Source organism: Wyeomyia smithii, chromosome 2 (assembly GCF_029784165.1).
Source record: "Wyeomyia smithii strain HCP4-BCI-WySm-NY-G18 chromosome 2, ASM2978416v1, whole genome shotgun sequence".
In the NCBI taxonomy this organism is placed as follows: domain Eukaryota; kingdom Metazoa; phylum Arthropoda; class Insecta; order Diptera; family Culicidae; genus Wyeomyia; species Wyeomyia smithii.
Genome location: NC_073695.1, coordinates 98,859,912 through 99,004,090, shown reverse-complemented (window position 1 = coordinate 99,004,090; position 144,179 = coordinate 98,859,912). Strand labels below are relative to the sequence as shown.

Sequence of the window (144,179 nt, the reverse complement as noted above, 5' to 3'; positions counted from 1 at the left end):
TGATCGAGAAAGTGCGAATGATGCTCATCGAGTCCAAAACACCCAAACGTATGTGGAATGAGGCTGCATTAACTGGTGTCTACATCATGAACCGTAGTCCGACAAATGCTATTTCGGAAAACAAAACCCCTTTTGCGATGTGGACAAAACATAAACCAGATATGATGAAGCTACGAGTATTTGGCTGCAAGGCATACGCATTGGTTCCTGCGCAGCAGCGCAAGAAACTAGATTCGAAGAGTCAGTTATCGGTAATGGTTGGTTATGCACCTAATGGAAGGTATAGACTGTGGAACATGGAGACCCAGCGCTTGTTCGTGGCACGAGACGTAAAATTCGATGAGGACAGTTGTCCGTACATGTCCAAGACTAATGTAAGCCCTGAGCCTCCGTTGATTGTTGCTGCTTACGATTTTGCAATACGATTCCAATACTGAAGTAAATCCACCAGATGCAGGAGGATTCTAGCAAGAGGGAGAAGAATCGGATGATGCTGTCGAATCAGATGGTCAAGAAGATGTACCAGGAAATACTCCCAACACACCGGCCGCGCTCTCTTCGCAACCAGATCCTGGTCATAGCCTTGACACGGCGACCACGAGGCACGGCGAACGGGAGCGCAAGCTTCCCGGTAAGTTACGAGACTCTTTGTTGGAGGATTATTTACTGTGTATACATCCCCTGTAGATCTCAAAATGACAAAAACTGGTAAAGCTTCAAGCTCTGCGCTCCCTTCGTGCTCTGAATGTAGATTGAGGATTTCATCGGAATGGAGGAGTGCAACCCTGTAAAGATACCTATTGAAAAAGGTTTCGTGTTTCCTGAGTCAAGCTGTGACACGAATCAACCCTATTGTGTACTGTTGGGTAGCATGATGTACATCATGTTGTGCGTTAGACCCGACATTTGTTATGCTGTTGGTCTAATGGGAAGGTACCAGCAACATCCTACTGATAGCAACTGGCAAGCTCTAAAGAAAATTGTAGATACATGAAAGGAAACAAATCGCTACAACTGAAGTTTTGTCGCGCACCGGGCACATCAGTGTTGACTGGATATGCAGACGCAGACTGGGCCTCCGATAGTGCAGATCGCAAATCGATAAGCGGCTTCCTTTTCAAAGTCTACGGTTGCACTGTCAGTTGGGCAAGCAGAAAACAACAAACTGTGGCTTTGTCATCAAGTGAAGCAGGGTACGTGGCTTTGAGCGCAGCGGCATCCGAAGGAATCTGGCTGAAAGGCATTTTGGAGGATCTAGGTGTACTGCAAGCTGATGAACCGTTTACCTTGTTTGAGGACAACCATGGATGCATTGCTATGTCGAATAATACAGAATGTAAACGTGCCAAACACATTGATATAAAGCACCACTTTTTACGGGACCATGTGATGGCTGGAACATTCCAAGTGAAAGCAACAGGAACTCACAGACAATTAGCAGATACATTCACTAGTCAGCCTATACACCTAGCGAACCTATACATTAGAGAAATGACAAGACACTCATCGTTAAGGCAACTGTAAACATCAAAACGGGCGATCTGTAAAATTTTGTATTGCAGTTATCCGTTTTGATGTTGACAGTTGCCTTAACAATGAGTGTTTTGTCATTTCTCTAATGTATAGGTTCGCTATATACACCAGAGAGACGCCGAGACACTCACCGTTAAGCCAACTGTCAACATCAAAACGGGCGAACTGTATAATGTTGTATTGCCGTTATCCGTTTTGATGTTGACAGTTGCCTTAACGGTGAGTGTTTTGTCATTTCTCTAATATACAGGTTCCCTAACCAGAGATGCCAGATATACAGACAAATCTGTATTATACAGACTTTCTGTGTTGCGATACAGACACGCATAAGCCTACAGATTTTATACAGACATTTGGTATAATACAGATATTACACAGATATCTGATATTCTACATAATGGTTTTACCAGTATACACAAAATCCCATCGTGTATCAGTTTAGCTACATTACGACGAACGACGATTTTTATCACGGGAAAGACTCTTACTTCTATGTGTTACTTAGATTTAAAAGATTAATTAGTTATCGATTAATCGACCAACTATGATAGACTCGAAAAAGAACAATCAAAACAAGCAATAAAACAAAACAATCTGACAGGTCGACAAATAATTAGATATCAATGTATCGGTAACTTTTTTTCGCAGCGGTATACAGACTTATACAGACATTTTTATGGATTATACAGACTCGACAAAAAAAAGTCTGGCATCTCTGTCCCTAACATTCACGAAGGCACTCGAAGTTGGACGATTCCTTGAAATGAGATCGTTGATGAGATTGGCTGATTAAGAGGGGGTGTTGAAGTTGGAAGTTGTAATCATAGTAGGTAATCCTAGTAACAAGTTTGTTAGATTCTATCAACAAGTGAAAATTTCAATCATTCGTTAATAAACTCTCGTCCTATAAAGACGCAAGTTCTTCCCAATTCAAACCACTGTTTTAATTCTACCACATACCAAGAATTTTCAACAGATAAACAAGCAGTGTAAATATAATAAGTGTACGAACAGGAATTAGATGATAAAATTCAATATCACAATGGAAACACAAACAGTACAAGTGCAAGGAGGAGAAATAGTCGTTCATAAAACCCCTGCACGGTGCTCCCACAGACCGTTATCATAAAAAAATGCACCAAAGAATCTGAGTACATCGCTAAGACGTCCAGAATCTGTGGTCAAAATTTCAAAATCATCGTACGGTACATTTTCGAGTAATGCCTTGTTAAAGGTCGTAAAGTACAAAAAAGTGATATAAAAATGACGAATTACTTAATGTAAAGCACGTTTCTCAACCACAATTTTAGGAAACAACTTCCAAAATAGTGTTTACACATTCCAAGTATATATTTCAAGACATATACCACCCCTTTGGCATTACGCCATGTTTCAAGGGCTAACATCTCAACACATGTGTAAACGAGATAGCATATCACCGCTTCTTTTCATACATCTTTATCTTTTTTTCTCTTTTTGTTTATGGCTAAGACCTATCGGTCCATAAAGCCATCTTTAACTTACTGCTGACAGTGGGCACAAATTAATTTGAGCCCAGGACATGAGTACATTGTCATTCACTGTTACTCGGTATGAGGATGCCAACGACTCGACATTTACAATTAGTGGAAAGATTTATTTGAAAATCCCCCAGTGCACAGTGGTCTAAATTCGAAAAATCGTCATCGTTCTAGATTTGACTATGAAAAATTGATTTTATGTACTCAATGTCTTCAGCAAAATTGTTTCATAGAACAAGGACTTACTTTTGGCGTTTTTTGTTTTTCGATCAATCCACCTAACAGTTAGATAACCGGATTGCTTGCTTCAGCAAAGTTGTGGAAAATTTTAAAATAAAAACAATTGCTGAATATTGCGATGTCCTACCTGCACGGTAAACACGGCAAAATTAAGTTTTTGTGGAACAACCCTCCTTAAAATCAGTTTTTGTCTACGGGTGTACGAGTACGGGTGAACTCACTCGTTGTTCCCGGGTCAGAACTGCCACTAAAAAGTTTTTTCGTTGCCCTTTTATGCAGATCCTTCTGTCCCAATTCCTTTAAATCATCAAAATGTGTTGTGCATGTGTTGTTAAGTTAAACGACCAGACGTCCCGCATTTTGCGAGACAGTCCCGCTGCTCAACAAAATGTCCTACTTAGAAAATCGTCCCGCGAAATGTCTCACATTTATCAAAAGTATCTCGCATGCCTTTGAAATGTTCCACGGTTTACAAATATGCATCAACGAATGTAAAATTTTTTCACTGGGACATTGTGCCTTTTCGTTAAGTAACATTTTACTCACTAATGTACCTCTTTACGTCTATAATAGCCAAATTGAACAAACGTAAGGGCAGTATAAAACCATTCAGTGAAAAAACGAACTTCTAGAATTATGTTCACCGTTAAATGCTTCTGCCTCAGCTTCAGTGGTGGGCACCGCTAACCGAAAATTTAGCGACGCTAATCGCTAAGTCGCTAATCGGAAAATTTAGCTCGATAATCGCTAAACGCTAAACGCTAAACCCACATTAGCGAAACTTTCGCTAATCGCTTACTTTTTAATATGTAAATAGTCATATCGCTATATTTATTGCTCGTGTTTTGTAAGATTTGGACCACTTTGATCTGTTTTGGTTAAACAAACGAAAACATCTACTTTTTAAAGCTATTTACAGTAAGAGGTTCACGAAACGGTATCCATATTTGATTTTCTAAAAACAAGAATGACAAAAGTTATTTAGCTTGCATTGAAAATAGATACTCTTAGGAATGTTTTCATAAAAATTCAATTATTATTTGAATCGAAAAAGTGGAACCAAAGTTGTCATAGTTTCAAGCGCATTACAATTTACCAAAATTCTTGGTGTGCCGAAAATTCAATCTATATCTATAGACCTTGTGCTTGTTCTTCAAAATGCTCCTGTGGCTTGTACGATAACTGGAACTTCATTCTAGGGTAAAAAACTGACAAAAGTAACTTTCGCAGTAAAGTATGTTCATCTTTCGAAGCAATTTACGTACGCCATCAGCAATTCACAGTTTTTCTAAATAATTCTACTGTCGCGCAATTAGCGATTAGGGTTTCGAAGGCCAAAATTTAAGCGACGCTAACAGTTTCGCTACCCAGCTCAAAAATTAGCGAAATCGCTGAATCGCTAACTGAATTTTAGCGTCGCTAATTAGCGAATTACCGAATTAGCGGAATGGTGCCCACCACTGCTCAGCTTTCTCCGGTTGCATAAGCATTCACAGTTCTTGCTTTGAACGTCTGGAACGAGCCTGATCCTGAAATTCAAGCTTTTTTAGCCACTATCGAGTGATTATGGATGACCGATACAATATCTAATTAGAGTACATGCAGAGGAAGTATATCGGTACTGGACACGAAAAAGTATGAAAGCTCAAAATCATCACTAACATTCGTTTGCCAGTTATCTTGGCCGCTACGATATGCTAAAGCCTGTATTACACTCTTTGACCAAGCGTCAAATATTTGGCACTTTTTGACAGATAAAAATTTGGTCAAATATAATTGTTTGCCACTCTCCAATTTTAACATGGGGCAAACACGGGCAAACAAAAACCATGCTGTCAAATAAATTTGACCATTATGTCAGAAGGTCAAATATTTGCCCATTAGACAAAGAGTGTACTACAGGCTTAAGCTATTTTGCCGTAGCCGAGAATGGATCGAAAGTTTGATATTATAGAGAAAAACTACACACTTAAAATTTTTTGCCGGGTCTCGGTAATTTATTGCCGAGAACGGCACCACTGAGTACTTGGTTAAAAAAATAATGACAGCTGTTACATTTTTTCGTGAATCTCGGTCACCTAACTGATATTTCGGCTCGTTAATATTTTGTGCCGAAACTTCAGTTAGGTTGAACCGAGATTTTCGAAAAAATGTGACAGCTGTCATTTTTTTTTCTACCCGAGCACTCAGTGGTGCCGTTCTCGGCAAAAATTACCGAGAGCCGGCAAAAAAATTTAAGTGTGTATGTGAACCATTACTCGAAAAGCCAGAGGAAAAAACTTAATGAAATAAACTATTCGTTTAATGAAATAAACTATTCGTTAATACATTTATTTAAGTCTTCGTAATCACCGAAGCTGGCTGATTTATTGCAGCAGAACACTATAACTATTTCCACTATTTCCGAAAGTGCCAATGAGCGATGATTCCGCCACCGTTGTTTCGGTTGGAATCGCTTACAAAAGCGACCAGTGGAAATATTTCCATTGCGAAAACACTGATTGCCTCTTATGTTTCAATTCAGTTTCAGTAGTTAAATTGTTAGGTACTGCTGCTGCTGTTGAAGGTTGCCGTTGCAGCGGTTCCGACAGTGGAAATTGCACTCGCCAGAGCTTAATTCAGCTGCTCCCTTTTTTAAGAGATGAAGGAAAAGTGCAGTTTTGGTATAGCACCACCGCAAAAATGAAATCGATAAAAGAACATGATAAAATAACTGTGTGAGTGAAAAGTGCACGATAACGTTGAAAAAAAGGACATGTGGGAAGCGACCATTACGCCAGCCGTTCCGAGTAGAATTAGCACAATCTTTGGCACAGAAATCGGCAGAGTGTTACCGGACAGAAGAAGCGACAAAATTGATGACTTATGGAGATCCCAAACCACCCACCCTTCTAAAAATGTCTGTAATTAATGTGGCCAAACATTCCTTGCAATTAGATCCCGATCCAATTGTAGCCATTGCTGAATTGAAACGAACAGGCAATACGGATGAAAAATTAGCAATCCGGAATATTGGATACGATCCTTTCTTCGTACTCTACTGGACGAATCACCAAACATTAAATTATAAAACCTATGCCAAGAGGGAAGTACCGAGCATATATATTGACACCTCAGGGCAATTCGTTAAAAAGGTGGCAAAATCTGACCGGCTCTTTGGTTCCCACATCATGCTCTATTTAATTGTTATTAACTACGATGCCGGCCAGTTCCCTGTCGCCCAAATGCTATCAGAAGCACAAGACACGGGGACGATACGACACTGGTTAACGCAATGGATACGATGTGGTGTGCCGCTGCCAAAGAAACAGTGTGCGATTCGTCCAGAGCACTTTTAACTGCAGTAGTAAGAGCGTTTTGCGGTTTTTCTACGATTGAGAAATACTGCGACGCTTTTTCTACCGCCATGTTATGTGAGAATTGACGTTGCTCATTTTCAAAAAACCTACGTAAAGGTTCCAAAAGATACAATCCGATTGGTAAAAAAAAATTACATGGGAGTCATCAGTAAAATTGTTCTAGCACCGGATTTAAACAGAGCAGAAACATTAATAGAAAAAGTTCTTATAGTGTCACAGAGTGAAACCGAGGGTCAGTACGGAAATGCAATGCAGCCAAATGCGAACTGATTACATTAATCACCGGACAATCGGAAATAACTGAAATCCTTACCCAGCTCGACGTGCAAGAACTCAGTAATGAAGAGCTGGAGGGAGTTGATGACTATACGACCAAAACAGGATATTGGAGTAACTGGATCAATCGGATTCAGAGTACGGTGATCGAGAAAATCAAAGAGGGTGAGCTTCCAAACGCCTTCTTTTGTCCGGTTTTCGCTAAACACTTGTTGAAGGATCTCATGCATCTTCCAATGTGGTCGTGCATATATCGCGATTAGCGAACCTATACATTAGAGAAATGACAAGACACTCACCGTTAAGGCAACTGTCAACATCAAAACGGATAACGGCAATGCAAATTTATACAGCTCGCCTGTTTTGATGTTGACAGTTGCCTTAACGGTGAGTGTCTTGTCATTTCTCTAATGTATAGGTTCGCTAATCGCGATGCAGTCGGACATGGACGCGTTCCTGCTTCAAGCGCACCTGTTGAAAGTGAGCTCGGACGAATGCCAGCCGACGAATTCATTCAAAAACATATAGGGGCTTATTACGGATGTCACCTCACGGTGAGAACGAAGTGAAAAAATCTCATGGAGAAAAAAGACGCGTGAAAATCAAATGGGAATCACTTTCACCATGCCTATTACGGTTGTCATCTCACCGTGAAGTGACTCCCGTAATAAGCCCCATAAGCATTTTAGACGGAAAAATGTCGTTGATTAATGCAAGAGAAAATGACCGTGTAGAAGATATCACAGATTTTGAGCATTTCGAGAACCTCAATGAAAAAAGTTTACTATGTAGAAACGAAGAAAATACAGATTTGGAGCCTTCAAAAAAGGGTACAGTTAACAAATACGGTAGGTTTAAGTCTAAATTTCGGAATAAATTAATGCAAAAGTTTTTTTTTTTGTTTTCAGCTGACAAAACGTGTGTCGCATGTGCCGATGGTAACGAACCAACCGGGGCAGGTGTGTAGGGTCTAAAAGAGCTGTAGGGGTGTAGGTGTAGAAGAGTTGTACAAAACGCACCAGTTAAACATTTGCGCGATTTACAGCGCTTCAAATCATTTCAAAGCGACATTGAACATGTAGGATGATTGTAAGATCTATTTATTGTATGTTTATGACGAAGTTTATTATAAAATACTCGATTTCAATGTCTTTTTTGGTAAAAATTACCATTGCCGCCAAACAAGCCCGTGACCAAAACGCACCACAACAAAGGTTAGTATGCTCCAAAGCAGTAGGCTAATATGCCACTAGCAGAAATCAACACGCGAAGTGAGAAGCGCTTGAAGTCTCGAAAGTAAAATCAAAAATAATGGAACATGCTCTAAGTTGTCAAGCAATCTCCTGCAAGCTCTTTATAGTGCATTCTGCCCCAATTTTAATCTTGATTGTTTTTAGGTAAAAGTTGACGAAAGTTAGTGAAATAATTTGAAATACTCATAGTATTATAAACTCTAAAAGTGTAAAGGTTAGGAGAACCATAGTTTTTTGTATTATTTACAAGTCAGTTAATCATGAAAGCTTATATGAAATTCATGGGTAATTACATGTTGGATAGAGCCACAGCCAATTGCACAGTTTTTTGAGTATTTTAGTCATTATGGCACACTTTTTTATATGAGAACTGTAGGGAAGCTGGGTTTTTATGAGAAAAGCGAAGAATTTCGTCATAAAAAGCCACATGTGTAAGTATTTTGGGGAATTAATAGCATGGGCCATCTTACCCAACTGGTGCGTCTTGTACGGTTCTCCCCTACATACATTCAACTATTTCCTGTGACAGATAACGAAGGATACGGGGTAGAAAGAATGTGTATTGAATGCCATGAGATGGAAGGAACACCCGAAGTCGTGGCTTCAAGATACGTAGAAAACTGGAGGGGGCTAGGATTAGGTTCCAAAAAGGCGAAAAGATCCAGTAAATATCTACACGCTGCTTTATTTTAACTCTATTCTGATTAGGATCTACTCAGTTTGGTATTCTTATGCAAAATGTCAAAAAGTGAGTAATCGAGTACTGAACAATTGAGTAACATTAACCCAAATTTTCATAATTACCATGTTTACTCAGTTCTGAGTTATTATCCATGATGTTTACTCACCCTGAGTATATGTATATGTCAAAAGTTTTCAACAGCAATGTTATCGGTTTCCGAAGAACAATTGGTGTCGCTTTTTTATCGTTGGCTAGCAGTAAGTATCTGATCTTTCATCAAATCAATAATTTCTTAATCAATTACATTACAAACAACGTATAATATTCCATAATAATTTCAGCCCAACATCAGTATTGCAGAGGATTTGAAAACACCTAAAAGATCTCTTCAAAATGAACAACCGCATGTTGTGTGTTCTACGATGCCGTTTAAAGCCGGACTTTCATTCGTGATAACAAACGGAAACATTTGTATTGATGTACAGTGCTCAACAATCGATGCAATTTAAATCCTTCGCAGTATTAGTTGACGAATGATGACGGATTATCTGGCACAAAAATGTAAGTCACAGTTCACGGGCAGCTGTCAACCGGTTTTTTTTTTTTTTAAGGGGGGATTTGTTAGTAGCTTAAGTATTTATGATAAATATTAGTAAATAATGAGTATGTGTGTCCAATCACAAATGGTGACTTCTCAACACTGTTAGAAATTTGTAATTTTAATTGTTAGGATTTGTTTGCTTTCGCAATTAGGACTTATCATTCGTAGGGATTTAAACCTACTTGTCAGAAAAGGGGAAGTAAACTTACAACTAACTTAATTGCTAACTTATTGGCTATAAAGAGAGCTTATCGTAGCAATTGAGGATTGCAACGATTTTTGTCGAAAATTGTTAATAATTTTATTTGACATAGCTTCTAATGGTTCAACACCAGTAAGTCTATGTAATTCGAGTGTACCAAACCAAGGAGGACGCTTCAAAATCATTTTCAGAATTTTATTCTGAATCCTTTGGAGCGTTTTCTTCCTTGTTGAACAGCAACTTGACCAGATCGGTACAGCATAAAGCATTGCTGGTCTAAAAATTTGTTTGTAAATCAAAAGTTTGTTCTTTAAACAAAGTTTAGAATTCCTGTTAATGAGAGGATATAAACATCTCGTATATTTGATGCACTTGGCTTGTATACTCTCAATGTGCTCTTTGAAAATAAGTTTTTTATCATAAATTAGTCCCAAGTACTTAACCTTGTCGGACCAACTTAAAATAACCCCATTCATCTTGACAACGTGATTATTGTTTGGCTTGAGGAAAGAAGCCCTAGGCTCATGCGGAAAAATTATCATTTGAGTTTTAGAAGCATTGGGAGAGATTTTCCACTTTTGCAAGTAGGAAGAAAAAATATCTAAACTTTTCTGCAATCGACTGCATATGACACGAAGACTTTTTCCTTTTACGGAAATGCTTGTGTCATCGCAGAACAATGACTTTGTGCATCCTGGAGGCAAATCAGGAAGATCTGAAGTGAATATGTTGTACAGGACTGGACCCAAGACTGAACCTTGAGGCACACCTGCTCTGACAGGAAATCTATCAGATTTTGAATTCTGATAGACAACCTGCAGAGTTCGATCAGTAAGATAATTTTTTAAAATTTTGATTAGGAAAATTGGAAAATAAAAGTTTGCAATTTCGCAATCAAACCTTTATGCCAAACACTGTCGAATGCTTTTTCTATGTCTAAAAGAGCAGCTCCAGTGGAATAACCTTCAGATTTGTTAGCTCGTATCATATTAGTAACTCTGAGCAATTGATGAGTTGTGGAATGCCCATGGCGAAATCCAACCTGTTCATTTGCAAAAATTGAATTTTCGTTGATGTGTGACATCATTCTGTTAAGAATAACTCTCTCAAACAGTTTACTTATTGAAAAAAGCAAACTGATTGGTCGATAACTTGAAACTTCAGCTGGGTTCTTATCCGGTTTTAAAATGGGAGTAATTTTTGCATTTTTCCATAATTTGGGAAAATATGCAATTTTGAAGCAGCAATTGAAAATTTTCACTAAAAAATCCATTGTGCTCTCAGGGAGATGTTTGATTAGTATATTAAAGATTCCATCGTCACCAGGTGCTTTCATATTTTTGAAATTTTTAATAATTGATTTAATCTCATTCAAGTTAGTTTCAATTATTTCTGCAGGTAAAAAATTCTGGGAAGAAATTAAATCAAATTGACGTGTGACTTCATTTTCAATTGGACTCACAAAATTCAAATTTGAGTTATGAACACTCTCAAACTGCTGAGCAAGTCTTTGAGCCTTTTGTTCATTGGATACAAGAAAATGTTCACCATCTTTTAAAACTGGAATAGGCTTTGAAGGTTTCTTAAGAATCTTCGACAGCTTCCAAAATGGTTTTGAATATGGTTTCAATTTTTCAACTTTAGTCTCAAAATTTTGATTTCTCAGAAGAGTAAATCTATGTTTAATCTCTTTCTGTAAATCTTTATAAATAGTTTTAAAAACAGGGTCACGAGAACGTTGATATTGACGTCTGCGGACATTTTTCAAACGAATTAGAAGTTGAAGATTTTCGTCAATTATTGGTGAATCAAATTTCACTTGAGCCTTTGGAACAGAATAATTCCTGGCATCAACAATTGCACATTTTAATGCTTCCAAAGCGGAATCAATATTCACTTCGTTTTGCAAATCAAGCTCATTATTGAAATTTCTCTCAATATAATTTTTGTATCTTTCCCAATTAGCTTTGTTATAATTAAAAACAGAGCTCATAGGGTTTAAAACTGATTCATGTGATAAAGAAAAGTTATTGGAAGATGGTCAGAATCAAAGTCAGCATGTGTGATCAAATCACTACATACATGACTTTGATCTGTCAGCACCAAATCAATTGTTGAAGGGTTTCTTACAGAAGAAAAGCATGTAGGACTATTCGGAGACAAAATAGAATAGTATCCTGAAGAACAATCATTGAATAAAATTTTGCCATTGGAATTACTTTGAGAATTATTCCATGAACGATGTTTAGCGTTAAAATCGCCGATTATGAAAAATTTCGAACGATTTCTGGTGAGTTTCTGTAAATCACCTTTAAAATAATTTTTGAGCTCGCGTGTGCATTGAAATGGTAAATATGCTGCGGCAATAAATAAAATCCCAAGTTCAGTTTGAACTTCAATTCCCAAAGTTTCAATAACTTTCGTCTCAAGATGGGGAAGAGCACGATGTTTGATTCGGCGATGAATAACAATTGCAACTCCACCGCCGGAACCCTGAATCCTATCATATCTATGAACCACGTAATTGGGATCATATTTTAATTTAATGTTAGGTTTCAAAAATGTTTCAGTAATAATTGCAATATGCACATTATTTACTGTTAAAAAATTAAAAAGCTCATTCTCATTGGCCTTCAATGAGCGAGCATTCCAATTTAATATTTTAATTGTTTTATTTAAAATCATTGCTAAATTTTAAATTAGAAACAATTTTAATAGTAAAATTTGTGCCTATTTGAATGGCTTCAAACATTGATTTTGCCTGAAACATGGCGTTCATAAGATCGAACATTGCCTGTTGCAAAAAAAAAGTTTACCTGCCGTAATAGGCCCCAGGCAGTTGACATTAGAAAAAATATTTTCGGCAGCAATATTAGCTGGAGTAATAGGTGTACAATTATTTTCTAGCGTGTTTTGCTTACCCATATTAACGGTCATTTCCGAACTACCAACACTAGGCGGTATAATGTTCGAACTACCTGTAACCTGTGCATAAGTTAAACGGGTATGCAAAGGAGTAGGTAAACTATGCGTCACTGGTACGCTTGGAGAATTTTGTTTTGAAGTTGGTTTTAATTGAGAAATTGAATTTTGTTTACCTTGCCTTGCCTTAACAATTGCTAAACGGACTGGGCATTGATAAAAATTTGACATATGGTTGCCGTTACAATTCGCACAGCGAAAATTTTTACTCTCTTTCACAGGACATGTGTCCTTTTTGTGAGAAGAGTCTCCACAATTAAGACATTTTTGGTCCATGTTACAGAATTTGGAACCATGGCCATAACGTTGGCAAGTACGGCATTGGGTGATATGCTTTTCACCTCCGCCATACTTCCTATAAATTTCCCACTTTACACGCACATTATACAAAGCATGTGCTTTTTCAAAAAATTTTAAGTTGTTAACCTCATTGCGGTTAAAATGAATTAAATAATTAACAAGGGAAATTCCAGTTCTCTGACTGTTTTCGCCTCGTGATTTTTGTTTCATTAGAATTACTTGGGTAGGGGCTATGCCAAGTAATTCTGTTAAAGTAAGTTTGATCTCATCAACGGTTTGATCGTTGGTGAGACCTTTCAAGACAACCTTGAACGGCTTGGCGTTCTTGGTGTCATATGTAAAAAATTTGTACATCTTGTCAGTTAAATACTGAACAAGACGATCACGACCCTTTACTGAGTCGGCTAATAAGCGGCATTCACCTCTACGGCCAATTTGATAGGTAACTTTAACGTCAGAAACAAACGTTGAAAGTTCCTTTTTGAATATATTAAATTCAGAAGAAATAGTTACCACAATAGGTGGAACTTTCTCCTTTTTTAAAGATTTTATATTTTGTATAGTTTCATTATTGGTAACTTCCATTTCACCAGCTTCTTGCTCAGGCAAAATATCAAAAGGATTGTCACTACAGACACTCGATGTGTCAGAAAGAGATGCCTCTCTTTTCCTCCCCGCAGCGATGCGAGGTTTCTTTTTCCGTCCAGCCATTTCAGGTGATACGAAAAAAGTTAAAACAAATGTTAAATTCAAAAGTAGGTAGTCTTGAGAAAGACTGATGGGAAATAACTTTCAGGTAGTCTTTAAAAGACACACTGACAAAACACAAACTTTGAAGCTATAGGCAGTCAAGGACCAGTCCACAAGCAACCGAAAAAACGTCTGATCTGTAGGACAGTTCAAGACGCACTGAGCTGTCAACCGGTTGGAGGCCGCATTCAATGAAGACACGGGAATGATTTAGTAAATTTTCTAATGTTTCGATTAAAAATAAATCTGTGTTTTTTATTGTTCTGAATTTATTTTATTTATTGAGTCAGATTTACAAATACCAGAAATCATTAAATTTCCGTATTTAGGCAAACTGGGTAACTTGTACTCATTTTCGTTAATTTCTGGTTTGCATGAACAGAGTAGATTCTACTCAGTTTTTGACATATGATGCCCTTACTCAGAAGTGAGTAACCGTAAAAGTACCCTAATTAGGGTACCTCCACTTTTTTCAAAAGTGGGTGATATCTAACTCACTTTAGAGTAAAAAAAAAATCACTTTCACCATGCCTATTACGGTTGTCATCTCACCGTGAAGTGACTCCCGTAATAAGCCCCATAAGCATTTTAGACGGAAAAATGTCGTTGATTAATGCAAGAGAAAATGACCGTGTAGAAGATATCACAGATTTTGAGCATTTCGAGAACCTCAATGAAAAAAGTTTACTATGTAGAAACGAAGAAAATACAGATTTGGAGCCTTCAAAAAAGGGTACAGTTAACAAATACGGTAGGTTTAAGTCTAAATTTCGGAATAAATTAATGCAAAAGTTTTTTTTTTGTTTTCAGCTGACAAAACGTGTGTCGCATGTGCCGATGGTAACGAACCAACCGGGGCAGGTGTGTAGGGTCTAAAAGAGCTGTAGGGGTGTAGGTGTAGAAGAGTTGTACAAAACGCACCAGTTAAACATTTGCGCGATTTACAGCGCTTCAAATCATTTCAAAGCGACATTGAACATGTAGGATGATTGTAAGATCTATTTATTGTATGTTTATGACGAAGTTTATTATAAAATACTCGATTTCAATGTCTTTTTTGGTAAAAATTACCATTGCCGCCAAACAAGCCCGTGACCAAAACGCACCACAACAAAGGTTAGTATGCTCCAAAGCAGTAGGCTAATATGCCACTAGCAGAAATCAACACGCGAAGTGAGAAGCGCTTGAAGTCTCGAAAGTAAAATCAAAAATAATGGAACATGCTCTAAGTTGTCAAGCAATCTCCTGCAAGCTCTTTATAGTGCATTCTGCCCCAATTTTAATCTTGATTGTTTTTAGGTAAAAGTTGACGAAAGTTAGTGAAATAATTTGAAATACTCATAGTATTATAAACTCTAAAAGTGTAAAGGTTAGGAGAACCATAGTTTTTTGTATTATTTACAAGTCAGTTAATCATGAAAGCTTATATGAAATTCATGGGTAATTACATGTTGGATAGAGCCACAGCCAATTGCACAGTTTTTTGAGTATTTTAGTCATTATGGCACACTTTTTTATATGAGAACTGTAGGGAAGCTGGGTTTTTATGAGAAAAGCGAAGAATTTCGTCATAAAAAGCCACATGTGTAAGTATTTTGGGGAATTAATAGCATGGGCCATCTTACCCAACTGGTGCGTCTTGTACGGTTCTCCCCTACATACATTCAACTATTTCCTGTGACAGATAACGAAGGATACGGGGTAGAAAGAATGTGTATTGAATGCCATGAGATGGAAGGAACACCCGAAGTCGTGGCTTCAAGATACGTAGAAAACTGGAGGGGGCTAGGATTAGGTTCCAAAAAGGCGAAAAGATCCAGTAAATATCTACACGCTGCTTTATTTTAACTCTATTCTGATTAGGATCTACTCAGTTTGGTATTCTTATGCAAAATGTCAAAAAGTGAGTAATCGAGTACTGGACAATTGAGTAACATTTACTCAAATTTTCATAATTACCATGTTTACTCAGTTCTGAGTTATTATCCATGATGTTTACTCACCCTGAGTATATGTATATGTCAAAAGTTTTCAACAGCAATGTTATCGGTTTCCGAAGAACAATTGGTGTCGCTTTTTTATCGTTGGCTAGCAGTAAGTATCTGATCTTTCATCAAATCAATAATTTCTTAATCAATTACATTACAAACAACGTATAATATTCCATAATAATTTCAGCCCAACATCAGTATTGCAGAGGATTTGAAAACACCTAAAAGATCTCTTCAAAATGAACAACCGCATGTTGTGTGTTCTACGATGCCGTTTAAAGCCGGACTTTCATTCGTGATAACAAACGGAAACATTTGTATTGATGTACAGTGCTCAACAATCGATGCAATTTAAATCCTTCGCAGTATTAGTTGACGAATGATGACGGATTATCTGGCACAAAAATGTAAGTCACAGTTCACGGGCAGCTGTCAACCGGTTTTTTTTTTTTTTTTTTAAGGGGGGATTTGTTAGTAGCTTAAGTATTTATGATAAATATTAGTAAATAATGAGTATGTGTGTCCAATCACAAATGGTGACTTCTCAACACTGTTAGAAATTTGTAATTTTAATTGTTAGGATTTGTTTGCTTTCGCAATTAGGACTTATCATTCGTAGGGATTTAAACCTACTTGTCAGAAAAGGGGAAGTAAACTTACAACTAACTTAATTGCTAACTTATTGGCTATAAAGAGAACTTATCGTAGCAATTGAGGATTGCAACGATTTTTGTCGAAAATTGTTAATAATTTTATTTGACATAGCTTCTAATGGTTCAACACCAGTAAGTCTATGTAATTCGAGTGTACCAAACCAAGGAGGACGCTTCAAAATCATTTTCAGAATTTTATTCTGAATCCTTTGGAGCGTTTTCTTCCTTGTTGAACAGCAACTTGACCAGATCGGTACAGCATAAAGCATTGCTGGTCTAAAAATTTGTTTGTAAATCAAAAGTTTGTTCTTTAAACAAAGTTTAGAATTCCTGTTAATGAGAGGATATAAACATCTCGTATATTTGATGCACTTGGCTTGTATACTCTCAATGTGCTCTTTGAAAATAAGTTTTTTATCATAAATTAGTCCCAAGTACTTAACCTTGTCGGACCAACTTAAAATAACCCCATTCATCTTGACAACGTGATTATTGTTTGGCTTGAGGAAAGAAGCCCTAGGCTCATGCGGAAAAATTATCATTTGAGTTTTAGAAGCATTGGGAGAGATTTTCCACTTTTGCAAGTAGGAAGAAAAAATATCTAAACTTTTCTGCAATCGACTGCATATGACACGAAGACTTTTTCCTTTTACGGAAATGCTTGTGTCATCGCAGAACAATGACTTTGTGCATCCTGGAGGCAAATCAGGAAGATCTGAAGTGAATATGTTGTACAGGACTAGACCCAAGACTGAACCTTGAGGCACACCTGCTCTGACAGGAAATCTATCAGATTTTGAATTCTGATAGACAACCTGCAGAGTTCGATCAGTAAGATAATTTTTTAAAATTTTGATTAGGAAAATTGGAAAATAAAAGTTTGCAATTTCGCAATCAAACCTTTATGCCAAACACTGTCGAATGCTTTTTCTATGTCTAAAAGAGCAGCTCCAGTGGAATAACCTTCAGATTTGTTAGCTCGTATCATATTAGTAACTCTGAGCAATTGATGAGTTGTGGAATGCCCATGGCGAAATCCAACCTGTTCATTTGCAAAAATTGAATTTTCGTTGATGTGTGACATCATTCTGTTAAGAATAACTCTCTCAAACAGTTTACTTATTGAAAAAAGCAAACTGATTGGTCGATAACTTGAAACTTCAGCTGGGTTCTTATCCGGTTTTAAAATGGGAGTAATTTTTGCATTTTTCCATAATTTGGGAAAATATGCAATTTTGAAGCAGCAATTGAAAATTTTCACTAAAAAATCCATTGTGCTCTCAGGGAGATGTTTGATTAGTATATTAAAGATTCCATCGTCACCAGGTGCTTTCATATTTTTGAAATTTTTAATAATTGATTTAATCTCATTCAAGTTAGTTTCAATTATTTCTGCAGGTAAAAAATTCTGGGAAGAAATTAAATCAAATTGACGTGTGACTTCATTTTCAATTGGACTCACAAAATTCAAATTTGAGTTATGAACACTCTCAAACTGCTGAGCAAGTCTTTGAGCCTTTTGTTCATTGGATACAAGAAAATGTTCACCATCTTTTAAAACTGGAATAGGCTTTGAAGGTTTCTTAAGAATCTTCGACAGCTTCCAAAATGGTTTTGAATATGGTTTCAATTTTTCAACTTTAGTCTCAAAATTTTGATTTCTCAGAAGAGTAAATCTATGTTTAATCTCTTTCTGTAAATCTTTATAAATAGTTTTAAAAACAGGGTCACGAGAACGTTGATATTGACGTCTGCGGACATTTTTCAAACGAATTAGAAGTTGAAGATTTTCGTCAATTATTGGTGAATCAAATTTCACTTGACCCTTTGGAACAGAATAATTCCTGGCATCAACAATTGCACATTTTAATGCTTCCAAAGCGGAATCAATATTCACTTCGTTTTGCAAATCAAGCTCATTATTGAAATTTCTCTCAATATAATTTTTGTATCTTTCCCAATTAGCTTTGTTATAATTAAAAACAGAGCTCATAGGGTTTAAAACTGATTCATGTGATAAAGAAAAGTTATTGGAAGATGGTCAGAATCAAAGTCAGCATGTGTGATCAAATCACTACATACATGACTTTGATCTGTCAGCACCAAATCAATTGTTGAAGGGTTTCTTACAGAAGAAAAGCATGTAGGACTATTCGGAGACAAAATAGAATAGTATCCTGAAGAACAATCATTGAATAAAATTTTGCCATTGGAATTACTTTGAGAATTATTCCATGAACGATGTTTAGCGTTAAAATCGCCGATTATGAAAAATTTCGAACGATTTCTGGTGAGTTTCTGTAAATCACCTTTAAAATAATTTTTGAGCTCGCGTGTGCATTGAAATGGTAAATATGCTGCGGCAATAAATAAAATCCCAAGTTCAGTTTGAACTTCAATTCCCAAAGTTTCAATAACTTTCGTCTCAAGATGGGGAAGAGCACGATGTTTGATTCGGCGATGAATAACAATTGCAACTCCACCGCCGGAACCCTGAATCCTATCATATCTATGAACCACGTAATTGGGATCATATTTTAATTTTATGTTAGGTTTCAAAAATGTTTCAGTAATAATTGCAATATGCACATTATTTACTGTTAAAAAATTAAAAAGCTCATTCTCATTGGCCTTCAATGAGCGAGCATTCCAATTTAATATTTTAATTGTTTTATTTAAAATCATTGCTAAATTTTAAATTAGAAACAATTTTAATAGTAAAATTTGTGCCTATTTGAATGGCTTCAAACATTGATTTTGCCTGAAACATGGCGTTCATAAGATCGAACATTGCCTGTTGCAAAAAAAAAGTTTACCTGCCGTAATAGGCCCCAGGCAGTTGACATTAGAAAAAATATTTTCGGCAGCAATATTAGCTGGAGTAATAGGTGTACAATTATTTTCTAGCGTGTTTTGCTTACCCATATTAACGGTCATTTCCGAACTACCAACACTAGGCGGTATAATGTTCGAACTACCTGTAACCTGTGCATAAGTTAAACGGGTATGCAAAGGAGTAGGTAAACTATGCGTCACTGGTACGCTTGGAGAATTTTGTTTTGAAGTTGGTTTTAATTGAGAAATTGAATTTTGTTTACCTTGCCTTGCCTTAACAATTGCTAAACGGACTGGGCATTGATAAAAATTTGACATATGGTTGCCGTTACAATTCGCACAGCGAAAATTTTTACTCTCTTTCACAGGACATGTGTCCTTTTTGTGAGAAGAGTCTCCACAATTAAGACATTTTTGGTCCATGTTACAGAATTTGGAACCATGGCCATAACGTTGGCAAGTACGGCATTGGGTGATATGCTTTTCACCTCCGCCATACTTCCTATAAATTTCCCACTTTACACGCACATTATACAAAGCATGTGCTTTTTCAAAAAATTTTAAGTTGTTAACCTCATTGCGGTTAAAATGAATTAAATAATTAACAAGGGAAATTCCAGTTCTCTGACTGTTTTCGCCTCGTGATTTTTGTTTCATTAGAATTACTTGGGTAGGGGCTATGCCAAGTAATTCTGTTAAAGTAAGTTTGATCTCATCAACGGTTTGATCGTTGGTGAGACCTTTCAAGACAACCTTGAACGGCTTGGCGTTCTTGGTGTCATATGTAAAAAATTTGTACATCTTGTCAGTTAAATACTGAACAAGACGATCACGACCCTTTACTGAGTCGGCTAATAAGCGGCATTCACCTCTACGGCCAATTTGATAGGTAACTTTAACGTCAGAAACAAACGTTGAAAGTTCCTTTTTGAATATATTAAATTCAGAAGAAATAGTTACCACAATAGGTGGAACTTTCTCCTTTTTTAAAGATTTTATATTTTGTATAGTTTCATTATTGGTAACTTCCATTTCACCAGCTTCTTGCTCAGGCAAAATATCAAAAGGATTGTCACTACAGACACTCGATGTGTCAGAAAGAGATGCCTCTCTTTTCCTCCCCGCAGCGATGCGAGGTTTCTTTTTCCGTCCAGCCATTTCAGGTGATACGAAAAAAGTTAAAACAAATGTTAAATTCAAAAGTAGGTAGTCTTGAGAAAGACTGATGGGAAATAACTTTCAGGTAGTCTTTAAAAGACACACTGACAAAACACAAACTTTGAAGCTATAGGCAGTCAAGGACCAGTCCACAAGCAACCGAAAAAACGTCTGATCTGTAGGACAGTTCAAGACGCACTGAGCTGTCAACCGGTTGGAGGCCGCATTCAATGAAGACACGGGAATGATTTAGTAAATTTTCTAATGTTTCGATTAAAAATAAATCTGTGTTTTTATTGTTCTGAATTTATTTTATTTATTGAGTCAGATTTACAAATACCAGAAATCATTAAATTTCCGTATTTAGGCAAACTGGGTAACTTGTACTCATTTTCGTTAATTTCTGGTTTGCATGAACAGAGTAGATTCTACTCAGTTTTTGACATATGATGCCCTTACTCAGAAGTGAGTAACCGTAAAAGTACCCTAATTAGGGTACCTCCACTTTTTTCAAAAGTGGGTGATATCTAACTCACTTTAGAGTAAAAAAAATGTGCGTGTAAATAATGACACACACCTTTTCAACGCTTCAAATTTTCCAGCAAATGGCGAATTTCCTATTCTTAAGAATGGCTCACTGGGATGCGGTGTTTTGACCAAGGATAAAGACAATTTTTCACTCAAAAACACATGCGCATTCGATTCGATACTGCAGGTTCTAATTTTGACATTTACAGAGAATGTTAATTTCAAAAATGAAGTCATCAAAAGCTACAATAACTTTTTTATCGATTTAGCATTATATATCGTAGATCATGGAATAAAAGGGCCACATGTGTATACCAAACGTACCACAATATTATATGAATATTTTAAAAATGACAAACAATGTATAACGAAACAAAATGCATGCACAATAATTGATTGTGCAATTGGAGTTTCGGTAGCCATATCCGTGTTTCGTGCAGAACCGAGCTGCACGGAAGAGTCACGTTGCACCGGAGAATGCAGCGCAATATTGAAAAATAGAATAGTAATCAACTTTGATGAATCCATCAAGGAATGCCTGGCTTTACCAGACCGGCAATGCAGTACATGTATGACGACAACAACTACAAATCTAAAATCTATAGGTAGGAAATATCTCTTATTATATTATAAATCTCTGTATACTTCAAATTTAGGAAAATCTGTTGAAGATCATTTTCATACAGTACTTGAACATTTCTATTATAGTGTTTGCTAATAGTAGAATTATATAGAGCACCTGTTGTTGTCAAAAATCATCCTTGCGATCAAATCTTTCTCATGTTTCGTTTTTGTCAGTTTTCTTGTTTCTTTTGCTAGTATTCATATTTTATAGCTTTCGTTTAATCTTATGTTTAAAAATTTTACAGGAACATTCATGTTTGTTGAAATCGCTGATGCTGACCTTTGCGAAAAGATAAAATTAAAGGATATTCCAGCATCATTTTCCGTTGAGTTTGTTGAAAAAATTGACTACGAGCTTGCACGAATAATTATTTTTATGCTCCCCATATTCAAACAAAACGGGGATTAAAAAATGTATCACCTTAAACAAGCACGGTTTCAACATTGGACACAATACTGCATTATGTCCGCGTAAGGCGGGTAATTGGACTGAATTTGACGACCTAAGAACCAAGGAAAGAAAAGTTGGTGAAGGACTAAGATGCTGTTCATGTGCGATGATCCTTAGGAGAGTATGCGAGAAACATTATAATCGATCGACCATACGTGTTATATTATAAAACCTGTTTTGTATTTTCTTTTTTTAGCTATGTAGCTCATTCGCATTTTCAATTGGTTTGAAAAGTAAAAATTAATCAAAACTGTTTACAAAAAACGTAATAAAAATAGGCTTATTTGTTTGAGCACATTTCTGATCATTTTCGGTAAACCCAAAAGGTTCGATTACTAAATGAGATTTGAAGGCAGATTATACAAGAGCATTAAATTGTTATGACCATTCTACAGTAGTTTATTGCTTGCAAATACTGTTTTGAACATTTTTTTAATTTTCGCTTATTTTCCGATGGTCTAGTTCTGCCTCTGTTGGCCCAATCACTGCCCTTTTCTAACGACCTGTTGATTAACAGACCGGCGTCAACGGCTTTACTTTGTCATACAATGGAAGACGTGATTCTAGAGATTTTTCGGGTCTGACCATTGTTCTGTCAATTTTTTCCTAAGCTAGCAGAACAATATATTTGAAAAAAAAATATATTTATTTCAAAACGCACCTAAGTTATTTAAACTGCTCGCATATGGAAGCATTTAATTGGTATCTAATCGTATCAAAAGGCTTCTGATTGTTTTCAGAGGAAAATGTTTGAAGAAATTGAAGCTATTCATGTATGATCATATTTTTGAAAAATTTATACAAAATCAATAAAATTATCATGAAAATCAGGTTTTTTCAAGAGCATTTAGTGAGCATTAAATAATTATGACCATTCTACAACAGTTTATTGCTTGAAAATGCTGTTTTTGGCCATTGTTCTGCTAACTTTTTTCTTAAGCTAGCAGAACAATATATTTGAAAGAAATATAGGGTAGCGAACGTCTTAGTCAGTGGTTTCCTTCGGCCCCCTTTTGCATATGATCGCTGCAGGAAAACTGCCGAAGAAAACCACTGACGAAGACGTTCGATACCCTATTTAATTCAAAATGCACCTAAGTTATTTAAACTGCTCGCATATGGGAGCATTTAATTGGTATCTAATCGTATCAAAAGGATTCTGATTGTTTTCAGAGAAAAATGTTTGAAAAAATTGAAGCTATTCATGTATTATCATATTTTTGAAAAATTTATTCAAAATCAATAAAATTATCATGGAAATCTGGTTTTTTCAAGAGCATTTAATGAGCATTAAATTATTATGGCCATTCTACAACAGTTTATTGCTTAAAAATGCTGTTTTTGGCCATTGTTCTGCCAACTTTTTTCTTAAGCTAGCAGAACAATATTTTTGAAAAAAATATATTTAATGAAAAATGCACCTAAGTTATTGAAACTGCTCGCATATGGAAGCATTTAATTGGTATCTTATCGTAATTAAAGGATTCTGATTGTTTTCATTATCATTATCATGAAAATCAGGTTTTTTCAAGAGCATTGAATGTTTTTGCCCGTTATAGAACTGTTTCGTGGTTAAAAATGTTATTTTCGTATATTGTCTGCTAGCTATTTTTATAAGCCAGCAAACAAGAGCATTTTTTAAAGAAATGATGGAGCATAATATTCGGCGATATGGCATTAAATGAGCATCGAATGAGCACTAAATTTTTCATGCTATTAATTTTTGTTCTGCTGACTTTGTACTCCCAGCTTAAAAGACATCTAATTAAGTTTAGTTTATTATTGTCTTCATGAACACTATAATGGTATACTTGTAGCATCATCATCGCATGCTTATGGTAACCGTACGGTAAAAAAACGCTTCAGCCGGGGAGGAGTGCCCTTTTTCGGTCAGGATGTTTGCAATGAATCTGCAACAGGCGCTCCAGGTTGTTGCGGGTTCTGCTTGAAATGGGTACTCCCAATGACTGAGGTATCTCTTATTCTACATCACAGCCACAAGACCGTTTCTGGCACGAAACATACCCAAAACAAAACCAGAACACAATTTTGTGCGAACGTCAAGGGGACCGGAAACCCTAGCTATCAAGTTTCGCTACTTACGACTGATCCAGAAGCAAGAGAGCGCTACCACAACGCTCTAAACAGCAAACCGCTACAGCCGGAGGAGAACACCTCAACGCATATAAACCAGCGCACCGATTTAACTGTAAACGATATACTGGACGCAGCGGCAACAACACTGAACATAACCAAATCCCCACAAACGCCCAGAAGACTAAGAGCAGGACGTGAGACGTAAAAAATTCAGAAAGAGCTACTGGCAAACCGCCAGAACACTGAGCTTAAAAAGAAGCACAGAGAAGCTAAGAAAAGGAAGCGCCAGGCATACGAAGAACACGAGGAGGAAAAAGTGCAACAGTTTTTCAACAACATCGAAAGTTTCCCAGCTCTTGATCGAATCAGGCTCACACCCCGGCTACTTGAAACGGTTCAAGTACCCATCCCCAAAATCCCACGGCTCAGAAACACAGACGACTATAGGCGCATCACCCTTTGCCCAGCAATGTTCAAGATATACGCGAGATTCTTGCTAGAGCAGCTCGAATTTCACCTCGGAGACGTCGAGAACTATCAGTTCGCATACCACCACAACAGAAGTGCCAAGGACCAAGTAAATATAGTCAGGCAACTGCTGGACGATAGATGGCGGAAGGGAAAAACCACCTATATAGTGTCCCTAACCTTAAGACAGGCAGTTGATACCGTAAACTAACGGATGGTACCGGAAACACTGGCCAAATTGGGAGTACCAGCGTACCTAACGAACCGATTAGTGGCAGCATGTCTAACAGAGAGAACATCCCTCCAATGGTACGGACAAAAGACGGAAAACCATAACAAAATTAAAGGGATCGAACAAGGATGCCCATTATCACCCAAGCTATTTGTCTATTTACTTGACCAAGCGCTAAGGAAGCTGAAACAACAATTGCCAGAACAGTTTCTTGGCCAATCGCGAAGACTAAAGCTGCCGTGCCTACGAGTGTATGCGGACTACATACTACTGCTAGCCACAGATCTGACACAAATCCCAAGGCTGATAAATCTCATCGGACTTTGCCTAAGTGAGTTTGGTCTGGAGCTCAACGTGAGCAAACAGAGGTGCTAATTCGGAACCCAACTGAACAAAACAGCGAAACACCAGAAACGGAAAGATTCGGGAATGTCGAGCTGAAAATTGTAACGAAACTAAGGTCCTAAATCATTTCTAACAAGCACGCTAAACAGAAGAGAAACAGTGTCAGACAGAGTCCAAAAAGCACTACGTGCGTATCACTCGATAGTCACTCTTGTGAGAGACCTCAACTTGAAGTGGGAAATCTCCCTGAAAATATACCACGCGGTGACTTGCCCCATAGCTCTCTACACCCTCAAAGTGTCCACCCTAAGGGCATCCTTAACAGTGCGCTTCTATACCCCGTTTGGTAGCGTTCTATCATCACTTCATACCGTATCGGTCGCTGCTAAACGCGCTAGAGAAATAGTAGCCGGGCCTCCGGGAAGCATCGCGCTCTCAAATTTGGCAGCCCGGTAACAGCGCTGCTAAAGGTTTATGCTGAATGAAACGTCAAACAGAGACGATAGCAACGACAGGCAACGACCGGTGTGAAAACGGGTGAGTGCGTAAAATAGCCGCGCTGTACACAGTCGCCATAACAACTTAAATAGTAGCGCACTGTTAAGGATGCCCTAACAAAGCACAACAGAAACCGACTGAGAGACATGGAAGAAGTTATAGTCACAGGACTACACTCAGTCTCCAGACATGCACAACCGATGGAACCGTTCCCGAAGATGAAGGAATAGATATAGAGACAGTACTACAAGGACATACGATTACAAGTAAAACGCGAATCGCGAGGCTGCTATACTGGGCTCACATAATGCGAACAGAAGAAGGAAAAATTCTGAAACTAGCAGCAGAATACAGCATACCCGGCCCACTAAAAAAAGACGCCCATGCCACAACTGGCAGATGTGCAAGGAACAGGACGTGGAATGCACCAAATTACCTGAAACGTATCCCCGAGAACTGGCGGAAGATAGGGAACGCTTTAAAGCGTTTGCGGGCAGAATGAAGTTTGTGATAGAAAAAGGACCAATAGAAGGAGACTATGAGCAAGAGTTCATCGGGTTCTCGGATGAAGGAAATTTTCAAGGATACAACGAGACGAGTGACTCGGACAATGATTAGAGCCCAACAATCAAAACCACCGAATCATAATCACACCCGAACAATGCAAAAACGAGTGCACTACCAAATCCAAGCCATCATTAATAAAACATTTTAAATTAACCAAGCCTTTTTTTACCCGTTAGTAACACTTTAATTCCTTTTCTTCCTTTCGTTTTCGCACCTATCATAATTCGAAACACACCCGAGCATATGCACATGACAACAAATAATAGGGAACACCACGGAGACGACACCAATGGAAAGCACAACCAACGCGCACCAAAGGAGAAACAGATAAGCAAACTATTCATTATCATTTTTATTACTATTGTTATTATTACTGTTATTAATATTATTGTTAATCATTCGCTTCTCTGCTACCGTTGCGAAAGGAAGCCTTTGAACAGAGCTCCGTTATTCTTTGCTCGCTCGAACAAACAATACCGCTTGGTGTGCGCGTGGCTTGTTTATTTCGGTATAGTGAAGTATGCAATAGACGTCCAGCAGTCGAAGCAAATTCTCGCGCCGCCGGGCGCTGGTCACCCCTTGCGGCACAGAAGACTGTGCATTGTCTCCAGAGGATGCACGTGCTACTTGTGTTTTCGGTACCGATACTGGAGTCAAATCAAAAGCCGTTCAGTAGTTGGAGCAAATATATATTTTTTCTCAATACAATAGTCTTTTTTCTATTCAACACATCTTATTTTGGAAAATTGTTTTCACATTCTACAAAAATTATTTATTTTCCTTTCCTTCGGAGTCCTTTCGAGTGACATTTGCCGGATCCGCACTGCCGAACTACATCCGTTTGGACAGGGTTCGTCTACCTGTACGCCTGTTTGTGCCGCGGGTCATGCACTGCGAAAACTGCAAGCAGTTGGGTCATACAGCCACCTACTGCTGCAACAAGGCACGCTGCCGCAAATGCGGAGGGAATTACGTTGAGACCGCTTGCAGTGAAGACACTGAAAAGTGCCTTTATTGCGGTGGTCCCCGACATGACCTTTCGGCGTGTCCCGCGTACAAACAGCGCGAGAAGAAAATTGAGCGTTCCCTCAAGGAACGATCAAAGCGCTCTTTTGCAGAAATGCTTAAGAGGGCTGAGCTACCCTCGACAGGAAACATCTTTTCTTTTTTGCCAACCGATGAGGGTACATCTGACGATCCCGTCGAAGGGTGTTCTTATGCCATGCCAGAAGGATCTAGGAAGAGGAGAATTATTAACTCTTCTAATCTTTCTCGCAAAGGTCGCAAGATAATCCCTAGCGGAATGACCAATAAGCCAACACAAAAAGGAAGCGGTGAAGAAAAGCCGAAGCAAGTACCTCCCGGTTTTAACTTCAAATCAAACCAGGAGTATCAACCGCTTCCCGGGGCACCAAAAACCCCTCGTGCACCCATTTCTCGATCAGAGGATAAAAAAGAAACAGGGTTTATAAAATTTCTCTGATATTGTGGACTGGATATTCAAAACATTCAAGCTATATATTCAGCTATCATATCTTTCGATGACTAATACGGCGAAAGAGGTTAGGGATTTCATCACTGTATTACAGTGGAGAAGTATCATCCGCAAATTCGATCTATTTTCTCACTTGATAAACACATGAAATTGTGATGCGTTTGCGCTCTGTGAGACTTTTCTTAATTCAAATGACCAACCCAATTTCCATGATTTTAACATATTTCGTCGAGACCAAAACTCACACGGTGGAGGGGTACTTTTAGGAATCAAAAAGTGCTATTCCTTTTTCAGAATCGACCTCCCCTCGCTCTCGAATATTGAAGTCGTTGCCATTTAAACGAATATGAATGGAAAAGACCTTTGCCTTGCTTCGATATGTATTCCTTCATCCGTGCGGATTGAACAGAGGCAACTTTCTGATATAGCAGAATTGCTTCCCGCACCTTTTTTGATTTTGGGAGATTTTAACTCCCACTGTTTGCAATGTGGGTCGCATTACGACGACGTCCGATCTTCTTTAATCTGTAACTTGATCGACGACTTCAATGTGACACTTTTGAATACTGGGGAAGCGACACGTGTACCTAATCCTCCAGCTCGTGAAAGCGTGCTTGACCTATCCCTTTCCTCGACATCACTAGCGTTAGATTGCCAGTGGAAAGTAATCAATGATCCCCACGGTAGTGATCATCTTCCAATCGTTATCTCAATTGCTAATGGTTCAACTCCCCCGGACCCAATCAATATTTCATACGACCTTACTCGTAATATTGATTGGAAGTCATATGAGACGATCATAGCGGAATCCATTGAGTCTCACGAGGAACTTCCTCCGGAAGAAGAATACGCGTTCCTTTCTGGCTTGATCAGCGATGCCGCGACTCAAGCTCAGACGAAACCGATACCCGGGGTGTTGATTAGACAGCGTCCTCCCAACAAGTGGTGTGACAAAGAGTGCTCTGAACTGTACGCGCAAAGGTCCTCGGTGTATTTGGCCTTCCGAAAACACGGTACTCTTGATCTGCTCCGAAAGAACGATGTACTGGATAGGCAGATAACGAGTTAAATTAAAGCGAAAAAACGCGAATATTGGCGGCGGTTTGTAATCGTGTTGTCGAGGGAAACAGCGATGAGCACTCTTTGGGACACGGCCAGACGCTTGCGGAATCGTTACGTTTCGAACGAGAGCGAGGAATATTCAGACCGCTGGAGACTCGATTTTGCAAAAAAAGGTCTGCCCAAACTCTGTACCGGAACAGAAAACCTTTCGCGACGCGTTTTTAGTTGCTACGGAAGAGCCTCCTTTTCCAATGTTGGAATTTTCGATGGCTCTCCTCTCGTGCAACAATAAAGCTCCAGGGATGGGTAGAATTATATTCAACTTGTTGAAGGATCTACCCGATTCTGCAAAAAGACGCTTGTTGGACTTGTTCAACAAGTTTCTTGAGTTAAGCATTGTTCCGCACGAGTGGAGGTCAAAGTCATTGCTATTCGAAAACCCGGAAAACCTGCCTCTGATCACAATTTTTATAGGCCGATTGCTATGCTCTCTTGCCTTTGGAAATTAATGGAGAAAATGATCCTCTTACGGTTAGACAAAGAAACGGGTTACTTTCAGATACTCAATTTGGCTTTCGACGGGGCAAAGGGACGAACGATTGCCTAGCGTTGCTTTCTACTGAAATTCAACTCGCCTTTGCTCGAAACGAGCAAATGGCTTCTGTATTCCTGGACATTAAGGGGGCTTTCGACTCTGTCTCTGTAGAAGTTTTAACCGAGAAACCTCATTCGCAGGGACTTTCACCAAATTTGAATAACTTTTTGCTCAATTTGTTGTCAGAAAAGCATATGTATTTCTCACATGGTGATTCGACAACTTCCCGAATTAGTTACATGGGTCTTCCCCAGGGCTCATGTTTAAGCCCTCTCTTATATAATTTTAACGTCAAGGACATCGATGAATGTCTTCCGAATTCATGCACGTTAAGGCAACTTGCAGACGATAGCGTTGTTTCCATTACTGGAAGCGAGGCTAACGACCTGCAAGGACCATTGCAAGATACCTTAGACAATTTGTCTGAATGGGCTCTTAAGCTGGGTATCGGGGTCTGGTTCGACTCTAAATGCACCTGGGCTTGTCATATTAGGTAAAAACCAAAGCCTTGGTGCTACATTCCGTATCGAAATTTGACCTTCTGTTTTACTATACACAGACTTCGCAGCCGACTGTTAAGTGTACAGGACAATTGCGGGGCTAGCGCTATGATCCTACTAACACTAACAGTCTCTCCCGAGCCGGGACTCAAACATACGACGACTGGCTTGTTAGGCCAGCATCGTACCTCGAGACCAGCTGGGAGATATTAGGTATCTGACACAAAAATGCCAACAGAGAATTAATTTTCTTCGTACAATAACCGGAACCTGGTGGGATGCCCACCCAGGAGACCTTCTAAGGTTATACCAAACAACGATATTGTCAGTTCTTGAATACGGCTGTTTCTGCTTTCGCTCCGCCGTGAAAACGCACATTATAAAATTAGAAAGAAAACAATATCGTTGCGTATTGCCTTGGGCTGCATGCAGTCGACCCATACGATGAGTCTTGAAGTGCTAGCGGGTATTCTTCCGTTGGAACATCGTTTTTGGAATCTCTCTTACGGGTTGCTAATTCGATGCACAGTTATGAACCCATTAGTAATTGTAAATTTCGAGAGGTTGGTCGAGCTTCAATCTCAATCCAGATTTATGACTTTATATTTTGACTATATGGCTCAAGATATTAACCCTTCTTCATACGTTTCTTTTATGTCGCACTTTTAGATACTTCTGATAATGCTATATTCTTCGACACCACCATGAAAGAAGACATTACTGGTATCCCGGATCAATTGCGTCCCCAAGAGATCCCTAAGATTTTTTCCAATAAGTTTAAACATGTTAGTTATGATAAAAGGTTTTACGCTGACGGATCTAATCTAGATGAGTCCACTGGCTTCGGTGTTTTTCACGAAAACTTTACCGCCACCTACAAACTCGATGCTCCTGCTTCCGTGTACGTCGCAGAACTAGCTGCTATTCAGTACTCCCTTGGGATCATCGAAACCCTACCCATAGACCACTACTTCATCTTCACAAACAATCTCAGAGGCATTGAGGCTCTGCGATCGATGAAGACTGTGAAGCACATCCCGTATTTCCTGGGGAAAATACGGCGGTTTTTAAGTGCTTCAACAGATTAAAATTACAGGGTTACCTTAGCGTGGGTCCCTTCTCATTGTTCCATTCCGGGCAATGAAAAGGCTGACGCTTTAGCTAAGGTGGGTGCTATTGATGGCGATATTTACGTAAGACCAATTGCTTATGATGAGTTTCATAGCATTTTGCGTCAGAGAACACTCAACAGTTGGCAATCATCATGGAATTCAGATGAACTGGGACGGTGGCTACATTCCATTTTTCCTAAGGTATCGAAGAAAGCATGGTTCAAGGGGTTGAATTGTAGGTCGGGACTTCATTCGCGTGATGTCCAGACTTATGTCCAATCACTACACGTTTAACACGCATCTATTTCGTATAGGGCTGGTAGACAGTAATCACTGCGTTTGTGGCGATGGCTACCATGATATCGAGCATGTTGTTTGGTCGTGTGCCGAATTCTGTGGTGTTAGGTCCGAGCTTATAGAATCCCTTCTTCTGGGAAGCGGTGACCTCCAGTACATGACACTGCTATACGGGTTTATGAAAAACGCTGGCATTAAAACTCTTCTATCTATTTGTTAGATCAGCGGTTCTCAAGCTCTTTTTCATGTTGTTTGGTCGTGTGCCGAATTCTGTGGTGTTAGGTCCGAGCTTATAGAATCCCTTCTTCTGGGAAGCGGTGACCTCCAGTACATGACACTGCTATACGGGTTTATGAAAAACGCTGGCATAAAAACTCTTCTATCTATTTGTTAGATCAGCGGTTCTCAAGCTCTTTTTGTCCGCGTACCCCCTTGCGATATTTTCCAAATCTATTGTACCCCCTGGGTTTGGAATGTTCTCGCAGGGTGGGAGAGAGTAGTGGTAAATCATGTTGTGGTAGACTAGTTCAAGTTTCAAATTGAATATGGCTTGTTTGATTGCTGCAGTCGTGTTCTAAGAGCAAGTTTGAATAAAAAATAATGCATTATAATGAAAAATTGCTTTGTCGGCCATTACTGATGTTTCTTTCGCGTACCCCCTGAAGGCATTCGCATACCCCTAGTGGTACGTATACCCCAGGTTGAGAACCGCTGTGTTAGATTATCATTCCCGTTACACGCTGAAAGAAGATGATACACTATGCTGGAGACACAAAAACAAAGATCCTGCATCTTTATGTTTACGTAGACACCTCAGACCAGACTTGCTCAATAAGATGTCACTGCTAAGCCATGCAAAAGTGAATAAATCTTATAACTTCATATAGTTAAAATCAAAATTGTAACTCCTCTCCTCTCACCTCAAATCCCTACTAGCTCGTAGTCGGCCGCGAGATATAAAAAATGTGCCTCCCTTTTTTCCGTGCTAATCTAGAATTAACAAATATTGTACTTGGCTCAGTTAAGCATAAATTGTATCGTGCCGTGTCAAATAAACGATTTTAAAATTACAGAATGATCAGTAAAATTTCAAGTTTACTGAACGCGACCGTCATAAAAATTACCGAACAATCAAGGCGGAAATCAGCGGTTCTCAACCGAACAATCAAGGCGGAAATAAGTGTGTACTTTTTCCCAGGGGACTATAAACGTCAACATTTTGCCTACCAATCATCAATTCATTACGGTGTCAGTATTTCATTTCAAATGCTTACAAAAACTATCTGTAGAGCAACATGTCAAAAGGATCTATCTGCTTTGATCGATTTTTTGATCGATCGGTTTCTTTCAACCGCCACGGCTTATTAAACACGTTTCATGATATGTCCTTCACACCATTTGATAGCGGAGAATCTAATCTACCTTATTAAATAAAAACCACGTTGGGAATAGTTACTTTAGCTGAACTATTAAACAAATGAAAAGTCAATCAAGAAAATCGATGATTGTAGATAGACCCTTTTGACATGTTGCTCTACATCTCATTCATTGAAAGTGCACATTGTACTGAAAACAAATGTTGAGTTCATTCCGCGTCGAACACTCGACAGAAACGGACGTGCAAAGTGGTCGTTCTATTACAATCCGGTCCGTGTGTACGAATAGCCAAACAAAAGAGTGTATTATTCTTTCGAGTTCAAGGCCTTCAGTTGACAGTCGAGTCCGTGTCGCTGTGCTGAGTGATCTCACACCTGGCTCACTGCTGGTGGCTGTATTGGTGCTGCTATACTGGTGCTGCTGGCTGCTTTGGGTGCAGCTTCGAACGATCGGACAACCACTGCTGGAAGGAAGAAGTAAAGAGGTACGTGTTCTTGTCGGCGCTAGTGCGCTAGTGCGCTACATTTAGCGCGATGGATATAGATCCCTCGCCTCCCGTGCCACCATCCCCGAACCCCCCTGACCCTGACCCTTCTGTTACCCCCTCCCCTGTTCATTCTCCAGTCTCCCCTCGCCCCAGGCTTTACCCGGACGGATCTCAACAGGGCAGCTATACTGTTTATTTTCGTCCAAAGGCAGGAGTGAATTCGAAGCGATTAAACATACTGCAAATTTCTAAAGACCTGACGAAGGGGTACAAGGCCGTGACCGAAATTTCCAAGGTCCGACCTAACAAGCTCCGTGTCGTGGTCAGTGATCTGGCACAGGCCAATGCTATCGCTTGCTCTGAGCTCTTCACACGCGAGTATCGCGTTTTCATACCCGCACGAGACGTGGAGATCGACGGTGTCATAACCGATTCGAGTCTGTCTGTCGAGTGTATCCTAAAAAGCGCAACCGGTTGCTTCAAAAATACCGAAACACAGGCGAAGATTTTGGATTGTAAGCAATTGCGGTCCATGTCTCTCGTCGGCGGTAAAAAAGTTTACACTCCGTCAGACTCGTTTCGCGTTACGTTTGCCGGATCTGCACTCCCTAGCCACGTCTCGATCGACCGGGTTCGTCTGCCTGTGCGATTGTATGTACCCCGTGTTATGAATTGCACCAATTGCAAGCAGTTAGGCCACACAGCCGCCTACTGCTGCAATAAGGCACGATGTAGCAAGTGTGGGGAGACTCATGCGGAAGATTCTTGCAGTGTTAATGCTGAAAAATGTATTTACTGTGGGGAAAACCAGCATGAGCTCTCCACATGCCCGGTGTACATGCAGCGCAGAGATAAAATCAAGCGGTCACTTAAGGAGCGTTCAAAGCGTTCTTACGCTGAGATGCTGAAGAAGACCGTGACCACTTCTACCATAACATCGAACCCCTTTGATCTGTTGCCCTCTGATGAAACCGATTCTGACGATTCATCAGCGGGAACATCTTATGCCAATCCTGGGGAGTCTAGGAAGAGGAAAAATGTTTCTTCTCCTAAACTTCCCCGTAAAGGTCCTAAGATTTCCCAAAGTGTAATGAAAAGTACGAACAAACCAAACAGTGCTGCGGAAAAACCGAAGCAAACTCCTCCTGGGCTTGCAAATTTAAAGTCCCAGAAGGAGTTCCCAGCACTGCCAGGAACATCTAAAACCCCAGTTGTTCCTTTTGCACATCCAGTTGATGAATCAAACTCTGGATTAGTGAAATTTTCTGACATTGTGGACTGGATTTTTGAAAATATCAATGTACCCGATCCAATTAAAATTTTTCTTACAGCATTCCTCCCAACAGTTAGATAATTTTTGAAGCAGTTGACTGCCCAATGGCCCCTCCTTGCAGCGATTGTATCCTTCGATGCCTAATTCAACTGCGTATATGAAGGATTCTATCTCTGTCTTACAGTGGAATTGTAGAAGTATTTTACCAAAAATTGATTCGTTTAAAGTTTTGATAAATAAAAACAAATGCGATGCATTTTCCCTTTGTGAAACTTGGCTCACTTCAAATATTGATCTCAACTTCCATGATTTTAATATTATTCGCCTTGATCGAGACACCCCATATGGAAGAGTACTTTTAGGGATTAAAAAGTGCTACTCTTTCTATCGTATTAACCTCCCCTCGATTCCAGGCATCGAAGTTGTCGCATGTCAAATGACAATACAAGGTAAAGAGCTTTGTATTGCCTCAATATATATTCCTCCCAGAGCACAGGTTGGGCAACGGCTGCTCTTTGATTTAATAGAACTTCTTCCCTCGCCACGTTTGATTTTGGGAGACTTCAACTCTCATGGTGTGGCTTGGGGCTCCCCTTACAATGATAACCGCTCCTCTTTAATCTATAACCTTTGCGATGACTTCGACATGACTATTTTAAACAACGGTGAAATGACACGTATCCCGAAACCTCCAGCGCGCCCAAGCGCTTTGGATCTATCCTTATGTTCGACGTCGCTACGGTTGGATTGCACATGGAAGGTAATCCTCGATCCTCACGGTAGCGACCATTTGCCTATTCTTATTTCAATTACAAACGGTTCAACTCGCATGCGACCAATTGACATTCCGTATGAACTCACACGGAATGTCGATTGAAAGTTATACGAGGAAATGATTTCAAAAGCGGTCGAGTCGATTCAACATCATCCACCACTTGAAGAATACAATCTCCTCGCGGGCTTGATTCTCGACGCCGCGTTGCAAGCCCAAACGAAGAAATATCCCGGCGTAACGATCAAAGAACGGCCTCCCACTCCGTGGTGGGACCAAGAGTGCTCCGATGTCTACACGCAAAGATCCGACGCGTTTTTGGCCTTCCAGAAGGGAGGTATACCCGACGACTATATACGGTATTCGGAGCTTAATACCAAGCTTAAAAGCCTGGCTAAAGCAAAGAAACGCGGATATTGGCGTCGGTTCGTGAACGAGACGTCGAGGGAGACATCGATGAGCAATCTTTGGAACACAGCCCGAAGAATGCGGAATCGCGTAACGGTCAACGAAAGCGAGGAGTCTTCAAGTCGGTGGATATTTGATTTTGCCAGGAAAGTATGTCCGGACTCTGTTCCTGAGCAAAACATTGTTCGCGATGCGTCTCCGGGCCACGACGCGATAGAATCACCTTTTACGATGGCAGTATTTTCAGTTGCCCTTCTGTCCTGTAACAATAACGCGCCTGGGTTAGATAGAATCAAATTCAACTTGTTGAAGAATCTACCCGGCAATGCCAAGAGGCGCTTGTTGAACTTGTTCAATAAGTTCCTGGAGCAAAACATTGTACCGCAGGATTGGAGGCAAGTGAAGGTGATCGCCATCCAAAAACCAGGGAAACCAGCTTCTGATCACAACTCTTATAGGCCGATTGCAATGCTATCCTGTATCCGAAAATTGATGGAAAAAATGATACTCCGTCGTTTAGACCATTGGGTCGTATCAAATGGTCTACTATCAGATACTCAATTTGGCTTCCGCCACGGACCATTATTTCATCTTTACGGACAGTCTCAGTTCCATTGAGGCTCTCCGATCGATAAAAGATGTTAAGCACTCTCCGTATTTCCTGGGGAAAATACGGGAACATCTGAGTGCTTTATCCGAAAAATCTACTCAGATTACCTTAGCGTGGGTCCCTTCTCACTGCTCGATACCGGGTAATGAGAAAGCGGACTCTTTGGCTAAGGTGGGCGCAACAAACGGTGATATTTATGAAAGACCAATTGCCTTTAATGAATTTTTCGCATTTGTACGTCAGAATACGATCATCAGTTGGCAAAATTCTTGGACCAAGGGGGAACTGGGAAGGTGGTTACATTCCATAATCCCCAAGGTATCGACGAACCCGTGGTTCAAGGGGTTGGATGTAGGTCGGGATTTCATTTGCGTGATGTCCCAGCTTATGTCCAATCACTACAGATTTGACGCGCATCTCCGTCGTGTTGGGCTCGGGGAGAGTGGTATATGTGCCTGTGGTGAAGGTTATCACGACATAGAGCACGTTGTTTGGTCATGCCCTGTACACCGTGACGCCAGGTCTAGATTAATAGCTTCCCTGCAGGCCGAAGGTAGGCAGCCGGCTGTTCCTGTTCGTGATGTCTTGGCGAGCCGTGACCTATCCTACATGTCCCTTATATACGTTTTCCTGAAATCCATCCACGCCCCAGTTTAGTCCTATATCCTTCCGCCTACATCCAACCAAACGACAAGAACACGTTAAGACCCGGATCCGGAAACAGCAATCAGACCCGCACGATACTCTCAAGGCCCGATGGAAACAACCCAATATGCCAGTCCGTAATATCTTGGCCCAGCAGCGGAACAAATTTAATATGCTGCTTACCTATGGCAATGAAAACCATCAAACAGCAAACCTGTGCTTTTAATGCAAAATATTCTAGCTTTAAGTTAGATTTAGTTTCAGCTCGTAGTCGGCAGCGAGGATAAAAAATTTGCTTTTAGTTATTAAGATACTTTAGAAAGTAAGCTACCAGATATAATTGGCGCCGTTAAACATTGGATTGTATTTGTGCCGTGTCAAATAAACTATTGATGAAGAAAAAAAAAGTTGAGTTCTTGTTTTTTCCATTTAAAACGATATTTATTCGAGAATAAGTTTGCCGAAAATTTGAGACGTTTACTCTATTGCACTAGTTTTAGGGCAAACCAACCAAAAAGTGGGTACCAGAAACGCTGCAGCAGTTTATAAATGTCAGTGAGTACTTTGATACACACTTCTTTGTTGTTGCGTGTTTTGCGATTTTTCAGATAAATCCAGAAAATGATCAAAACAATTGATGACCCTAATTACAGCATTGGTAGAAACGGGCGAGTTATGTTGCTTCCTGGAAATAAAACAACATCCATCACTCTGCAACTTACATCCTGGGAAGCGTGTCGTTAACCTACAAAATTTAGTATAGAAAGAAATAATCGTTTTCTTTTAGTATTACTTGCAATAAACACAAACAAGATCTGAGAAAAAAACAGTGTACATATACTCACTCAATATTTTAGGTTAATCTGAATATTACAAATTTCTCCATAATGATAATTAACTGCAACACCTGCTCCTTTCACATCTGAACCAAAACACGAGCAAAACTGATAGTGAGGCTTTCGTTATTTTGACAGTTCGACGAGATCTCGGTTAAATGATTTTTTTTTTCACATATTAGGCCGTATGAAAAAAGGCGTTTGCTTTACTCATCCCGTGCAAATCTTACGGGAGAAGCAGAGTAAAGGGCTATTCCCACTGCTTCCGTTCCGGGACCGGGCCGTGGCTGTTCCGCGTGTCGTCCGGGCTCGTTTGAGATTGATTGCATGCGTTCTTATGAACGCATTCACACCGACGTGCCGTGCCCAGACCGGGGCAGCGTTGAGTTGCCGTCGTGCTGCCGCAGTGCGAGAGGAAAACTATCGTTGCCGACGATACTTTGTGTTGGCCGGAGAGTGCACGGAAGGCACTCGGGTGGATGCGTGTATGTGTAGTGACATATTTCGCGCGGAGTGAGCTGCGGTATGAAAAAAAGAGAAAGACGTTCTTTCACATACACACATCAACATTTCTCAGCCAGAGCGCAGCGCGGGCACGGTTCAAGCACGGCGCAGTGTGAATGCATGAAAAGTCCCGGACGAGCCCGGTCCCGGCCCGGTCCCTGAACGGAAGCAGTGGGAATAGCCCTTAACTCCTTTTATTCATACGGCCTATTGTTGAAATGATGTCAGGGTTCCGAAATTTGATATTTTAGTTCACTGAACTCGGAAATTGGCTGTTTTAAGATTTTTTTCGGCAAACAAATTTTCGGTGCCATGGTACACATTCGGTTTCCGATTTCTCAGTAAATTTTTCCAATAAACGAAAATGTTTCTAAGTAGTTCGGTATTTATCTTTACCGAGTAAACATTATGCAGTCAAGTATGTAGATTGGTAGTCAACAAAAACGCCGAATTTCTGAAAAATCTAATACTAAAAAAATCAACCGATTTATCGTTCCAATTTCGAGGCATTTGGTAATATTTTTTATAAGTAACAATCTAATAAGATGAAGATGCAATTATGTCTCATGTAGCAGGATTAACGCAGGATTAAAAAAAAAAAATTCAAACATGTTACGTCTTTTTTCTATATTTTCTCGACTATTTGCACTCCACTAATTACGTAACAAAGTTGTTTTAACCTCACTTTTTCACAAACAGCTATCTCTGAAAAGTGGCAGTACACTTGCCGTAATCTTTAGATCTCTGTAAGTTTTTAGTGGATATCATAGACACTTTTCAAAGCAAGTTCTGGCTGATCATAACCAAGTTCTTCTGGCGTATCTATACCAAGCTCGGTCAACGTTGGACGAATCTCCTGTAGTAAGTAGGGATATATTTCATTTACTTTATTCCCACATTTATCCTTGCAGCCTTCCAAAAATCGAATAGCTAGTGCATAATCGTTAAGACGACGACAAGCTTTCAAACCAGCAACAATAATTTTCGGTTCCGGAATCAAATCCATCCCAAGTAAGTCATTCATTGCTTTCCGTGCCTCCCAATGATCAATATCTGTTCGATTAAAATATGCTTCATAGCGAGAATCAAAATCTTCAGCAGTTTCACTACTGTGAGAATATCTGATTATTCCAACGGCTGCTGCAGATGTATTTTTCATGCCAGTAACACTACGAAGTGAACTGAACAGTCTATTCACTGACCGAAGCATTATTTCCGCTATATATAAGAACGAAAGTGTGAGCTGATTATAAATTATGTAATACAGAATGTTGGAATCAAAATTTAACTATAAATTCATACCTATGAACTTTCCTTATATTGCAAATTTCCGCTGAAACGCGAATTACAGACAACTTGCAAGCAAAATGCAGAAAAATTGTACGTCAGATTTATCGTATACCAGCATACGAGAGTGAACACGATAGACTGTGTAGATACGATTTACAAAGGCATTCTGTCGCGTTCGCTCTGGTTGACTGGTATTCGCGTTGACGGTGTTGCTGATATTTGTTTGGTTTTTGCATGCGAAAAAGAAGGAAGGAAATATTTTTGCTTTTGTCATCACGCACATTTTGACAATTGCATATGAGAGTTCACGTAGGTGCGAACAGCCTTCAAAATCTCTTTCAACGCGAATAACCCGAATATGATCAATCTGACGTGCACGTTGTCTGTATACACGCTCACTCTGAATAACCCAAAACTGAGTCAAAACCTAATCAGTTTCTCCAAAACCGTATGTACTCAAAATTGAGTAGAAGTTGTTTTTCTCATTTTTGAGTACCACCAGGCTTGTTTGATTGCTGCAGTACCACAAAATTCAACTCAGCCGCTGAGTAGCCCAGAGTGAGAGTGTCACGCTCACTCTGGGCTACTCTGCGGCTGAGTTGAATTTTAATCATTTTTTTCAGTTATTCGAAGACGTCAAAAAATGAGTAGAATTAAATTGATCAAGGCGGCAAATTTACTCAAAATTGGGTAACTGGTGCTTGTGTGTTGTTAATCATTTTTTTGCAATTAAAAGCAAACAGCAAACCAAGCAAACCGTCTGAAAAACGGAGGAAATAGAAATGTTTGAAATTAGTTGTTATCGGTAGATAATTCATAATTTGAAATAATTGACTGCAACTAATGCCAATTTTCCTTTTTCACCAGGACTCGTTGGTTGGATATACGGCGAATAAATTCAAAAATCTCCCATGTCACGGCGAACAAAGGTAAATTTCTTGAAATAAGCCTTTTTTAAAATAAAATTCATTCAAAATGCAAAGTATAATAATATCGAGTCAATAATGATAATTTTTCCGAAATTCCCTCATTGAAGTCGAAAATGAGTAACTTTTACGCATCGCGCATCAGGTATAATATGGGTAATATTTACTCTATTTTTATAACATTCGGTGGTACTCAAAAATGAGTAAACAACTTCTACTCAATTTTGAGTACATACGGTTTTAGCGAAACTGATTAGGTTTTGACTCCATTTTGGGTTATCCAGAATGAGCGTGTATGGAGTTTGAAAGCCACAAGAGGCCCTTGCTTCTTTCGTCCCGACAACAGGTTGTAGTTTGAAAACACTAACAACAAAAACAAATCTCGCGTAGTGTTTCAAAGCGACCAATCTAACATTTGCATCGAACTGAGAAAATCAACTTCGAAAGTTTTCACTCAACATTTTGAATCCTATTTTAAAACAAAACAATATTTATTTTAATGGATACTTCTAAACAATACTTCTAACTAATGTTTTACATTACTGCGTTGAAGATTCTAATTATGTTTGAGAATAAATGAGTTCTCAGCAAAAGTAAACTATACAACGCTTTGCTTCAGTCAAACGTTAATACGCCCTTTTCATTAGTCATAATGTCAACTAGCGTTTGACAAACGTCTGAGCGTAACGGTATATATGCTGTGAGCTGGTGCGTTATATAAGTCAAAATGTTGTGTGACATTCGCCAGATTGAAAAACGTTTGTTATATACGTCATTTTGTTTGCGTCGTTCGGTATCTTTAAAATCCACTTGTGTCGAGTAAAATATAAACATGGTCAAAATGGTGTAAGTACATAATGGTCGAGCAATGTTTTTTTTCGCGTCGGTTTCATCGATTTTATGAGAGCGTATCTGAGATGGAAATTCGTTTCGCAAATTCGTCGGTTTGTTAGCAAAAGGGTGTAAGTAAAAAAGTGTAAGTAGGATAGTTCGGTCGTTTTGTCAAAATTGTTTAAAAGTGTCGAAGAGCTAGTTTCCGCAAATTTTATCAAGTAAGCTCCTTCATTATATGTTGCATGATAACATAACATTAAAAGCTCGTTTGTTCACATTTTGCGACTTACACTGGTTTGAAAAATTCGAGAGATTACGCGAGAAATGCTGTCAAATGCCGTTTGAAAAATATGACAACTGAGTGTAGTTTCGTTCGACTGTTCGCTTTTGAGCTGCAAAATGTCGCTAAAACGAGTTCGACATAAGTCATATTAGAAACTAAAGGATGTCTTCTTCATATATATATATATATATATATATATATATATATATATATATATATATATATATATATATATATATATATATATATATATATATATATATATATATATATATATATATATATATATATATATATATATATATATATATAAACATATATATATATATATATATATATATATATATATATATATATATATATATATATATATATATATATATATATATATATATATATATATATATATATATATATATATATATATATATATATATATATATAATATAGTTTAAATTATGGTGCGTAAAAAGCTGTATATAATCGAGTCCAACCTGTATAGTTAAATCATATGGTTCATCATCCGTTTATGGGTTTTATCCATTAAAGTATGGTAACAAAAAAACATTTGTGAACTTACGTAAGAATATTATGTTTCTATGGTTACAATGAGAAACATTGTCTACTCACTGTTCTCTCCGCTATTTTTTTTTAATGTGGTAGTTTTTTTCCAATCAATGTTCTTGATCCTTACATTGAACATCGAATCCATTTTAAATACTTTTGACTAGAAATTGGTATAGGTTCCAATGAGATGTTGCTCTTGGTTTCGCTTCTCAGGTTTTGCTGCATGAAACACATTCAGCATATACTGTCAAATTAAAAAACAAAGAAGCAACAAACTGATAAACAAAGGAAGAAAAAATATTTTGTACATTTTATTTGAATTTATACAAAAATCTAGATCAGTGATGAATAGAAAAAGACTTTCGGAGAACTTAAGAGTCACTATAAACGGTGAATACCGTCACACACAATAAGTTGTAGAAGTTGCTTTGAAATTTACGATAGTTATCCGTCAGAGATTAGACGATTGCACTTCGTCGGAACGAATATTGATTTTTCCTTGTGCTGGTCAGGTTTTCGACAAACAATTTAAGAAACAGCTGGTTAGTCTTGCAACGAGTGTCAAGGCCCAGTGCGTAAATCAAAATCGGTAATACTCCGATGGATGTCTGGACCTCTGCTGTAAGGTCGACCGCATATCCGAAGACGCAAGTGTAAACAGATCAACTCGACAGCAGATCCGGAACAAAACATAAAAGTAGTAAACAGCGTGTTCGATCATTGATTTTTTAGCGAAAATATGTTTTGAAAAAAGGTAACACCTTTTGGTATTTTACATGATTAGACACTAACCGGATAACTAAATAAGAAATACAACAGAGTCGTGTGCTTTAGAAGTTAATTATTGCATAACATTGGAAGCGTTTCATGTAGCATATTCTATAAATAAGTGCAATAACGTAATATATATACACATCAAAGATTGGTAAAGGTTACGACAAAAATATTATATATTTTACAATTTGCAAAACTATTTCACTCAAAGAATAGTCTACGATGGATGATTATGTCTAGGTGCTGCTATCGTATGAATCTATAATTTCTCATAAGCTTGAAAAAGCAATATCGCCTATAGCAAGAGCTAAGTGAAAGAGTTACGGCACAATTGATAAAATTGAACTACGTGCTGCATTACCGCGGTGCTTCGTATTCCAGACAACGTATTAGCGAGCGGCGTATTTAATCGCATTACTCAGTGACGCAAACAACGGTTTGACGTATTAGTTGCGCGTTCCACTGTATTACCATGAATTTGTTTTCCGTACCTGCTTCCTTCGTTGCATATTTTGGAATTTGCATATCGGCTGAGAAGTTGTGTAGAACTTTGGCATGTCAGTACGTAAATTTTTAATCCGAAATAAATTAAAATCCTGTGAGAACAATTTCTCAAAAGCAACTCAATATAGGTAGTTGCAAATTAGTTATCTTTCTGTATGATTATGAAATCTAAGTCTTGTCATTTTCTTTTTCAAATTGGAGAAACAAAAAAAAAATTCTCCATTTATTCATCTGTTCTGAGTTTCTAATCGCGTGTTTGATACACGTCATAGATGCAGTGGATTTTTAGGAACACGACAGGCCATATGCTTTACGCTAATCACAAATATAATGAAAGAACTTGACATATAAGCCGTTTACTAATTATGTATCACATTTTCCTATTTCCAGATCGTCAACAGCACTGAGCATTTGACCCCTGCGGGACGAATTGGCTGTAGTGACGACGTTTTATATATGTGAAAAACAACGACAACAACAGTTGAAAAAAGTAATTCGTTGTTTTGTTGCATTCGTATTCTACGCGCGATACTGGAAGCAGTTGCTTTTATTCTCTCGTCCGACTAACAACGCGGTCAAAACCTAATGGAAGCTAGTAAGATGAAGCGGTTGATGAATTATGTTCTGTTTCATCATTACACACCAGAACAAGTGAATTAGTAGAAAAAAGTGTTGTTGAAGAAAGTTATTTTACTCCGATAAAACGTGAAGTTGCTAAGCTATAATCACCGTTTGGAGTTGTTCGGTGGCATGGGTGGATCAGTAAGTCAGGTGTTCCGATCGGGGAGTGCCCTGCTGTCCAATCGGGATGGACACAAAGTTTCGGAGACAACGGTCGATAAAGTGAATACAATTTTCGATGCACTCAGGGCAAATCCAAAGATTTCGATTCAGCGGTTGGAACCACTTTTACTGCAGATTCCGAAGGTAAATTGAATTTATGTTTTCTTGTGATGCTGTGTTTTGAGTTTCTCATATTAAAATGTTAAAAGCAAATGGTAGAATCAAATGCCTATCGCTTAAAAGTTGATTAGTTACGTTGTATCTGAATTTTATTTTCATATGCAGTAGAAATATTATTGAAGTTCGACATATTAGCTGGTGTAAAAATAAAAATACTATAACTTGTCTCATGGTGACCAGGCGCTATGAGCTAATGTTAGCATAATTTCCATATCTTCTTACGCTAACAACCCAGAGAATGGCTCTCACTCGATTTGGTTACTTATACAACCCGTATAATAATAGTTGACAATAGAAATCTATAATTGAAAAGTGTATTTTTTTACCGGAAACGGAAAAATCTCTATATGATTTGAAATGGCCCTTTCAGCTGGTCTTGAGTTAAGATACTGATCTAACTACCCAGTCGTCGTATGTTCTAATTTAGTTCGAGAGAGATGGTTAATACACTATACACTTGAAAACGGGGATAGTTTCCTTAACACTGGGCAGTGTTGGACCATGTTTCTGAACCATCTGTTCAGAAGCAGATGATGCCTAATGGAAGTGCAGGACCACCCCTGCTCCACATATGGTGATTGGTTTCAAATACCTTATATGAAACGTCGAGGTTGTTCGAAACAACCATGTACTCTGATACTGTGGTAATCACGGTAACCGTTCTCCGTTTAGTGAAGAGTACAATAACTGTTTTAGCGGGATTTATGATCAGCCCCTCTAGAGTGGATCAATTCAGGGTAATATCTAGTGCCGTTGCGTCACATTTTCTGCGAATTATGAAGGCTAAAGCTGGGTTAGTTTGTTTAATAATGCAGAGGCTATCTGCAATTATCTTGATTAATTTTAGGAGTGAAGCTGTGAGGCTTATGGGCCTGAAGGTCATAGGTAGTGGTTTTTTTCTTCCTACCTTCGGGATGACTTTTATCTTGATTTTGTATCAGTTCGGGTATTACGATCTTGACTAAGTTTTGTAAAAAATGGATAGAATGGCATCTGGTCCTAGAACTGAATCGAGTCGTTGGGTGCTGTTCGCCTTGTCCTCGGACTCTGCTGCTCCGACGTCAGTTGTTCGTTTATATATGTCTTTATAAGAGTCTGCAGTGATTCTCTAGGTGTGACTGTTAGACTGCCGTCCTCTTTTTTCAACTGCTGTAGGCCGTTGTCCTCGCAGAAATTGATCCTACAAATTCGTTCCACCAGAGCCCATTGTGACACACACCTCTTCGTTAAAAGACAGCTGACCATGTAGACGACAGTGATCCTACATTCAAGATCACGTGCAACGATGCCCAGTTCGACGGGAGTGCGTATGTCGATGGTGGCAGGATGACTAAGTGTTCCTTAAACGAGGGCCAGTTAGTCTTTTTCGAACTCTCCTGATTTTTTCGCTTTCCAAAGGATTAGCTTCGATGTCAAAAATAATGTGTCGGTGATCTGACTAGCTTGGTTTGCAGAGACATAAGGTTTGCAGAGAGTAAGGTCGAAGACATTGTTCCTTACTGCGCTTGTAGAAGTGGGGCTAATCCTTATATATATATATATATATATATATATATATATATATATATATATATATATATATATATATATATATATATATATATATATATATATATATATATATATATATATATATATATATATATATATATATATATATATATATATATCAAATCGTGTGGTGAGCATTCGTATCGCATCCGATGATGAACGGCTTGTTGACTGCTTTGCAGTACAGCACGAGTGCGCAGACCTCGGAAGGTGAATTATCATCTAGGTCACCGAGAAAGTGAGTGGATGCAATGAACATTTCTTGTTTGGACGTCGGGACCTCCGCTAATATGACAACGGCGAACGTTGAATAAATTCTTTAATTAGAGTGTATTTGATTTCTGTGCTTCAAATGGTGAGTCGACAACTTGGAAGGAGCGTCAAATTTAGCTCCGGTCCTCACAAGTTCCTATCTCACGCCTCCACGAGTCATATGATACAATAGATTAAGAGTTAAAACATGGACACAACTGGTTGGCGTTGCATGGGCAATGTTATCATCCGACAATAGCTAAGTGAGAAGGTGCGACGCGATCGTTGGCGCGGTAACCATATCTCGGCGGTAGAGGAAATGCTTCGCCAACCCGAGCATCTGTTCACCCAGATGGTGCGGCTCAAAACAGTGTCTGATCTCCATGTTAGGAGCGGCTGATCAACGTCCTGGTGTCAGCGTGGGACTCTAATCAGAGCTGACACGATGGCCCTCCGGCGAGACAGGGGGTTGGGGAAAGCCCTACAAGCCGCCCCGAAAAACACCAAACGTTGCAAATATCGAAGAAGTTAATACGGATCGGAACAATCGGCACAGACCTAGGCGACGAAATAAGGACTACGATTCTTTCCGTGTTGGGTATTTTATCACTGCGACCAATTTTTTGATCTTTTGTGACAAGGACTACGATTGGAAACTCGGTACATGGAACTGCAGATCGTTAGGCTTTCACGGCTGCGACAGGATCATATATGATGAACTAAATCCGCGCAACTTCGAAATCGTAGCACTGCAGGAACTTCGCTGGTCAGGACAGAAGGTATGGAAAAGCGGACATCGAGAGGCTACCTTTTATCAGAGCTGTACACCAACATACACCAAAGAGCTTGGGACGCACCAACGAGCACAGTACACCAGCTTGGGACGGGCTTTATAGTGCTGGGTAGGATGCGCCAACGCGTGATCGGGTGGCAGCCGATCAGTGCGAGGATGTGTAAGTTGAGAATTAAGGGCCGGTTCTTCAACTACAGCATCATCAACGTGCACTGCCCACACGAAGGAAGAGCCGACGATGAGAAAGAAGCGTTCTATGCGCAGCTGGAGCAGGTGTATGATAGCTGTCCGCAACGGGACGTTAAGATCGTCATCGATGATATGAACGCTCAGATAGGACGGGAGGCAATGTACTGACCGGTGATAGGGCCGAATAGCCTGCACGCCGCATCAAATGATAACGGCCAACGACGTGTGAACTTTGCAGCCTCCCGCGGTATGGTAGTCTGAACTACCTTTTCCCCCGCAAAGACATCAACAAAGCCACCTGAAGATCACCTGACTTACAAGTGGAGAACCAAATCGACCACATTCTAATCGATGGTAAATTCTTCTCTGACGTCATCAACGTTCGCACCTACCGCAGTGCGAATATTGATTCGGACCATCACCTTGTTGCAGTATGCATGCGCTCAAAACTTTCTACGGTGCGAAACACGCGTCAAAGTCGCCCACCGCGACCAAACATCGGGCAACTACGGGACGCCGAGGTTGCACGGGAGAACGCGCAGCAGCTGGAAGCAGCATTACCAACGGAAGAGCAGCTTGGCGCAGCTACTCTTGAAGATAGCTGGAGGGACATTCGATCAGCCATAGATAGTACTGCTGTAGCGGCGCTACAGGTACTATGGCTCCGAACAGGAGAAACGACTGGTTTGACGACGAGTGCAAACAGTTAGTTGAAGAGAAGAATGCGGCACGAGCGAGAATGCTGCAACACCAAACGAGGGCGAACGTGGAGCGCTACCGACGCGCACGGATCAGGCAAAACTCGGTCTTACGGAAGAAGAAGCGCCAGGAGGAAGATCGAGATCGCGAGGCGATGGAGGAACTGTACCGTGCGAATGACACACGAAAGTTCTACGAGAAGCTGAACTGTTCCCGCAAAGGCTATGTGCCACAAGCCGACATGTGCAGGGACCAGGGCGGCAACCTTCTCACGAACAAGTGTGAGGTGATTGACAGGTGGAAGCAGTACTACGATGAGCACCTTAATGGCGATGTAGCAGAGGACGACGACGGAGTGGTAGTAGATATCGGTGTACGCGCAGATGACGACAGAATCCCAGCTCCTGACCTCCAGGTGGTTAGAGAGGAGATCGGCCGACTAAAAAACAATAAAGCCGCTGGAGCTGACCCACTCCCCAGCGAGCTGTTAAAACACGGTGGTGAATCACTGGCTAAGGCGCTACACTGGGTTATTGCCAAGATTTGGGAGGAGGAAGTAGTACCGGAGGAGTGGATGGAGGGTAGAGTGTGCCCCATCTACAAAAAAGGCGACAAGTTGGATTGCTGCAACTACCGTGTAATCACGTTGCTGAACGCCGCCTACAAGGTACTCTCTCAAATTATGTGCCGTCGACTATCACCGTTTGCAAGGGAATTCGTGGAGCAATACCAAGCGGGATTTATGTGTGCCCGCGCCACGGACCAAATAGTGTCGTGAGTATAACGTGCCCACACATCACTTGTTCATCGATTTTAAATCGGCATACGACACAATCGTTTGAGACCAGCTATGGCAGATAATGCACGATTACGGCTTTCCGGATAAACTGACACGGTTGGTCAAGTCGACGATGGATCGGGTGATGTGCGTAGTTCGAGTTTCGAGGACACTCTCGAGTCCCTTCGAATCTCGGAGAGGGTTACGGCAAGGTGATGGATTATCGTGCTCGCTATTCAACATCGCTTTGGAAGGTGTGATACGTAGGGCTGTTATCGACACGAGTGGCACGAATTTCAGAAGGTCTGTTCAGCTCTTTGGCTTCGCCGATGACATTGATATTGAAGCACGAACCCTTGAAAAGATGACGGAGACGTACATCAGACTGAAGGCTGAAGTCGGACGAATTGGACTGGCCATAAACGCTTCGAAGACCAAGTACATGAAAGGAAGAGGTTCCAGAGAAGACAGTGTTAACCTCCCGCCACGAATTCATATTAGCGGTGATGAAGGAGGTGGTAGACGAGTTTGTGTACCTGGGCTCAGTGGTGACTGCTGACAACGAAACCAGCAGAGAAATTCGTCGACGCCTCATGGCAGGAAATCGTGCCTACTTTGGACTCCGGAGGACGCTCCGCTCAAATAAAATCCGCCGCCGCACGAAGTTAGTCAACAAATGGTGAGTTGACAACCTGGAAGGAGCGTCAAACATAGCTTCGGCCCGCACAAGTTCCTATCTCACACCTCCGCGAGTCATATGATTACACTAGACTGCCGGTTGGAACATGGATACAACTGGTTGGTGTTGCCTGGGCAATGTTGTCTTCCGACACTAGCTAAGTGAAAAGGTGCGACGCGATCGTTGGCGCGTAAACCATATTCCGGCGGTAGAGGAAATGCTTCGCCAACCTGAGCGTCTGTTCACCAAGATGGTGTGGCTCAAAACAGCGTCTGATCTCCATGTTAGGAGTGGCTGATCAACGTCCTGGTGGCAGCGTGGGACTCTAAACAGAGCTGACACGATGGTCCCCCGGCGAGACAGGGGGTTGGGGAAGGCCCAACAAGCCGCTCCGGAAAACAACATGTTACAAACAACGTAAGAGATAATACGGATCGGAACAATCGGCATAGACCTAGGCGACGAAATAAGGACTACGATTGGAAACTTGGGACATGGAACTGCAAATCGCTCTGCTTTCCAGGATGCGACAGGATAATCTATGACGAGCTACATCCACGCAACTTCGAAGTCGTAGCGCTGCAGGAACTTTGTTGGACAGGACAGAAGGTATGGAGAAGCGGGCACCGGGCGGCTACTTTCTACCAGAGCTGTGGCACAACCAGCGAGCTGGGAACCGGCTTCATAGTACTGGGTAAGATGCGCCAACGCGTGATGGGGTGGCAGCCGATCAACGCAAGGATGTGCAAGTTGAGGATAAAGGGCCGGTTCTTCAATTACAGCATCATCAACGTGCACTGCCCACATGAAGGAAGACCCGACGACGAGAAGGAAGCGTTCTACGCGCAGCTGGAGCAGGTCTACGATAGCTGCCCGCGACGGGACGTGAAAATCGTTATTGGGGACATGAATGCTAAGCTAAGACGGGAGGCAATGTACAGACCGGTAATCGGACCAGATAGCCTGCATGCCGTGTCTAATGATAACGGCCATCGGTTCGTAAACTTTGCGGCCTCCCGTGGTATGGTAGTCCGAAGTACCTTCTTCCCCCTCAAAGATATCCACAAATCTACCTGGAGATCACCCGACCAACAGACAGAGAACCAAATCGACCACGTTCTAATCGACGGCAGGTTCTTCTCCGACATCATCAACGTTCGCACCTACCGCAGTGCGAATATAGATTCGGACCACTACCTAGTAGCTGTGTGCATGCGCTCAAAACTATCGACGGTGTATAACATCCGCCGAAGTCGAACGCCGCGACCAAATATTGAGCAACTGCGGGACGCCGAGGCTGCACAGGAATACGCGCAGCAGCTGGAGGCAGTGCTACCCACGGAAGAGCAGCTTGGCGCAGCTACCCTTGAAGATGGCTGGAGGAGCATCCGATCCGCCATAGGTAGCGCTGCTGTAGCGCTACTAGGTACAAGGGCCCCGAATCATAGAAATGACTGGTTTGACGGCGAATGCAAACGGTTAGTCGAGGAGAAGAATGCAGCACGGGCGAGAATGCTGCAACACCGCACGAGAGCGAACGTGGAACGATACCAACAGGCACGGAACAGCCAAAACTCAGTCCTCCGAAGGAAGAAGCGCCAGCAAGAGGACCGAGATCGCGTAGCGATGGAAGAGCTGTACCAAGCTAACGACACTCGGAAGTTCTACGAGAAGCTGAACAGCTCCCGTAAAGGCTTCGTGCCGCAAGCCGATATGTGCAGGAGCTTGGACGGCAACCTCCTTACTGACGAGTGTGAGGTGATCGAAAGGTGGAGGCAGCACTTCGACGAGCATCTAAACGGCGATGCAGTAGAGCGCGAGGACGGTATGGCAACTGATCTTGGTGCACGAGCAGAAGACATCAGAATTCCAGCCCCCGATCTTCTGGAGGTGAAGGAGGAGATTGGTCGGCTGAAAAACAACAAAGCTGCTGGAGTGGACCAACTTCCCAGCGAGCTCTTGAAATACGGTGGAGAAACACTGGCTAGAGCCGTGCACTGGGTCATTGTCAAGGTTTGGGAGGAAGAACGAGTACCGGAGGAGTGGATGGAGGGTATTGTGTGTCCCATCTACGAAAAGGGCGACAAACTGGAGTGCTGCAATTACAGGGCAATCACTCTGTTGAACGCCGCCTACAAGGTACTCTCCCAAATACTTTGCCATCGACTATCGCCATTTGCGAAGCAGTTCGTGGGGCATTACCAGGTGGGATTTATGGGTGCCCGCGCCACCACGGATCAGATATTCGCGGTTCGGCAGGTTATGCAGAAATGCCGCGAATATAACGTGCCCACACATCATTTGTTCATCAATTTCAAATCGGCGTACGACACAATCTATCGGGACAAGCTATGGCAAATTATGCACGACTACGGTTTTCCGGACAAACTGACGCGGTTGGTCAAAACGACGATGGATCAAGTGATGTGTGTAGTTCGTGTTTCAGGGGCACTCTCGAGCCCCTTCGAAACCCGAAGAGGGCTGAGGCAAGGTGATGGTCTCTCGTGCCTACTGTTCAACATTGCCCTGGAAGGTGTCATTAGAAGAGCGGGGATTAACACGAGTGGCACGATTTTCCAAAAGTCGGTTCAACTGTTTGGTTTCGCCGACGATATTGACATTGTGGCTCGGGCCTTTGTGAAGATGGCGGTTACGTACATCGGACTAAAGGCTGAAGCCAAACGGATTGGACTGATTATCAATGCATCGAAGACGAAGTACATGAAAGGAAGGGGTTCACGTGAAGACAGTAACAGTATCAATAACCTCCCACCTCGAGTTCAAATTGGTGGTGATGAAATCGAGGTGGTCGATGAGTTCGTGTACCTGGGCTCACTGGTAACTGCCGACAACGATACCAGCAGAGAAATTCAACGGCGCATTATGGCAGGAAATCTTGCATACTTTGGTCTCCGGAGGACGCTTCGATCGAGTAGAATTCGCCGCCGCACCAAGTTAACCATCTACAAGACGAATGGTGATCAGACCGGTAGTCCTCTACGGGCATGAGACATGGACTATGCTTGTGGAGGACCAACACGCCCTTGCGGTGTTCGAGCGGAAGGTACTGCGTACCATTTTCGGTGGACTGCAGATGGAAAACGGAGTGTGGAGAAGGCGAATGAACCACGAACTTCAGGAGCTGCTTGGGGAGCCATCTATCGTCCACACCGCTAAGATAGGCAGGCTGCGGTGGGCTGGGCATGTTGTAAGGATGTCAGACGACAGCCCGGTAAAGATGGTTCTTGAAACCAATCCGTCAGGGACGAGACGGAGAGGTGCACAGCGGGCAAGGTGGATCGATCAGGTGGAAGACGACCTGCGGACCCTACGCAGACTGCAGAGCTGGCGAACTGCAGCCATGAACCGAGTGGAATGGAGACGACTCTTACGTACAGCAAAGGCCACACCATGGCTTGGGACTGTTTGGTAAGGTAAGGTAAGGTAAGCCGCACGAAGTTAACCATCTACAAAAAACTGATCAGACCAGTAGTCCTCTACGGCCACGAAACCTGGACTATGCTCGTGGAGGACCAACGCGCTCTTGGGGTTTTCGAACGAAAGGTGTTGCGTACCATCTGTGGTGGAGCGCAGATGGAAGATTGATCATGGCGGAGGCGGATGAACCACGAGTTGCATCAGCTGCTGGGAGAACCACTCGTCGTTCAAACGGCAAAAATCGGGAGACTACGGTGGACTGGGCATGTCGTTAGGATGTCGGACGACAACCCGGTGAAAATGGTTCTTGATAACAACCCGACTGGAACAAGGCGACGGGGCGCGCAGCGAGCAAGGTGGCTCAAGTGGGAGACGACCTGCGGGGCCTTCGCAGACGACATGGCTGGCGAGCTTCGGCCTGGAGCTGACTGGTAAGCTAAGTTGATTACTGTGCTCAACAAAATGTCAGTCCTAGATTCAGGCTGGGTGTTAGAGTAGATTTACCCATCTTTTGAGTTCGTGAGGCCAAGAACCTCCGTGTTGTTGACCCGCGGTTTCTGGACCAGTGCAACGGTTAATTGCTCTTTAGTAAATCTTCTGCTAAGGACGCTGGAGACCTAGATGAAGCGGATACTGCTCATTGCATGTTGGATCCGCCTGTGGTTGCGGTTACCACCAGCAGAACTGCTGGTTTGGTTAGCCTTTGCTCCGACAACGGCTTGCCTCGCCTGCCGTAAGCGGGGAGCGAAAGACGCATGACCAGTACCGGAAAGTAGTTTTTGAGACCTAGCTTTGCGAGCTAAGGTTGGCTAAAGCCTGTATCAGACTAACCTTGTGCGGTTGACCGCTACCGTTCCGTTCCTTTTCGACCAATCAGAGCACAGCGGTCGACCGTCGCTTGTTGTTGTTGTAAAAATAGAATTATTTCTATTTTTGCCGCCAACTGTTCCCAACGGTTGGCGACTGCTGTCATTGACATGGCAAAGGCAAACGTGCCTCTTCACACCTACACAAAGTCACATATAGAGACTTATCGAATAAAAATGTGTGCTTTTTTTTGGCACACACGACAGCCAGTCAAAACATTAATAGCACCGGCAACGCTGCTTGGCGATGTCAAATTTCGACCAACGGGAAGGAAAAACATGAAGTTTTATTTTGATTGTGCGCCACTTGTTTTTATTAAATCTGTGTATTTCATTTGCTAAAGTTAAAACTCAACAGTGTAAGTGAAAAAAACTTGACCGTTCGTGTTCCTCTGAAAAAACATAGTCAAACGGTCGGAATCAGCTTTTTTTTCCTGCTGCGATTGCGGGTTTATGTCGTGTTTGTGTAGTGCCGTAGTGTTTGGTGATGCTAACTCACGCAAGGAATTCATCTTCAGCTTCCAGTACGGTTTTGTAACATTACCGTTGCAGGAAATCCAGCGAATAAATTGGACACCAAATGCAGTCGTCCTGTGGAAGTTACCGTTCATATGAAGATGAATTGCGAATTACCCGTTACTCTGATAATCATGGATTTCTGACGGTGTTCGCGTATGTATCCGGGTTCGGAGCACGGCATCGGCGCTGGTATCGACTGCATTGTCATGTCCTTCGCTATTGGACCAATCCTGATGATGAAAAACGATTTGCAGAAGTGCGCTGCACTCAGAGTTAATGTTAATGTCTTCTAAAGTTAATGTTTCATCAAGATCGGGAATCGGCAAAGAGCTCATTGAGAAGTGGCAATAAAAATATGTCGAATAAGTTCCGAAAAAATCGTTGCAATTCTCAAATATAGTCAGTAAAAGATAAATGTAAGATTAGGTTTGAGTTTTATTTCAATTCAATTTTTGTTTAAAATTTTCACTTCATTTTCATTTTCATAATATTAATAAATAACTAACTGATACTACCACTACCAACTAACTCACTAATAATCATACTACTAACAATGGCAACTGTACAGAAAACATATGAATATGAAGCAGATTCAACGTATTTAGCAACTAGTACTGCTATCGGTCTGTCCCCAGGCTTCAAGCAGAGCAAGTGTTTTATTAAGATGAGCACACCACTCGTCGCAACAATCAGCTGGGAGCAAATACCTGTAAAAATATAGAACGACGTATTAGTATCCGGTGAAAGCCATATATTCACGCAAACCTACCACTGTATAGCAGTATTGCCTTGCTTTGCTAGTACCAGCGATTCAACATCATCCGGCGATGCTGGACGCCGAAATTGTAATAATTTGTTCAATCGAGAGCATACCAGTCTCGGCGTAATAGTTACTTTCTGAGTGCAGCGCACTTCTGCAAATCGTTTTTCATCATCAGGATTGGTCCAATAGCGAAGGACATGACAATGCAGTCGATACCAGCGCCGATGCCGTGCTCCGAACCCGGATACATACGCGAACACCGTCAGAAATCCATGATTATCAGAGTAACGGGTAATTCGCAATTCATCTTCATATGAACGGTAACTTCCAGAGGACGACCGCATTTGGTGTCCAATTTATTCGCTGGATTTCCTTCAACGGTCATGTTACAAAACCGTACTGGAAGCTGAAGATGAATTCCTTGCGTGAGTTAGCATCACCAAACACTACGGCACTACACAAACACGACATAAACCCGCAATCGCAGCAGGAAAAAAACAGCTGAGTCCGACCGTTTGACTATGTTTCTTCAGAGGAACACGAACGGTCAAGTTTTTTTCACTTACACTGTTGAGTTTTAACTTTAGCAAATGAAATACACAGATTTGATAAAAACAAGTGGCGCAAAATCAAAATAAAACTTCTTGTTTTTCTTTCCCGTTGGTCGAAATTTGACATCGCCAAGCAGCGTTGCCGGTGCTATTAATGTTTTGACTGGCTGTCGTGTGTGCCAAAAAGAGAAGCACACATTTTTATTCGATGAGTCTCTCTATGTGACTTTGTGTAGGTGTGAAGAGGCACGTTTGCCTTTGCCATGTCAATGACAGCAGTCGCTAACCGTTGGGAACGGTTGGCGGAAAAAATAGAAATAATTCTATTTTTTACAACAACAACAAGCGACGGTCGACCCCTGTGCTCTGATTGGTCGAAAAGGAACGGAACGGTAGCGGTCAACCGCTACAACGGTTAGTCTGATACAGATTCAAGGTAGGTCCTTGGAGTTTTCTGCGGAACCACCTTCCTTTCACTCACGGGATTGTGAATCGGGAGTGGTTGAAGCATCAAGCTATTTCTAGCCGTCTGAGGTACTTTATCTTCCATTGCAGGGTTGCATTGAGCAAGTGGTGTAACTAAGTTGATCGTTCTGTATGTATCTTAATTCTCGTTGCAGTATCTTCTCGTTTGAAGTATCCACGCTGTTCGAAAAATAACCTGCGAACAGGATCGCTTTCGGCAGGTTATCCGTGTTGCAAATACGCAGTTGTGCTCCTTCCCTGGGTGTTAGTCTGGGGTGGTCTTCTCCAGCCACACAACCGTTTCGCTGTTGTTTGTTGGCGCGGGCCAAGTAAAGGTAGCCGCGTTTGAAATAGCAACTCCTGAGCTTAGGCCTCAATAGTGTAGAGTCTAGTACCGCAATTCGATCCAGGATCGAATACATTTTCCTGCAGGCAACTCCTACCGAGTGTCTCGAGACCGAGGGACCATCTCCATTACGAGATTTTTTGTTCGCCGGACGATCGGCACTGGTGTTTTGAGACGGGACATCGTTACCGCTTAACAGCAGCGTGACCTTGTAGGTCTGGCCGGTCGGATGGCGAGCATCCCTTGAGTGGCCTTCTTTCAGATATGCCGCGTACCTGCGCTTTTGTGCGTTGAAAAGACGCTTCACTTCCTCCTTACGAGGATCAGGTAGCCTAGAAGGTGCGTCTTCGTCTGTCTCCTTTGGGGAATCGAGAATTATGGAGAGGGCGGATGAGCAGCCTTGTAGCGAATAGCTATGAAGGTTAAACCCTGCTTCCATCAAGGAGTGTTCATTCGACCACTTCTTTCGTTTCCTGTTCAATAATTTTGTTGAAGTTATTTGTGTTTGTATTGCCCATGTAAACCCCACGAAAAGCTAGGGAAATATGGGTTCGTTGCGTCATAGCTCCGCTTAACGCAGTGGAAGATGCCCTGGTGTTCCACTGCTTCCGTTCGCGGTAGGCCATTTGTTAACCCATCCTGCCATTCATTTCTCGGGTCGCGTGATACTTCAGATTAGAGGTTTATCTATTCTTTTTACGGGATAGTCATGGATAGTAGCTATTACAACCAACCATTCTATTGTGAATCATACGTATGGCTTTTCGAGTCCTTCCTTGGTGACAACTTCTGATATCGTACTGCCCTACCCAGAACGCTATCGTTTGCTTAATCCAGATACACTGAAAGCGCTTTTTACGCGGATATTTTTGGACAGATTTCAGAATTTAGACGGGTTTTTGCGAAATTCGGAGTTTACGCGAATTAAAAAAAAAAAACGGTTTTTATGCGATATGTTATTTATGGTTTTTCATTTTTTTATCGTTCATTCAGAGTTTCGGTTGCCTTTCCAGGATACAATTGCCGAATATTCCCCAATTTTATCTAACCGTTAAATTTTCATCTTGATTCGCAGGTGAAAATAACAATGTCTTTTTCAAAAAGTGAGGTCTCATTTTACGCGGATTTCAAAATTTACGCACCCTTCGGAATTTACACGGTATTTTTAAATATAAGCTGAAGCAAACAAAAATTAATATATAATAAATCAAAACATGAAAAATTGAAGTTTTAGTCAGCATTGGTTTCGTTGCGGTCTCGCGGTTTGTGTCATAAACAAATGATAACTTCTTCAACTTCTGGAACGGGTCAAGCCGAAAAGAATTTCAAATTTTTATTTTCATGATATCGTGCAGCATTGATGTATCGAGCCCATTTAAGAGGTTATATACCTTTTTGCTCGAGAAAAAAGAGCAAAGTTTGGAAATTTTTAGGGTGTGTAGCACCTTTTTTATTGCATAAACGTAGTAACTTTCTGAAAGTTCTATATTCATAAGAAATACCAATTGTTTGTGGAGTACTGATTGTTTCCCCGATACGCTGTTTTTTTTTTTTTTGCAAAGGTTTGCGGTGTTTACGATAGTGACCCAGCAGATTAACTGAAATCAAAAAACTTATTTCATTAGTTTACAAGTGTGCCGGGTATCTGAACGATCATTTTCATAAGTATTTTGTTTTTAGTGCATATGGGAACGCTTTGCTTCGGCAAAGTCAACCTTCGTGTATCAAAAAACGATCATTCAACCGGGGGATTTAATAACGAACATTAAAAAAAAATAATTAAGAAAATCGGTTCAGTAGTTTGACCGCAATCGCAGACACGGCAAAGTCATTTTTTGAGAAAAACCATTCCGAGATAAACGCGCATATAGTTTCAAGTTTAGCTTATGTCGCCGTGACGAGGCGCGTTTCAAATCGCTCTAACTTTCTTCCTATTGCTCAGATCTTTATGTAAATTTGTAAAAATGTTCTTAAAGATAATGCAATAATTTTTTTTTCGATTTTGTGAATACTAAAAAGGTACATAACCCCTTAAAGTTTATTAGAGGCGATAAAATTTCTGATGGATTGGATAACTACTAGCTCATTGACCGGTTGCATTTCACGTTATTTTAAGAATGTTTGGGTAAAATACTTAAACATTGTGAATGACATGATACACAGCCCATATTTATCTTCACTGATTGTAAGCGTTAAAAATTAACCTTCAAAAATCAATTCATGGTTGGGGGCCATTCCATTGTGTACAGTCGTTATATGATGATCAAGCCTCACGGTCGCTTTCGTTTGCTGGCTGGAGAGAAAACTGTCTGCCACCAATCACAATCACGGTACATTTCTGCTTGCACGTGCGTCATATTAAATGGTCATCTCGCATTCCCGACATAGTGATGTCCGATTTTTTCAACCAATCGATTAATTTTTAATCGATTATTTTGTTTGTGCCCACTAATCGGACTCGATTAGCTGAGACGAGATATTCGATTAATCGAGATAATCGATTATTTGATTGCGTGAGCCCTACGTTCAAAAATAAAATGTTAGTGCTGACCAACAATCAGTTACCAATAAACTTGATTTCTTGGTTTACTGACAAATCTGGCAGAAAGCTCTAGAAATATTCCGTGGCCTACCTCTTGATTTCGATGTACGAAGTTGGTTCATCGAACATGCCTATGATCGAATCTCTACTGCAAATTCTGTGTTAAATAGTGTATCACCTAAATTTTGCTTTTTTGCAGCAAAAAATATTGTACAATTTTACAACATATTAAAACTTTCTTCAAAACACTTTTTGGCTATTCGGTTTGAAATCACATTATTTAATATATTTATTAATTCAATTAACCTAATCATTTATGAATCTTCGAGAAAGTATTATTCCGATTCATTTAATTCTTCAGTTTTGCAATTGTGCACTCGTTTGCAAGTGATTTTGCTGTACGAAAAACTTTACACTAGATTTAAGTGATCGAATCCTATATCCTAAACATGGGGCAAACGAATCAATAAATAGGAACCACCATATAAATTCACTTGTTAACGTTTGAAAAGCCAGAAAAGAAACGTTTATTTCCAAAATGCTAAACATTTGAATGACAATGAATGTCCCTAGACACCCTGTGACGTGAGTAGGTGCCGTTAGTAGAACCATGCATGCTTTCCTATCGACTGTTAGATTAGGAACATTTCTAGTTGGGGTCTTGGGAGCCGATTTAGCAGCTTTGTAATCGTTTGACCGGCTTTGCTGAATAGACTTCTGAAGGAACGGATGTTCCTAGAACTGGCATGTATTTCAACGGTATTTTATAAAGCGTTTGAATCTGTGTTTTCTTCACCGCTGGCATCACCAATTTTCCCATTTTTGGACAAAGTTGAACTATAATCGAACAATAATCGGGGTCAACTATTCGATTATTCAATAATCGAAAAGTCGGTTAATCGATTAAAAATTAATCGAATATTTTCGCAATTAATCGATTAACTCGATTAATCGAGAAGTAATCGGACATCACTATTCCCGACATAAGCAAAACGACAGTACATACGCACATACAGTAAACTTTCGAATAGGCACTGCGAACTGCGAATTGAGCCCTAGTGGGTCTATCGCAACGACGGTGATGACGATTACTGTAATGCTGTCCTTTGTGTCAGTCAGAGCTGCGATTAATCCAAGCAACATGCTGACTATGACGAGAGAGAAAATATCATCGCACTCGTTTCTTTCTCTCATGAATAGTCGGCAACCATCACAGTACGCGTGGAGATCCGACAAGTGATTCAATATCTTGTCTCTTTTGTTGCCATTTTCGGGTTCTAATTGTCAATCGTCGTGAATATACAGAGTTCACTCGGAAATATCACTGCAATGCAAATGCAAAGGTGATTTTTGGAATATCAAAAATCGATTCAGTAGCGTGATTATGTCAGTGCCAGCTTGAAGTTTGTTGCTATCAAAATTTTTTAAATTTGATCTGCTTTGCGGTCCGTGACGATCCCAACTCAAGATATGTCCACCAATGAACTAGGTTTATAATTTCGAACCAGTGGTTATAGGTGTCGCTTGATGGGCTGGCACAACAACCGAGTATTCGGAACACAACCGGAACAGGTCCGCATTTTTACATTTTTCAATGAGAGGCATGGTAGGATTTTGACACGGGGATGGCATTACTGTCAGCTACCATACATTTGACGCGTTACCAACATCACTGGCACTGGCACCCGAAAAATGGTCAGTTTACCCTTCTCTTATGTTGATTCGGGCAAACCGGCTAAATGTTGACTGCAATTATTGATAGCATATCAGACAGTTTTGAACAATTTCTTAAGGTTTTTACATGGTATGTGATATTCTGAGTGATATTTAGTACGTTAATTGTTTCCCAAAACAAAGTGAAGCAAACTGTGACAGCAGAGAAAGTAGTTTTGGGATAAACGGTACAGAAATAGATGTTCGTAACGCTTGAAGGCTACCATAACATTCCCTTGGATTTTGAGCACTTCTAAGCACTGCTTTGATCATCGTTACCATGTTACTGAAACATATTCCGGCCATATATTCGAAACTAGTCGATTAACTCCGGCCATCCTCTTCGTTAAAATAAAATATAAATGAATACTAGGAGAAAAGCAAAACCGTTCCGGACTGAAATTGAACAGTTTCAAAGTTGAACCGTGCCAAAATTTAACAGGATCTGTATATAAATATACATACCCATACATATTTAAAAGTTTTCTGATTTGCTACCCGCGATTCATTTTTTGCCGCGAACTAACACTGTCTTTAGTTCAACCTACAACAAGCACAATATTCAAGAATCAAATTAATAAACTCATGCTGTCAAAAAACAAATAAAAATGCAAAAAAAAAATTTTTCAGATATTAGATCATTTGAAAAATATTAATAGAATTCTTATTATTACAATTGGTGTTATGAAGAAGCATATTCTCTACTGAGCAGACTTCCTGAAATCTCGCTCGCACAAAGAAGAGACAGTGTGCTTTGCGCTACAAGTCTCGTTTCTCATTCAGTCGCTTCGTGCTGTGTGCAGCGTGCGAGCGAGAAAACTTACCATTCGTACGAGCCATGTCTCGTCGCATGGGAATTTTTATTGCGACGTACACGAAGATATCTCGTCTCTCAACTTAACGAGTGCGGTGCATGGGCGTCGCGTACTTGAGACAGCTTGCGTGCAAATTCTCGTGAGCTCGTCTCGCGAGCTTGCCTCGCATGTTGCTTTGTGCTAATGGTGCGAGAAGGAAATTGATTTTGCGCAGAAGGAAACAGGCAGGGCATTTTATGTTTTTTTCATTTACGGTGTTGTAGCAGCATGCATCAAAACACCGTTAGAATTATCAATGATATAACCTAGTTCATTCATTTATCAATTCAAAATTCTATGATTAATTCATCCGACTTTTGTTAACATGAAATAAGAACGTTTTGTTACTATACTTATTATGCTAACGGTACGAAAATGCACCGGATGCAGAGTGTTGGTTAACAGAAGTGTTCCTTTCGTCGGTTTAGATGTCATTGACTATATTATGATAGAACTCTGTTTTGTAGTTCTATGGATAAATATGTGGTTTGAAATTACAGCATAAGTTTTTCGGGAGTTAAAAATAGTAAAACCATTGAAATTGTTCATATTTTCTAGTACATGTTGATGTTGGATAGAATTTTCGAATTGAGTACACTAAAGTCGCTTTTTATGCGGGGGATACATGCCGCGTAAAAAACCGCGTAAAATCCGGAATCCGCGTAAAAAAAACCCGCGTAAATTCTGCAATCCGAGTGAAGAGGAACCGAAATCCGCAAGAAAAAAAAAATACCGCGTAAATTCCGGAATCCACGTAAAAAAACCGCGTAAAAGCGACCTTAGTGTATAGCTATTGCAAATCAGGTTCTGAAGGTTCGTGATAATCTGATCGTAGTAATATAGTTTTATGAATTCTTCCGATTAATACACCTTCAGAAGGGTCTGACGGCATATATCGTATGTAGGTACGGTAGGCAGCCTATACACCAGAGAGACGCAGAGACACTCACCGTTAAGGCAACTGTCAACATCAAAACGGATAACGGCAATGCAAAATTATACAGCTCGCCCGTTTTGATGTTGACAGTTTCCTCAACGGTGAGTGCTTTGTCATTTCTCTAATATACAGTTTCACTAAGGTACAGTACGGGCGTCTCGCTCAGTTCGTAAAGCGATAAGACAACGTGTGGTGCGCCGCAGTCTCTTACCGAAGAAAAAAAAAGAAAAGAAACCTCTCGTCGTTTCAGCGCGTGTACAGGAAGTCTGTGTACACGAGAAAGTCTCACGAGCTGTAGCGCACGAGCTGTATCAAGTATGTACAGTACGGGCGTCTCGCTCAGTTCGTAGTGCGATGAAACATCGCCTTGCGCATCGCAATCCGAACCGAAAGAGAAGCGAAAGAGCAACCTGCAAATTGCATGTGACGTGTCTCGTCTCGTCGCACATGCATGGAAATTCTACGAGCGAGAGAAAGATTTCTCTCGTCGCCTGAAAAAAAAGCGCGTGCACGGGAAGTCTGCTACTGAGAATAAAAATGAATGATCATACAGATTCAAAATGTACCAAGCTAAAACACGCTCAGTTACAAAACGAAGTAATAGTTGTTTATTGACAATGCTTTTAGTCGGCGTGCAGCCAAACCGAACCAAGCGTCGAAAAACATTTACCGCCGCAATTGCTGTGTACAAGCTGTTACAGAGAATTTTTGTTATAATATCGTTATCAAATGCTCAAACGATTTCGTTACTTCATAATAGATAGATTATTACTTCTCATATCCGCTGGGTGTCAATAACTCAATCTGAGAAAACGGCGCTTAGTTCGGTTTGATCGCACGCCGACCATATACCAATATCATACATATCAATTGAAGAAAAATCATTGATTTTATGTTTGCTATCCTCATAACATCATGCTGTCAAAATGAACTTGATATTTCTGCTGGTTCAATCTCAGTACAGCCATACCCGAATGATCGAGAAAGATAGAAAGAAAAAAATGAGAGTGAGAGTTGACGCTAAGAGAATCATTATAACATCGTAAACTCTTTTGTAATGAACCATGCATCGTTGTTGGCTGATTCTTGTGTTGCATCATTTTGGCGTAATGTCAGTAGTATGATATTGACTTTCCGCAGCTCTGGTGTCAGTGTATTACTTGAAAACTAAACAGTGAGAAATATTCTAATCAGCTGCGGGCTTTGACGCAATAACCGAGAGTCGAGAACATTTTGTTGCCGCCCGTTATCACACTACGTGACCTGATCTCATTCATTGGGCGCCGCGCTATTATGCACCATCATCCAGAGAAGGGCGGCTCTGAATGGACATCGTCGATTGTAGATGCCACTTACAATTAGAAGTGTTCAATTCTATCACCCCGTTCCGCTTTCAACACCTTTTAACGTTCATGACTAAGTGACTGATCTCTTTGCTGCCTCTCTGGTGACTAGTTCTAGTTGACGGCATTGATGTTTTCATTGCTATGGATCTCGTGTTGAACTCTGCAGATGAGACTAAATTTGTAGGGGGGACGCTGCTCTGTGCTGTAAACACGATCGGGAAGCACGGTTTTCAGCTGGGATCTAAGCATTTGACGTGATCAACATCGTTCAAAGTTGTAGATTGACGATTTTCAGTTTGCTTTTTGGGGGTCTTTCGGATTATTTGATTGAATGAAATTTTAGCGAAACATTGAAATTCATTTCTGATCATGAAACAAGTCGTTTATGCTAATATTTTTTCAAGAGAGCCTTCAATACTTTTCACGGGATGGTATGTGGTTATGTTTGATGAAGTATAATTTTCCCCATAGTACATCTGTCCACGCTTTTACATTATCTTTTTTATCTTAGTTGATGACTTACCGTAAGACACGATTTCATTTTTTTGGCTCACTTGTCTATCCAATAAATTTAACAACGTTCGCTATCATAAACAAATGAAAAAAAAATCAATCAAATTTTTCACATTTTGATCAAAAATATCAATTTTAGTGCGTGCTGAAATATGAAAAATATTATTCTACCAAAAAAACATTAGGAACGAATAAATCTGATTAAAAAATATAAAAAATGATGAAGCGTTGAGATTTGAAACCAAATTGAAACAGTAAAATCACTCAATTGGAATCAAATAAAACTCTGTGCATAAATAATCTACTCTCTTTATTGGGCGTTGTTGACAACTGGAAGTTGCTGACAACTGTTATCAAAACGTTCCAGTCAAGCGGGAAATGAAAAAAAAAAAAAATAAAATCTCGTCATGTTGCATGGAAGTACTCCCTTGCATTAGGTAAAGTAGTGCTCCGATTGTAGGTACAAATTTCAATATGCGCATTTTTCAAATCGTTCAGCCTAACAACAAGCGTCGTCGTCGGTTTAATTGCGTCTAATTGCTCTGACTATATCGATTGAAAAAGCCAGTTGATTTATAATACCTGTTTTTCTCTTCTTCTTTCCAGTATGAAAACATATTAGCAATACACGATGAAACCGGCTACAATCTGCTACAGAAAAGTGTAGGACTTAATCACATAGAATTAGCCAGATGGCTGCTACAGCGGCACCGTCCAGATGTAAATAGGAGTTCTTGTTCGTTGCCACTGCACATCGCCTGTCTGAAGGGGTTAGTATGCTAAAGTACAAGTTGACACTCCCCAGCCATGTCCAAACCACGCTAGTGTTGAATCGACAACACGCAGAGCGATAGCCGAACCACCGGTGGCAGTGGCTGTTTTTCATTTTCGCCACGGGTGTTTCAAACTTCGGCGAACACCGGAATCGAGGGATTTGGCTTCGTAAAAACACCGGCCGCAGCCGAGAGTTTCAACTCCGAGAAAGCATCTCGACAACACGCTCGCCTGCTTGTCCTAGCGCGAGTTTTGATGTTTTCAATCAAACCTATCTCGCTTTGGCAAGGGGTGGGAGGTCGCAAAAGCACTTGTTTACTTGTTAATTTAATGGTCATTTAGGATGAATCCTATATGGTATTTTGCAAGTGCAAGAAATAATTCGTATGCTTTGTGCCGTCAGCAATAAATCAACAACTATTGTTAGCGCTGAAATTAAACGATCATTCAAATTAACGATAAATATTGATTACTTTTCCATCTGTAGATTTGGCCGTGGAATTTTAACAAGTTAGACGGTGACTGGACTATTTGGCATTAATCCTAGAACAGAATACTTTTTGTTTTGTATGGCGTCTGATTATAGAGAAATGCGGTTGAATTAGTTTACTATAGCGTTTGTCGGCATTTGCGGTAAGCCCCAAAGAGAGTAATGTTTGATATTGATAATTTGTGGAACATAAAAATATGCAAGAGTAGAAATTTTCCTGAATATATTTTTTAAATTTTTTTTTCACTTGGTTAATTTTTCGAATGGATAAAATTATTGTTCAAAATATTGTCGAAGAAACCATACCGATCGAATAAACCGTTCAACAGTGTTTTATTTTGCCGTTTTCGTGTGATTGGATAAATAGAGAATCAAATGTTGATTATAACCATAATGTATGTTCGGAGATGTTTCAAGATATTGTGGCGCCAGCACTAAATTAAAGTTCGGAAGTCGGACTTCCGACTTCCGAACTTTCTTCCGACTTTTCAAACACATAGAGCAACTGCGTGTTCACACAACATGAACTGCGGGAATGAATTCAATGTATTTGTTTTTGTAAGTCGGACTGACAGCGCAGTGGCGGCTGAGATGGTTGCAGTGTTGCGAGAACAACAAAAATAAGCATCTGATTGTGCCTGACTGTCAGTTTATCAGCGACGTTTTGATAAGTTTTATTTAAATGCACAATATTCAAAAATACATCTTTCGATGTAGGAAGATGAGTGATCAATCCACCTAAAAGTGAGATAGAAAATTTACTTTTTCATCAGATTGATATAGATGCTTGATGTCTCCGGCAAAATTTTATGTGATCTAAAAACAAGAAACTTGGCCGAAGACATCATGTTTCTATCGCTTACATATTATGAGCAACATAAAGTTTTCTAATAAGAGGTACTGAAAATCACAATTTTCATTATAACTTTTTTCTCAGATATTTCCGAGTTTTCAAACCTTCTACAAAGTTATCAGTCATCCAAAAATGCATGTTTATGCAGAACATTGTTATTTTATATCTCCCAAAATAAAAAAGTTTTTTGACATATTTCGATATTTTTGGAGAGATTTTCACCTCAATCATCTCCAAATAACGCAATTTTACGCAAGTGGCAAATCCGTACGATAAAATAACTATCTTAAGACTTTCAATAAAAGGCACAAACTTTTGTATGTAACAGTATGTAAGCAGCCTCTCCGCCTGTTTTACAAAGCTATTTGATGTCGCTTTTTATATACAAAAATTTTAAAATGGAGAGTTTTGAGTTTCGAAGGTGGCACTAAATGATCTTTGGTTAAACTTGCATGCATGCTTTGGTAAGGGTAAAAAAAATTGATGAATATGTTAGAAATAAATTTAAATTTTTAAATTTAAATTATTTTTTTTAGTAATGTAGGCGTGGATGAAAATACTAGCTTTTTTTCAAATTCCATTTATTCTTCTTACCCGATCTCAAAAGGGACGAGCAGAGAAAAAGTTCCTGTTTTGGGAGATAAAAAACAATGTTCTGCATAAACATGCATTTTTGGATGACTGATATCTTTGTAGAAGGTTTGAAAACTCGGAAAAATCTGAGAAAAAGTTATAATGAAAATTGTGATTTTTAGTACCTCTTAATAGAAAACTTTATGTTGCTCATAATATGTAAGCAATAGAAACATGATGTCTTCGGCCATGTTTCTTGTTTTTAGATCACCTAAAATTTTGCCGGAGACATCAAGTATCTATCTCAATCTGATGAAAAAGTAAATTTTCTATCTCACTTTTAGGTGGATTGATCACTCATCTTCCTACATCGAAAGATGCATTTTTGAATATCTTGAAACATCTCCGAACATACATTATAGTTATAATCAACATTTGATTCTCTATTTATCCAATCACACGAAAACGGCAAAATAAAACACTGTGGAACGGTTTATTCGATCGGTATGGTTTCTTCGACAATATTTTGAACAATAATTTTATCCATTCGAAAAATTAACCAAGTGAAAAAAAAATTTAGAAAATATATTCGGAAAAATTTCTACTCTTGCATATTTTTATGTTCCACAAATTATCAATATCAAACATTACTCTCTTTGGGGCTTCCCGCAAATGCCGTCAAACGCTATAGTAAACTAATTCAACCACATTTCTCTATAATCAGACGCCATACAAAACAAAAAGTATTCTGTTCTAGGATTAATGCCAAATAGTCCAGTCACCGTCTAATTTGTTAAAATTCCACGGCCAAATCTACAGATGGAAAAGTTATCAATATTTATCGTTAATTTGAATGATCGTTTAATTTCAGCGCTAACAATAGTTGTTGATTTATTGCTGACGGCGCTGACGGCACAAAGCATACGAATTATTTCTTGCACTTGCAAAATACCATATAGGATTCATCCTAAATGACCATTAAATCAACAAGTAAACAAGTGCTTTTGCGACCTCGCACTCCTTTGTCAAAGCGAGATAGGTTTGATTGAAAACATCAAAACTCGCGCTAGGACAAGCAGGCGAGCGTGTTGTCGAGATGCTTTCTCGAAGTTGAAACTCTCGGCTAGGGATGGGAAACCTATCGATAATTATCGATAGTATCGATAGCTGCCGGCTATCGATAGAGCGCTTAAGCTTTCCGCGTTATCGATAGTTATTGATATTTTCCTCGCATTGGCATTTATACTCCACAATGATGCCAGAACTGAAAAAAAATATCGGCCTTGCCTTTGTTTAAAGAGAATTCGATGATTGTTCGCTCTCACATGAAATCCTCTTTAAAATTGTTAGAAAATTAAAGGATACTCATTTTCGCTCACTCTACCTTACACGGACACCGACGAGATGTTGCTTAAGTGCGAATTATGTGTGCGAATAAACTTTTAAATATTGTTCCCAAGCATGGAAAAGTTCACTCACCAGCAATATTTCATGCAAATGTGTTCTTTGATTTATCAGTTATCGTTCAACTATTTCCACTCGCGTACAAGTTTTCCATAGAAACGCTGCTGATTGTTTTTCGCTTCTAAGAGTGTCGAATACCATAGAAGGAGACTGAATGATTCAAACACGATAGTATATATTGTATCCAAGTTCACTCGCATTCAACATTTTCGCGAGAAGCTTTGAGATATTATCGCCAGTGATACAAAATTATGAATCCAAATGAACGTTAGATTGCGTTCAATTGTTTGCTTGTCGGAGCAAATAGGTATCATCAATGCTTACGGAAATTGTAGCATGGTGCATTAGCATCTGATACTTGAAATCACTAAGAATCATCATGGTATATCACGGTGAAAGCACGACGTGGAGTAGCCGAATTACGCCTACAAGCAACCAACATTTGAAAGAATCATTGCGATCGATTGAGTGCAATCGTTTACGATTCTTTCGTGAAACACTCGCTATATGTTGCTCGCTCCGCCTAAAGCAGGCAATACTGAAACAAAATCATCGAAGAAAGCTACCATATATTTCTTTGCTCTAAGTTGTCTCTTGCAAGCTTGAGAATGTATAACTTTTAATAGCGATGGTTTGCTAGGATTGAAAGCTTTCAAATAGCACGTTCAGAAATGATACCCAAATGATTGTTATGCGATACGAGTTTTTCCATCCTTGATTGTTCCTGTCCACAACTGGAGTAACACTTTGTTGTTTTTCTTCATCTGGTCTTAGCTGTCAAACTATCGATAACTATCGATAGTTATCGATGGTATTAGGGAATTTATCGATAATTATCGATAGCCATTTTAGTCGATATTTCCCATCCCTACTCTCGGCTGCGGCCGGTGTTTTTATAAAGCCAAATCCGCTCATTTCAAGATGGCTTGACAAAGTATTTTTTTAAAATTCTTTTAGCACCAATATTTAGTGGTTAATTTGTGGTTTCGAAATCCAATTTGTGGTAATTTGTGGTTGAGTAATTTCTGAGAAATTTTCAGAAAACTGAGTCAAGCCATCTCTGAAAATGATTTTGCTTCAAATGAATCGGACAACGATGATATATACATCAATCGAAAGCTCTTAATTTGTGGTTCACGAAAATGTAGTTTTTGTAGGCATAGCTCATATTAAAATAATTAAAGAACTATTATTTAAATTTTTGAACATTGTTTACCTCTTATTGTCAACACCGACCGTACGCGGCGTTGGATGAACATAGTACTGGCACCTGCCGATGTTAGTGCTAGTGGGTTATCTAGAACATATCGACAGTCGTTCATACACACTAAGGTCGTTTTTTACGCGGGGGATGTGTTCCAAATTTGTATGGGTCCGCGTAAAAAACGACTTTTTTGAGTTGCAAATATAACAAAGAAAACCGTCCTAAAACGTTAAAACCTCGTTTGAATATGATAGTGGCCAATCTAGAGAACAAAATTCAATATTTCAAATTTTGAGTATTTACACCAAAAATTGATTTATTTTTAAAACTGATATATGATCACTCGTGGCCTAAAACGGAAAACGTGATTGAAATGAGGTCGATATCTTGTACCGTTTTTGAGTAATGGAGGAAAGCAACCCGTGTAAAAAAAAAACCGCGTAAAAAGCGACCTTACTGTATACGACATACAGTTGTCGCTGCCGTTGAAAGCTTTTTTGTTTTATTATTCAGGGGGTAGTTGTAGTAGCATATTCCTGAGACGAGAAAATATCGAATTTTAATTCTAGTCAGGACTCACACCTTTGGGCATTTACCATGCGTTTCAACCGTTCCCTACAGTTCTAAGGCCCATTCCCGATCTTCAGGCATCATTCCGGTTTCTAAAATACCCAACAGTCGAATACAGTTGCGTAGTTGGTTACCAAAATATTATTATATCTATCGAAACAAAAAATTGTTCTTTATTATTATCAGGCTGTAATTTATTCCAAGAGTTAAAACGTATGTGCTAATAGATTTTAACATATAATAGATTTTATATGAGAAAGACCAGATCACACCCCTAGGTGTATTAATTTAGGTTTTTTTTCAACGGCAAAACTACATTTCCGGAAATGATTCGACCGAAGATCGAGAAAATTACGCTCGCATGTCTACGTAAAACTTCACTTATTTTAAGGAAATTTACGTAAAACACACGGAGGCTTGTCAACTACAAATATCTGCTAATTGATCAACATTTGCACTTCGCAGCAAATCTGCACATATAGTATCCCTGCAGTTTACATACTGTTTCACCTAGAAATACTCAGAGGAAGAGATTCGCGGTGAAAAAAATCGCCAATTCGGCAACTGGGTTTCATATGTCAGAGGTGCCAGATCTCTTCTCAAAGCGCAATGTTGACTAACATTCGACTTGTATAATCGGTGGTGACGGTGAAAGTCCTTAAGAATAGTGAAGTGCTTCGCGAAAAATGTTAAGGTGATATATTTTATGCTTATGTTTAATTTTATACACCTTCACTTATTTTGTTACCTATACACAAGGTTTGTAGAACTCCGGGTGAAAATCACTCATTCATTGGCAATAGAACAAAAAATCGTATAGAAATGAACACGTTCTTTTTTGTACCCGATTGCAATACCTCTCAATGTGGTGTTACCTTTCTTGTTCGTTTGGCTCCAATTTTGCAGGTTCGTTTGGCTAACCGCATATCTCTCCCTCTGAGTATCTCTAGTTTCACCATACTCATCGCTACACGAAAGCTTTCTGAGAAAAAATCATCTTGATGGTCTACCAGCGCCGCGTACGGTCGGTGTTGACAACAAGAGGTAAACAATGTTCAAAATTTTTAATAATAGTTTTTTAATTATTTTATTATGGAGTATGCCTACAACAACTACATTTTCGTGAACCACAAATTAAGAGCTTTCGATTGATGTATATATCATCGTTGTCCGATTCATTTGAAGTAAAATCATTTTCAAAGATGGCTTGACTCAGTTTTCTGAAAATTTCTCAGAAATTACTCAACCACAAATTACCACAAATTGGATTTCGAAACCACAAATTAACCACTAAATATTGGTGCTGAAAGAATTAAAAAAAAATACTTTGTCAAGCCATCTTGAAATGAGCGCCAAATCCCTCGATTCCGGTGTTTGCCGAAGTTTGAAACACCCGTGGCGAAAATGAAAAACAGCCACTGCCACCGGTGGTTCGGCTATCGCTCTGCGTGTTGTCGATTCAACACTAACACTCAGTTGCAGTTGCAATACACGTCGTGCCGTGTTTCGATGCAAAAGTGGCAACCGGGCAGCACAGTTCGGTGTTTCGACCATGGCTGCTCCCAAGTAGTACCGGCCCCTTTTTCTTCCTTCTTTTTCAGCTACGAGGAATGTGTAGAATTACTGTTGAAGCATGGTGCCAGAATTGATACTGAAGCGAGAATGTGCTTTCCTGGTGTTCACTCTCACAACTGCGAAGAGAGTGGAAAGTACAAGAGTAAGGCCTGTTTTCTGTTTTTTTTCTCCTTCAAATGTACTAATAAGTTTTCCTTTACTACTGAAGATCAAGGAGACGATGTCGGGGTATGTGAAAGACCGAACACGAAACTGCAAAATGCAGTATGCTACGCGATCGATGGCGATCAAATCAACGTACTTAACATTCTCGCCCAGAAAATGGAAGAACCGTGGATACCGTTCCGGGTGCGAAAACCGTTGCTGCATATTGCATGCGAACGAGGCGCTTGGAAGTGTGTTCAACATCTCGTCCAAACCCGGTCGGACGAAATCAATCTCATCAAGGATGAGTACTACCCGATACATCAGGCAGTGTTGCACGACGGACGCTTCCTGGAGCTGTTGATTCAGCATGGTGCCATCACGACAGTACGCACGTGCACTCAGCAAATGACACTGCTGCATGTCGGTAATTATCGCATCGCAGTGGACTTCTAGGCTCAGTGTTGAGATTCATAATTTTTAACTATTTCAGTTATCCTAGCGGCTAGGAAATCAGCCGAAGATACTCTCAACACAATTCGAATACTGCTAGAACGTGGCTGTAAGGAACTTATCAATAGTCCCGATTCGCTTGGCAATACTCCTTTACATGCAATTATTGTGCGCTACGCACTAGAGGAAGCAAGGTGAGATTTGTCCTTCCGATGAAGTTGATCAAACTCTTGAATACTGTACTATTTTGTATAGGTATGGTTATGACAAGTGGAACAAGTGGGATGTGTTGCATTTGGTGCGTTTTCTGCTACAGAACGGTGCTAAAAGCTCAATCAATCAAACCGGCAACAGCGCGCTAGCTTGCGTTTTTCGTCACATTCGGGATTGGGAAGTGTGTTACGAACTGTTAAATATGCTGATAAAGGAAGGAGGTATGTAATACTTAGGGACGTTGCGATATCATTAGGCATCGATACTTAGAATCGATACTGGTATCGAAAGCAAGCGCTGATACTCCGATATAATCATGAGAAAAGTATCAATACTGCGAGGTATCGCTGTTCGATATCAGCTCATTTAAAGTAAAACTCATACGGCTGTTTTTGCAAATTTTTTGCCCGCGATAAAAACAAACAGCTTCTGTAGATGCTTCGCCGATTATGCTCGTCAAAAACATCCAAACTTTTCTGATGCGTATAGGTATTGCAACATTTATCAGACAATCAGTCGCGTTTTGCCTTAGTGCCTAAACCGGAATAATTTGATAGATTATAGCTTTTCAACCGATCCTGTGAATTTTGGTGCTCCTTACCACCAAATGCATTAAAAGATCACAGAGTAAATGTTTGTCGAGTTTGTCGCTTGTTTCAATACTAGGGTAGTGTATCGATGTTGGCGGAGGATCGCCTGTCAAGTATCGATGCTAAATATTGGTTATCGGAAGTAAAAGAATCGATTCTAAGTAAGTATCAGAGGTATTGCAACGTCCGTAGTAATACTCGAACGCTGGGGGCAGTTTGAAAAATTGATGACTTTTTTTAATAGGTGATCCCAATATTGTGGGAAGAGATGGATCAGTACCAATTATGGTGTGTTTAGTACCTCTCATAAACAAAGATCCATTACACCATTTTACCCATTCAATGAAGGTAAGTTAAACGCATATCGTACTGCAGCTATTGGATTCCGACAAATGTTATTACAATGTGTGTTTATATACCCAACTGTATTTTGTATCTTCTGTTATCCAATATTATCATTTTCAGAGTAGTACCATTCCGACTTACTTACATACTATCTTTGCAGGTTTGCTATCTGAACTGCATTCGGATATTGCTGCAGAATGGCGCCAACCCGAACTGTTCATACCGGTCGAATTTGACGCCGCTGCACGTGCTGATATTTACCGTATCGGAAAACTTTACCCTCAACTGTGATACGCAGAAGCGCGCCAACTTCGACTTTATCAAAAATATTCTAATCTTGTTGCTGCAATACGGATTGGATTGTAACATAACTTCGCAGCACATTCTGCAGTCGGTGATTGACATGATCGTCAACGTTCGTACCTGCCCGGATATTCTCTGTGTTTATGAACTGTTGCTGGTGCTGATTCAGTACGGTACTGATCCGAACATTACGCTGAGTAATAAACTAATGATGAGTGGTAGCAGTAGCTCATCCATAAATTACGTAAACGATTTCATTAACTTTGGTGGTATGCGAGCTGTAGGAGCTGGTGAAGTTGCTGGGCCTAGTGGAACTGCACCCACAGGCACATCTTCAAGTACTAACGGAGCTGGAGCAGCTGTTAATGGCAATGGAAGCGACAATCTGCGAAGCTCATTCCGCAACAACGCACGTAATTATCTGTTATTCTATTACATTATGTTAATCACAAGAAAAGAGTTCATCCTACTCGATCGTGAACAGACCTACCAACGTATTATATATCTGTTCTACTACTCTATGAGGCACGAAACGCTATTCAACTGCCTAAAATCGCTGCACAATCTGTTCATAGCGCAGGTTCCGAACAAATCTATCGATAATCTAAGGCATTTGATCATCACCCTCTACAAGAAGCCTCGCAGTTTAAAACAACTTTGCCGGGTGTGTATATACAATAGTCTAAACAAAAAACTTGCCCCGAGCATAAATCGGCTTAACTTGCCGCTTCCTCTGAAAGAGTACGTACTGAACTTTGAAGGGTAGGCAGTATACGCGCCGACAACTATTCACTACCCAATCAATCTCTCTCTATGAATATAAATGTCCACGTTTTCAGTGTTAGATATCGTGTAAATAGGCTTATAATAAAATAAACCCGGTCGATAGAATACAGAGAAATCTAATAAAACAATCACTACCGATGCTAAAGCAGGACACAAATTGCATTATATTGATGACGACAGTATGTTAACTGATTACAGGTGAACTAGGAAAACAAAAAGCCACAGATATTGCAAATATTTTGTCCCTTCAACTTTTTTCCTGGCAGATTTCCCTCACACATCTTTTTTCCACGAAAAATAAAAAAATCGCTTTACCAACAACAATCGACTTCACATATATATATTTACAAGATAACATAGTGTTTAAAAAATGTTTCAATGAAATACAAGTTGGAAATATTGAATAATGGTTACGTTGTTTGCGATGACAGTTTCTTTAATTTATAATGCTGCAACTTTTTTACAGATAGAGCTTATCAACCTTAGAACGAGAATATAGGGTAGGGAACATATTCTAAGCAGCTTTAGAAACCGCCTGTGTATTCAGACAAAATACTCGAAATGTGTTGGGTGAAACTCAAACAGTAGTATATCAATCTGTTCTCTATCGTTTTCTCTGTCAGAATTTGTTTTCAGATTGTAAAACTAAGTTAGCAAACTTTAACAATCATCAATCAAAGTTACCAATCGAGGGACACTATTCCAATCACCCCGAACCTATTTTTTCCATCTGTTTTGCAGGCGTTTTTTTTCAGTACCCGAAGTGGCTCCTGAATGGCTGCAATATCGGTCGATTTGTTTAATTGCAATTGTTCACAGATTTCTTTGTGATTAACGGTATTTATATTCGTAAGACAGCTAGACAATCAAAGTTTTCGTTTCCATCATTGAAATTGTCGATATTGATCAAAATGCAGGAGTTTGAGGCCTGTTTTCTTCGACTGATTAAAATAGGCGCTACTACTTGAGCAGTTCCTTACCCTAATTGTAAAAAATCAGAGTCACTAATTTTCTCGGAAAACCCAAGTGAACTTTCCATTTTTATTCAAAATTCATAACTCATAGACCATAAATCGTAGAACTAATGTTATTAATTGAATTAACTGTGGAATATGTTCCTCCTAAGTGATCTCGAGATACGTTGCTGGCCTAGCAAGCCAACAATCGTATGTTCGAATCCCGGTTCGGGAGAGACTGTTTAGTGTCAGTAGGATCAAAGCCTAGCACCGCCGAAATTGTCCTGCCACTCCTGCACCAATTGGATGCGAAGCCTGTGTATAATAAACAAAACGACGAGTTGCAATACGGAATATATACAAAGTGTGTTAAGAAAAAACTTTTGACATATTCAGCTCCGTTTTTTTAAAACAACTTCCATATGAAACGCCAACAAAAATCTTAGAAAAAGAAAAAGCCACAATGGTTTTCTAAAATTTTAAATTAATTTTGCAGCATTATAATCAAATATGAACATTTGAATGAATTTATAACATTCAATAAAATACATATTCTCATCTAGCTCAACCAGAAATTAACAAACAATTCTTATTTGACCGGTTTCCTACAGCTGACAACCTTTCCAAATATGAGATGAAATGTGTTATATGTCCTCGATAATAGCTCAAAGTTGACAGTAACGTTCCCAAAAATATCGCAAATCATTAATGGCTAGCACTTTTTTACGCTTTTTTGCTGGTATATACGGAACATACCAAAAAGCAATAAATTTTGAACCAGGGTAACCTCGGAAATGATGAAATTTTTTTTTGCTTACCCGAAGAACATGTAATTCTGCCTCATGATGGTGACTCTACCATATTTTTACTAGATTCGTCGATTTGAACTACTGCAGCGTGTATGTATTTAATTGTAGGTTAGATGCGGCTAAACAAAGGGGTATAGAAAAATGCAGATGCAACGCGAAATGAATTTAAATTTAAGTTATGCTATTTGTCAAGCGAAGCGGCTGCTTCACACTTGGATATTATCACTTGAAATAAAAAAGTTTTTCAAGTCTCAGTACCAAGTTTTTGTAAAATTTGAAAATTTGTCAAATTTCACTAGTGTCCCGATTGACCGAGATACTAATTCCGGTATGATTCGCTGAAACCCGTTTTTCCTTTTTAAAAATATTTATATATTCAAAATTATCCTACTCAATCAGTGAACGCCAAAAATTAGTGACCTAGTTAATAGAAAAAAGCTTATGATTATTCAAGGAATTGATGAGACCTATCGAAGTGTTTGTTTAAACGTAAAACTGTCTCTTGATTATATCCAGTGGGAAAGTTGTGTTACTTCCAGGAGATAAAGCAACACCCCTCACTCACCAGCACCTCACTCTGAGAACTAAAGAATAAGGAGATTAATTTTTTAATTTCATTCACAAGAAAAAAATAAGCGAAAGTGTAAACTTACTTAATATTTTAGTCAATATAAATACTACAGATTCACGATAATCAACCACGAAACCTTATTTTCCAAAATTTTAACCTAAGCTGATTTTGCCACTTTGTTTATTGTGGGTCGATTAACTAAAATACCGAAATTCGGACACAACTATTGTTTGTAAAGTTACTAACAATATTTATCGGTATCATAGAACAACTTCTCCTGAATGTTTAGAAAGTTTCGTTGAGATTAAATAAAATATATTTGCTTCGAAGTTGGAATCATTGATGGAATGCAAAGGCCTGTTTTGTATCATGTTCGGAACAGCTTACTTCTGAGACTTCACCGCTTCACTTTGTTTGTGCTTGACATGAGGGATGTTACGGATATCCGCATCCGCATCCGCAAATGCGGAACATCTGCATGAAAATTGACATCCGCATCCGCATCATACCATGCGGATATTAAAAAAATACCGCTTCATAAAATATTGCAGAAAAATTTTCCTTGGTGTATTTACTGCTCGCCCAAATAACTTTTGCACTGGGGAGGGGCATGGTTATGTGAAATAAGCAAAATAAAACACAAGGGATGCTACGGATATCCGCATCCGCATCCGCCTCTGCAGATGTCTGAAAAATCACATCCGTAACATCCCTGCTTGACATACAGTATGGCATATTTCACGCAGGTTGATTTCCTCCATTACTTTCTTAAAAACGGTACAGGATATCGACTTCATTTCAATTATGTTTTCCGGTTTAGGCCAAAAGTAATCATATACCTATCCGTTTTTAAAAAAAATCACAATTTTTGGTGTAAATACTGAAAATTCAAAATGTTGTATTTTGGTATCTAGACTGACCTCTATCATATTCAAACGAGGTTCAGACATTTTGGGACGGGTTTCTTTGTTATATTTTCAATTCAGAAAAGTCGTTTTTTTACACGGGCCCTTACAAATTTGGAATGCATCCCCCGCGTAAAAAAACCTTAATGTAATGATGGATTTCAGAAGATTTTGCTAGAATTTTTTTTCATTGGGAGCGCCCAATAAGAAATGTTAAGAATAGTTTAGGCAATTAAATTGTCTACCTAAAAGATACTTAAAATTAATCTTAAATAAAATAGCTAGTCCAATTGAGATACATTTGTTGTTCCGATTATGATTCACCCTGTTCCGATTATAATACAAATTCTATGATAAAATAAAACGATATATTCTAATAAACTAACGTCGTACTTGCTATAAATATTGTTCTTGTAAACTAGACAGATACATTGTTTCGATAAACGTAATTTGTTCATGATTTCTAGGGACAGTGGTAAATCGCGATTTCGCGGAAGCCGCGAATACCGCGAAATTCAGCATGGGCCGCGAAATTTACAGAAACACGCGAAATACCGCGAAAGTAATGAAAAATAGCAACGTTCTTTGCCAATCATCCAAAATTTCGATTTGAAACCTGCAAAATTCATGAAAACCAGCAACACGGACAAAGCTGAAGATTAATGGGCATCTCTATAGCAACGGCAGGCCTTTCCCTATGTATCCAATAAACTGAATTTTGGCGATTGATAACCTGCATGATAGAATTTCAGAGTGTGTAGCCATAAAATCGAAGTTGCAAGCTGAACTAAGTACAAGCAAGTATTATTTTTTGAAATACCCGACAGTGAGATTGGTATTATAACTTTAACAGGTATTCGGATCGCAGACATTTTCTTGGACTATTACGGTTGGAAAATAAATATTTAGCGTTCCCGGAAAGTCGGTAGATCGCGGATATAAAAGGAGCCTGCCGACACCAAAATGAAGACAATTTAACATATACCTAAAAACTTTTAGTCAGTAATGCAAAGAAATTATGAATTGTACGGTTAAATGATAGTATATTAATTTAAACCAGCGAACTGTTTCTTGTTTTCGCCAAAAAAAATCACTTTATTTAGTATTTTTTGGAGAAGACGGTTGCCGCGAAATTACCGCGAATTTTGAGTGTTTTTCATTTTGCCACCCCCGAATTTTCAATTATTTTGCCGCGAATTACCACTGTCTCTAATGATTTCATACGATATTAATGATGGAAGTGTGACATGGAAATCTATGTATGAAAACAGTCTAAACAACCGGAACAACCGGAACCAGTCGGAACAACCGATCATGATGCATTATTTTTCCAGTAAAAGTAATAGTCATTTTTACCTGAATAGTGGAAATATTCTAGTTATTTATAAGTTTTTAAGATAATAATTCAAGCGATCATTTTTATTCTCTAAGACTCTTCGGTTTCAAAAAGAAACTTGTTTAGTGTTGTATGACTTCGCTTCCAGAATTTCAGAATTTTTATTTGCAATGAATTTAATTTATTTATTTTCAGAATTTTTTATTTGCAATTAATTTCATAGTAAAATTAAAATATTTTCAAAGTTTTCGTGATGCATTACCTTAATAGTGAAGAATGCTAAGATAGACTAATATAATTGTCCTACCAACAAGGGTTTGCAATATTCCCGGAAACAAATTTCCCGGGAAATGAGAATGAAAAAATCTCACTTCCCGGGATTTCCCTGAAAGTTTTGCATTCGAGTATGAAATTTGAAATTAAGTTTATTAATCAAAAACAACAAAAAATCGTACCTACACTGGAAAGACGAAAAATAATGAATTTTCGTTTTTTTTTTCAAGTAAAGTGAGAAGTGTTCGGGTATTTTAGCTATTGATTGGGGTATATTTAAAGATGTATTTTGCATGCCGTGAATGCAAATATAGTGAGTATTACGCTGTTGACAGCTAGGAACGTGGATGCTCTCTCTAAATCAGTACCTAACTGATGGTAAGTTTTTCTCAGCATCAACTGAATCAATTTGGCTGACATTTTTGTCAAGCATGTAAAAATGGATTACTATATTTGAAACTACGACATGCAAAATACATCTTCCAATATACCTTATTCAGTAGTCAAAATACCCGAACACCTTACCCTAAACATCCGAAAAACAAATCACAAAAAAATAATATTTTTCAACATTCGAGAGTATGGTCCCCCTGAATTTCCAAACATTTGATTTGAAGTGAAATAATAAAATCCATTTGCGACACTACGACATTAAACGAAGCACATATTTGTCAAATTGTTTGTTGAATAAATAAGAAAGCAAATATTACACTGATCGACAAAAGCGAAAAGAAGTGTTGTCTGGAAGCTCGAAATACCTTCCCTAGAAAGATTTTAGCTTTTTAACCATGCCTGTGAGTTTTGATGAACCAGGCAATCACCAAAACGCGTCAACTTACGTGAGAGTTCTCATAGTTCGTCGCTTCACCGTTATGTTTAGGAGAAAACTCATTTAAGTCTCTGAAAAAAATGTTAGTGGCCGTGGTTCCCGTGGCTCTGTGGTTAGCGATGTCGATCGGCTAGCACTCCCACACGGTTGTGATACCGGGTTCAATTCCCGATCAGGTCGAGGATCTTTTTGTGCTGAAAATTTCCTCGACTCAGCACTGGGGCACGGATTATCGTTGTACTTATCCTACAACATGCAAAATGTGCCAAAACCAACATCGATAACGAATTATTTCTTTAATCTAGTTGATTGAGACCGCTATTAGCCCCTCAGGCTAGCGTGCGTTATTGTTGTTGTTAGCTGGGGGCATCAAAATTCACAAGAATGGCTAAAAACCTATAACCTTTCATTTTGTCTTAGTTTGAGCTTTAGGAACACACCTTTCTTGACCAGTGTTATTATCGAATAATTGAAGCAAATAGTTTTATACTACACGAGCAAACAAATATTGACCGTAATTTCAAGGAAATATTTGCTTCATAAAATGCCCGCTTCAGTGTTGCTATACAGTTCGATGATGTCAGCTTTCCGTTTTGATCGGATATTTAGAACTTTTGATTGTACTACCGTACAGGAAACACTAGTGAATCATAAAAAAATATTTTGAGGAATTCGGGAATCCCGGGAACCAATATTTTTAATCCCGGGATCCGGGAATCCCGGGAGATCGTTTGCGGAATTGCAAACCCTACTACCAATTACTGCTGGGTTTTTGCTAGAACGTCAATTTTCCGGCGGTTTCAGATTTCCGGGGCTCGGTGAATACAAAATTTAACTTCTCAGGAAATTCCGGTGTCCTGGTGAGAAAACAGAAAACATGATTCAATGATTTAACGGTAACACAATAAAAAACGTTGTCCAGTCTACGAATACAAACAGGTAACTATTTTGAATGGCAAACAGAGGAAACGATGACGGATAGTCATTCACGAACGGTATTAGGGTACCAAAAATCGATTTTTCTGGTTATTGTAGTGAATAAAATCGGTGAAACAAAGCTCGATAGAAGATATTCAGGTAACCACGGGATGATTCGATTGATTCGCCCATCTCCAGAAATTATTATTGAAGCTGGCTAATTTTGGGAAAATTTTCCGCCCATAGGACTTTTTCTATATTCGAGTATAAATTCGCGATTGGTGTTCGCGACAGCACTTTGCACTTTGCACTTTGCTTCGGCCTAGGCAGCTATGAGTTATTTACGTCTAACCGTTTAAAACCAGTGATTTGTCCTCTAGTCGCAGAGACCATGAACGCCAAGGAGGACAGCTTTTGGGCAACGGCCCTAATCGCAAAGGGAAACCCTCCCTGGAACGCCTTTCCAGATCGCCTACAAGCCTACCCATTAGCCACGAAGCCCCGCGGAAAACGACGCCGTTTGGACGCAGTACGCCGCTCATCGATCCTGCCCGGCTAGTCGCTAGAGAGCGAATAGTGGTACGTGCCCGTCGAGAATCCCATCGCATCACATTACAACACAGACAATCATTGCTTATTCGGCAGCCGAAGAGGAAAGTTCATTTTCTTGTGCGCTCCGCAGTTCGCTTAAATTAATTTACCGTTTTTTCTAGCGCTTGCTGGTGAAGAACAGTGTGTGGTAGTGGTGAAGTGCTTGCTTTTGGCGCGTGTGCTGGAAGGTGCGGCGCTTGTTTTTTGGTTTGCTTCTTCTCCCAGAAGAACGGGGCGATTCGATCGAAGCTCCGGCGAGGTAAAGGATAGTAATGGGAAACTTATCGATAATATCGATAAATGCTGGTCATCGATATTATCGCTAATTTTTTGACGTTAACGATAATTACCGATATTTAAGGGTGAGCACAAGTCAGTGCGGTAGGCTACTGGAGGAGACCCAAAAGAAGGAGACCTCACCTACCCTACCCCAGGAGTTGCTTTTGCCGCTAGGTCAGGGGCGACTCGTCCATAGGTGCAACCTGTGCAATGCACATGTGGACTTCAGGCAAAAAATGAATCTAAAATCCAAATTCATGCTCTTATTTTCTTATTTTTTAGTTTTATGTTTGAATAATAACAAAGGGAATTACTTGCTTTTATTCGCGGATAAAATTGTAATTACTTCCCCAAACTCTGATTTTCAGAATTTATAGTTGAACAGGTAGGTTCAGCAGCCACGAGTCGCCCCTGCGCTAGGTATTTGTTGAGTGCTGCTATTCGACAAGATTTAGCATTGTTGGGGGTGGTGTAAAGGTTCGCCCCGGGTGTCACTGAGTTTCTGAGAAATAATGGTAACTAAAAAAGTATTTATAGTTTTTAGTTTCCTAAGAACAGATGAGTTCGACAACTTAAAACTGGAGTACTTCGAAAAAATATCCAAACTTTTTGCAACATCTCATAAAAAGCAATGATACGAAATTGTAATAAAATGCATTTTCTTTGGCTTGCCAATTCTTATAATGTGATGGACATGCATGTGTTTGTGTGTTTTCGCTTCCAAGTTTTGGCCATTTAAAAATTGACAGAATTTTGCCTGCATCAATTATTTCCCTTATTATACAACCTTCAAAATGAACTTCGGCTTGAAACTACTTGTAGAAAGCACTCCTGGCGTAAAACCCGAAGACTTTCCAAAACAAACTGTTTAACTCGTACGGTTGTTTGAATTTTCATTTGCAGTATCGTAAGATTTGTCATTCAAGGCCTTAACACAATGGATACGTTGCGGCTGCATTTGCGGCAATTTGACAGTTAGCCCATACATTTACTGTCACATTGACGTCAACGCAACGCAAACGTATCCATTCTGTTTGGGCCATCACTGTCTCTGTTTTTAACAAATTTATATAGAAAATTGCATTTGTCGAATAACGTTTGCGGTAAAAAAATTGACAAAAATTGCCGATTTTTCATGGGTTTTCCTTTAATCGCATTGACGAAACTAGCAGTTAGCAAAAAAAAATTGTCAAACTCTAACTGGGATGGCGAAAAATGTGAAGTGTGCGCGTTCGAAGAATGGTACCCCGCCGCGTCAAAAACGGACATCGTGCGGCACTTTGTGGACGCCGGGTATGCCGGTTCTGGCATCTAAAACATCTTGACACTATTGGACAACGATCCCGGTTCCGGGCGGCCAACGACCCTGAGCGACAAGAAGCTTCAAAGGATGCTGAAGAGGAAGACCGAGGGAAAGGTGGCTAAATTGCTGCGTGCACTTGGCCGAGAGGTTGGTGCTTGCTCTAAAACAGTGAAAAAGCATTTGGAGAACATGGATATACATGCAGGAAGCGGCAGTCCCGTTCACTGGTCTCGGAGCGGCAGGCAATGATGCAGCGACAGCGGTTGAATAAGATGGTCAAGTCGATTTTCCCGGCAAATCGCGACGTGGCAGTGGTATTGGACGACTAGACCTATCTCACGCTGGATGGCAACGACTAGCAAGGTTCTTCGTATTTTACCTCCCCCACGAAGGAAGTGAGCACCGAGGTAAAGTTGATTTCACAGACCAAGTTCCCCAAGAAGGTGCGGCTGTGGCTAACAATCAGCGAAAAAGGGATGTCAAAGTTGCTCTTTTTTCGCTACGAGCTGACCGTGAACGGAAAAATTTATAGTACGAAGTGCCTGACAGAAGTTGCGTCGTTCATCAAGAAATACCATAAGCGCGAAGACACAGTGTTCTGGCCAGATTTTACGTCGGCCAACTACTCGAAGCGATCGGTGGAGGAGATGGAGCGGCTGAATATCGATGTGGTACCGAAATCGGTGAATCCGCCCAATGTCCCCACCTGCTCCTATCGAGAATTTCTGGGCAAACTTGAAGCGCAAGATCTATTCCAACAATTTTGTCACGAAAACGGAGGAGTAATTAATAAAAAAACGAAGAAAGAGCTTAACAACATGGCTGCACGCATGGTTTCGTCCGCCATGGCGAATGTTCCGGTTAACTGCCGGAAGGCTGCACGCAAGGGCGTAATATTTTTTTGTGAGGAAGCTAACATGATAACCTTCCATGGGAAATTTATCCAACTCAATTATCCGTCCTAAATAGTTTTTTTTTCATCACCATCTGAAAAAAAAATTTTAACGCAAACTTTAGCTGTCAAATTATCGATACTTATCGATAATATCGATAAAAGCCCCGGAATTATCGATTGTTATCGATGTCCGTTTTAGGCGATATTTTCCATCACTAGTAAAGGAGGCGGTGACGCCGTTTCTCAGACGGTGCAACATCGCAACTGTGCTGGAAGGTGTCGTGCTAGTTTTTGGCGCGTACGCTGACAGAGGAAAAAATCAGCGGCGCCGTTTTGCAGTCGATGCAACTCGAAACCGCTAGTGCTGATTACAACTACATACAAAGATAAGTGACAATTTTTATTTATTCTCTCTCCCACTTGTGTATATACATAACTGATCCATCTTTCATTCTTTTTATACATACATATATTCACTTTTTTTTACCTTGTTAGCATTAGTATATTACATATTCTTATATTTGATACATTGCGCAGCCGTTGAATGGCGGTTGGGGGTCTGGCTACCCCACCGGACCTTTCATCCTCCTCAGAGGCTGAAGAGTCAGGCATGGACTTTGCCGAGCTTCCCATAAATGACAACAACGCTTTCTTTGACGTAGTAAAGAAGCGTAAAAGGCCCCGTAAAACTGCCTCGATTGTCCCATCCACTGATGATGTGCCAATACGGGCCAAAAAGTACCAGGTGAACCAACCCGGTCTTCGTTGGGTCGTGTTTTTACGACCCAAAAATAAACCTCTCAGAGTTATGCAGATATGCAAAACTCTGAAGAAAGATTACACCAGCTTGACTGAGATTTTTAAAGTCAAAACACAAGCTGAAGGCAACTTTTTCCGATCCTCGACAAGCAAATGCTGTCGTCCAGGATCCAAATTTCAACATCGAGTACCGCGTTTATATACCGGCACGCGTTGTTGAAATAGAAGGGGTTATTACCGAGGCTGACCTCACTGAAGAAGATGTCATGAAAGGTGTTGGATGTTTTAAAAATCCATCCCTTCCTGAAATAAAGATCCTTGAATGCAGGAGAATGTATTCCAAGGATAATACGGGCAAATATTCCCCAAATGACTCGTTTAGAGTCACTTTTGAGGGAAAAGTACTCCCGGATTTTGTCGAGCTCCACAAGCTTCGACTACCCGTAAGTCTTTTTTCCGAAAGTCATGACGTGTACGAACTGTTTGCAGTTAGGGCACACGAAAACCCACTGCAATAAGAAATCTCCGAGATTAACCACACTTGTAGCGAACGGGACGTGTGGAGGTGAACCACATAAAACAGAAGCGTGCCCAACATATAAATCACGCTCAGAAGCGTTGAAAAAAGCGACCAAGCAACGCTGTAAGCAGTCATTTGCACAGATGCTATAGACTGCCTTACAGCAACAGGAAAATCCATACTCCAGCTTGGAAAATGACGAATCCAATGATGATGAAGAGACATATCAACCGCTTCCGTCAAGCGGAGCAGTGCGAAAACGGCCTAACGCGTCCTCTCCTAAACTTCCTAGAAAGGAGCAGAAAAAGACGCTTACAGACACTCCAAGAGGAACCCCTCCTAGCAAAACAACGCAAAATCGTCACCTCCAGAATTCAAACTTAATGCCGAGGCTAACAATTTCGATAAAGATTTTCCCAAATTACCAGGAAAACAATCTGCTTCCGCCAAAACACAGTCAATACCGACCACTGATGGACGTATCTCATTCAAAATGATCGTTGAATGGATATTTACCACTTTTGGTCTATCTGATTCCCTCAAGAGTATGATTTCGGCTTCGCTTCCAACAATTTGCATGTTGGGTAAGCAACTAAGCACCAAATGGCCCCTCCTCGCGTTCGTATCCTTCGATGTCTAATTCAGACAGCCGAAGTGACGAATCGACAACAAGGATCATACAATGGAACTGTAGAAGCTTGATCCCCAAATTAGATAAATTTAAACTCCTGCTTCACGATAGCAAATGCGATATTTTCGCGCTATCTGAAACATGGTTGTCAACTGATACGACACTAGCCGTTCAAGACTTCAATATAATCCGTTTAGACCGAGGAAACTCTTATGGCGGAGTGCTCCTTGGTATCAAAAAATGCTACCCATTCTTCCGTATTCCTCTCCCAGCAATTGATGCAATAGAAATTGTTGCTTGCCATATAACAATTGCTGGGGAGGGCCTCACTGTCGCATCAGTCTACATTCCGCCTAGAGCGGTTATTAACCGGTTGCAGCTGTCGCAAATAACGCAAAATTCTTCCGACTCCACGCCTCATCCTGGGAGATTTCAATTAGACGCTACGAGAACACAATATCCCAGGGTCTCGAAACAACGGATGAGCTTTCTCCATCCGACGAATACAACTTCCTTGCAACATTAGTGCTAGATAGCGCGTTGCAATCTCAGAAGAGACCTGCCCCTGAGAACAAGTTGAAAATTCGTCCTAACAAGCAATAGTGGGACAAAGAATGCACCGAGATGAAAAAAGCTCTAAAAGCATCATACATAGTATTCAGGGATGGTGGTTCAATTGAGCTTTATGATCAGTTTAGGGAGCTGGAAATAAAACAGTCTAAGCTGCACAAACTGAAAAAAAAGATCATACAGGCAAAGTTTCATAAGCACGTTACCCAGAGATGCTTCTATGAGGTATCTCTGGAATACGGCTCGAAAAATGTGCAATAGGTCCGACAGTAATGAGGCAAATGAATACTCTGAACGTTGGATCTATGATTTCGCAAAAAAGGTATGCCCAGACGCTGTCCCATCACAGCAAAAATTCAGCGATACAACAGCTTTTGAAGAACCAGAATTTACCATGTTGGAGTTTTCAATTGCCCTCGCGTCTTGCAAGAACAAGGCTCCAGGACCGGACAGGATCAAATTTAATTTGATGAAAAACCTGCCGGACTCGGCCAAGATACGATTTCTTAAACTGTTTAATAAGCTTATCAGGAACAATATGATCCCGAAAGCTTGGAGACAGGTTGAGATTATCGCAATCAAAAAGCCAGATAAACCTGCCGCAGATCACCGCTCGTATAGGCCGATTGCGATGCTTTCATGCATACGCAAATTGCTTGAAAAAATGATCCTTCGTAGACTTGACAACTGGGCAGAGTCAACTAACCAACTATCAGAGACCCAGTTCGGCTTTCGTAGGGGCAAGGGCCCTAACGATTGCCTGGCATTGCTAGCCACAGAAGCGGAAATGGCTCTTGGTAGCAAACAACAAATGACCTCGGTTTTCATGGATATCACAGGCGCATTTGATTCAGTTTCAATCGAAATTCTCTCCGAGAAACTGCATCAAAGAGGATTCTCCCCTATATTGACAAATTTTTTGATCAACCTGCTGTCTGAAAAGCATTTACTTTTCAACCACGGTTCTTCAACAATAACACGAACAAGCTACATGGGTCTCCCCCAAGGCTCTTGTCTGAGTCCGCTGTTGTACAACTTCTACATCAGTGACATCGACACATGCTTGACGGACGGCTGCACGATGCGCCAGTTAGCTGACGACTGTGTAGTTTCAGTCACGGCGTCTCTAGCCGCAGACATGAAGAACAGCCTGCAAAACACGCTCGACAATCTGACCGTTTGGGCCAGTTGCCTTGGAATCGAGTTCTCGCTTGAAAAAACGGAGATGGTAGTCTTTTCAAAAAAGCGACCACCACCTCGTTTTGAGCTAGTTCTGTCCGGAAGACCCATCACTCTGTCACCTTGCTTCAAATATCTCGGAGTATGGTATGACTCTAAGTGCACATGGGAAAAACATGTCAATTACCTGAAGCAAAGATGCCAACCAAGGATCAATTTCCTTCGAATGGTAACAGGAACATCATGGGGAGCCCATCCAGAGGATTTGATACGACTCTATCAAACCACGATTCTGCCCGTAATACACATGCTGAAACTCGAGAGGATACAATACCGTTGTTTGCGTATCGCTCTAGGCTGCATGCAGTCGACACATACCATGTCCCTAGAGGTCATAGCTGGAATACTACCACTCAAAGAGAGGCTGTTTAAGTTGGCTGTCGTTTCCTCATTAGATCGGAAATAGCAAATCCAATGCTTATTGCGAACTATGAGAAATGTTCGAAAGTTGTTCAGAAACCCTGTATGTCAGTATACCAGCGGTTCATGTCCATGGAGATAAACCCTTCGGTTGTTGCTCCATCCCATGAGATTTCAACATCGCTCAACAATTCTTCTGTTGTATTTGATTTGACGATGAAACACAGTTGTGCCATCAATATTTTCGGCAAAATTTGGCCACCTCCCAAAACAGAATTCCTTTTTAACGGACGGATCTGTGATGGATGGACAATCCGGATATAGCGTTTTCAACACAGATCATCGCATATCTCGCAAACTGGCACAGCCCTGCTCCATATACGTAGCTGAATAAGCTGCCATACACAATTCGCTGCGAATTATCGAGCTCAAGGCACCAGACAATTACTTCATCTTCTCGGCCAGCCTCAGTTCTATCGAAGCTCTCCGATCGATTAAACCGGTCAAGCACCCGTCCTATTTCCTTCCGGAAATTAGACGGATATTAGAAGTGCTGGTTGATCGGCCTTTCATTATCTGCTTTGTGTGGGTCCCCTCTCATTGCTCAATCCCAGGCAATGCAGAAGCTGATTTATTAGCAAAAAGGGGTGCCATAGAAGGAGTTATATTTGATAGACCGATCACCTATACCGAGTATTTTCATCTGCCCCGACAACTGGCTCTGGAAAACTGGCAGGAAAAGTGGGATAAAGACGACCTTGGGCGATGGATGCACTCGATCTCGCCCAAAGTGTCTACAAAAGCTTGGTTCAAAGGGTTAGATTTAACTCGTGATTTCATTCGAGTTATTTCGCGCCTAATGTCCAATCACTATGTTGCAAACGCACACCTCTATCGAATAAACTTAGTCGATAGTAATCTGTGCGAATGTGGAGGGTACGAAGATATTGACCACATAGTCTTCGTCTGCCCTAAGTACCACAGAGCAAGGGCCAAGCTTATAGATTCTCTCCGGAAACAGAAAGTGACGTTTACAATGCAAGTACGGGATGTGCTTGCTAGCCGCAACCCCGCGCTTGTAATACCCATTTACGACTTTTTAAGAGATATCAAGTATCGAATTTGATTATCTCTCTCCTAATTTCTCCCAACACAACAATCTTAAAAAGTTTCACACTAATTCTGTTTCTTTTCTTTTTTCTTTCGTTCATCTTTTTTATAGAAACATGAATCATCGCTTCTATTTGAGAGACATGATCCACCGAACTTAGATATAAGTTTCGATTTCAAAGAGATAAGGAACCATCACCCTCAACGAATAGTAGTAAGGATTAGTATTTAGTTATAAAGAGAAAAACTTTGATGTTAATGTTAGTCGTAGGCTTAAATGACATGTATTTTTAAATTGTATTTTTGAAAGAAAAAAGATGCGAGGGTTTTTATGCCTGTTTGAGGAGGAGCAGTCGGGATATAGGCTCTACTCAAGCTGGCTTTTCCCTACTCCAAAAGATATTCGGCCCCGTTATGCTTCGCGGTTGGGCCTAAATAAATATTAGAGTTTAAAAAAAAACACAGACAATAAAAACAGTAAAAAAGAAGTTGTGGATTTTGTTTGTATTTTTGTATTCCTCCAGTTTACCAAGAGGTGTAACGCAGTCCAGGTCTTGTTCCGATGAAGTTGTAGGAAAGCTACCCGACAAGCATATATATTCCCATACATCCCATTAGCCCCCCAAGAAGCATATTAATAGACAAAGGATGAATGAGATAATTCCATACTGTTCAATTCGATTTCCCAATAATTTTCATTGTAGAAAATGTTTTCGAGATTCCAAGATTCGGGAATCCCAGGACATCCTGGGAAGGACGCTCTAGTTTTTGAACCATTTGTCAATCGACGTTGGTAGAATGTTTACTGTTTACCTACACTAATTTTGCAACAGAAAAATGGACAGGCAAAGGAAGCATATTTCACAACATTTGTACTTGTTGTTGATGTTTTCAAACTACACTTTGTTCCACTCGCGTGCTGCACAAAGCAGAGAAGAGGTTGTTCCGGCTCGATCCGGCAAGACCAGAAACAAAACGGCTAGAGGGCGAAAGTACTACCTGTGGTGTAGCTACACGCATTTGACATAAAGCAGGAGGGTTTTCCGTTTTGCGTTTATTGTGGGTTTTCTACTCTCTATTCTATTCTATTTCAAGTTGTAGTTTGTCATTCAAAATATGTATTTTAAATTGGTTCACAGGTAAAGGTTCGATGATTATATTCATTTTGTTTCATGTTTTATTTATGTGACCAGTACGGACGTTATAAATTCAATTGGCTTGAAAGCCAACTTGAGGGACCCTGGAAAATCCTTATATTATTTGAATGGACTGGCTGTCATTTATTTTACTGTTCAATGCATTTTACAAGTCTCGCTAAACATGTGAAAAGGGCCCATGTGCCATATGTAAACAAGCCACAATTTCACGTTTTTCAATGAATACAAACTTAATATTCCCGTAGAAATGAGATTGTTTGATTAAGCGTAAATTCTTTTATTAAAAATCTTGTTGGTTAGGGCAGATTTCGCTTGTATTATTCAAAAAACGAGGAAACCGAGAAAACATGGGTTCTTTTTACATGTTTGGCGAGAAGTTTGTTTGATTCACTCTGATTTATTATATACCGGCATGGCCATATACTTTATGTCACTCTTACGAAGCAAGAAAAAAGGATTGACCCTCATAATTGTCTCAGAAAGCGATATTTAAACAGCACCTATATGTTAAGTTTATCATTCTATATTATCGGCCTTGTCGTTGAAGGGCAGGATATATCGTCAGTTGAATTCAAAACTGGCACAACTCAAAATTTTGCAGTTTTGAGTTATTGATGGCAAACGATGCCAAATACTATGAACTTTCATCTCACAAAGACCCGTTTTAGAATTCACAATATTTCCAGAAATATAAGAAGATGTGCCTTTATTGTACAAATCTAAAATATCCCTAAAAAGATAGACAAATGAGGTTACAATCCTTATAACTTGCTTATTACATGCACATGATAGAGCCAAACAAGTTCAATAAATATGGGAAATCTTTAAATTGGATTTTTTCACGAAAATGAAAAAAGAAATTTTTGACGCAAATTTTCAAACGCGTTTTTCTCGAAACTATGAATTTTGAGTTGTGCCAGTATTGAATTCAACTGACGATATGTTAGCGACTGTTATCCAGCAAATTAATAAATTGATGTTTAATGTAGGTTCACAATTATGCTCAAACTCTCTTTGCTTGTCAAAAATAAAACACAGTTCAAAGTAAATCTTGTCGACAAAAGCGAAATAATGTTTACCGTGAAACGCAAACTTGAAAAATATAAGGATTATATTAGCTTTTTAATAATTCCTGTGAACTTTGAAGCGCTTGAAGTCTCGAAAGTAAAATCACAAATAATGGAACATGCTCTAAGTTGTCAAGCAATCTCCTGCAAGCTCTCCATAGTGCATTCTGACCCAATTTTGAATTTTGATTGTTTTTAGGTAAAAGTTGACGAAAGTTAGTGAAATAATTTGAAATACTCATAGTATTATAAACTCCAAAAGTGTAAAGGTTAGGGGAACCATAGTTTTTCGTATTATAAACAAGCCAGTTAATCATAAAACCTTAAATAAAATATATGAATAATTACATGTTGGACAGAGCCACAGCCAATCGCACAGTTTTTTGAGTATTTTAGTCATTATGGCACACTTTTTTATATGAGAACTGTAGAGAAGCTGGGTTTTTATGAGAAAAGCGAAGAATTTCGTCACAAAAAGCCACATGTGTAAGTATTTTGGGGAATTAATAGCATGGGCCATCTTACCCAACTGGTGAGTCTTGTACGGTTCTCCCCTAATTGCTCGCCGTGTTCGTCGCTCGTACGTTTGCTCACGGGAAAAACTCCTCTGAAGACTTTTAATACTTCCGATTCGGCTAGGGGCACCAAAATTCACATTAATGGTTAACAAGCTATAATCTTTATTTTTCCAGTTGCAACTCAAGAGCATGTTTTTTTGTTTCTGTCAACTAAGTTTCGCTTAGTACTCGAAGTGGGAAAAATGAAAGATTTTTATTTTCGTTCTTATGTGTTTTTTTTCCTCCTAGCCAAGTAAGTCTTCAGAGACTTAAATGAAGTTTTCCCGTAAGCAAACGTACAAGTGACGAACCCGGTGAGCAATTACTATGTGGCCTTTTGACGCACTTTCAACTAAACTAGGAGTACCAAAGATCACAGCAACGGTTAAGGGGCTATAATCTTTCATATTTTCCCATTTTGAGCAAAACCTGTGTTGACTAGTGTTATTCTTAAAGTTCCATATGATTGTCTACAACATTATAAGTAATGATTAAAACCGAATGAGAAATAATTAAATTTACAAAACAAAAAATCTCGCTAAGTCGAATGAAATCACCTGATTCAGTTATTGTTCAGTTATCAGTTGCCTCAAAGATAAGAAAACTTTTTCTGATAACTATTAACTTTTTCCCACGTAAAAGTTTTGAATTCTGCGTGAAAAAATGCTCGAAAGATAACTAGCTAATCTGAAAAATGATTGAAAGTTTTGAGCAAATCAGTTTCGATGTTGGTAGGTACTATTTGGAAGCTACTGAAAACTGTCTTTCCAGCCAGCTTAGGTATTAAATAAGCTTAGATACTAGATCCACAACTGGCGAACATGTTAGGTAAGCACTTCCAACTCAAAACGCCGGTCTCTGTTGTTTTTTACTGCATTCAAGGTTTCATTTTCCATCGAAAATATCGTTTTTCTCGACGAAAACTTTTCAAAAATTAAGTCAAAAGTGAAGCCAACATTAGATAGTAAAGTTGTCAAGCCTACTGCATATTATGACTAAGTGACTATGTATGCTGGAAAACCTGGTATGTATTCTTAAGTCCTCAGATCTTGACAAACGCTTGACGTTGAAACTAGTCATGAAAAAATTGGGACATTGGGAAACTTTCCAACAAGCACTTTTTCAAGCCTAAAATCGGACTCATCGGGAACTTGGTAATTGTATCATTTAGAGTGGGTTATTAACTGTCGAAACTAATGATCATTCCAGGACAATCGAATGAAGCTCCCTACACAAAAAAAATCAAAACCACCACTCATTTTCGTGCGAAGGTCAACCCTCTACGCGACAACCGGCCAGGTGTAACCGGTAAGGCACTTCATTGCCTTTCAAAATCAGCGTGAAACAGTTTAATTCAACTCTAGTGCACATGAATTGCAGATTCAATAGATAAATAATCTTGGCTATTTTTCTTCGGTTGAACGCTACCTACTTGTAAAAGGCTACTTTACCGAAATCACCTCCACACTGTCCACATTGGACCGGTTGAATCGTGTTTCTCTTGGTTTTAGTGTGCTGAATTTACCGGTACGATGCACCTACTGTCGGAATAAACTTGCCAGTCCTAGTAAGTCATAGGCTATTGACATACTGAGGCGTCAAATGAAGCGAAGCAAGAAGCGTCGCAAAAGCGTCCGAGCTACTTCTTCGAACGTCTATATGAAACGCTCAAACCGGTCATACTCAAGCGGCAACGACGCGTCGGTAGAGGCGGCGAAACAGAACGAGTAGTGTTTTGACGCGCGTATAGGGTCACGGGGGTATTCTGGCCAGCTTTGGGAAGTGTTCGCACAGTTCATTAAAAACAAACACAATTTTTCAACATATATATCGACTCTATTATACCATTGTTAAAAGCTAAGTGTCTATTTTAATATACACCGTTCAAAAATGCAATATATTGAAAAATATCCTAGGAATATCAAAATTTCTACAAAGTACTAAAAACATATTTTGGTCCACCAAATTTTCACTTTGGCCCACCTTTATATCTAGAGACGTGTATGGAAAAAGTTCGGCCTAATTATATTTAAGATCATCATCGGTATTTTCAGAGCAAAAATAGTGGGTTTGAGGAGAACATCCTTCTGCTGTGATTTTTTGTAAATTTAAGGCATTTAAAAATGAAATGATTTGGCTCATAGCGGTTTAACAGGCATTCTCATCCAGTTTCATATAGTTAAATGTGATAAATTAAGAAGTAATTACCTGTAAATTGTCACAAGCTGCTTCTTTGTTCACGTGCGACGGCCGAACGGTAATCGAGGGAGATGTCCAAACTTGGCATGGCCAAAATATGTTTGCTTCAGAAGGAGGCAAACATATTTAGGCCATGCGTTTAATCATTTTTTCAACTTTTTCCAGCATGTTAGAGTATACAAACTGTTTCTATGACATTTTATTGATGTTACTTCAACAACGAATTGTTTCAAAAGCATACATATTTGTTACAATAGCTTCCGGACGTTGACTTGTATATTACCACTTCCTCTTGACTTTGGGTTGACTCAGCCATGACTTTGAATATGTATGAACTAATTCCAAAATAACACTACCAAGAGTCAGTTTTTTGCCGAAAATTATAGTGTTATATGATTCTTAGGTGTGTTATTCAATGTTGCATGCATAGTTTTCTAATATTCATTGAAATTATCAGATAAAATGCGTAAAATGTTACCGGGTGGGCCAAAATATTCATGTGGGCCAAAATACCCCCGTTACCCTACTTACGCGGTAATACCTTGTTCAGACAAAATCTTCATCGCGAGGTGCTTTACATTTGCTTTGTTTTGGTTTGGTAATTGAAAAAAAAGCAAATAGAATACATGTTCGGTTGACAAAATGTTAAAATGTATAAAAAATGATAGTGCAGTAATACCATGTTCAGACTAAACCTGATATCGCCAGGTGCTTTTTATTCGTTTTATTTTGGTCTTAAATATAGAAAATATCGGGAAAAATTTTCAGGTCGTCAGGAAAATAACACTGGTATTTTCGATTCATATTGCATGCCTAACATACTGAACAGATATCATAAACTAGTTGAACGTTACTTGGGGTCAGCGGGTTTAAAATTTAGAATAATTTCTTATATTTTTTACTACGTCTGTAGCGCAACTGACTTCAGAAATATTATTTTACTTCATAAAAAAATCTCTATGTTTACTAAAAACGTGATTTACTGTGCTTGAAGCAGCAAACAAATCTTCAATGGAAGAATTCATATTTCCTTTAAACGAAACCGCTGCTGGAATCTAGGAATATGACAACACAACGTATTTGCATCGCTCGCTCCAGTCGCTCCAGTATGTCATAGGAAGCTACACTCAACGCTTCTGTTTATTCCGCTTCTCAAACGCTCAACGCTTCGCTTAATTTGACGCCTCAGTATGTCAGTAGCCATAGTGTGCTGCACTGAAGCAACTGACTTGAAAAATCAAAGTTAACCTAGCTTACAAGAACTAGAACTTAAAAGCACTAATACTAAATAACACCGTAGAATGTAGATTCGACACGGGCTAACTGTGTTGAGAGAGAAAAGAAACGATCGCGAGAGAAGTCTTGCTGTTACCAACGAAACGAATGGTCGCTTCGGGTGGTGGTGGGTAGTAAAAAAGTTGAATTTTCCAGCAGAACTGGAAAAAACGTTTTGCAGGAGCAACCAGTGCGGATCGACACAGGGACGAGTGAAGTAGTTTGCGCGGCTGGTGAACGCCGTGGTGCAGAGTGAAGTGTTGAGCAAATTTCGAAGCTTTTTTGACGAGTGAGAGAGCGAATCAAACAACCGGGAAAGAAGTGTCCTTTTTGTTCTAAAAATAATCGTGGGAATTTACTTAGTTCCCTCTCTTATGCTTCATAACGACAGCCTGGAGTAATCATGAACTCGCGAGAGCTTTTTGCGGTGCAATGTTTCTGTGGGATGTATCAAGTTGTTATTCTCGCGCACTGATCGGATGCTGTGACGGGAGTAAATCTCTGCTATCCGTTTGGCTCTCCTGCTGTTGATCAGGCGCGCGAACTTCTACACGCCGACTGCTAGAATTTATATATTGATGTGATCAACGGTGGAGGACCTCAATCTAGTGTGATCAGCAGATTAGGACCGTTGGGTTCTTTTTTGAAAAGAGCAGGACTTTGGCGCTGGCGTCCTCCTGCGGTAGAACGTAAAGTAGCCACCTGAAATAGTTGCAAAAAAGTTTCATACGGTGCAAGAAAAAAATGTGCTGAAAATCAATTCTATCTTTGTGTTTGCCAGAACATTGCTAAAAGTGTTGTGGTAGAAAAAATCATAAATTTGTGAAACAGTGATTGTTCTATAGTATCAAGTTTTCGTCGTTTAACTCTTGAAGCATTTTGAAAAAAGATTTATCGAAATGGCCCCTAAGCCACAGGAAAACATCTCGGCAGTGCACGCTACAGAGGATAGCGACCTGACAGGATCACTAAACAACACCAGCAATCTGGGAAACCTCAGTAATAACCTGAAACTTAACGGGTTCATTAACAATGGCTTTGTGTCTGAATGCCCCGTCATTGCGGATAAGCAGGCTCAAACAAAGGAACTCGGATCAAAGTCCAAGAACAAAAATGGCAAGAATACTGGAACCAACGCCACCGGTTTGGATATTGTGCAGGAAAAAGCGATCGTCGATTTCGACGACTTACTGCCGCACATAGGCGAGTTTGGACGCTATCAAAAGATCCTGTTTCTACTCATGATTCCGTTTGCGTTTTTCGTCGCGTTTGTATATTTCTCGCAAATTTTCATCACACTGGTGCCGGAGGAACACTGGTGCTACGTGCCGGAGTTGGAACACTTGTCTGTGGAAGAAAGGTAATGTACTTGAATTTAATCACTACATTGTCACAAACCGTAGGATAATCTGGTTCATTAGACCCTGGTTTTGATTATAAGCAAACAAATCCGCATCAGTTGATTGCGCACAATGTATAAAAAACTCAGCAAAAAAAACTTATAGCAATGGGTTTTATATAAAACAAAGCCCACATCCGTAAACTAAAATTTTCACGCTAGCTCAGTATGTGTGCTTTATAGGATTTAAGTCGCTGGCTGACTCTAGCTATAGCACTGTGATCGCATCGGCTCTTGTCTTGTGCATTAAAGTATCGATGGTTGGCAAAAACAATGGAAACCTAGTGTCGGATCGGAAGGCTTAGATAGAGTCATCTAGGAAAAAATTAAGAATCAAGGTTTGTTATTTCGTCTACGTCGTATTGTATAAAGCGCTTGCAGTCGGTGTTAATCCGACATGGCTGGTAACGCTGTACAACGGCGAGGCTTGATATGGCGGCAAAGTGTCGTCTACACATGTGGGGGGTGATTGCGACTGATTGCAATCATTTCGCCTGCGTTTTTCGTTTAAGTCGGGAAAGTGAAGTTAGTTGTGTTAATGTTTTCTAGTACGTGCAACTTTTTTGAAATCGAAATTAAATTGAATTTGCTACAAATTGGCGAATCTTTTATGGTCTTATTTCAAGCCTCCATCTTTTTGATCTATTGTGTTATAAATTTGTCGTTCTATCGCACTGTTTGTTTTGTCGACCTTTTGTATTTTTGTTCTTTTGTGCTTCTGAAGCTTTGTTTCATTGGCCTTTCGCCGCACAGCAATCATTTCGCAACTTATCTTTTAAAAAGAACTCTTTTGTAGTGAGATTTTTTTTTTATTGGAGAATCAAGATTTATTGTTTGAGCAATATAACTGCATATATATTTGTTGGCATCATGAACGTGTTTTTATATCCTCAACCATTGATTTAAGGTGAGCTAATTTTTTATAATGCTCGTGATCTGTTTTTCAAGAACATGAATTATTCCGACTTGTAGATATTGATCTGACCGGTTTTCTGCAACTATTTAATAAATAGTCACCTCAAAAGTTATGCCTAAAAATGTGTTTAGGACAATTTAACCTCCTTAATCTTATAGCCAACGATTTAACCTATTTGAAGCGTTGCATTTGAAAGATTACAGTTAAAACAATACCTTTCAATCGAATGCTTAATTTAATAGCTATCAGTAGAAATGTGAAGAAATCTAGAACTCATTTATACCTCAGAGTTTAAAAGTATTTTTATCGGCCTATCGTAAAACGGTTCCGTACAACATAGTGAATAGTATTGTATCTTCTTGTTAACGCAGCATACAGCAAAATAGAACTAACCGATCGTACAGCTTCCATGCATTCTTTGCATTTTGTGGCGCAGCCAATGTACAAGCACGAATCAACATCCGGGCAAGTGGCGGGATTGCCTAACCGCCGAGGTTTCCCATAGAAGAGCCCACTCCTGAGTAAATTGCAATCCATTTTATGCGTTTTACTTCGAATTCTCTACGCGCTGTTCGCGCAATGAACAAGTGTAGATAGCCTTGAAAATGGCTGATTTCGGGCTCCGGATAGCTACTGTGTGTGTTTTTTTTTGATTCCTAAAAGGTAGTCAAACCCCTTGGTCATTCTAAAGAATAGGAGAATTTGGGCCCCCAAGAAATGCCCTATGACGTCAATAACGATCAAACATGCTAGCGGTGCCAAGTTCCATTGACCTACCCAGTAGACAGCACTTCGTGACCAGACAAATTGATTCACGAAATTAAGGACACGACTTAGAGACTGAAGCTAAATTTGACGTCACAAAACGTTTGCCAACGCCTAAGGTGGACCGATTAGGAAATAGCGCGTAGACTTTTTTCCCGGCAGACCCACGCCTGTTCGATATTGATAGCGCCAAGGTTCATACGGGCACTTGCGCGACCAGTAGCGAATGCGGGAAATGTAATTGTATCAAAGGTACAGCTTATTACACACATGTTGCTACTTAATGAAGCATAACCCGCGCCGTCATCGTGTTAATGACAACAGAATGCTGTTCTGCTTTGCATGGTGCATTCGTGAACGTATAAATGCTGCTTGGGGGTTTTGGCATTCAATGTAAGCCACTTACAATAGTCAAGAAAATTTTCAAGTTCAACTCGAGCGTGCAAATGGTTTGAATCGTCCGACGATGTCTGGTTTTACGATGCAGCAATCCGTGGTATGAGTGATGTGCAAAGCCGCACATGTGGGAATTTAGATAAAAAATAATTCATGACTTAGCTGTAAAATACATTAAGTAATAATTCACTTAATTGGCTGGATGATCAGCGATCGGTGTTGCAGAGATATTAGATAGGTTGATGGTCTTTTGAGCGATGGGTAACTGATCCTGGCTGTTTTACATATTACTATTGAATTAGTTGACCTTGTAACTCTTAATGCTAGTCGATGGCGTTGCTTCCTTCCCTGAGTGATTCGCTTTGCAATTAGAATCATTCTTAGTTTTGGCGTGAAAATTGAGTTTTGAAATAAAATGGGTCTACTGAAAACTATGACCTTAAAATAAATTATTCTTTTTGAAGTTTACCGTTACCGATGATCCGACTTTTTTCGAGACAAATGACAGATGAATTCAAGATATTAGTTCTAAATTTCGATTGTACCTACTCGTATTTATACTAGTAGTCGGATTTTCATGCTGCCTAGCCAAACAAACACATGTAACCATCCATTTCAATGTTCCACCACTTGTGTCATAAGCACCTTCGCCATGTGGTGTTGACAAAAATGGCATTTTGTGTTAGTATCATATTGGATTTAAACTGACATAACTCCGCAGAGTTATTTTTTATAGCAGAGGCAGTCCTCGCAAATCGATGCTGATCGATCATTTCCGATTTTACTGAAACTTTGCACAGTTGTTGCTTTTTGATAAGAAAGGCATTTTATGATATCGGTTGTTCATGTTGATTCACGACTGCTGTTTCAAAGGACCTTTCAAAACATGTGACTGATGAATAAAATATTCTTTGCATGGTAAAACGGTTTGTTTGATTGAAAAAATGCTTGGAAAATTTTGATTCTAACCAAAATGATTTGATTAATTTATGTTATGTTTTCAGCAGAATTGTAGATTTGTCAGAAGAAAGAATTATAAGTTTCCGTTAGACTCTACTAGAAATTTGAGGAGTAAATGTTGAATTTAGTCCGTACAAATACGTACCTATTTCGACTATTATGTGGATGGATGATGACTGTATGTCACAGTCGAAATACGTATTTGTACGGACTGAATTCAACATTTGTTCCTCAATTTTCTAGTATAGTCTAACGGAAACTTATAATTATTTCTTCTGATTTCTTAAATCACTCTGCCAAGACGCTCAGTATAGATTTTTTCAAATTCGTAGATTTGTCGCTCCAGGAAACAATACACACCGCAAAAAAAATGTAAAAAGTTAAAAGAATATTTATAAATTCGATATGTCCAAAAGTTCACTGTCTAAAGATATGTTTTTTTTTCTACGAAAACTACACATTGTTAGTTAAATATTGATGTTTGTTCGAACCTGAGAGAATAAAAGCTTTTTGAAAAAAACACAAGTTTTTTTCAGATGTTTATAAGGTGTATATATTTTTTGGAAGGACAAAATTACTTTTCCGAAGAAACTATACCGATCAAATAAACCGCTTAGAAGCTAAAAATATTTTTTTATTATCAATAGACACTCTCGTAAACGGTTACGCTTAAGGGTGTGTTCACAAAGTGTACTTCTAGTTTATATTGAAATGAATGTTAAAAATTATTTTTTCACCGTCATGTGATTAGTTTTGAAAGTTTCTCAATTAAATTAAAATCTAAATCTAAAAAATAAATTTTTACTACTTGTCCATAGCCAACATTCAAGGTCAAAATTTTTGACATACAATTCGTCAAAGATTTCAACTTCTAAAATGTATATGCCCTTTTGATAAATTACGCATTTGTTAGTGGTGTAGCCAGAATGGTGGAGAGTTTTCTTTTTATTTTTTAACTTATATTTTTCAATATTTTGATTCGGTAATACTGTTTAGTAGGGAAAGTAAAAATTCGACCATCGAATTTCGTTTAGGGCTCAAAAGCATCATCTTCTCGAAAAAAGTCCCCATGCAACATTTCAGCTCAATCGAACTTCGGGATGTGAAACCTTAAAGCGGTCAAAGTTTCACTCTTTTGTTTAATAATATTATAGAAACTTGCCACCAAAAACTTAATCATCAGCACTTTATTTCGAAAAAAAAAAAAAATTTGGTGTAAATACTCAAAATTTAAAATCATTTCGGTCTCTAGATTGACCACTATCATATTCAAACGAGATTTAAATATTTTAGGACGATTTCCTTCGTCATATTTGCAACTTATAAAAGTCTGTTTTTACGCGGGTCCAAATTTGGAACACATCCCCCGCGTAAAAAAGACCTTAGTGTACACCAGTTGGTTTGCTACATACCGGTCATGGATTTAGGTTACTCTCTTTCAACCTGCCTCCCTCCACAATATTACATACAATTTCCGATTCCTCCATGAGGAAATAACGTACAAAATTGGTAAAAATATGTTTTTGCAGCGTTTTTATCAAACTTCAAGAAAAAGTTACAAGAAAAATTATTTGTCTGCTGTTCTGATGAACTCTCGAACTTTTCATCGCATACCTCCCATCAATTTCTGCAACATCAACCGTATTGGCCATTTTTTTCCACCGCTTCGCCATATCAGATGATGTTTGGATTGATTTGACTCACTTCTTCAATTTACGCCTGACCAGGCCCGGATTTAAGGGGGGGGCAAAGGGGGCAAATGCCCCGGGCCCCCCTAGCCCTGGGCCGACCTTTTTTTTTTTTTTTGCTCGTCACCTCCCAGAACGTTACCTCTAAATGTTTTAAGAAAAGAGGACCTCACAGACAAATTTGCCCCGGGGCCCCCATCGGCTAAATCCGGCCCTGCGCCTGACTATTGCCCAATATCTTCCGATGGGACGAAACTGTGGGCAGTTTGGTGGATTGATCCTTTTTTCGACAACATCAATATTATTCTGCTTGTACCATTCCAATACATCCGGGGTCTTCGTGTGACTGGATGAACGGCAAAACTATCTCTTGAAGACACTTCTCCTTGTTAACTTGTCCATTCATGGTTACTCCTGTGATGGAAACTTTTGTCTGTTTTCCACTGCTAAAGATGGCTTGCCAAATCATCAACTTGTGGGTCAATTTATCCGCCTAAACAAATTTGAACCTACTTGGAGCATTCCCCTTACGGTTAGCATGGTATAATTTGCGGCCCGGGATTCGTCCTAAGTCCATATTGACGTATGTTTCATCGTGAATTAAAATACAGCCGTTGTACTCTGTCAGGACTTGCTCGTATACCTTTCTTACTCGGGTTTTGGCAGCCAGGTTCTGTTTCAGCGTCCTGTTGGGTTGTTTGCTGGCTTGATACGACCATAATACATCACGCATACAGATTCGACGAACTGTTTTATGCGCTGCATTGAACCTTTTCGCCAACTCACGGGGGGAGACCCCAAGATTATTCCGGACTGCTCTGATCACCTTCACTCGTATTTTCCGATCCAATGTTCCACATCACGTTTGGTTTGTTTAGAGCGATCTACCGTCCAAGTGTCCCGGTAACGTTTAAGCACGGTATTCACAGTCGATTTCGGTAGTTTGGGAGCCTTGGCGATCATTCCTCCTGATCATGTTGGGTTTTCAACACACGTGTGCACATTTTTTTCTAATCTCGCGTTTCATTTTGGATAACTTTTAAACGCGTGTACCATTCACCACTAAATAAACACGACAACTAGAGGCGCTGTAGTAAAGAAAAGGAAACGGCCAAGTACAAAGTGGAACAAACCTTAATTTATATTTTTTTATCGAAATATCCTCAAAGGAAAATTCTGGCTACGCAACTGGTCAGAATAATCAAAATACTTGTGGAAAAGTTGTGTGTCCTGTAGTAGAAAACAAATACAAAGTTTCATCACTAAAAATAACGTTCGTTTGAGATTTTAGTGTTTTAAGGATGATTTCGCGTGGAATTGCGTTATAAACTCTCATTATCTGGTTCATCGATCCATAGGAAGCTTGGAAAAAAACAGAGTGCCTAGTTTCAAACTTTTTTTAAAATGTTCGAATCAACATTCAGAAATATTTTGCTCCTACGAAAGAAGAAAAAACAATAAGCATCCTAAACTACGCCGAATTCTTTTCTACACAGTAAGAAAACTTTATGTTGAATCGCATATAAAGAATTGCCTCCATCGCTTATGATAGATAATTCCATAATATTCCACGAAATTTTTAATGATATTGCAAGTAATTTTCAAACAAAATTGTGGTTTACATCAGACGCAACTGAAATTTAAATGATATTGCACATAATTTTCTAACAAAATCGTGGTTTACGTCAGAGCAAACTGAAATTTAAATGAGAAAACATTCCACGTGACGTGTAATATTCAGAATTTTTATTGTGTAGGATTTACTCAGTTCGGTTTTCTTGTTTTGTATAATGTGTTGAAAATACTCCAATGTTGTAATTTTGATTTCACTGTGAAGGGATTTTTGGTTATAAGAGCTTGAGTTTTAGACCACAGATTTCGTAGTGGCTGCTACATGATGAATCTGAGCTAGTGAAGTTGCACAAAGAACCACCATAAGATGGCTAGTTTGGGATTAATTCACCATCTTCAATGTACAACAATCAAGTAGGTGCCGACCCAAGTATAGATGACAGTTCTAAAAGGTATGCTATTCACGTCGATGCATTAGTATTAGTGAGCGTTATGAACTTTTTCCAATTTTGTATGAAATTTTAAATGATTATGCATTTCAAACTAAACTTATAAAACATACTTTCCTGAAAAGTTATAGAAATGGTGTTGAAACATGTTTTATTTGTAAGAAATACATAAACATGCTGGGTTTAGGTAAAATATGCTGTTTTTCATCATTTTGCCGGTAACCATTTTGCACTTTTCGTTTTTTTCTTGTACTCTAATAGCGCTTCTAAATAGAGTCGCTTATGTTTCATACAGTAACAAAACTCATGAGCTATGACAATGACTAAGATTATGCTCCTACTATTAGAAACATAGCATTTTTATATATTTTATTTCGACATATTGTCGCATTTTTTCACACTAAATCTAAATCTAAATTAATATCAATTTCTAGTGTGTTTCAACTGGGGATTCACTCTCCAACCAAAAAAATCAAATATAAAACAACATAAAACGAGAAATTTCCAAAAATGTTCCGAATTCCATACAAAACGCGAAAATTTTTTTTTTGGTCAGTGATGGATTTTTATACTTTGACTCTTTCCTCTACACCAGCGGTTCTCAACCTTTTCTAGTCCGCGTACCCCTTGGCAATATTTTTTATATCGATTGTACCCCCTGGTTTGGAATGTTCTCGCCGAGTGGGAAAGAGTAGAGGTAGATTTATTAGGACGGCAGCGAAGGTCATGTCGTGTTCATTGGCCCATTATAGAACCTGTGCAAAATTGCAGCTCAATAGGACATAATTCAGGAGTGTTTTAAAGCACTCAGGGTAATATTTTTTTCAAACTAGGATCATAACCAGAGGTCAGAATCCAAACTCAGACGCAAAATGAATGGTCAAAGTCCGGAGTAACTTCAGACGCCAGTTTCAAAACAAAGATGCTCAGAGGCTGGAAATTAACTCCAGACACAATTTCTAGTCCAAGACAGTGACTTCCAGTTTCTAAACAATCCCGGACGAACACATACGATTCGTAAAGATTCTCTAGGATTCTTCACATTGGATTCGTGAGCGTCCTTGAAAAGGATTCCTGAAAAAAGAATCCTTAGGAATGCCCTGTATATGGCCCTAGGATTCTTGAATAAGATTCGTGATTGGGAATCCTCCGGATCGTGTTTGCGATTCCTTTCATGATTCCGTCACCGAGTTAAAGGTATCCTGGGAATTCTTACTCGGGATTCTCTGCGTGCTAGTAAGAGAATAGCTTAAACTGGTAGGGCGAAACCAGACGTCATTTTGAAATCAAAGATGGCGACCTCCGATTTTTGATAAACAGCCTAACATGATCGAATAGAATGCAATATACGACATCGAGATGATGCGCAGGAGCCATAAATCGGCCAAGGATACCGTTTTAAAATCTAAGATGGCGAGTTCAAGTTCCTTGAATGCAACCTAAAATGACCAAATACCACCCAATATTGATACGCCAGAAATCTAGAAAATACTCATAGGCCGGAAATCAATTCCAAACTTCATTTTGAAAGCCAAAATTGCGACTTGTGGTTTCTCGAAAACATCCTAAAATTGCTATTTCCAATCAAATAATGCTTTTTTCACTCTGTGCGTGATAAAAATATTGATTTTGTATTTGAAATTATAATTGAAATATACTGTATGTGGAATTTGAGGTAATATTTGTGAAGTTTTATCTCAGAATTTGGTATCTAAATTCTTATGGCTTTTCAAATGTCCCTTTTGTTATCATTCACTTTTTCGTCCAAAGTTATTTTCAAATCGATTTCAGTTTTGTCATCATTTACTATCGCTATCATACTTCTTATTACCACCTTTTTTAAATTACTCTGAATTTAGGGTTTCATAAAATGCCAGCGAAACTTTCTCCTAAAGTTTTTTAAAGATATCCACAGAACTTTCAATGTATAATGTATAAATACCTAACAAAATCTTAAACGAAATTTCAACTACGTTTTGGCTTGAGGAGTCTTATATACTCCTAGACCTCCAGGGTTAGGTCAGATTTAAGATCTTATCTTCTGGACGGTTTTGAAGGGCAAAGATTTATTTCGTTAAATATCCCAATGCAACTTTCGAAGTTCATAATGAGTCAAATATTAATTGTACAATAATTATCACCTGTTGAAAACCAATCTGATTGATTACTTAGTACACCGAGAAAGAGTACCTAAACTAATAAACCTTTATTAAACCTTGCTCTTTTTTACTCGGTGAATCAATTTACTCAACCTACAAACCAAACTAGCCTAGCCGTTTAGCGTTTTCTGCCAATAAAATTGTCGTTGCGGGTGTTCGTCACCAACCAGCCTTTGCGGCTCGAGTAAACAACCTCCGGTGGACTCGGTGAGCCATAATTTTGACTGGTTTACAGGCCAGAACGGGCGCGGTGGATTTTATGCGAGACAACATATTATTTTGCAAACCGCTTGACCATTTCAGCTGCAGAGGTATTTCCCCGACGATACAATTACACTCGTTTCAAGCTCCGTGGATCGTTGGCCAGCCCAGCCGGTCTTTCCACAGGTGATGGTATCTTCTATGTATACCTACAGCCGAGTGGTTAGAGTGTTACTTCTCGTCTTGTTGAAAATTCATTACCGGCTCGGTTTGCCGCACCGCGCTGCTGCAGTACACCGGCTCCGGCAGCACTGTCTGACCGCTCTGTGTCTTCATCTACGGATGGGTAGATCGGGCCCGATCGGACATGGCCTAGGGCTGTCGAAGTGTGCTTGAGTGTGGTTTTCGTGTTTGGTTTAGCGTTGGTAAGGAGAAGCACGTGCCGAAGTTGCAATTATCATTTATAGGGTAAACTATTCAGTTGTGGTAGGTTTTTCAGATACTGGTACGATTGGAGCGGTGTCGTGCCGTAATTGTTCATATTACCTGCTCTTGTGGGTGCTATATAGGCGTGTGCGTTATTTATTTTTTCTGCTCGACAGAGTGGTAGCTGTTGATTGGATCGAGGCAATCAATTTGAAATGAGGTGAAATAGGTGTTTTTGCCACAAGAAATCGAGAACGGATTAACAAATTCAAGGTCGAGCTGCCACGATAGGAGCTACGCAAAAAACTCAACGATTTAGTGAGTAGCAGTAAGAAGATTTCATTCTGTTTTGTCACCAGCACTTCTATCTGTGCAGTTTTGAACAGTTTGTCAAATTGCCTTCTGGCTTATTTAACTGAAACCATCGATTGATTTCTACTTCCTGCTTAACGAAAGAAAATGTTACTAATTCTAGCTATATTGGAACGAAGTCTAGCTCTAAAATTTTATATATTGCAGTTTCCAAAGCAGAATAGTTAGTATCCAAATTAATATTTTCTACTATTTTCGTATTATATCACCTTGTTCTTTAAATTATCAGCTGATATTTACATTTTCTAGCGTCAGGAGGTCTGTGTATATGTATAATAAACAGTAGGTCGAGTTTCGAATCGGAATGTAGCACCAAGGATTTGCTTTTTTACTTAGGATTTATATCAACGCTGTAACTAAAATTTATTTAGAAGAAAAGATTGCTGATAGAAAAAAGTCGAACTCAGTTTTTCCTTGTTGTCAAAAAATTTATGGTGGTCACAGGTAAACAAGTTGGTTTGAATTCAACTGACCCGAATACTTTTTTGCTTCAATACCTTTATGGTTGCTTGGAAAAGTGCATAAAACTAGTTTCGAATAGTTTTTTATGATGGCCTAGAACTAACCCGTGTTCATTGCAAGAAACCTAATTAGCCATGTGGTAGATTTCGTTTATGATCAAATCTTTAAAGGTAATCTCTAAGGTTGAATTGCATAACCTGAGCTATTTAGTTATTCGTAAACGGTAATTTTGTGACCAAATAAGCTTGAAATGAAAAATAGTTGTTTGGTAAAATAAAATTTTAATATGCAAAATGCCTTATTAGTAAGCAACAGTAATGAGATTTTATTCTGTATTGCCACCAACTATCCGTGCGATTGTGAACAGAATGCAAAATTACCTTCTTGCTCATTCAACTGAACTATCGATTAAGTTCTATTCAGAGTTTTTGACAAGCGAGTGGTGATAGGTTCGAATCTAAGTAGAACCAAGCCATTCGTTGGTAAAAAGGACGCATGGGTTTATTCTCAGGCTCTTCCACACAAAAATCTTCTCTCCAGACTTAATAACCACTGCACAATGGTCCAGAAACCAAAATTAGGGGGAAATTTGGGTCTAGAGCTCTATAGCAACATTTTAGAAAAAACTTTTTTCTTCAAATTTGTTACATATAAAAATGCGCTTATTGAAAAATTATCAAAAATTAGGGTGACCAACATTTTCGATGCAATCAAGTATCTAACTTTTTTATCTTTGTAGATAGAAGAAAAACTTGTTCTACAATGTTATAGCTCCATTAATTTTAAGTAACTTTGTAAAAAAAAGTTTTTCTCTATCTTTGAAAACAACCGATCTATATTGAAAAAACACATTTTGCGCTCTAACTTTTTTATTTCAAGTTTCATGTCAAAAATGTCTTTGAACGACTTTTAGAGCTTTTTAAGAGAAACTGAGATTTGCAATGCTGACATAGTAAATATCTCAATTTTACTCTAAGTTATTAATATTTTATATAATAATAATAATTTTTATTTAATATGGAATATTAAGTGAATATTAAGTATGGAAGGAAGTTTTCTGTGGAGGAGCTTGAAAATAACCCCATACTCAAAAGTCCTTTTACCTACGAACGGCTTGGTACTACTAAGATTTGAACTTATCACCACCAGGGATCGAGTGCTACTGTCATCGTCGATGAGCAGGCATCATTGGCATTTCGTCGAAACCTGCTGGTACAATTTCCGAGCTCGAGTTTTGGTGCCGAGACTTTGCTTCAACGTTCTGTTTGGTTGCTTGCTAGCTCAATAACAACGATATCCTGCTTGCAAACGAGTTCTTCGAACGGTACTGCGAGCAGCAGCGTATTTTTGTGCGATTTCATTATTTGATAGTCCAGGGTTTGCTCTGACGGTTCTCAAAACCCTCTGATTCGGCTTGCGGTCATATTTTCCACTACGACGCTTACCTTGAGGCCCTCGATCCACGCTCTTTTGCTTCTTGAAACGTTTGAGTACATCATACACGGTTGATTTGACGATTTTCAACGTTTTAACGATTTTTATTGTGGACCACTTTGGATTATCAACGTGGATGTGCAGAATTTTTCCTCTTCTCACGGTTTACATCTGGAATAACTTTTGAGTCACTGAACGAAACACCGTGACATTTCTATCACGAAAAATGTGCGTCTAGGTAAACAAACAACTGTACAAGAATTCTTGCAACAGTCACTTTCCGTGCCGCTGCAACACAATAAGTGATTCCGAATTCTAACTGAATGGAATTGTATTGTATGAATTAATCAGTAGATTATATTATTCACGAAGAAGTAACCAACTATCCAACGGGCCATGCTTCGAAACCTAAGCCGACCAAGAATACGAAATGAGACATGATTTGACGTAAAGCATCTAAAAACCACTGTATTGCAAGCAACGATAGTTTAAAGCAAATTATAGCGCCAGGATGTTCTTGTTCCGACAAAACCTTAAACCTTAAACCTATTTTCTTAAGTTTGAACGTATTTTCTTGAGTTTGAACGTATCCAATATCCGGTTCGTCATGCATTTGCAGACTATTAACCAACCACAAGGTCAATCTTTGGAAGTATATGGAATCAATTCAGAATGTTCAAAATTAATTGAATAAAGGAAAAAATGGGCGGGGCGAAGTTTGCCGGTTGAGCTAGTAGAATATAAAAGTTAACAGTATAATTGATTGTGATTTATATATTTCTGAAACTCATGTTCATATAGAAAAAAAGATATTGGTAATTGCAGGTGAAACAGCATACAGCAGCATATTAATTATTCACCTTCGTAACATCTATTTTCTCCTCCTTGAAAAAAAAAAAACGTGCCATTAACGTATATGTCCAATCTCCGTGATTCGATTACTTATTACGTATATTTGTACCGGCAAACCCTCGCATCGTCTCACTAATTGATACTCTTGCTAACAAAGAAATTAGCTGTTGAACCGCTAGTACACATGCTAATCTGGTATGTAAGCATTTACCGTTTAAGTCAACTCACGGTTTAACTATTTGTGTCTTGTTCGAAGTGTCACCCTTTTAAATACCGGGTACCTGCATCGGCCCGTGTCAAACCGTTGTTGAGAAATGTTTTACCGTTCTAAGCTAAGAACAGAGTCGTGTCCGAATAGTTGGTTCAAGTAAAGCTTGTCAAGTCGAGAAATCCAAAGAGCACACAGCGGCTCCATCGAACAGCGGCCGCTGCTGGGCTGCGTTACTCAATGCGTACTAGTAGGTCTGATTTAGGTCAAGTTAAAGTTTGATCGCATCGTAATAGTCACCGATCACTGCAGTACTGCGGTTCATCCAGCACTTTAATTCCATTCATGTGGTACATAACGAATGAACCGACCGACAGTTTTATGTGACTGTGTACTAAATCGCAATAATTATACCGACCACCAGAAATGAAACCTCTGGATGATGACATTAAAAACAACATAATAAGTTAACCTTATTATAGCTATTAAATCTTGTGAATGATACGGCACCTGTCGTGTTAATGAGGTAGTAATCGATGAAATATACAAAATTATTTTCAGCACAAAACTCTAGATCTCAATTCGAACAGCATTCAAACAGGTTTTGTTGGAAGAAGACAGACAATTCATTTAACACTAGTAGCTCCGCTGTAAATGATCGCAACGACAATGTTTCACTTGCCTCTCATAAGTCATCACATACATTGCAAACGCCATTATTCATCGAAAAACACAATTGATGTAATGTGTGGATACTGCCACAATTTCGTCGTAACGGGTTTATGAGATAAATTGTTTTTGCTCACGTAAAATTCTAAATTTTAAATTAACTTTTCGATACCAATGGTTGCAACACAGGCCGATACCAATGGTTGTACACAACCGTACGGGTCAGCAGGAGGCGCCGCCACAGTACATTCAGCATTCGCACAGTACGAATGTGGAAATATCGTTTGTACTGTTTCGTTGTTCCAACTGAATCCTAAACTAAAAATCGATGCACGATTTCTATGAATAATTTTATTCATTCTAACTGCAGAAGTGAATACAAACATTAATGCGTTTAAATGAAGTCATCCAAAGACTTATTTCTGTCACAACATAAAACACATTGAAAGGTAATCTGCGTGACGATCGCATATGACATACTGCTGCTTCAGGGCAGACTTCATCTGCAGCTCGGGAGGTTTTCCCCCGTTCCTACAAGCAGCCACATAACAGTCTACGTCAACGTTTAAACACGCAACCTTTCAACGCGAACAGACAACGTCATACCAGGCGAGAGGAATTCCTACCGGCTGCTGCTTTACGAGATCAACAGGGTTAAAGTTCACCTAAGCGGACTCAATTAGTCAGAGCTATGCGGGAAATGAGTCATCCTGCCGGTAAGCGCTTATGGCTTTACGTAAAAACCGGATATTATTACGATCATTGACTGAGAGATTGTCCTAAAGTTTGGAAAATTTGATTTTTGAAAATATAAAGTTTACTATTCGGAAGCTTACGATGAACTAGAAGGCTAACGTTGCACGCATACAGAATTCGTGTGAATCGATCAATCAGGAAGCTCCGTTCAGTCGTTCTTATGACGCCTTAGCCCGTGGGTTACGGTGGCATGCGTTTGTGAACTCTCTCAAGGGTAAGCAAACGTTTCGGGTCACCAGACAGGCCGGTTGTTGGTTTTTATTCTAGCGCTAGTTACAGCGTTCGCCACTAACTGTAAGTGATTATTTAATTTTATTGTGCTTTTGATATTGGAGCAGTAGTGTCAAATTGGACTCGACGCTATACGTTGAAAATGTATGTATAATTTGACTTGAAGTGAATGTGTTATGCGATCCGATTTTTGATATGGTAAGCCATTGCCTGATTCTTAGTCTGCACCAGTAATATTGTTCTACAACCGTGCTCGACCCGCATCCAAATTGAAAACGCATAGCGTGAAGGTGTTTTTTGCCACACAAACTGTTTCTGTTTTATTTTGACTTCCGTATTAAGTTTTTTTTTACGGGCGGTAAACACTGACAGCTGTGATAAGTAAGTATTATCGGCCGTTTAGTTTAACATGTAATGCAATTCAGTACCAGTTCTTAAGCTGTACTCATAATTTTATTTAATATATTCACAGTATGAGATTCCGAGGTCATTCGGATTGAGAAGCTAATCGGATCAGAGAGAACGTTTCTGTAGCTATCCTTAAACATCGAACCACTTCAAGCATGTAGAGTTTATAGCGACCGTAGACGCCACCGTAAATCTCCGATAACGCCATCAAGAAATTTCAATGCTTTTCCGGTTGATTTTTCACACAGTTTCTCCCTGTTTCTGAAATGCAATTGGATGCGAATAGACATCACTATTAACACGTGGATAATCAATTTCCTCACGATCACAGGCGCTGTAGCTGAAAGATCGCTGCCATGGTTGTTGCTAAATTGACAGCTCATGTAGTAATAATTCTTGACTAGCCACCATAATTACCATCCTCATTAAATATCTACCTCTATGTTGTGTTAAAGTTCTATGAAATAATAAACGGTAAAGCCACACGAGCATCGAAAAACGCAGAAGGCAGACGGACAAGCAAAGAATAACCGCTGTCTGACAGCTAATCGTGACGCCATTTGCCGGGCTTCTGATTTGTTCTAAGCTCTTAATCGGCTAATTTGAGACGCTATGTGCGTTAATAACAACCAGCAACCAGCGGACCAACTTTACTCGTTAAATGAAAGGCGGAAATCGGTCTGTACACAAAGTAGGCGATCAAGTTCATCATTCACCGTTGTGACTTCTAGATGGGGTGCGAAATGCTGTCCACAACTGGTCTGCTTGAAGGTTACTTTAAAGTTGATGTGACAAATTTGCAGGTCTGAGGCCACGATTTACGCGATCTTACTAGATGCTACTGAAAAACTGAAACAATTAGGAACGTAGTTTGAATCAAGGAGTTTACTTGGTGGAATGGGTCGTATTATATTTTTATTTCTGTTTTTGTGCTCTCGGTTAGAATCTGGTTGTTCTATTGGTTCAACGTACGAACGTTATGGCGTTGAAGTTAATTGATTTTTTTGCTTTTTACGAAAATACAAAAAAAATATTGCGTTTCAATTTCATCATAGATTGGATACACTATTGGTCAACCTGAGCGGTAATTTTATTCAACGATCTCTTGATCTCTCGTAGATCTCAGGCCAGGAAGCTGCTCAAAATTAATTTTCACGCATGTTTCGTCATCCATCAGTAAACATTCTTTTTACTTCGTCAGCATTTTGTGCAAAATCCGAATTGGGTTTTGTTTAAGCTTCCGGTTAAGTTGCTTAACTTTTAACACAACCAATACGATAAGTTAATCACATGATTTAGTGTCTTTGTGTGCTTTCACAGATAATAGTAAAAAAGTGCAGAATATCTTTTTTATAACCCTTGTCTCATCAATTTACTGCTGTGAATCGTTCAAGTCAACGTTTAAGAAGATTCAATCTCAATCCAGTCAACTGATTTGATATGTTTTTTCCGATCTTCTACATTTCAGACGTGCCTTAGCGATTCCGCTTCACTATGAACACGGAACTGAGTTTGACGATGGTGCTGCTTCCTACAGCAAGTGTTCGATGTATGCGGTAAACTTCACAGAGGTGCTGGCCAACAACATTCTAAAGGCCGATCCAACCTGGCCGACGCAGCCCTGCCAACATGGCTGGGAGTACAATTTTACCGATGTGCCATACAAAACCGCTGCCACCGACGTAAGTATTTTTATATTTGCCCTAGCATTTTTCACTATTTCTATTCACGGAAAAGCTTAATGAGTATTTTAAATAGTTTGATCATTTCGCTTGAGAGCTTGCAAATGACATGCGCGTATAATGACTCAAATGATTTTCTATACCAGCCATTATAAAAATTACCCCAAGAATTATCCTACGCGGTTTACGATCGCAATTAACGATTTCATTCCATGTCCGTTACAGTTTGAATGGGTGTGCGAGCACTCGTACCTGTCCACGCTGTCTCAGTCGATCTTCTTCGTAGGTGCCATCGTGGGTGGGCTACTGTTCGGGTGGATCGCCGACCGATACGGTCGGATCCCGGCGCTGGCCGGTTGCAATGTGATCGGATTCGTAGCCGGCGTGGCGACGGCTTTCGTCGCCAACTTTTGGCAGTTTGCCTTCTGCCGGTTTCTGGTCGGATTTGCCTTCGACAATTGCTTTACCATGATGTACATTTTGGGTGAGTAGACATTAGCTGTTGTTAATTTAACATCGTTTGTTCAATGGTTTTATTTGTTCAATGGCCTGGTTATATGGCGGGGTTATTTATCACTAATTGCAAACGCAGGGCTTCGCCACGGTTCAGTTATAAAGACATCGAGTTAAGGGAAACATGTTTTTTTTTGAAAGCGTTAGGAAGTGAACTTTAAACGGCAATCTATCTAGTAGCGTCACATAATATTAGTGTTACCCGAATCACTGTCTATGTCTACAAGCAAGAATTACGAGCCGAGTCAATTAAATGACAGCGTTGCTTGTGTTCATTAGCATAGAATGACGTCTTATAGGTTAAAAGCCTCGTTACTTACGTCCTTTTATTCACTATTATAAATACATCAACTGACAACCATATAACAAACAAGATACACAACTAATTTGAATAGCAAGCGCATGCATAGAAGGAGTAGGAACATAAATGTTACGCTACAACATTGGCACAACTGGAGCAAACAAGTATTTTTACCTCTTTGTTATTTCATAGGTTAATGATTGGATGTATAATGATTCATAATATATTGACTTCTAAGTCAAGTTGAAGTGTCTACGGCCGAAATAGCTACCCTAGAAAAATTATAGCTTTTCAATCATTCCTGTGAAATTTGGTGCCTTTAGCCAGCATAGAAATTTGTCAACTTACGACAGAGTGTCGCATAGTAATTGCTCGCCGGGTTCGTCGCTTCAACGTTATGTTTATGAGAAAACTCATTCAAGGCTTTAAAAAAATGTTGGTGGCCTGGGGCACCAAAATTCACAGGAATGATTAAAAAGCTATAATATTTCATTTTTATTGTCATTTCAAAATGCTCAGATATCTAGGTATTCAATTTTTTAAATTTTTTTTGACTCTAACTGCCTCGGAAGTGTGCTAAAAGACCGCGGAGTGATTACTCGCCGGGTTCGTCATTTCTTCGTTCACGAGAAAGCTTCATTGAAATCTCTTAAGACTCGACACACTTCCCAGGCGGCTGGGGGCACCGAAATTCATATGAACGGTTAATAAGCTTACTTACTTACCAGTCAGCTCCAGGCCGAAGTGTCCCTTACTGTTCGAAGAAGTCGTCTCCATTCAACTCGGTCCATGGCTGCAGCTCGCCAGCCATGTCGTCTGCGGAGGCCCCGCAGGTCGTCTTCCACTTGATCGAGCCACCTTGCTCGCTGCGCGCCCCGTCGCCTTGTTCCAGTCGGGTTGTTATCAAGAACCATTTTCACCGGGTTGTCGTCCGACATCCTAACGACATGCCCAGCCCACCGTAGTCTCCCGATTTTCGCCGTTTGAACGATGAGTGGTTCTCCCAGCAGCTGATGCAACTCGTGGTTCATCCGCCTCCGCCATGATCCATCTTCCATCTGTACTCCACCACAGATGGTACGCAACACCTTTCGTTCGAAAACCCCAAGGGCGCGTTGGTCCTCCACGAGCATAGTTCAGGTTTCGTGGCCGTAGAGGACTACCGGTCTGATCAGTGTTTTGTAGATGGTTAACTTCGTGCGGCGGCGGTTTTTATTCGAGCGGAGTGTTCTCCGGAGTCCAAAGTAGGCACGATTTCCTGCCATAAGGCGTCGACGAATTTCTCTGCTGGTGTCGTTGTCAGCAGTCACCAGTGAGCCCAGGTACACGAACTAGTCTACCACCTCGATTTCATCACCGCTAATATGAATTCGTGGCGGAAGGTTGTCATTCAGACACTGTCTTCTCTGGAACCTCTTCCTCTCATGTACTTGGTCTTCGATGCGTTTATGGCCAGTCCAATTCGTCCGGCTTCAGCCTTTAGTCTGATGTACGTCTCCGTCATCATTTCAAGGGCTCGTGCTACAATATCAATGTCATCGGCGAAGCCAAAGAGCTGAACAGACCTTCTAAAAATCGTGCCACTCGTGTCGATACCAGCCCTACGTATCACACCTTGAAAAGCGATGTTGAATAGCAAGCACGATAATCCATCACCTTGCCGTAACCCTCTTCGAGATTCGAAGGGACTCGATAGTGTGCCCGAAACTCGAAATTCACCACCCGATCCATCGTCGACTTGACCAACCGTGTCAGTTTATCCGGAAAGCCGTAATCGTGCATAATCTGCCATAGCTGGTCTCGAACGATTGTGTCGTATGCCGATTTAAAATCGATGAACAAGTGATGTGTGGGCACGTTATACTCACGGCACTTCTGTAAGACCTGCCGTACCGCGAATTTTTGGTCCGTGGTGGCGCGGGCACCCATAAATCCCGCTTGGTATTGCCCCACGAATTCCCTTGCAAACGGTGATAGTCGACGGCACAGAATTTGAGAGAGTACCTTGTAGGCGGCGTTCAGCAACGTGATTGCGCGGTAGTTGCAGCAATCTAACTCGTCGCCTTTTTTGTAGATGGGGCACACTCTACCCTCCATCCACTCCTCCGGTACTACCTCCTCCTCCCAAATCTTGGCAATAACCCAGTGTAGCGCCTTAGCCAGTGATTCACCACCGTGTTTTAACAGCTCGCTGGGGAGTTGGTCAGCTCCAGCGGCTTTATTGTTTTTCAGCCGGCCGATCTCCTCTCTAACCTCCTGAGGTCAGGGGCTGGGATTCTGTTGTCATCTGCGCGTACACCGAGATCTACTACCACTCCGTCGTCGTCCTCTGCTACATCGCCATTAAGGTGCTCATCGTAGTACTGCTTCCACCTGTCAATCACCTCACACTTGTTCGTTAGAAGGTTGCCGCCCAGGTCCCTGCACATGTCGGCTTGTGGCACAAAGCCTTTGCGGGAACAGTTCAGCTTCTCGTAGAACTTTCGTGTGTCATTCGCACGGTACAGTGCCTCCATCATAATAAGCTATAAACATTTATTTTTTTAGTTTGAGGTCTGGGTAATTTTTTTTCATTTTTGACGACCAGTCAATGGTCAACCCAAATTTCACGAATAAATTTTATACCTACATAGATAGCGTTTTTTCTAACGTATTTGGAGCGAAAATCAATTTCGAACCTTAATTTTTTGTAGTGGTTTTACCCTGAACATTTTGTAATGACGAGCCATTTCCATTTAGTTGAATTATTAATATTCACGAACGCACTGATAAATCTCTGATCTTGTTTCTTTCTATTGGACCTTTTCATGTTTGGCATTCGGGTCTCTCCTGACAAATCAAAAATTTTCCTTTTTAATTTTATTGGTTGTTATCGGTGAAAGTTATCTGAAATTCTGGCGAAATAAGTAAAATCATTCTTAAAAAAAAAACACTAAGATACTTATGATTCTGGGTGAGAAAATTATGTACTGGAGAAAGCTTCAACCTTCTGAGAACACCTACAAAAATCAGGGAATTTCATTTTTGAAGTTGATTAGATACTCGTAGTGATTTTACTTTTTTAAAGTTGTTTTAGTATATTAAATGAAAACAAGCAACAAAAGTGAATTTAGAAAAACAAATCATGACAAAATCCTTTGATATCACTTTGTACAATCCTACGAAATATTGTTCTGAAATAGCTGGCATTTGATGGACACATGGATTTTCTCAAGCATTTGATTTTTCAAAAAAGTGTAAGGTTTTAGAAGGTAAAATTTCATGGAAAATTACATCTCTAAACCTTTTGTTTCCGTTGAAATGTTGTCGATGGATAAGTTGTATAAAATTGATTTCTTAACTTGGGAAAATGTACACTGAGAAATTTTTTTTCAACAATAAATATAAGTTTTTAACTGAATTTGACAAAAAAGATTTTTTTAAATTCGATCATTACAAATTGATGTCATTTCGAAACTTGTTACTTGTCGTTTAGAAAAAATATTTTCAAATTTCTTAGAAATTTTTTTCAGAAACTTCAAGTGTACGCACTGCAGCCTTTTTCGAGATGTTTTGACAAAACATTTCATTTCAGTAGCGAACCAAAAAAAATACTATGTACATAACTTACCCAACAGATCAAAATACGAACTCACTGAGTAAAGGCTATAGTTTTTGAGTTTGAGGACCGCACATTTCCTAGTTGCTCCTATGCGATCGATCTGAGCTAGTGAAATTGCACAATGAACCACGTGTATGGTTCGTGGAATTAGTTTACCATCTTCAGTATACAACAATTCTGAAGCTACCGCTTTTTATGGATCGATAACGACGCCGGCTACGTCCCTACAATCGTTGGGGTAAGGAAGGAGTTTATAAGAAACGTCGTTGTGTTCGGAGACCAAGTATACCTTTGCACTTTCATGACTGTAACGGAAAGGAAGGATTGTTTCACTGTGGAAAGTGACTGAATCGGACAGTATTGCGCGCGAAGGTAACTCATTACGACGACGAATGATAAGTATCTTTTTATCAAACCCCGCGGGCCTATGCGAGCGGCGCGTGCGAAAACCATCAGAAGCATCCAAAAGTTTGAATGTTTGTCTATTTCTATTCCCGAGTATCATCGAGAAAATGAATACACTTCGGCAGGAGCGTATCTTTGAAAGGTATTCATTGCGAAGTCATCAGATTATTCACGATTTTTATCGACCGAACAAACCTGCTCCGATTCGCGACGCGTCACTGAGAAAAGCCTATAGTTCTTCTTCAAAAAGTTGATATTGAGCAGTAGCTCTTGTGCCAATCGATTCAGTATGAAACCCTGAACGACTTGAAAATTTAATTGATTTTAATTGATTTTTGTTTTGCAAACTTTTATGACACGGTCTCCACAAAAAGTAGAGGTAAAACTCTCTAAATAGAAAATCCCATTTGATCTGACCAAGAGCTCGATCCTCTTTCCACAAAAGAGGGAGGATCATGTTGATTCGTTTTGAACCCTACGTCGCACTGTGGGGCAGAACCCAGAAAAGTCGCGACAAAACTAAAAAAATTGAAATTCAGTTTTCATGCCTCATTTTATTTTCTACTTGCAGTAGACATGTTATCGACTGGAAATCATGATAATTCACTTTGAAAAATAATTTAGAAAATGTGCTATAATATTGTAAAAGTGAGGATTTACAAGGCTTGTAAAATGGAAGAAAAAAATTTCTCAGATATTTTCCAGTAGGGCATGAAAAACATAAAGTTCTACGTTGTTCTGCTATGATACTATTATTGTACTAAAATACAAGGTATTGGCTAGTACTAAACCAAAAATCAGCTGCTACTAGTTGCGACTTACCGAGTAATTCGAGATTTCGCAACGATTGTTTTCATGTCAATTCATGTAAAAAAATCGTCAATCAGCAGTGTCCGTATCGATGTTTTTCCTACAATAGGCTTTGCTGAATGCCGGTGTATGCAACACGACCATGTTTGTGTTCGGGGGTCTTTCGAAACTGACGTCCAGTAGTATTAAGACCCTTCGGAAATAATTATTAGTATTGGGAAACAGTTTGTTATTGGGTGAACAGTGTTTTAAACAAAAGTAAGCGTTTAGTATTCATGTTGAATGGTATAAAATTAAACAAGAGGAGCTCTTAGAAAGGGAACATGACCAACTAATCTTTACTTGAACAATGTTCCTATTTGAAACATTTTATCACAAACATTAACATTAAAACTATATTTTATATTCTTTCTCAAATATGTTGACACATCATAGGTTGACAAAAAACTATACAAAGGCAACTACAAACCTCCAATAATTCATTTCATGATGATTCGAAAGTTTGAATATATCTGAAATTGACACATATGTACTAAAGTCCCAGTTATAATTCATTACTGAAATTTTGGGTTTATGAATAATGAAAATAATTTTATCTCGTTAACGGTCAGTCCTACAGTTGTAATATGTTCGACAACTTTATGTCAATTGATGATATAAACAACTTTCCCGAAGAAACAAAATGGCTAGCACCATTTATTCAAAAGATAGATGTCAGCGCCATCTGTAGAAAAAAAAACTAAAGCTGCCTAAATACATTTTTCAAGAAGATGTTTTTATGGTGAACAACATTGCCGAAGATATAAACACTGTGGAAACAACTGTTAGGGACATACCCTTCCTTCAAGCCGAATTTTATAGTACCCTTGCCGATTTTCATCCTAACAAAAAAGTCCCTCTTATAATAAAACTGTTCTGAGTAACGTATAATAGTTCTCTTCAGGGAATTGTAATTATGACTCGGTCTTGGCTGGAGGAACGAGGTTTCGATACGACTCCTTCCTCTTGACAAAAATATAAGTACTACTTATAATAAACCTGACCAGAGGTGAAGCATTGAGTGCCTCTTCAGGGAATGGTGATTGTGACGCGGTGTTGGTAGGAGGAACGAGGTTCGATAAGACTCCTTCCTCTTGATAAAATAAGTCCTTCTTATAATAAAACTAATTTCAGAAATATTTACCCTCTACAGGGAATTGTGATTGGCGATATTGGCACGAGGAACGAGGTTTCGATAAGACTCCTTCCTCTTGACATAATAAGTCCCTCTTAGAATAAACCTGGCCAGAGAGGAACGTTAGGTGTAGCCTCAGTTCAGGCAATTGTAATTTGGCGATATTGGTAGGATAGAAAAGAGGCTCGGTATAGTAGAGCAGTAAGCTTGAAATGTAAGGGTAAACTCTCACACACAAGCACGGATATAAATAAATAAAAAAAGCGTATCATTCACTTCAATAGTGATACTGCCAATAATATGAAGTGCGGAGTACAGAAAACACCTGAGCAATATCACAATAGATCAAAATGTCTCTGGTCGCAGTGATGAGTCCACACAGAGAAAAAAAAACCTGTTAGGGAGTTATGAGGTTTCGCGCCAACGGACCAATTTGCCCCACTGTGCGTCGTGATAAACCTATTTCAGTCAGACAAAGTTATTTTCAATTGACAATCATCAGATTATAGTGACGCTTTGACCCGTCGCTTTCAATTGAAAAGCTTTTATATCATTCTCAAGCTCTTCGTGAGTCACATGAAAACTACTCGGAAGCTCTTGCTTTGAGTTTGACAACTGAAGAGCTAGAAACTGATACAAATGCACTTTAATCGAAAGAAAAGATTATCACCGTTACTCTCACATGACGATTCTCAATCAAAATTGACAATGAGCGCTAACGGAGACAGGGGGCTTCCACACAGTACTTAGCGCAAATATATGGACGAGGGAGAAAAGAAAACCGTGACGATATGAAACGGAGAACACCAAAACCAGTTTCACAATCCGAAGTGATTACGCAGCGCCAGTGATCAACATTGCAAAATATTTCGAAATTTTGATCGAAATTTGCGTGATGTATTCATTAGATCCCATTGCCGTTTTAACTGCGGCTTGCGGTATTAGAAAACTATCATCAAGTCATGCTAGTTTCAATTGAGACGCTGAAGGAAAGGAAAGAGTCTCTCTCTCCGTCAATTGAAATAGTCATCAGTTTCGTTTGAAACCTTGAAATGATCCGATGAACAACAGACGGGAAAGAGAGAAAGAAGTGATTCGATGACAGCAGCCGGAAGGAATCAAGTGAAAATGAAACTGTTCGAATCTAAGAGACAGCGCGGAATAATCAGTTTCATTGTTTTGTTTCGAGAATGTTGAGCCCTGATTTCAGTATTGTAGGGAAAATGGAGCAAAATTGACTTGACATTATTTTGCTCGGTGAAATATATTAAAATCACGCCAAAACTGTTTTCGTAGAATCGCCGTTTTGAAGTCAGTTTTTGTCCGATTTAAAATCTGTTTTTAAGAGATGGGTAAGAAAATGCTAATATGTGGAAAAACTCTAAGAATTTTGATATCTGGCATTGAAAAAAATGGCGTCCTAAAAACATTGCAAGTTTTCGATTTCTGAAAAATTCAAAATAATGCCATTGTTGCCCCTTAAGATGAAAGAGGTCCAAGCTTGAAGAAATTTGTTTTTGCATCAAAATACATCAAAAAATCATATAGAAGCCAAACCAGAAAAAAAGTAAACTTTGGTTGCACTGTTGCACACTGGCAGTTCTTTCGTGCGCCAGAGGGTCATTTTAACGAATCAAACTCTGAAAAATTTGCCATATTTTTGAGTCGAAATGGCAAATTTTGTGAAAATTTTTAAGTGATGACCTTTCTGCGAGAAGACGCGAATGGAATCTTGCAAAAATCTGGCTTGTTGTCAAATATCTGGGAGATTTTGATGCTTGTCTGGCATGCTGGCAACCTTGTTCTATTGATCGCTGTCGATTTATTTTCAGCCATTAACTGGTTCGGGACAACAAAACTCATGGCAAGAACATGAAGTTTTGATTTTTAAGATAATCATGCCTGTATCTATTACTATTTTTAGTAGTTTTTTAAATTTACAATAATCTTGAGTATGCCAAAAAATAAGTTATGTGAGAAATTAATAGATTTTAATAGATTTTTAATCCATTTTTGCCAGGAAAGTCGTACAGTTCACCTGTCCTAATATCAGTAGATCATTGCTACTTCCGGAACTTAACAACAAACAACAAACAGTATGTAATTTAATGATGAACTTCAAAGTACCGACGTTGTGGTCCACTTGATGTAGTGTGTATTTTCGCTTTAGCTAGCAACGTTCGCACGAGTCTCTCATTTTAAATAGATGTCGTTATACTAAGCCCTATTATTAGTCGTAACATCGTGGCTCTAATTGGGTCCTTGAAGTTTACAATTTACGATCATACTACATATAAACGATGTATGAAATAGAACATGTTCTTAGCCATAAATCTAGCAGAGTTAGCTTGTGATGAACTACAGTTAGATTCTATCGGTTCTAGATTACGGGTGTCTAGTTTTGAATCCGGCTGTGGGATAAGAGTGCAATGTTGATAAACCCGTTTAGAGTTATTCTACGGGTATCAATGCCTAATTCAGGGCAATCACATTGCGATGGTATTTAATATATGAATAACATTGGTGTAAAGCAGAGCGTGCACAAATCTCTGTCCGTGAATTTTAGTAGGTATTTACTTTTCTTGACATAGAATAACAAGCTCCCAATCGCAATGTGTATCCAGGTGCCTACATTGACGCTAGTCATTAAAACTTAATTTATTTCCTCAGCTAATAGCAGCCGCATTCCATGATCCAAAGTGCTACTGTGAACTTCTTAATCAACACATCATATTAATCACGAGATGATAAATGATCACTAGTATAGTTGCATTTATCTTTAGGGAGCAACCCACGCTCGATTGCGCACGGTTTGCGACAACAAACCGCCAGGTGACGATAGTGCAACAAATTTACATTGTTCTTACACCTGTCGATAATTGCTTTCGGCATCAGTTATTGCGATTTCTGTTTATTTCGTAAACAGTATCTCAGCGTCTTCAAGCGTACGAATTTGCATTTGATTATATGTGCACTGATTTTTTCCATAAAAGAATAACAACTGGATAATTTGATTTCATCTTTTTTCACTACTACCAGGGCAGTACGCATAGGTGTAATGTTCTACGATACTCAATTTATTCTTTATTTACTCAAGTCGACATCTGTCGTAAACCCGGTTTCACCTATTTATATTTGTAATAACCACGCACAGCTTTTCTCACTACGCGGGGGCGTACAGTAGAAGCTTGAGGTCAGCAGGACGGACGTAAAATATTCATTAGCACTACAAATTTTCATACGGATTATTCAAAAAATCAGAACCAGGTGGCAAACGGAGAGGACTTGTCAAAAGCAAATGGTAATTTGCAGGGATTGCTACTCTAATGGTCACACGTTCGAGTTTAATGGCTATAACAGGTGAACAGATCGCTGAACAGGAAACGTGTAATTGAGTTATAGAATGTAACGTTACAAATCTCCAACTAGTTTTGAGCTCGTTTCCGACCTTAGCGACTAGGTAGTGCCATTTGAAATATTGCTTTTTAATGAGAAATACTTGTTTTAAAACACCTCTCAGTTATTGAAAGTGAAGAGTTGTACAAATAATAAGAGGAGTCGGAAAATGTTTCAGGTTCGTTCGTTTGACGAGACCCTTGTTTCCTAGGAAAACTTGGTTATCGAAGACGTAATATAGAAACATGATATAGTGATTTTAAGAGCCTACCCAAGCCTAGTAAACGACGCGTCCTTCAACAATGTTTTCGGGACGATGAGTTTTCATTAATCAAATTTACAAATAACCGTGTAATTTTACAGTAGTCAAGAAGGTGATTATTTTTCAGATCACACTGCTACTGTTCGCACCCTGGTTGACTGTGAGTCAATCAATTTGTCAAGGTAATTAAACGTAGCGATATTCCATTCGAAAAGCGGCATCCACAGCAGCGGACGGCAGAAATGCATTACTGCTGATTTTTTCCGGTTTCGATCAGAACAATGTCAATTTTTTCTTCCGTTAGGCACAACCGATGATTTGTTCAACCGGTCGGAAACGGGAAACTGTTTCCATGTACATTTGTTAACCAATTCAGACAAAGCTTCTGGGCATGATCGTTGCATATGAGAAGTCAGCACTTTCAAAAAATGTTTTGGAAATTGAATTCAAATTTTTGCGTGTGTTATGCCAACGACAGTGATCTCTGTTGAGCGATTGGACAATCGTTTGTTACAATCGGGGTCCGTCTTTCACAAAATTGCAAGTGTGTGTGTGTATTTGTCATTGCTCAGCGAATAGCCATAGTCATTGAACTTGAATATCCAACCACAAACCGTCAACTGGTTAGTGGTCCACTCCGCTTGGAGCCAGACAAAGTGGAATAGAAAAAAAGAGAATGGCAATATAGTGCAGTGGCACAGCAATTTCCCGTTGGTAGCTATCTGACGAAGTAACACTGAGCGTTCAAAGGAGTGTACACGACTAGCCCAAGAAGTTGAACGCCCCGTCAATGGTAAGGTTAGGGACATTCTCTATAAGTTTTAGAGCGGTCCAGTTGAAATAATTTTTGGGTTAATGAATACTGAAGGCTGTATATTTTATGCGAAAACTTTATTACACATGTTGAAAAAATGAAACAATGTATTGTTTCAAAAACCAATCAGAGTCTATATTTTTATCAAATTCTTACGATTTTCTGAGTTTTACTAATTGACACTAATGCTTCACTGTTGACTGTAGGATAGACTATATTTAATCGGTTTACTTCGAAAAAGCTTCTTGAAGCTAATCAGTAACGAAACCTGTCGGTCAAGAATCAAATGCCAGTTTGATTTTTGTTGCGAAATACCTGATTTACTGATATCACGCTAGGTTTCTTTTCGACCGTAGTTTGAAAATCATTTATATTGATGACATTATATATCAGTGGGTAAATTATGGGTGAGATTTTTGATTAAGCTGTGATGTCATTTCTTTGTGTAATCATAAGTGTTTTCGAAACTTTTATAATCAGCAACGACCGGTTGCTTTAAAATGTCACTTCCTAATATAACTGCAAGATATTTGTGGCACATGCTGTTATCAAGATGAGGGGGTAGTTTCCTTTGTAGTTTCTAGACATCTCAAAGTGCAAGAAATATACGGGAATGCAGGACAAAAATTAACTGAACCATGTTATTTCAACTTATTGTTGCAATAGAAAATGTTGTTTGTCATAGGTAAAGCTAATATTTACATATTCGTTTTAAAATATTTTAACAAACGCACGGGTCCCCAAATTTGAACATGGTCAATTCAAAAACAATTACATATGGCTTATAAATTATTATAAACCATTGGATACGAAAATCAAAAAATTAACCTGCAAAACCGTCAGGATTACCCGTGTTAGGCAATGCGATAGAATTTTTCCTTATCTCGCGTACGAATAAATAAATTTTAATCTCGATAGTAGAACTATTGAGATAAAAGTTAAGCGGAAAGCTCAACCTACAAACTCCGGCCAATTTGTTGCATTGAATACACTGGTCTACAAAAGCGAGAAAAATGTTATCCTAAAGCCCCAGATTGCTTAAGAGAGATTATAGTTTTTTAACTCTTTTTCCGAATTTTGGAGCCCCCAGTATATGCAGAAGTGCGTCATAATAGCACAATAAGGGCTCACCGGGTTCGTCTCTTTTAAGTTGGCATACGGGATAACTCTTGTAATTCTCTGAAAAAGTTATCTTTGCTAGAAGCCAGTGTTGCAAATTTTCACTGTCAGTGATAGGTTCTCAGTTGACACTGACAACTGCGAATATCAGTTTCAACACAAACGAGCTGAAAATGATAATTACTTTCAGCTCCAATCAGTTGACAGCAGTGCCTTAGAATATCGATATTTATTCACGAGTAGATGAATAGAATTGTTCTCAGTGCCAACACATTTATTTTCTGATGCAACTCAGTAACCTATGCTCATTGCGAAGATGCATGAATATCGTTTATCATATTCAATAACAGAACAGTGGGATGAGTATCAAAAGCCTCGTAATGATATTCAGAGAAGTTTCGGTGATTATCAATCCAGGTAGCGAAAGTCTGTTCAAACGCTGTACACCGCACAGTACAGTATTTATTGTCAAAAAAGGTTATTTTGATTTTCACTATTTTGAAACAATTTTCATTTTTGACGATCGAATTATCAACACGAGTGTTAAGGTTTATTCTGTCGGTATTCATCGGTTGTTTGGTATCATGAATATCAACGTTCGCATGGGTAGTATGATTATCAATATAAATAAGGCTGAAAATCGTTGCTTTTGAATATCATGACAGTGAATATTCTCAGCACTGGTTGACAGTGATAATGCTGACTGGCTGACTGACATGATTTTCACTGATTATTGACTTGGGTGACACTCAACATCAGCTTGACAAGAGTGAGAGAGAAACTGCTGTTGTATCATTTTCATTTTGTAGTGTCGAAATTTCACAGCACTGCTAGAGGCACCAACATTCACAGAAATGGTCAGAAGGTTATAACCATTCATTTGTTTCCAGTTTGAGCTCTAGGGCAAAACCTGTGTCTACCAGTTTCATCTGTCTTGTGAGAGCTAGCATAATAGGTGATTTAAGGCATCCCACTTGCTAAGGAAAATAATACAATTCACCTACCAGAGTATATGTAGACTCTAATTAACAACACGATTCTACAAAAAACACGCGATTCAAATCTCCAGATAACCCATAACTGTGAGTCGAACTCGAAAAATCAGCTATTACACCGAAAAATTTTTTCCTTTATCTAATTCCGAGAATTGATATTATCAATGAATACTGTAATTGGTCGCCATTTTGAATTTGGCCGCCATATTGAATTTTTCAGAAAAAATTATTTTTAGATGCACCTACCTCAAAAATTCTTCTACAATTCGAAAGCTAATACTTTTAACATAAAATAAATAAATATCAGAAGAAATAAATATCAATGATGTCTGTTGTCTAAAACAAGAAATATACAATAATAAAATTACCAAAGTATGTTCTACTCGACCGTTTGTGTTTGGTTAAATCCTGCCTCACCAAAAATTGCTGTTAGTTACATGATATTTTCTATAGAGCATCTCCAACAGACCCATTATTAGTATTATTGGAAAGAGATGAAAAGGACATTGTTTTGCAAATACACACTCACATATATTTTTGTCTGTGTTTTAAGTTTTGACGATGTATTAAATTTTGTTGTTCGAGCTTCAAGCAAATATTCGGCAGGACTTGGAGAATATTCCTTTAGCTCTAAACAATATTTCCCTTATGGCACTAGAAAATCTAGATCATCACTTCAAAAGGTCCTTTCTGCTTTCATCGTTTTTCCGGAGCGTCCTTTCATTTTGGTAATGGTTCGACTTTAGTAACTCTCCCAAGCGTGGTTTTTGTTCAGAAGGTTAGAGGGATCCCTCCGCTATCAACTGGTGCAAATAACGTGTCATAAAAGGTGTTCAATAAGTTGTGGTGATTGAATGAAAAAGATCGATCAAAAAATCGATCAAAGCAGATAGGACCTTTTGAAATGTTTCTCTAGAAATGAAGGGAGTGCGTTCCTTGAATCGTCTTGACGTGCTCCATTTTTGGCAAGAATTGGCCTGCTGCTTCTTAACAGTCATAACCGCTTACGACCTCAGAACACATCACATTTGATTGATGTTTCTAAGCCCTACCAAAAAAGGTTTGGCATCGGTGATTGTTTCGAGTGACGGAAAGGCTGACGCGACCAGTGTGTTTGGTGTGAGAGGTTGCTGCACTCGAATATGCAACAATTTCAATGGTTTGAGTAAGATAAGCACAAATTATTGTTTCGATTTTATGTGTTGATACTCGAGAATAAAAAATTTTCGACGCCCTACCCTACGTCACACTGAATGCGCAGGAAAATCTCGCGTGTGAGAATTGCAACATCGGGCTTTTTCCTGCTGTCGATCTTCATCGGCGTTAAAATAAGTTTCATTTCCGGTATATACACTGGCAAACGTGTATAGACCATTTTCCGAACTGGTAGAGTAGGATTCACGGTATTTGCTGTTCCATGATTTCTGTTAAAATTTTGTTCATGAATAGAGTTCTGAAACGTCTCGTGACCGTGTGGGGTCTGTTCCTGTTTCGCTTAACGTGTAAATCATCGCGTCTTGGTGCTCCGAATTTTTCCGCTTTTTGCGTGAATGTGAACGTGATGATCTGTTTGGATGATTTTTTGCGGTGAATGGTTGTAGAAAAGAGCGACACATCTGTGCAAGCGCTGCAATGTTGTTGCAATAGATTATTTCAATTCATGTTTTCAGTCGCAGAAAGGAGCACAACAACTATTGACATGACATGAATTAGTCTCAAAAAAGTATATCACTTACGAACACATCACAAAATAAATTACACTTTCCATGTGTTTTACGATTCCGTTTGTATTATTTTTTTGCGTTTTCTACGCAAAAAATTTGGAAATTTCAGCTATCCCTTACTAACACGCAGAGAATCCTGAGTAAGAATCCCCAGGATACCTTAAACTCTGTGACGAAATCGTGAAAGGAATCGTAAACACGATCCGGAGGATTCCCATTCAGGATTCTTATTCAAGAATCCTAGAGCCATATACAGGGCATTCCTGAGGATTCTTTTTTCAGGAAGCCTTTTCAAGGACGCTCACGAATGCAATGTGAGGAATCCTAGAGAATCTATGCGAATTATATGTGTTCGTCCGGGATGGAAGACAGTCAAACGAGATCTTTGCCCTAATACAGTAATACCTCGATATAAGCCAGTTTTTTGACGCAACGTTATATCTAAGCATTCAAATTTTTTTTTCAATAATGCAAAATTCTTGATTACTCAAAAGTGCGCAAGAACTTATTTTCCTTCATCTAACAGTATATATAAACCTGTCTCATGCGAACGAGACAATTTTCGTAGACGGATATAACCAGTCACAAAACATTGAAACAAGAAATGTCAATTTTATTCCATTTTACGTTAATTATTGGTTTCAAAACTTACTTAAAACATTTATTCGGAACATTATACATCCCCAAAAATAATTGTTGTACTTTTATTTTAAGATATTTAAAAATATTACGTTATATCGAGGTTGCCTTATATCGTACATCTTATTGTATCTAATAATTCATGTTTATTAATCTACCGCTGTATTATGTACATGATCATAGCTACATTATTACATTAATCCAATTAAATCATGAATATCACTTATCAAAGTGAATCCTGATCCAACCTCCTACCCCCCTACAAAAATCTTTGTAGCATTATTTTGATTTGAATTTCAAAGACACATCAGCTTATAACTCAGTATTTTTGTGAACTTTTAAACAAGTCTTTGTGAAATAAAACTTAACCGTATTTAGCATCGTTTGAAATCAAAATTTCGAAATGGGAAAATTTTGAGTTGTACCGGTGTTGCACGAAACTGACTAAAGCTCTGAAAATACATAAAATTCAATTTATTTAGCTGGTCTCGAGGTACGATGCTGGCCTAACAAGCCAATCGTCGTAGGTTCGAGTCTTGACTCGGGAGAGACTGTTAGTGTCAATAGGATCGTAGCACTAGCCCCGCAATTGTCATGTACACTTAACGGTTGGCTGCGGAGTCTGTGAATAGTAAACAGAAGGTCAAGTTCCGAATCGGAATGTAGCACCAAGGCTTTGCTTTTTATTTGGGTAAATGGTGATCGTTTACAGGTGGAGAAATTTTTAGACTCAAGAGTAATAATATATTAAAAGAGTATGTGTATTTTAGCATATACTTTGTTTATTGTAGCTCAACTACTTGTAATGGAAAAATGTGGGACAAGTTTTTTTTGGAAGGTTATGTTAGAGCATTTTTTATTGTCAACGATTTTAAGAATATTTGTATTCCAATGATGTTAACTGGTTTTAGTTGTCATTTATAACGAAAAAGCATATGGGACTAACCTTCTGAGTGCATCCATTTTCAAGTTATTCTTGATTTAGGTGAAAAAAAAATAGTAGGAGGGTGGTATTCAAGACATGACCGCATGACGTTGACTACCGTATTCTTTAATTCCATTAAAACAAACAGTAGATGGAATTGCAACGCTTCTTTTACAAAACTTCGAGGCACCAGAAGGTGCCAGTTGCCGATTATTCTTGTTTACTGGTTAGTCCGTCCAGAATTTCAGCCATTTTAGTATTTTGCAGTAGCCATGTACTACTAACAGCCACCAGCATTACGGGTGAAACCGGCACGAGATGACCAGTACTATTTTGTTTTTCCTCCTTTCAGCTGCTAACACCTAGCGTCCGTATGTAACCGGTACGGTTTAGTAATGAAACTGATGGGGTGAAATGTTCGAACGGTACCTTTTATACCAAGACTTTGTCAGTTAGTTACAAAGAAGGAGAGGCAAGGTAGAAAATGGATTGACAAAGAACGCAAATAAACATCGGAAACAGAAAGTGACAACAACAATAACAACAAAGTCAGATCGGTTGTATCCGTTAGTGTCGACTGTGCATGGGAAGAGAGGTAGTGATTGGCTGCGCGGTATGATTTAGACCAATTTTTCAATAGTGTATCTCAAACAATAGTTTGTTTTTGTTACATAAATTTAACCGTAAAAGAATTTCTGATCGATTGATGCCAAAACCTCGAAAACCTGATTATAAATGACTGAAAAATAAGCGTTCAAAACCTGACCACTTTTCCTTGGTTTTCCCTGGTTGAATTACAAGATTTTCAAATTCAGGTGCCTAACTTTGATATAGACGTTAGTCAACGTCAAAAGAAAATAAACATTCGCTTTTAAATGAAAACAAAAAAATAGCTGATATTTTCCTTGAAATTAGTTTTTGTTGAAACTTTAAGTTATCCTATAACTTTTAGTAATGTTTCTACCTGGGTGACTTAATGAAGCACGAAACTTCCATTTTTCTAGAAGAGTATGTTAGCATCCGAATCGTACGTTTGATTTACGTTTTTATTTTTGTTCAGATGATAGTCAGTGAACCGTTCTAACTAATTAGAAGACGAAGAATGAGAATAACGAAGAATAACATTTTACGTTGGTAATTATATCACTGGGGGTGAATTGAGACGTAATGATGTTAATTTTAGCGAACCTGACGTACAGCGTTCTTGTTCAGAAAAATACCGTCAACACTTTTTTTAGTGTTTTGAGTATGATTTCGGAAAACTCTAATTTTTAGGCAAAGGATTTCTATGTTAAAAAAAAAATAAATCAACCAGTATTTAAGCTTTTAGCAGGATTTGAAAAATGCAAGCAACGGTTTTTGTCTCTTCGGTTTAATTTTTAGTTCCAAAATTGCAGCTTGTGGGCTTAGGTAACGTGGGTGACTTTTACGTTCACACCACTACAACTGTCACACACATTTCAAGTTGCATCGTGGTCAAGATGCAGCAAAATCAAACACTTTTAGCTCGACTGGCTGCGGTTCAATAATAATAGTAATCGCACCGCTGATTTTTATAGTAGACCTGTATATACTCCGTGTATCAAATAGTCGCACAACAGTGCGGCAATTGTGCTCTAAATTACCTGTTCAATCTAATTGCTCTGAAAAGTACACCAGATTGCTGCTACTCTGATCAGAGCGGTTATTATCGCTAGCGGTTACTGTTGCGTTCCTGCCTACCGATTTAAATTGCTAGTAGCGGTAAAATGTCCTTTCGTGTGTCTACGGAGTGCTCTAATTAGAGACCTTATTTATTTAGGATGCTGATTTCAGGGCTGAAATTGCCGCACCGTGCATTCATGTAATTTATTATAGGTATTGCGGAAGTGTAAAAATAAATCTATTGAGATCACTTAGGGAAAATATTTAATTACATCGCTACAGACACTGCCTCAGATCGTTTGCAATTGAGAATTGACTTATTTAAGAGTCACATTTTGCTTTATAATTTAACAATAAATTTAATTTACTTTTTTATAGTTCTGGAATATGTCGGCCCAAAATGGCGAACATTTGTCGCCAATATGTCTATTGCGTTGTTCTTCACTGCAGCATCCTGCGGTCTACCGTGGATTGCTTACTATCTTGCCGATTGGAAACTGTTCGCCATCGTTACATCGGCGCCGCTCGTCCTAGCCATTTTCACACCTCTCGTCGTACCCGAATCGGCACGGTAAGTTTGATATTAAGTCAATATTTGAATATCGTAAAATTTCTAACTTTCATACTCTTGCAGTTGGCTTGTGTCGCAGGGTAAAGTGGATAAAGCTATACACATCCTGAAGAAGTTTGAGAAGATCAATAAAAAAACAATCGATGCGAAAGTGTATCAAGAATTTAGTGATAGCTGCGTTCGTCTACAGGAAGAGGAAGCCGCCAACAGCAACTACTCAGTACTGGATCTGTTCAAGACACCACGCCTGAGGAACATAACTATTCTGCTGATCGTTATCTGGATGGCCATCTCATTGGTGTTCGACGGTCATGTGCGTAACGTCGGATCACTCGGGTTGGACCTGTTCTTTACATTTACGGTTGCCGCCGCTACCGAGTTGCCAGCCGATACTTTTCTTACCTTGACTTTGGACCGTTGGGGTCGCCGTTGGCTGGCCTGCGGTACGATGGTTGCCAGTGGAGTGTTCAGTTTACTTGCCACAACTGTTCCATTGGGTATATCTGCAATTAATTCTTTACCTTCTTTTTTATTAACATTACAATTTTATGTTTCAGGTGCATATTCTGCAACGCTGGCAATTCTTGGAAGGTTTAGTGTAAATATCTCCTATAACATTGGGCTGCAGTACGCAGCCGAACTATTACCAACTGTTGTTCGGGCTCAAGGTGTGGCATTTATTCATATCATGGGTTACGTAGCTAGTATTGTAGCTCCTTTTGTGGTGTACCTGTCGCACATCTCCGCTTCTATGCCCTTAATTGTATTAGGCATTCTGGGAGTGATAGGAGGAGTGCTTTCTCTATTTTTGCCCGAAACTCTCGGACACGATTTGCCGCAGTCATTGGCAGATGGAGAAGAATTCGGACGTGGGCAAAAAATATGGGACTTCCCATGTTTGACAAAGTGAGTAAATAATCGAAATTATCGTCTAAGCTTGCCATTCTTCGACCAGATTTTTTGTAGAACAATACCAACATGTTACTAATAATCTTTCTCTACATCCTTGATTTCTAGGAAAATACAAGACGACCCCGATGACCTTCCAGTGGAGCGTTTCACCCGTGCTACATCTAAGAACTCAATTGGTGCTTCGCTGCGTGCGTCCACTCGTGGAGAGCTCAGCTCCAGTATGTTGAACCGCTCGTTCCGATCGCGTGCTTCGATTCGATCGCAGCAGCAACCAAGGCTTGATCAGTTGTCCGAACTTGTTTGACTTTTTCAATATCGGTCAGCGTGATTCGGTCTGTACAGCACTAGCATAGGCTTAGGAGATAGATACAAAGACTATGCCGAAGAAGAAGTTGTCTTCGATGAAACTGACAAAGATGGTGGTGAAATTCGCCCATTCAATCTTTCTTCTTTCGTAGAAGTGGTCATGTGGATTGTCTCTTCAGTCTTATCGTAGGACGGAATCTCATACATAATGTTGTTTCAGCAGTTATCCATCCGATTTCTCTTGAAAGTAGTGCATCAACTTGTTGTCGGCATATATCTATTTCGACGCTTACGTAAGTCTTCATCTATATCGACATCTATGTTCTTTTATCGAAAGGAAAAACACAAAGGTTCATCGATTCATCCAGTTGGTGGTCATAACCTATGGATCGTATTTTTTCTATTATCGTTGAAGATAAACTGCGTGAACCCTTTTGATCCATGATAACAAAACTTAGTCGAACTTCTCTTCACAATCCTATACGCTATACGTTGACTGAGTAGCGTTGTTATTTTATCAAGCTTTTAAACTTTTCGAATGATTACCGAGATAGTTTATAATATGGTGTTGAAATTTAGCACACATTTTGATTGAGCGTGTTGGTAGAATGTATAAAACTTGAAATTGCCTTGATGAAAAAATGATACACAACACGTTTCTTGAGAGATGGTTAACAAATTCAGTGTAGGCCACTCGTTGAGAAATGAAGCTAAACTCTAGTCAACCGTATCGGATGGTTATAACTATAGGAAAACATTTATATCCACAGTATTGAACATCCATTCAAACGTCAGAAGAGGAAGAGAGCTTGAAATGCATAACAGATCGGTTGACACACGAATATAGGTGCGATGATGCGCACACATGAAACGAAAGCTGTGACATGAAACACATGATGTCAGAGCGAGGAATTCGGAGTTCCTAATCGGAAAACACGTAAACCTTACTTTAAGACGCCGTAATTGCCAAAAGTATTATATTCCTCGAAACGTAAATGTAAAATTACGAAACAGCTACTAAATCAATGGAGTTCCTCAAGCTGTGCTGCAGAACAATTATCAGCCAGACGTGTGATAGCATCCAGCATTAGTAGAGTTTACACTTAGAGAGTAGAACTAGTTATCTTATATAAGTATACTTGGTGGAACATTATGTGTATACGTAATTTGGATGGTTTTAACAGATGTATGACAAGATCGTAAGTTTTACAACTCGAAAAACTCCTTGCAAGCTAAATTGACTTGATCGTCGTGCTGGTAACAATTGACAAAACGATTGAAACAGTTCTGCACCGATTGGCAGTTAATGAATAGTTTAATTTATTTGCTCCATTATTTATATTATTAGAGGATAGCAAGAGAGAAGCATTGGATTTTAAGATAATATGACAAATGACAAAAATTGTACTTTCTAGTGCATACGAATAAATCAACCAATGTAAAGCAGAATGATATATGTTGCTTGATTTTTACTATTCATATCTCATATTTTATTTTCTTTCAAACCAGTTAGAAGGTAGGTACATCTGTAAAGTTTTTGCCTTTCTCCTAGAAAGGTATAGCAATCACTTGCAAAACCGCAAGTATAAAAGTGCTCCAAAGGGCCGAATGTCATATATCACTCGACTCAGCTCGACGAGCTGAGCATTTTCTGTATGTATGTGTGTGTGTATGTGCAGATTTTTATTCTCACTCACTTTTCTCAGAGATGGCTGGACCGATTTTCATGAAATTAATTGCAAAGAAGAGGTCTAGTTGTCTCATAAGACCCTATTAAATTTCATTGCAATCGGATTTTTAGTTCAGAGGTTATGGTTCAAAATGTAAAAATCATGAAACATCATTATCTCAAAAACTACTCAACCGATTTGAACAAAATTGATTTCAAATGAACGGGCTACCTGAAATACCCTTAAGTTTTGAATTTCATAATAATTGAACTTGTGCTTCAAAAGTTATAACAAGAAACGTGTTTTGAAGACTACTTAATCTCACTCATGTTTCTCAGAGATGGCTGAACCGATTTTCATAAAATCAGTGTCAAATGGAAGGTCTAGTTGCCCCATAAGACACTGTTGATTTGTTTTGCAATCAGACTATTACTTTTCCTGTTATGTTTAAAAATGTGAAATCCAGCTATGAAAAGGAACATATTCCAAAGACTACTTGAACTCACTCACTTTTCTCAGTGATGGCTGACCCAATTTCTACAAAATTAGTGTCAACTAATAAGTCTAGCTGCCTCGTAACACCCCATTGAATTTTTCTGTAATCGGACTGTAACTTCGTCTGTAAAGTACCGAAATGTGAAAATCACGAAACTTCATTATCTCAGAAACTACACAACCGATTTGATCAATATTAATATCAGATGAGCGGGCTAGTTAAGGGTTAACTGATGAATTATGATTGAACACGTGGTTTCAAAGTTTGGCTGCCCTATACGTTCCCATTTCATTTGATTATAATTGAATTTAAGCCATCGTTATGTATTAAATCTAAACATATAAAAATGCAGCTCTGTCTGTCTGTCTGTCTGTCTATCTGTCTGATTCATATAGGCTTGGAAACTACCGAACCGATCGGCGTGAAATTTTGTATATAGGGGTTTTAGAGGCCGGGAAAGGTGACTAAGATAGTTCGAGACCCCTCCCCCTTCTGCAAGGGAGGGGTATCATATAAATGAAACACAAATTTCTGCACATCTCGAAAACTAGCCAAGCAAATGGAGCCAAATTTGGCATGTGGATGTTTTTAGGAGTAACAAATATGTCCATGTTGATTCGACACCCTTCCCTCTTCTGAAAGGGAGGGGTCCCATACAAATGAAACACAAACTTCTGCACAACTCGAAAACTAATCAACCAAATGGAACCAAATTTGGCAAGTGGATGTTTTTAGAGGTAACGAGTATGTCCATAGTGGTTCGACTCCCCTCCCTCTTCTGTGAGGGAGGAGTTCATAACAAATGAAACACAAATTTTTGCTTATCTCGAGAACTAACCAACTAAATGGAACCAAATTTGGCAGGTGATTGTTTTTAGGGGTAACAAATATAATGGTTTGACACCCCTCTCTCTTCTATAAGGGAGGGGTCCCATACAAATGAAACTCAAATTACGCACAGCTCGAGAACCAATCAAGCAAATATAACCAAATTTAGCAGGTGAATGTTTTTAGGTGTAACAAACATGTCCATAATGTTTCGACACCCTTCCTTCTTCTGGCATGTCTCCAAATACCATTTCGAAATCCAAGATGGCGACTTCCCGTTTCTGAAAAATTGCGGCAAATGACCTTATACCACCAAACATGGGTATTTCCGGAATTGCTATGGTGCACTGAAGCCACAAATCGACCTCAGACAACATTTCGAATTGTAAGATGGCGACTTCCGGTGTCTGGAAAACAGCCGAAAATGACCAAATAACACCCAATATGAGTATTTCTTCAACCAGATTGATGCAAGAGGCCAAAAATCGTCTCCTAATGCCAATGTGAAATCCAAGATGGCGACTTCCGGTTTCTGAAAATCAGCGGCAAATGACCAAATACCACCCAATATGGGTATTTCCGGGATTGTTATGATGCACTGAAGCCACAAATCGACCTTAGACAACATTTTGAATTGTAAGATGGCGACTTCCGGTGTCTGGAAAACAGCCGAAAATGACCAAATACCACCCAATATGAGTGTTTCTTCAACCATAATGACGCTCAGAGGCCAAACATTGTCTCCTAATGCCAATGTGAAATCCAAGATGGCGACTTCCGGTTTCTGAAAATCAGCGGCAAATGACCAAATACCACCCAATATGGGTATTTCCGGGATTGTTATGATGCACTGAAGCCACAAATTGACCTCAGACAACATTTCGAATTGTAAGATGGTGACTTCCGGTGTCTGGAAAACAGCCGAAAATGATCAAATACCACTCTATATGAGCGTTTCTTTAACCAGATTGACGCACGGAGGGCCGAAATTGTTGTGAAATCCAAGATGGCGACTTCCTGTGTCCGGAAAACAGCCTAAAGTGACCAAATACCACCCAATATGAGTATCTTTGGAACGAGAATTAAGCTGAAAATTGACCTCAGACACCATTATGAATTGTAAGATGGCTACTTCCGGTTTCTAAAAAACAACCAAAAATGGCCGATTTCCATACAAAATGAGTATCTTCCGTACCAGAATGATACACAGGAGCTAGAATCGACCACAGACACCATTTTGAATTCGAAGATGGTGACATCCGGTTTCTGGAAACCAGCCGAAAATGACCAAATAACACCCAATATGGGTGTGTCTCAAACCAGAATGACGCTCAGGGGCCAGAATTTGTCTCAAAATGCCATTTTTAAATCCAAGATGGCGACTTACGGTTCCGGATCACAGGATCCAGAATGATACAAGGAGCTATAAATTGACCTTAGACAACAGTTTGAATTGAAATGACAACTTCTGGAAAATATCCGCAAATAACCAAATACTACTGCATATGGATAAGTCCGTAATCGAAATGATGTAAAGAAGCCAAGCATTGACCCTGGACACCATTTAGAATCAGAAGATGATCACTTTCAGTTTCTGGAAAACAACGAAAATTACTGAAATGCACCCAATATATATTCGGAATAGAGGTCATGTACAAAAACCAAAAGTTAAGGATGTTGCCATTCCGATAAAACCAATTATTTTTAAACGATATAATCCAATCGCAAGGAATCAATAAATTTGAAATGTTTAAAATTATCAAATTAAACACTAAAATAGGCGGGATGAAGTTTGCCGGGTCAGCGAGTTGTTTATAAAACAACGAAAGTCTATTATTTCAAAGATTACATGACTAATTTGAACATAACTAGTGTCATACGAACAAGTCATCTCTCGAACTTACAAATAACAAACTTCATAACAATTTGATATGTGGCTATTTGAAACTATACCTGCTTTGATTGATATATGTGGTCTCAACATAATTTAAATGTGGTTTGTACTATTTGAACGTTCCAAATTCATTGAGTCCTTGCGATGTGTTTAAAGTCTGCAAATGCACGACGAATCGGCCATAGGATATGATCAAAGTCAAAAGACAAATCGTTTGAAATGATTGGTTTTATCTAAATGACAAAATCTTCGACTATTGGCTTTAGGCGCCCTAAATCTGAATATATTCATATTGGGTGGTATTCGGTCATTTTCAGCAGATTTTCTGGCATCAATCTGACACCGGAAATACCCATATTGGGAGGTATTTAGTTATTTTGGTTGTTTTCCAGAAACTAACAGTGGTCGTCTTTAAATTCAAAATGGTGTCCAGGGTCAATGTTTGGTTTCTATGCATCATCTCGATTACGAAAATATCCATGTTGAGTATTATTTGCTCATTTTCGACTGTTTCCTATAAGTTGCCATTTAGCGATTCAAAATGGTGCCTGAGGTCAATTGTTAGCTCATTGCATCATTCTGGTTCCAGAGATACTTATATTGGATGGTATTTGATTATTTTAGGCTGTTTTTCACAAACCGGAAGTCGCCATCATGGATTTCAAAATGGTATTTAAAATAATTTCTGGCCTCTGAGCGTCATTCTGGTTGAAGAAACACCCATATTGGGTGTAATTCGATCATTTTCCGCTGTTTCCAAGGAACCGGAAGTCGCCAACCTAGAATCCAAAATGGGGTCTGTGGTCGATTTCAGCAGCTGTGTATCATTTGTTACAACTAAAAACATTCATCTGCCAAATATGGTTCCATTTAGTTGATTAGTTCGCGAGATGTGCAGAAATTTGTGCAGACACATGTGCTTCCATAAGAGGGAGGGGCGTCGAACCATTATGGACATATTTATTACCCTTTAAAACATCCACATGCCAAATTCGGTTTCATTTGCTTGGTTTGTTCTTGAGTTGTGCACAAATGTATGTTTCATTTGTATTGGACCCCTCCTTTCTAGAGGAGGGAGGGGTCTCAAACTATCATAGGAACCTTTATCGGGACCAAAAAACCCCTACATACAAATTTTCACGTCGATCGGTTCGGTAGTTTTCGAACCTATATGGATCAAACAGACTGATAGACCGGACTACATTTTTATATGTATAGATTACAACATCAATATTTTAGAACCTAAAGAGTGAATATACATTTATTGGATTGAAGCGTTCATGCAAATCTATTTTTACAAATAAAAGTTTGAATAAGAAAGGCTGGGTCTGACCGCTAGGTGGATTTAGGTTTTTGTAAGGCTGGCGTCACTAAGACACTAAGAATATTTTAGACTATCAATAACTCGTAACAAAAACTTCTTTCATCACACATTCAGGGAATGAACTAATACATATGGATTATTATGCATAATTACCTAACCTTACCAAACAGTCCCAAGCCGTGGTGTTGCCTTTGCTGTACGTGAGCGTCGTCTCCATTCCACTCGGTCCATTGCTGCAGTTCGCCAGCTCTGCAGTCTTCGAAGAGTCCGCAGGTCGTCTTCCACCTGATCGATCCTCCTTACCCGCTGTGGACCTCTCCATCTCGTCCCTGACGGATTGGTTTTGAGGACCATCTTTACCGAGCTGTCGTCCGACATCCTTACAACATGCCCAGCCCACCGCAGCCTGGTGTGGACGATAGATGGCTCCCCATGCAGTTCGTGGTTCATTCGCCTTCTCCACACTCCAATCTCCATCTGCAATCCACCGAAGATGGTACGCATCACTTTCCGCTCGAAGACCGCAAGTGCGGCGACGAATTCTACTTGATCGGAGCGTCCTCCGGAGCCCAAAGTATGCACGATTTCCTGCCATAATGCGCCGTTGAATTTCTCTGCTGGTATCGTTGTCGGCAGTCACCAGTGAGCCCAGATACACGAGCTCACCGACCACCTCGATTTCATCACCACCAACTTGAACTCGAGATGGGAGGTTAGCACTGTCTTCTTGTGAACCCCTTCCGTTAGTTTGTCCGGAAATCCGTAGTCGTGCATAGTTTGCCATAGCTGGTCTTGATCGATTTTGTCGTATGCCGATTTAAAATCGATAAACAAATGATGTGTAGGCACGTTGTACTCGCGGCATTTCTGCATAACCTGCCGAACCACGAATATCTGATAGGTGGTGGTGCGGGCACCCATAAATCCCGCCTGGTAGTGCCCATCGAGGTGGTGAAAGGTGATAGTCGATGGCAGAGTATTTGGGAGAGTACCTTGTAGGCGGCGTTCAGCAGAGTGAATGCGCGGTAATTGAAGCACTTCAGCTTGTAGCCCTTTTTGTAGATGGAACACACAACACCCTCCATCTACTGCTCCGGTACTTGTTCTTCCTCCCAAACCTTGACAATGACCCAGTGCACGGCTCTAGCCAGTGTTTCTCCACCGGATTTCAATAGCTCGCTGGGAAGTTGGTCCACTCCAGCAGCTTTATTGTTTTTCAGCCAGCCAATCTCCTCCTCCACCTCCAGGAGATCGAGGACAGGAATCCTGATGTATTCTACTCGTGCACCACCGTCAAAGTGCTGCTTCCACCTTTCGATCACCTCTCACTCGTCTGTTAGGAGGTTGCCGTCCAAGCTCCTGCACATATCGGCTTGCGACACGAAGCCTTTACAGAAGCTGTTCAGCTCCTCGTAGAGCTTCCGGATGTCGTTAGCTTGGATCAGCTCTTCCATCGCTACGCGATCTCGGTCCTCTTGCTGGCGCTTCTTCATTCCGAGGACCGAATTTTGGCTGTTCCGTGCCTATCGGTATCCTTCCACGTTCACTCTCGTGCGGGTTGCAGCATTCTCGTACTGCGTTCTTTTCCTCTACTAACCATTTGCATTCGTCGTCAAATCAGTCATTTCCATGATTCGGAGCCCTTGCACTTAGTAGCGTTGCAGCAAAGCTACCTATGGCGGATCGGATGCTACCCCAGCCATCTTCAAGAGTAGCTACGCCAAGCTGCTCTTCCGTAGCGCTGCCTCCAGCTGCTGCGGCCGCAGTTGCTGAATATTTGGTCGCGGCGTTCGTCTTCAGTGGGTGTTATACACCGTCGATAGTTTAGAGCGCATGCACACAGCTACTAGGTAGTGGTCCGAATCTATATTCGCGCTGCGGTGAGTGCGAACGTTGATGATGTCGGAGAAGAACCTGCCGTCGATTAGAACGTGGTCGTTTTGGTTCTCTGTCTGTTGGTCGGGTGATCTCCAGGTGGATTTATCCAACCTTTGCGGGGGAAGAAGGTACTTCGGATTACCTTATCACGGGAGGCCGCAAAGTTTACGCCCGATGGCCGTTATCATTAGACACGGCATGCTGGCTATCTGGTCCGATTACCGGTCTGTACATTGCCTCCCGTCCTAGCTTAGCATTCATGTCCCCAATAACGACTTTAACGTCCCGTCGTGGGCAGCTATCGTAGACCTGCTCCAGCTGCGCGTAGAACGCTTCCTTCTCGTCGTCGGGTCTTCCTTCATGCGGGCAGTGCACATTGATGATACTGTAGTTGAAGAACCGGCCCTTCATCCTCAACTTGCACGTCCTTGCGTTGATCGGCTGCCACCCCATCCAGAGTTGGCGCATCTTGCACATTACTATTAGGCCGGTTCCCAGCTCGCTGGTGGTGCCACAACTTTTATAGAAAGCAGCCGCCCGGTGCCCGCTTTCCCATACCTTCTGTCCTGTTCAAAAGAGTTCCTGCAGCGCTACGACTTCAAAGTTGCGTGAATGTAGCTCGTCGTAGATTATCCTGCCGCATCCTGGAAAGCAGAGCGAATTATAGTTCCATGTCCCAAGATTCCAATCGTAGTCCTTATTTCGTTGCGGTACGGTAAATTTCGCTGTTGATGGTACCCGTTGTGATGTACAGTTTAGTTACTCGAAATTAACGGATCTATAACATTGTAGAACAACTTTTTTTCTATCTACAAAGATAAAAAGTTAGATACTTGATTTCATCGAAAATTTAGGTCACCCTAATTTTTGATATACACAGTACCAAAAAATGACATTTACAACTAATACAAATGTAAAACATGTATAATTTCACACCGTTAATAATGCACAATACAGAATCGTTTTAAACCATGTAAATTTGTACGTTGAGTAATATAAACTTAGAGCTTTGAATATAAATATGCATGCAAATCAACAATGTATTCATGTACATTGCATGTGAATATAATGCCACACGGAATATTACATGGTTTCCAATGCTCCATTTATGTGCATTTAAAAAAATTTATTTTTTTTACTGTGTATTTTCAATAGGTGCTTTATCATACACAGTAAGAAAACTTTATGTCGAATCGCATGTAAAGAATTGCCTCCATCGCTTATGATAGAAAATTCCATAACATTCCACGTAAATTTGAATGATATTGCGTGTAATTTTCAAACGAAACCATTATTTACGTCAGAAGCAACTGAAATTCAAATAATATTGCATATAATTTTCATTTAAAATCGTGGTTTTCGTCGGAAGCAACAGAAATTCAAATGAGAAAATATATCACGTGACGTGTGATATTCAAATTTTTTTATCGTGTATATATGTAATAACTTTGCTGTAGAAGTTTTCAACACTCTCCAAATGGTTTTATTGTCATATTATCTTCAGAAGAAATAGGTATACAAAAACCTCGAAAAATGACAATAGGTTTGAGGTCGGAACTCCGCCGCTAGTGGTGCTGCAAAATCTAACATTTCACTTTTGCCTTTGGAGAAATGTAGTCTACGGCAAAGTTGTTCAAAGATTAAACATGTAGGTTATTTAATTTTTGTTGCAATTAAATACTATTTATATACCTAAATTTTAACACGTTTTGTACATGCAAATAAAGAGAGTTCAGAATTCGGCTTCGACTCAAACTCCGAACTCTCCAACGGTAACATCTAAGATTTAGGTAGATAGGCAAACTGTCTAAATATTCACCATCAGTTCTTTCAACACCAATTTCTGGAAGTCATACAGTAAAGAGCGGTACATCACTGGGGAAAGAATATTCCAAGGAACGAAATGGTATATAATAATCATATTTTTGATAACACTAGCTATAAAAATTCGATTTTACTCTGAAGTGTTCGAAGTTTGAGACTGTTCGAACTGTTTGAATCGAAATCGGTATATCTTAGCGGTTAGCGTTGGAGTGTTCGGATTTGAATCAAAGCCGAATTCTGAATTCTCCTTATTTCAAAGTTCTTAATTGCAACAAAAATGATATAATCTACATGTTTAACCTGACCTACATCATAGATAAGTAAAACAAGATACCTAACGTTCATATTTTTCATTCATTTCGAACACGACCAATTTCCGACGGTTAGTGGCAGCTGATGACATAAATTCGCATAAAATTGTCAACAATATCGCACGCTAGCCTGGGGGCTAATGCGGTCTCGATCAACTAGATTAGTTGAGAGAATTCGTTATCGATATTGTTTTTGGCACATTTTGCATGTTGTAGGATAAGTACAACGATACACCGTGCCTCAGTGCTGAGTCGAGGAAATTTCCAGCTCGAAAAGTTCCTCGACCTGATCGGGAATCGAACCCGATATCACAGAGCAAGCCGACCGACATCGTTAAC

General features: G+C 39.4%; 3 protein-coding genes across 4 annotated transcripts; 2 read left to right on the top strand and 1 right to left on the bottom strand.

The window, feature by feature from the left end:
- Nucleotides 1–38,730: 38,730 nt before the first annotated feature.
- Nucleotides 38,731–39,579, bottom strand: LOC129722516 (cytochrome c oxidase subunit 5A, mitochondrial-like). Of its 2 annotated transcripts, none has more exons than XM_055675981.1 (2): nucleotides 39,421–39,579; nucleotides 38,731–39,336 (listed from the first exon to the last, which is right to left on the bottom strand). In XM_055675981.1, the coding sequence occupies exon 2, from the start codon at nucleotides 39,326–39,328 to the stop codon at nucleotides 38,873–38,875; it is 456 nt and encodes a 151-aa protein (XP_055531956.1). In that variant the 5' UTR covers nucleotides 39,329–39,336; nucleotides 39,421–39,579; the 3' UTR covers nucleotides 38,731–38,872. The 2 variants fall into 2 exon arrangements, with proteins under 2 accessions (XP_055531956.1, XP_055531957.1); XM_055675982.1 differs by having other exon boundaries at nucleotides 38,731–39,361; nucleotides 39,421–39,548.
- Nucleotides 39,580–42,272: 2,693 nt separating this feature from the next.
- LOC129722994 (ankyrin-3) lies at nucleotides 42,273–74,797 on the top strand. The gene is made up of 9 exons (XM_055676899.1): nucleotides 42,273–42,772; nucleotides 43,687–44,223; nucleotides 64,660–64,823; nucleotides 71,583–71,698; nucleotides 71,765–72,127; nucleotides 72,194–72,347; nucleotides 72,409–72,587; nucleotides 73,201–73,304; nucleotides 73,462–74,797. The coding sequence occupies exons 2-9, from the start codon at nucleotides 44,047–44,049 to the stop codon at nucleotides 74,368–74,370; spliced, it is 2,166 nt and encodes a 721-aa protein (XP_055532874.1). The 5' UTR covers nucleotides 42,273–42,772; nucleotides 43,687–44,046; the 3' UTR covers nucleotides 74,371–74,797.
- A 20,922-nt stretch (nucleotides 74,798–95,719) lies between these two features.
- LOC129723834 (organic cation transporter protein) lies at nucleotides 95,720–135,064 on the top strand. The gene is made up of 7 exons (XM_055678292.1): nucleotides 95,720–96,859; nucleotides 113,291–113,504; nucleotides 113,730–113,988; nucleotides 132,205–132,397; nucleotides 132,461–132,894; nucleotides 132,955–133,303; nucleotides 133,415–135,064. The coding sequence occupies exons 1-7, from the start codon at nucleotides 96,399–96,401 to the stop codon at nucleotides 133,611–133,613; spliced, it is 2,109 nt and encodes a 702-aa protein (XP_055534267.1). The 5' UTR covers nucleotides 95,720–96,398; the 3' UTR covers nucleotides 133,614–135,064.
- Nucleotides 135,065–144,179: the final 9,115 nt, after the last annotated feature.

Bases quoted from the DNA above. Each gene is read 5' to 3' on its own strand.
- LOC129722516 (XM_055675981.1), bottom strand. From the start codon at position 39,328: ATGCTTCGGTCAGTGAATAGACTGTTCAGTTCACTTCGTAGTGTTACT.
- LOC129722994 (XM_055676899.1), top strand. From the start codon at position 44,047: ATGGGTGGATCAGTAAGTCAGGTGTTCCGATCGGGGAGTGCCCTGCTG. The intron at 72,128-72,193 runs GTAATTATCGCA...TAACTATTTCAG, and splicing joins AATGACACTGCTGCATGTCG to TTATCCTAGCGGCTAGGAAA. The intron at 72,588-73,200 runs GTATGTAATACT...TTTTTTTAATAG, and splicing joins TATGCTGATAAAGGAAGGAG to GTGATCCCAATATTGTGGGA.
- LOC129723834 (XM_055678292.1), top strand. From the start codon at position 96,399: ATGGCCCCTAAGCCACAGGAAAACATCTCGGCAGTGCACGCTACAGAG. The intron at 132,895-132,954 runs GTATATCTGCAA...TTTATGTTTCAG, and splicing joins TGCCACAACTGTTCCATTGG to GTGCATATTCTGCAACGCTG. The intron at 133,304-133,414 runs GTGAGTAAATAA...CTTGATTTCTAG, and splicing joins GACTTCCCATGTTTGACAAA to GAAAATACAAGACGACCCCG.